General features: G+C 42.8%; 6 protein-coding genes and 1 pseudogene across 14 annotated transcripts; 3 read left to right on the top strand and 4 right to left on the bottom strand.

Moving 5' to 3' along the window:
- Positions 1-18,705: 18,705 nt before the first annotated feature.
- Positions 18,706-29,824, bottom strand: LOC102794892 (cationic amino acid transporter 2-like; annotated as a pseudogene). The gene is made up of 12 exons (XR_015719764.1): positions 29,687-29,824; positions 28,251-28,628; positions 28,010-28,165; positions 26,611-26,776; positions 25,803-25,939; positions 25,500-25,722; positions 24,629-24,768; positions 22,202-22,304; positions 21,536-21,747; positions 21,259-21,425; positions 21,050-21,158; positions 18,706-19,022 (listed from the first exon to the last, which is right to left on the bottom strand). The product of XR_015719764.1 is annotated as a cationic amino acid transporter 2-like (transcript).
- A 1,768-nt stretch (positions 29,825-31,592) lies between these two features.
- On the bottom strand, positions 31,593-42,893 carry slc7a2 (solute carrier family 7 member 2). Of its 3 annotated transcripts, none has more exons than XM_087848024.1 (12): positions 42,640-42,893; positions 41,152-41,529; positions 40,911-41,066; positions 39,839-40,004; positions 39,569-39,705; positions 39,266-39,488; positions 38,393-38,532; positions 35,976-36,078; positions 35,189-35,400; positions 33,901-34,067; positions 33,692-33,800; positions 31,593-33,017 (listed from the first exon to the last, which is right to left on the bottom strand). In XM_087848024.1, the coding sequence occupies exons 2-12, from the start codon at positions 41,519-41,521 to the stop codon at positions 32,842-32,844; spliced, it is 1,959 nt and encodes a 652-aa protein (XP_087704150.1). In that variant the 5' UTR covers positions 41,522-41,529; positions 42,640-42,893; the 3' UTR covers positions 31,593-32,841. The 3 variants fall into 3 exon arrangements, with proteins under 3 accessions (XP_087704150.1, XP_087704166.1, XP_087704160.1); XM_087848040.1 differs by lacking the exon at positions 38,393-38,532 and adding an exon at positions 38,000-38,136; XM_087848034.1 differs by lacking the exon at positions 42,640-42,893 and adding an exon at positions 41,641-41,727.
- Positions 42,894-43,852: 959 nt separating this feature from the next.
- mtmr7a (myotubularin related protein 7a) lies at positions 43,853-61,430 on the top strand. 3 transcript variants are annotated; one of them, XM_087848020.1, is made up of 15 exons: positions 43,853-43,877; positions 45,164-45,219; positions 48,324-48,446; positions 48,592-48,754; positions 49,293-49,450; positions 49,533-49,661; positions 51,601-51,735; positions 54,204-54,336; positions 55,626-55,735; positions 57,669-57,794; positions 58,123-58,172; positions 58,257-58,457; positions 58,567-58,701; positions 58,848-58,974; positions 60,017-61,430. In XM_087848020.1, the coding sequence occupies exons 2-15, from the start codon at positions 45,184-45,186 to the stop codon at positions 60,350-60,352; spliced, it is 1,962 nt and encodes a 653-aa protein (XP_087704146.1). In that variant the 5' UTR covers positions 43,853-43,877; positions 45,164-45,183; the 3' UTR covers positions 60,353-61,430. The 3 variants fall into 3 exon arrangements, with proteins under 3 accessions (XP_087704146.1, XP_087704143.1, XP_006781866.2); XM_087848017.1 differs by lacking the exon at positions 43,853-43,877 and having other exon boundaries at positions 45,106-45,219; XM_006781803.2 differs by lacking the exons at positions 43,853-43,877; positions 45,164-45,219 and adding an exon at positions 47,870-48,024.
- Positions 61,431-70,923: 9,493 nt separating this feature from the next.
- On the top strand, positions 70,924-85,960 carry cnot7 (CCR4-NOT transcription complex, subunit 7). Its single transcript, XM_006781804.3, has 7 exons — positions 70,924-71,095; positions 71,732-71,855; positions 71,930-72,123; positions 74,077-74,238; positions 77,821-77,965; positions 78,099-78,209; positions 84,489-85,960. The coding sequence occupies exons 2-7, from the start codon at positions 71,739-71,741 to the stop codon at positions 84,618-84,620; spliced, it is 861 nt and encodes a 286-aa protein (XP_006781867.1). The 5' UTR covers positions 70,924-71,095; positions 71,732-71,738; the 3' UTR covers positions 84,621-85,960.
- A 57-nt stretch (positions 85,961-86,017) lies between these two features.
- Positions 86,018-98,272, bottom strand: zdhhc2 (zDHHC palmitoyltransferase 2). The gene is made up of 13 exons (XM_006781806.3): positions 97,809-98,272; positions 95,571-95,597; positions 93,843-93,937; positions 93,103-93,223; positions 92,855-92,924; positions 92,710-92,742; positions 91,427-91,547; positions 90,969-91,101; positions 90,216-90,342; positions 88,821-88,913; positions 88,466-88,581; positions 87,298-87,366; positions 86,018-87,209 (listed from the first exon to the last, which is right to left on the bottom strand). The coding sequence occupies exons 1-12, from the start codon at positions 97,933-97,935 to the stop codon at positions 87,326-87,328; spliced, it is 1,104 nt and encodes a 367-aa protein (XP_006781869.1). The 5' UTR covers positions 97,936-98,272; the 3' UTR covers positions 86,018-87,209; positions 87,298-87,325.
- A 3,307-nt stretch (positions 98,273-101,579) lies between these two features.
- micu3b (mitochondrial calcium uptake 3b) lies at positions 101,580-122,281 on the bottom strand. 4 transcript variants are annotated; one of them, XM_006781807.3, is made up of 15 exons: positions 121,976-122,281; positions 119,010-119,154; positions 116,406-116,437; positions 116,169-116,247; positions 111,984-112,031; positions 111,788-111,870; positions 111,641-111,712; positions 109,778-109,819; positions 107,863-107,958; positions 107,332-107,420; positions 106,935-107,106; positions 104,792-104,900; positions 103,416-103,573; positions 102,889-102,957; positions 101,580-101,842 (listed from the first exon to the last, which is right to left on the bottom strand). In XM_006781807.3, the coding sequence occupies exons 1-14, from the start codon at positions 122,240-122,242 to the stop codon at positions 102,889-102,891; spliced, it is 1,461 nt and encodes a 486-aa protein (XP_006781870.2). In that variant the 5' UTR covers positions 122,243-122,281; the 3' UTR covers positions 101,580-101,842. The 4 variants fall into 4 exon arrangements, with proteins under 4 accessions (XP_006781870.2, XP_035766333.2, XP_006781871.2 ...); XM_035910440.2 differs by having other exon boundaries at positions 101,580-101,839; XM_006781808.3 differs by lacking the exon at positions 107,863-107,958.
- Positions 122,282-122,510: 229 nt separating this feature from the next.
- Positions 122,511-124,863, top strand: fgf20b (fibroblast growth factor 20b). Its single transcript, XM_006781809.3, has 3 exons — positions 122,511-123,363; positions 123,581-123,684; positions 123,832-124,863. The coding sequence occupies exons 1-3, from the start codon at positions 123,090-123,092 to the stop codon at positions 124,075-124,077; spliced, it is 624 nt and encodes a 207-aa protein (XP_006781872.1). The 5' UTR covers positions 122,511-123,089; the 3' UTR covers positions 124,078-124,863.
- Positions 124,864-126,052: the final 1,189 nt, after the last annotated feature.

Here is a 126,052-nt window from a genome sequence, read left to right as displayed (position 1 = left end):
ACTTGCACTAAAAAATCTGCGAAACAGCAAGGTGAAAGGTGAACCGCCTTATTAGCGAGGGACCGCTGTAATTTTGAAGGTAAGTCACAACATACCCTTCGTAAATACTAATGTATAGAAACCCTTACCAGCAATCGTTCATTTTTTTTGTGTGGCTTTTTCTCACGGTTTGTTAACATGCTGTGCGGGTGTGTACTTGACTAGCTGATATCGACATAACGGGGAAACATCTGGTTTGACTATTCTTCACCTGTAGTTTGAATGCTGAACATTTGCCTGTTTAAATCATAAGACCAGTCTTATGATTGGGGGTACAGAGATGTGCTTCTGAACGTGGACGATGTGTCTTCTGCATGCAGTAATGCAGTTCTGCTTATGTTGAGTGATGTAAACAACTGATCGATTTAAACTCTTTAAACGTCAAAATTGATCATTAGATTTTTTATTACACAAGAGTGGTGAGTGTTCTTCTGCTTCTGCTCTTTGTAACTTAACGCGATCTTTCCGTTTTGGACATCAATTTTGGAGTATATCTTCGCAGTAGCGATTGACTGCAAAGTAAAGCTACCGGAAATGTACAACCCCACATCCGGTCTCAAACCAGGAAGTTAGCATTTTCTCGTGCACAGGGTCAATAGACTGTAGAAAACATGGACGACGCGACAGCTCCCCAAAAATGAAGCCAAAACGTCTCTATTGCCCCCTTGTGTCTGGCTGCAGTATAGGTTATAAGCCCCGCCTCCTCCATGTTAGCGGATGGGACTGGGGTCAGACTAAAATAATTTAATTCTCCTTAGATAATTTTTTTCCAAAGATTCTTTCTTTTGTTTTCAATAGTTCTCATCACGCTGATTGATGTTCAAGGGGTCTCCTTTCCCATAAGTTTGATTCTAATTCCTACCGCGGTGATGTTAAATTGGGGTGAAACGTCATCATAAGAGCTTTGACTGACAGCTGCAGTCACGGAGAAACTTGCGTATCTCTGTTCGCGAATAGCAGATAGAGCGTAGGCTCTGAGAGGACGCCCAGCGTTTACGCTACGAAAACACGACCGAGTGTTTTAACCTGACAGCCTGAGGTGTTCTTCAGTAAACTGGACTACCCGACAGAAGGACCCGAGGCCCCGCTGCACTTTTTCGGTAAGTTAAATGTGTTTGTAAGCTAATCCGTAACTACCGTCCTTAGCTCGGTCCTCAGACCTAGCTAGCTAAAATGAGCACTCGGCTGTCAGGGTTCGTTTAGCTAATCTGTGCAGGTGAATGAATTTACTGAAGAAATCAAGAGAAACGCCCCGGGCTGCTCAGTCACTAATTACTGTTACTGTACTTTTATTACAAGTATTATACTGTAAAAGCAACAGGCTGCACCCTGCTTCAGCTCCTGTGCAGAGCTGAATATTAAATATGTGCAAACAACAGCATGTTTTCAGTCTCTTGCCACATCTGTAAAGACAGTAACAATTTTTTAAAAAGCTTGTACTTCAGTAACTCCTCATTAATCAGGAACTATGGATTAAAGTACTGTACTGTACTGTAATACTGAAAAAAATGTAAGAGAAGAACTTCAGATCCTGAGTGTGTGAGGACAGAAGAATCAGCTTTATTTCAATATTGAGGGATAAAATTTATTTAAAATTTATTTATTTATATCTGAGTTTGATGGTTCTGTTGTCTTTGTGATTACAGGAGCTGCCCTCAGATTCAGACCTCAGCCCCATCGAGTGACAGCAGACAGATCATCCAACATGTTCATATGTTAACTGTAAAATGAACTGATGAAAACAGTACAAAGGTTAAAGTACCACACGTACTGTAGTGAAAGCTGCAGCTGTTTTATTGATAAAGTTAAACAAAAACGACAAAAAACAAAAGGATTAATCACTCATGTAACTGTGTCACTATATATCAGCATTAACAGGACCTCAGTTTTGTGTTTCACAAAGCTGCTGATCTCAGACCTGCTCAGCTTCCGTTTTAAACACTTGATGTACTCAGCTGCATGAAGAGCATATGAGATTTTGTCTAACGCAATTAAACAAAACCTGATGAAGGTCAAAGGTCGTCACTTGTATGTTGAACTACAAACTTGTCATCTGGAATTCTTTCACAGTTTTTTGCAGATAGTGTTATTTACCATAAAGTGATTCAGAGTTATTCATTCCAGAGTAACCAGAGAGGATCACATATTTTTAAATATATAACTTTCTACAGGACTGAATATAATATCTTTATGTAAAAGTTTGGAGCCTCTGGGGAGTATCTGAGTATTTTTAACATTACACAAAACAAAGGTCTCCATCACAGTGTTGATGAAATGCTGGGTTTATCCATCTCCTGGGGAGGAGTGCTGAAGATTTCCCTGTGAGGGAGCTGCTGGTGAAGATCATGAGTCCTGCTTGATCACTGCCATGAGCTTCAGTCTTCCTGGTGTTTCTTAAATGATGCCTCTTACAGCGGGTCAACAGAACTTATGGCACAGGACAGCTGTGATGAAAGAAAGGGAAGAAGTTTCTCCAAACCTCTGGACCCAGGAAACCCAGCTTAGTCCTGATGGTCTCCCTCACTAGTTTATCTCCAGGGTAAATGTAGCTGTTGATATAATATGGACTCTGTTATTAAATGAAAATAACAAATTAGACTACACTACTGAAACCTCATGCTGTTGTTTTTAAAGTCTCCATGTTACCAGGCTGTCGAGGGCTCTGAAGATTTAAACAGTTTTAGATCCATTACACTCACAGTCTTATGTTAAAATCTCAAAGGACAGCATTATATTTTTGATATTAACTCTGGGCCTCTGTAGAGTGTGCAGCTGATCTCATCGCTGTCTAAAAATGGATAAAAAAAAAAACATAAGTGTTGAAGACTATTAAGAGTAGCAGGTGTGTAGCATCGCTAACTAGCTAGCAACAAGCCTTCAACACAGTGCGTATGCTAGCGGCTAAGCCAACTAATGAATTAACAACAGAGTGATTTTAGAACTATAAGATGATAAGCTGTGTGTCTTTTTTATAACAGTGACATGGTTGTATTTACCTTAATTAAACAAGTCGTCAGTTGCGGTAAACCAGTAAAACGTACGTGACAAGATGGCGGCGCGTGAACAACGCGAGGCTCAGTGTCTCTCCAGAATCTGCTATTTAGCGGTTTTTTATCTACTTTTGACCGGATTATTCATCCAGAATTGCTGTGCGTTGCTGACCCACAGCAGACAAGAGCTTCTGGACATCTGGACTCATAACTCCAACAGTTTTATCGCCTATCTCCGACTCATCCCAGAGATCTCCAAAACACCGGAGGCTGCCCACTCTCCCCAGCCGGGCGGAAGTGCACGCAGACGGCGCCGAGATCGTAAACAAAGGCGAGGTAGGCGCGGAGGGCTACGGGCTAAGCTAAAGCTAACACCACACCGGCTGCCTTTACCCAGTATCTTCCTCGCCAATGTCCGTTCTCTGGCAAACAAAATGGATGAGATACGGCTCTCCATCACTAACAACAGACGAATTATGGACTCAAATGTCATGTTTTTCACCGAAACATGGTTGAACAACAGCTGCCCGGACAATGCTATCGAGTTAGCAGGACGCCACACACACCGAGCCGACAGGCTAGCAGATGACTCCGGCAAGACCAGAGGTGGAGGTTTGTGCATTTATATTAACAATGCTTGGTGCATGAACTCCACTACTACTGAGAGTCACTGCTCACCTAATGCGGAGTTTTTAATGGTCAAATGCAGACCTTATTATCTCCCCAGAGAACTCACTTCGATCATACTCACTGCAGTGTATATACCCCCCGACGCTAATGCTAGGTTGGCCATGAAAGAACTTTCTGCAGCCATTAACAAACACCAGAATAAACACCCCGAGGCTGCTTTTATTGTTGCTGGCGACTTCAACCACACCAACTTAAAGACAGTCCTCCCCAGATTCCACCAACATGTCTCCTGCCACACCAGAGGAGACAAGACTTTAGACCATGTGTATTCCAACCTGGCTGGAGCCTACAAAGCAACACCCCTCCCCCACATTGGACAATCGGACCATCTCTCCCTGTTCCTCACACCTCGGTATTCACCACTCATCCAACGTGTGAAACCTGCTGTGAGGACAATTAAAGTGTGGCCAGAGGGGACAGACGCAGTGCTCCAGGACAGATTTAAAAACACAGACTGGAATATGTTCACCCACACAGACCTGGACCAGTACGCCTCATCTGTACTGGATTACATCTCTGAAACCACAGACAGTGTCACCACCCAGAAACGGATCACCATGTACCCCAACCAGAAGCCTGGGATGAACCGGGATGTTCGTCTCCTCCTGAAGGCCCGCAACACTGCCTTTAGGTCAGGAGATGCACACGCCTACAGTACAGCCAGGGCTAATCTAAAGAAGGGCATCAAAAAAGCCAAACACCACTACAAAAAGAAGGTAGAAGAACACTTCTCCAACTCCAACCCCCGACGCATGTGGCAAGGACTCCAGACCATTACAGACTACAGGACCACCAAACCCTCCCCCGCATCCTCTGATGTCTCCTTCCTCAACGAGCTCAACAACTTTTATGCTCGTTTTGAGCGAGGGAATCCAACAACCACAACCAAAACAGACATGACGCCAGACCACCAACCTCTGACTCTCTCCCCCACCGATGTAGGAGCGGTGCTGAGCAGGATCAATGTCCACAAGGCTGCAGGTCCTGATGGCATCCCCGGGCGTGTTCTCAGAGCGTGTTCTGGGGAGCTTGCAGGAGTGCTCGCAGACATATTCAACCTGTCCTTGGCCCACGCTGTGGTACCGGCCTGCTTCAAATCCACCTCCATCGTCCCGATACCCAAAAACTCCAACCCATCTTGCCTCAATGACTACCGCCCAGTAGCAGTCACCCCCATCATCACTAAGTGCTTAGAGCAGCTGGTCCTAGCACACTTCAAATCCTGTCTCCCCCCCACCCTGGACCCCCACCAATTCGCATACCGCCAGAACAGGAGCACAGAGGATGCAGTCTCCATCGCACTGCACTCTGTCCTCTCACACCTGGACAACAACAACACATACGCCAGAATGCTGTTTATAGACTTCAGTTCAGCATTCAATACAATCCACCCCTCACAACTCATCAGAAAACTGACAGACCTGGGCATCAGTCCCCTCATCTGCAAATGGTTACTGGACTTCCTGACCAACTGCCCCCAACATGTCTGGCTGGATAACCACTGCTCATCTACAATCACAATGAACACCGGTGTACCACAAGGCTGTGTGATGAGCCCTTTCCTCTACTCCCTCTTCACCCACGACTGCAGACCTGCTGATGGTTCCAACACCATCATTAAGTTTGCAGATGACACCACGGTGATTGGCCTCATCAGTGACAACGATGAGGCCGCCTACAGGGAGGAGGTGGATCGTCTGGCTGAGTGGTGCGACAGAAACAACCTGCTGCTTAACACAGAGAAGACCAAGGAGCTCATCGTGGACTACAGGAGGAATGCTGACCCACATCCACCCATCCACATTAAGGGGACGGCTGTGGAGCGTGTGAGCAGCTTCAAGTTCCTGGGAGTCCACATCTCCGAGGATCTCATCTGGACGACCAACTGCTCCAAGCTGGTCAAGAAGGCTCACCAGCGCCTCTTCTTCTTGAGGACTCTGAGGAAAAACCACCTGTCCTCAGACATCCTGGTGAACTTCTATCGCTGTACCATCGAGAGCATCCTGACCAACTGTATAACAGTCTGGTATGGGAACTGCTCTGCCTCGGACCGGAAGGCGTTGCAGAGGGTCGTGAAAACTGCCCAGCGCATCGCCGGAGCACCACTTCCTGCCATAAAGGACATCTACAGGAAGCGGTGTCTGAAAAGGGCTGGGAAAATCATCAAAGACCCCAGTCACCCATCACATGGACTCTTCACCCTCCTGCCCTCTGGGAGGCGCTACAGGAGCCTCCGGACTAAGACCACCAGGTACCGGAACAGCTTCTTCCCCACAGCTGTCAGACTCCTGAACTCTGCCTCCTGACATCTGACCCACGTTAAACTCATGGACTGGACATACACACACCCACAACCACCTACACACACACACACAATGGACAACCGTACCCTCAAACACACAATAATAACATGGACTGAACCACCATTCACAATCACTAGCACTTTATATAGCCTCTGTAGAAATTATCCACATATCTCACTTATCTTAACTGCACTACTGTATAGTTCTGTGTAAATAATCATACGATAATTTTTAATCCTACAATCCTACAACTGTTTATAACTTGCATAGTTCACATTTCTGTATAACTGTATATCTCAGATTTCTGTATAGTTTTTTTTATTTTTTTATTTTCATATTTATATCCTGTTCATAGCCTGTACATAGCTGTACATAGCTTGTACTCACTACAGCCTGTACATACTTATAGTTATAGAATATTCCTAACATACTTCATACCGTGTACATTATAACATACCATAATAGACCCATTTCTGTAACATACTTACATATCTATATTATTGCTAATATATATTGTAATATATCTATATCACTAAAGCACTTCTGGATGGATGCAAACTGCATTTCGTTGCCCTGTACCTGTGCATGTGCAATGACAATAAAGTTGAATTCTATTCTATTCTATTCTAAAAAAAACTCGAGCAGCCGGGCTACGTAAAAAGTGTAGGGGGGCGTGTTTGCGGTCACGTCCAGCGGGTGTGTGGGCGGAAGCGTTACACAGTCGCTCCACCTCAAGTCACTACTGCGCAGACTCTGGCTCCAAATTTGCAAGATGGCAGCCTCCACAAGCGGGGTATTTTGGCTTCATTTTTGCACAATGGTAGGAGGCGGGGTCGCGTTGTCCATGTTTTCTACAGTCAATGGTCACTTCCTGTGAGTTGCGGGAACCGGAAGTTGTGCGCGCGAGAGACAAGACAGAACGGTAACACGGCGGACTTTTCTACTGCTGGTTTTATAAGGCGTACACGGTAAAAATCATTATGCTGTTATTTGTTTAACACTTGTGCACTTTGTGAAAGGAAATAAGTGGCTGAGATGAATATCATATGTGCTATTGATATTATTTTACTTGTTTCTAGTTTTCACGATGCTCCATGACTGTGAGAGGAATAAAAGAATTGTGGACATCAGTACGAAGCATTGACTGTAGAAAACATGGACGACGCGACAGCTCCCCAAAAATGAAGCCAAAACGTCTCTATCGCCCCCTGGTGTCTGGCTGCAGTATAGGTCATAAACCCCGCCTCCTCCATGTTAGCGGATGGGACTGGGGTCAGACTAAAATAAATTAATTCTCCTGAGATAATTTTTTTCCAAAGATTCTTTCTTTTGTTTTCAATAGTTCTCATCACGCTGATTGATGTTCAAGGGGTCTCCTTTCCCATGATGCTAAATTGGGGTGAAACGTCATCATAAGAGCTTTGACTGACAGCTGCAGTCACGGAGAAACTTGCGTATCTCTGTTCGCGAATAGCAGATAGAGCGTAGGCTCTGAGAGGACGCCCAGCGTTTACGCTACGAAAACACGACCGAGTGTTTTAACCTGACAGCCTGAGGTGTTCTTCAGTAAACTGGACTACCCGACAGAAGGACCCGAGGCCCCGCTGCACTTTTTCGGTAAGTTAAATGTGTTTGTAAGCTAATCCGTAACTACCGTCCTTAGCTCGGTCCTCAGACCTAGCTAGCTAAAATGAGCACTCGGCTGTCAGGGTTCGTTTAGCTAATCTGTGCAGGTGAATGAATTTACTGAAGAAATCAAGAGAAACGCCTCGGGCTGCTCAGTCACTAATTACTGTTACTGTACTTTTATTACAAGTATTATACTGTAAAAGCAACAGGCTGCACCCTGCTTCAGCTCCTGTGCAGAGCTGAATATTAAATATGTGCAAACAACAGCATGTTTTCATTCTCTTGCCACATCTGTAAAGACAGTAACAATTTTTTTAAAAGCTTGTACTTCATTAACTCCTCATTAATCAGGAACTATGGATTAAAGTACTGTAGTGTACTGTAATACTGAAAAAATGTAAGAGAAGAACTTCAGATCCTGAGTGTGTGAGGACAGAAGAATCAGCTTTATTTCAATTTTGAGGGATAAAATTTATATTTGAGTTTCCTGGTTCTGTTGTCTTTGTGATTACAGGAGCTGCCCTCAGATTCAGACCTCAGCACCACCCAGTGACAGCAGACAGATCATCCAACATGTTCACATGTTAACTGCAAAATGAACTGATGAAAACAGTACAAAGGTTAAAGTACCACACGTACTGTAGTGAAAGCTGCAGTTGTTTTATTGATAAAGTTAAAGACAAAAAAACAAAAGGATTAATCACTCATGTAACTGTGTCACTATATATCAGCATTAACAGGACCTCAGTTTGGTGTTTCACAAAGCTGCTGATCTCAGACCTGCACAGCTTCCGTTTTAAACACTTGATGTACTCAGCTGCATGAAGAGCATATGAGATTTTCTCTAACACAATTAAATAAAACCTGATGAAGGTCAAAGGTCGTCACTTGTATGTTGAACTACAAACTTGTCATCTGGAATTTTTTCACAGTTTTTTTTACACAGTGTGTTATTTACCATAAAGTGATTCAGAGTTATTCATACCAGAGTAACCAGAGAGGATCACATATTTTTAAATATATAACTTTCTACAGGACTGAATATAATATCTTTATGTAAAAGTCCGGAGCCTCTGGGGAGTATCTGAGTATTTATAACATTACACAAACCAAAGGTCTCATCACAGTGTTGATGAAATGCTGGGTTTATCCATCTCCTGGGGCGGGCCTACGGAGGAGTGCTGAAGATTTCCCTGTGAGGGAGCTGCTGGTGAAGATCATGAGTCCTGCTTGATCAATGCCATGAGCTTCAGTCTTCCTGGTGTTTCTTAAATGATGCCTCTTACAGCGGGTCAACAGAACTTATGGCACAGGACAGCTGTGATGAAAGAAAGGGAAGAAGTTTCTCCAAATCTCTGGACCCAGGAAACCCAGCTTGGTCCTGATGGTCTCCCTCACTAGTTTATCTCCAGGGTGAATGTAGCTGTTGATATAATATGGACTCTATTATTAAATGAAAAGAACAAATTAGACTACACTACTGAAACGTTCTCCTGATGTTTTTAAAGTCTCCATGTTACCAGGATGTAGAGATTTAAACAGTTTTAGATCCATTACACTCACAGTCTTATGTTAAAATCTCAAAGGACAGCATTATATTTTTGATATTAACAGTAACTCTGGGCCTCTGTAGAATGTGCAGCTGATCTCATCGCTGTCTATAAATGGATAAAAAAAAACATAAGTGTTGAAGACTATTAAGAGTAGCAGGTGTGTAGCATCACTAACTAGCTAGCAACAAGCCTTCAACACAGTGCGTATGCTAGTGGCTAATCTAACTAACGAATTAACAACAGAGTGATTTTAGAACTATAAGATGATAAGCTGTGTGTCTTTTTTATAACAGTGACATGGTTGTATTTACCTTAATTAAACGAGTCGTCAGTCGCGATCAGTGTTGGGTAAGTTACTTTAAAATAGTAACTTAGTTACATTACTAGTTACTTCTATCAAAAGTAACTCAGTTACTTCAAGTTACTCGTTACTTTCAAAGTAACTAGTTACTAGGGAAAGTAACTTTGGTTTTACTCAGAATTCTCTTGTTAATGTGTTGCTTCCACAACTTTGCCAGTCTTCTAGCTTGCTTACTTGCCACAAGTGCACTGTGCCACCTACCAATAGAAAGGAAAAGATAATGTGCATATTTCCACGAGAGAAATCCCATGCCTGGACCGTCATTGACCGCTGCCATGATTCTAGCCTACGTCACAGCGTCATGTGTGCCTTTTACATCCAACACAAAAACTGCAGTCGTGATGCTTTGATTGTACTCAACTTACTGTACTGTAACTCAGAAATTCTGCCTTCTGAATAGGAAGATGTAGGTAACACCAGACTGCAGATGAGCTGCATACAGGGCTGGACGGGGACAAAAAATCGGCCCGGGCATTTTGACTACAGTCTGGCCCACCATTATAGGAAAAATCATAAAGCCTTTGAATGAAAACAAACGCTGTTGTGACAGTGATGTACACTGTTTTGATGGTATATATATGTATCAATCTATCAATCGTTTGTTGTAAGATTGAGATAATTATTTTTTAAAAGCTAGACATTTTAAATGAGAATAAGAAAGAAAAGTATTTCTTTGTGCCCACCTCTCCCTGTTAATGCCCTACCTGGCCCCCCTGGCAAAACTTTGCTAGATCCGCACCTGCACAGTTACCAGCTGTCAACTACTTAAAAAGGATCCTGGGGTTATCTATCTCTCAGAAACAGTTCATAACTTCCCTTCAACTCATTTATGTCACCTAAAAGGTAAACCTGTTTCTCCATCACCTGTTCAGCTCTGATGATTCAGTAAGGACATCTCCTGGTTTCATCTTCATGTTTCCCTCTCACCAGATAACCAAACCGATATCATGACCAGCAGCTTTTTTGCAGCTGTGGCTCCAGCAAACATCAGCTGATACTAGAAATTAATATTAAATCAATTCTAAGAACAGCTGATCAAGCTTAAAAGTGCTGCTGTTGTTTAGCGCGACATCGGCTGGATTCCTCTTTCTGGCGCAAAGTGGGCGATAAACAAACAAGAGAGCCGATCAGCTGATCATTGATCAGTTTTCATGATTGAAGTAGAAACGGGAGAGGGAGGGGGGAGAATGAAAGAAGAAGAGGCAGCTGTGCAGCAAAGACACAGACTAACTCCAGCTTTGTGTCTTTTTCATTGTAGCTGAATTACGGGACAAACTGTTCCTTTTCGCCTCAATAAGAAACGCGTAATATTTTCTCTGAATACCAGACGGGACGGTTGGCAACTCTAATAACTTATGAACAAAATAAAGTTCAACATCATTAACTTCATAGCACCCACCCAGCTGTATAGAAACTCCGTCATGCTAGCTAGTACGCAGTATGGAAAAAGTCAGAATAACGAAAATAAACTGCACCTAAACTTGGTTTATATCTGACCCAGATAGACTACAGGTCATATAACTTCTTACCTGAAGTTCAGTTCACACTTGGACCGGCGGCCGCCTCGGGTCTCTTTTCCTTCTGTGTCCCCTTTCCCTCATCCACCTGCTGGCCTCCACCACTTGCCAATGTTACAGAATCTGTGGTGGAAGCTCCGCGATAGCCACCACACGAAGTAACGAGTAACGACCCTATCTAAATTCCAGTAACGACTAACGCGTTCCTGATTTTGGCATAATAACTAGTTACCGTGGTCGTTACCACAATAATAACGTAGTTACTGTAACGCGTTACTTAATAACGCGTTAGTCCCAACACTGGTCGCGATAAACCAGCAAAAAAACTGGAGCAGCCGGGCTACGTAAAAAGTGTAGGGGGGCGTGTTTTTGCGGTCACGTCCAGCAGGTGTGTGGGCGGGAGCGTTACACAGTCGCTCCACCTCAAGTCACTACTGCGCAGACTCTGGCTCCAAATTTGCAAGATGGCAGCCTCCACAAGCGGGGTATTTTGGCTTCATTTTTGCACAATGGTAGGAGGCGGGGTCGCATCGTCCATGTTTTCTACAGTCAATGGTACAAAGCGTGGATTCTTTCAACCAGAGTAGATACAGTAAAAACGTGTCCCAATCCATCTGGAGGCTTCGGTGTGTAAAGCTCTTCTCCTCCTGCAGCAAGCTACAGGTCTCGGTTGCTTCTCATCCTGCAGCGAGCTACAGGGTTCAGTGCACATGTTGCTTTGCATTTTGTAACAACCAATCGGGAGCTGCAGATTCAGCGGGCACTCCAAGAAGCGGTTTTAGGCTAAAGCGTAAGTCCTCAGGCTATATTGCGCAGTCATTATGCCTCATGAGTTGATGGATAGAACATGAGCTACAAATTTGCTATAATGGACAAGAAATTAATAGTGTTGAAATTTCAGACTGTGTAAAAAAAAAAAGAAAAAAAGACAATCTGTGAAAGTTCTGGAAATTATTGTTGTTTTCTTACCTATTGTTTGCAAGCCGCATGAAGGCTGAAACTGAAGATTTATTTGCTGTCGTACGTAAGAATCTAAGCTAAGGTGCCTTTGTGTTAATTTTAATAATTCTCCGCCTATTACATCCATTCCATTCTTGTAATTACCTTAGATATCTTGTCCTCTTCATAAGATACCTGAAAATGTCTAAAGATGGTCATAGTCACCCTGATGTTATGTCAGAAGTACAAGATGCAGTTGATTTGGAAGAGGAAAAAAGCGTAGTGTCTGAGAAATCTGAGACAAAAGCAAGAAAATCTTCTCGTGAAAGGCGATTAACGCCAAAAATGCAGGAACTGAAAGATCAAGAGTTAACTCAAAAGGAGAAGAGGTTCAAAGCAACATATGAGAAATGGAAAAGCAACGTAAGAGACATTCGCACAAGGTTAAAGCAAGTATGCTCTGAGAGTGACATGTATAATATGATGGATGAGGCTGAGAAGCTAGAGTCTGAATTAAAGGAACAGTATGACAGAATTCGACTCCAAACCTCACCAAGTAAAGAATTTCGAAGAAAGATCAATGCATGCTCAGCCATGACGGCCGACTTGCTGCAGCTGATGAGAGTACGTCTGACTGAAGATGAAGGTGAGTTTGACACAGTGGCAGAAAGATCAAGGTTACGCATGCTACTTGATAATGAATATGCTAGGTCCATATATGGATCCACAGCCTCCAGAGTTACTGCACCCAGCTGTCACAATTCTAACCATCTCTCAGAGTCACCTAGCATTTCAGCTATGAGGGCGGAAGCGGCTGCTCAGCTGGCTGCAAAGAGAGCTGAAATTGATATGGAAGCTGCCATCGAAGCTCAACGTCAGCAGTTGAGAAAACTTGAAAATCAGAGAGACATTGATGTAATTCAGGCAAAGCTAAATGTCTACACTGAAGAAGAGGGAAGGGATGGGACACGCAGTCCTCCATTCAGCAAAGTGAGTGATGCACACCCCTTCGCTCACCACATCCCAGATCAAGAACGGCAGGTTGTGCAAAACGAGACATCATTGGTCCAATCGCTACAAGACTCATTAGCTCTCACTCACTTGCCAACTGCAGAACCTTCTGTATTCTCGGGCGATCCTCTGAAGTTTACAGAATGGAGCATAAGCTTCAAAGCCCTCATAGAGAGACGATGCTCTGACCCTGCAGACAGGCTATTCTACCTGCAAAAGTACATAGCAGGTGAGGCAAAATCCTCTCTTGAAGGCAGCTTCTACAGAAAAGATGAAGAAGCCTATCAACAAGCATGGGATAGGTTAAATGCTAGATATGGCCATTCCTTTGTAGTGCAGCGGGCTTTCAGAGAGAAGCTAAATGGGTGGCCGAAGATTGGTGGAAAGGAATATCTCAAGTTAAGAGAGTTCAGTGATTTCCTCCAAACATGTAGTAATGCCATGCCTCACATAAAGGGCTTACAGGTTCTTAACGACTGTGAGGAGAATCAGAAAATACTAGTCAAGCTTCCTGATTGGGTGACATCTAGATGGAACCGTTATGTCACAGAGCAGCTAGATCGGGGCAACGACTATCCAAGCTTTCATGAGTTTGCTTCCTTTATCTCTAAGGAGTCACGCATAGCATGCAATCCAGTGTCATCCTTACATGCCTTAAGGCACTGTGCAGAGGCAGCACCAAGAGAGATGAAGCGTTCAAAAGCAAACACGTTTGCCACAAATGTGAAACCCCCAATTCCATCAAGCTCCACCGCCAAATCTGACCCTGGTGAAATCAAGTTGGGAGATGCAGGGAAACCAAAGAAATGGACCACACCAACACAAAATTCCAATAATGGCCAGTGTATTTGCTGTAGTGAGAACCATTCCATACATAAATGCAAGAGGCTTATGGACATGTCTGTAGAGGATAAGAAAAAAATGCTTACTTGAAAATAAGTTGTGTTTTGCATGTCTAAGAAAGGGTCACAATTCTAAAGACTGTAGGAACAGGGCCATGTGTGGCATATGCAGAAAGAGTCACCCAACGCCATTGCATGAAGATCGTTCTACAGCAGCATCAAAACAAGGTGAAGAAAGTACGTCGTCATTATCATGTTGTGTGAGTGGAGGTGAAGGTGTTGGATTGTTGATTGGATACGACTGCTCCAGAGCGTTAATTCCAAGAAGGGTCATCACTGGGGGCGACTATGAGACTGAGAACCTTCACAGACCTATGAGCCTTATGCTATTGAGATGGACCTTGGTTGGAGCATTGTGGGAAGTGCACCACAGCATGTGCAGGCTAAAGATGTGACTGGTTTTTGCCATCGAGTGTCTGTCAGAGAGTTGCCACCCATAACACCATTTGCTGTCATCAAGGCCCTGGAGTTCGATTTTGCAGACACAAAACCTGGTGACAGAAGCATATCTCAAGAAGATATTTGCTTCCTGCAGATCTTGAAAGACAGAATCCAACAAAATAAGGATGGTCACCTGGAGATGCCTCTCCCTTTCAAAGCACGTCCGCATCTCCCAGACAACAAAAGGCTGGCGTTAGTACGGCTGAAGCATCTAAAGAGGAAGCTGGACAGAGATCCCAAATTCAAAATAGACTACGTGAGATTTATGGAAGGTGTCTTCAAGGATGGAGATGCAGAGAAAGTGGAAAACCAAGCAGAGCTGGGGAAAGTCTGGTATATCCCACATCAAGGAGTTTACCACCCCAGAAAACCAGGCAAAATCAGAGTGGTTTTTGACTGCTCTGCAAGGTATGAAGGCACCTCCTTAAACGACCATCTGCTAACAGGACCTGACCTCATCAAGTCAAATTGGTTCTCTGGTCCCAGCTTTCTATGGGAAAGAGAGATAGCCATAAACGGTAGTAACCAGACCGAAAAGCAGTGCACATTTCGGTGCTTTTTTTTCCTGAGCTGTGATACACTTTAGATTCTAGCCAATCATTTTACGTTTCCGAGAATAGTAGGCGGGTCCATGTACGTAGTTCTTTTAGAGCAGAGCTACAGATTAAAAATGCCCAAGGCGAAGCGGTCAAAAGTCTGGCTGTACTTCACAGCAAAATATGCAAACTCAGCAGCCTGTAACAAGTGCTTTAAGGTGATACTGTGATACGGTCAAAGGAGGTAACACCTCAAATCCGATGAAACACCTGGCGATGCATAGCGTTTTTTTTAAAAGCCGAGAAATGCGCCGTATTTGATAGCTTGCTGCGAGACCTCACACCGTGCACATCTACTGCGGGTGGGTTGCCTGTTATCGGACCTGGAGTTTGCAAAAACCTGAAGAGTAGAGTCCTGGCCCCTAGCCCTGCCAGTGTAGCAGAAATGATGAGGATGATGATGGCAGCAGTAGCCGTTCTTCTCTGCGTGAGTAGCTTAATGTTGTTCGTGTGTAAGCTAACCACGTTATTAAATTAATGCATGTAAGGTGAACTAGCAAACACCGTCGTAGTTACATGCGGCTGTCTTCTTGTTTGATGGCAGATACTCCCTTCACCCTGGCCAAAAAGGCTAAAATGACCAAAGAAAAAGTGGAAAACAGTTAAACATGAGAGGTTTTTGGACAAAGTTTGTGTTTTTTCCATTGTTTAAGCACTGCTTCCAGCAAAGAATGATACCATATATGCCCCATAGCTGCAGAAAAGGCTAACATTGTTATCTTTTTACAAAAAAAACAGCTGAACATGAGAGGTTTTTGGACCAATTTTGTGTTCTCCATTCTTTAAGCACCGGTTTGAGCACCGTTTAAGCACCGGCACCATTTCAAAAGTACCGGTTTGGCACCGGTATCGGATAAAACCTAAACGATACCCATCCCTAATCAGGACCGCTGAGCCTTTAAACGTGCAAGAGAGAAAACAAGCTGCACAGACTCTCGTCAAGCTTGCACAACAAGATGCCTTTCAAGAGGAGCTAACACACACAGCCAGAAACTAGGAAGGCTGCCTTGCAACCACCAACTCTTTCAGCGTGACCCATTCCTCCAAGATGGCATAATGAGAGTAGGAGGAAGACTGAGGAAGGCATCTGTGCCTCTCGAGTTAAGACACCCAGTGATCCTTCCCAAAGATGGTGCTGTTACAAACCTCATCATTCCACACCATCATACCAAGATACAACACCAAGGCAGAGGACAAACCCTCAATGCACTGAGAGCCAATGGTTACTGGATCACTGGTGGAAGTAAGGCTGTAGCCCAATACATCAGGCAGTGCGTACAGTGCAGTAGAGCCTGCAGAGCAACGGATGGCAGATCTACCTAGTGACCGTGTTGATCCCACACCACCATTCACTTATTACTTATTATGGTATGGACTGCTTTGGTCCTTTTCACACCAAACAAGGTCGCAAAGATCAAAAACGGTACGGCCTCCTCTTCACATGTTTTTGCTCAAGGGCAGTGCATATAGAGATGTTGGAGGATTTGACGACTGACACGTTCATCAATGCTTTGCGCTGCTTCATTGCCCTTTGTGGAGCTGTTAGGCAAATTAGGTCTGATCAGGGAACTAACTTTATGGGGGCAAGAAACGAGATGGCAAAGGCTCTGAAAGAACTTGATAAGGAAAGAGTGACAGCATACTTACCAGAAAATCTGTGCGACTTCCAGATGAATACGCCCCACTCTAGTCATGCTGGAAATGCATGGGAGCGTCAAATCCGGACGGTGAGAAGCGTACTGAGCACGGTCCTTGCCTGCAGTGTGGGAAGGTTGGATGATGCCTCATTAAGGACATTCCTTTATGAAGCTATGTGCATCGTGAATAACCGCCCACTCACTGTTGATAACATCAACGACCCCAAAAGCTTGGAGCCACTCACACCGAACCACTTGATCACATGAAATCCTCAATCCCACTTCCACCTCCAGGTAAATTTCTCAAGGAGGACCTGTATGCTAAGAAACGGTGGAGAAGGGTCCAGTATCTGACTGAGCAATTTTGGCACAGATGGAGAAAGGAATACCTGGCCAATATTGCTCTGAGACAGCGATGGCATACACCAAGACGTAATATGGAGGTGGGTGACATTGTGATTCTCAAAGAGGAAGATGTTCCTTGCAATGAATGGAAACTCGCTAGGGTTGCGGAAGCACATGAGGATGATGGACTTGTACGGAAGGTGACAATCCAGACTGGTGATCGGAAGTTAGGAAAGGGAGGCGAACGCCTCGTCCAACCCTCCATCATTCAAAGACCCATTCAGAAATTAGTGGTCCTAATGAAAAACAGCTAAAATTGGGAAAATGTCATTCATTGATTAGATTTCCCTTCTAAAATAGAAGTTGTCATTATGCTGTACTTCATGCACATGTTATGGAGATGTAAATTCTACTGTTCATATTGTTGAATTCATTTGTTGAGAAAAGAATATTGTTTACGTCAATGCAAGAGTGTTTTAAAACAACAACATGGTGCTTGGGAATTACCATTGATTTAATGAGCAATGCAAGTGTATTTACGTTCACAATTGTAATAATCAAAGGTAATTGGTGGGAGTGTAGCTGACGCTGAAATGTTTGTGTGGGTTGCCATGACAACACCAAAGTGCATCTGAGATCGTTATTGTTTTCTATTTGTTTTCTTTATTTGCTACTCATGCTTGTGTACATTCGCAGTAGGAAAAGATAATCTATGAATCCAGTGATATATCCTTCTTATAAGAAATGTTTCTGTTAAAATATTATTGTGAAGTAGTCACTTCCTGTGAGTTGCAGGAACCGGAAGTTGTGCGCGGAAGTGACAAGACAGAACGGTAACACGGCGGACTTTTCGGAATGTACAACTTTTCTACTGCTGGTTTTACAAGGCGTACACGGTAAAAGTCATTATGCTGTTATTTGTTTAACACTTGTGCACTTTGTGAAAGGAAATAAGTGGCTGAGATGAATATCATATGTGCTATTGATATTATTTTTACTTGTTTCTAGTTTTCACGGTGCTCCATGATTGTGAGAGGAATAAAAGAATTGTGGACATCAGTACGAAGCGTGGATTCTTTCGACCAGAGTAGATACAAAGGTTATATTAACAGCATGTCTACATCAAAATATCAGACAAACAGGAAAATATATGTGATAGAGTGAGAGCTCTGCATCAAATAACTATCTTTTTATTTATGTAGTAACAAGGTCAACAAACTCCAGGGGGAACCTGTTAAATAAGACCACAGCAACAGTTACAGAGATCTCACTACCTATAACAGAGGTTTCTATGGGTTGTTACATAATACCTACACATGGCTGAAAACTACCACCAACAATTGGCATGCTTTCAGGTGAGTCACGTCAGGACATGTTATGTGTCTACAAAACTATTTCACACATTGTACATTTCTCTGAAAGTCTTGTGATTATGATTTATACACAGCTAGTAGAATTATATGTGTAATGATCATCAGAAAGGGCTAACAACCAAATGCTGCACTAAGCTGCTGGTGTATCAAACTCTACATTGAACTTTACATTGATACCTTACCAGTACAAACCTGTCAGTGTATGGAATAGCTTCTCTGCAGCCTTCCACTGACTGTTTCAACGCTAAAACAAATAAAAATCACTCTCCAGTGTGTTACCTGTCCATTCTCCCTCCATGCTTGTCCACAAATGTGACTCATGGGATGTGGTCCCATCCCAGTCATAGAGTGATTCCTCATCATGTGCCACTCATACGTAATACTGATGCTGCCTTTGCAGACTGAATGTGCTTGTGAAGCACACACAGTGAAGCTGTATATACAGGCACATCCAGAAATAGCTGCTGTGTACTTTAATGCGTCTGTTCCCTCACACAGTCTGTGAAGGAGCCGGCAGCCTTTAACACTGGCTGGTCTTTTCTGAGCAGATGAAAGACTCCTGTTCCTTTCCTTCTGCATCCACATTGTCACACTTCTCCTGGTTGTTCCTGGTGTTTTCCTGTGCCGTGCCACTTTGAAGCTGGCGCTGACGCTCTACACTGTGCCACACGCCATACCCAAAGTAGATCAGGAAGCCTGAGAAAAGTGGTGATGAGACAGGGGGAGATGTGGAAAAGAGCTTACTGGGAACAGCTTGACTCTGTTCAAAGGTAACCAAAGTAATCTACCAGCATATCTAAAACTCTATTATATCTTCATTGCTTACTCACTTTACCCTTGCAGATTAATTTCCAAAGGGAAACCTTAAAAGCTTCAAAAAATAAACTAAAATTGAACTGCAGCCCCTCAAATTGCCATTTGAGGCTGCTTTCAAGAGTTATTTCCTGCATATCCTCTTATGGTAAAATGTATAAATCCACAGCAGAAGTAAACAACTTTACATGCTGATGTTTAAAAAGACATAGACAAGGTTATTGATTGTTAGCATAGACAATAATCAAGGTTATTTAGCGCTGGTTTCTGAAATCTCATTTTGAAACTTTGATCAAATAAACAGATATGACAAGCAGGGATGAGTATGACTGCGAAACCATTTGCTCATTGGTGAACAACATGTGATTGACAAGTAATTAGCCAACAGGTAACCCTCTTTTTAACATAATATGACTGAAATTTGCAAAGCAGATTAAATATTTATTTCACTTGAGCCACGATCAGGGTGATCGTGGCTGAAGAGTTGGCCGGTTCGAGCCCCGGCTCGGACAGTCTCGGTTGTTGTGTCCTTGGGCAAGACACTTCACTTACCGCCAGTGTTGGGAAGGTTACTTTTAAAATGTATTCCATTACAGATTACAGAATACATGCCCCAAAATGTATTCTGTAACGTATTCCGTTGCGTTACTCAATGAGAGTAACGTATTCTGAATACTTTGGATTACTTAATATATTATCATGCTGTTTACAACTACATGAATGTACTATTGCTGTGATTTATTACTGTTACTGAAGGTCCGCGGCTCCGAACCGTAGTAAAGGGACCTCTGGCTAATACGGTGGGTTCTGTGTCGGGCTCGTAGCTGAAAACTAGCTTTACTTTGTTGTCTGGGTCAACTTTGCTTGCGAGAGACAGAGAGAGGCGTTGAAAGGCTGCTCCAACGGAACTTATTGTTTTTGGAGGAAAACACAAACACGGTGTACAGTCGAGTCTTAATAGCTTACTTACAACTGGGCTCGTCAGGCACTCTTCTTGGCTGCAGTGGTTATTATTATATTTACATGCTTCCAGCTCCCGTTTTTGCTCGATGACAGCTCGTACTTTTCCTTTTTCTCCCTCCCTTGCTCACAGACACATAACGGGTATGGCAGTCCATTCTCCCTGCAGCACGGACTACACTGCCTATGATGCTACATTCTTTAGAGCTATACCTGTAGCATTCTGCCTATTAGCTTAGCACAACAACAACAAAAAGGCCTCTCTCACCCAGGAAACACGCAAAGAGAGAGCGTCACCCTGTAACCATGGCAACCGTAACGCTGCCGCCTGTAACAACAGAACGTAGCTGTCAAACAAAACCTAAACAGTCCTGACCCGCGACAATATGAAACAGGGAAGTACCGCCGTGTAATCCATTTATTTCAACAAAGTAACTGTATTCTAAATACCACCTTTTTAAACGGTAACTGTAACGGAATAGAGTTACTCATATTTTGTATTTTAAATATGTAACGGCGGTACATGTATTCCGTTACTCCCCAACACTGCCTACCGCCCACTGGTGATGGCCAGAGGGGCCGATGGCGCGATATGGCAGCCTCGCTTCTGTCAGTCTGCTACAACTGTAGCTGCCTCCACCAGTGTATGAATGTGAAAGTGAATGAATAGTGGAATTGTAAAGCGCTTTCAGGGCCCCGAAAAGCGCTATATAAGTCAGTCTGCTCAAGGGCAGCTGTGGCTACAACTGTAGCTTGCCTCCACCAGTGTGTGTGTGAATGGGTGGATGATTGGGTGTGTAAAGCGCTTTGGGGTCCCTAGGGGGGACTAGTAAAAGCGCTATACAAATACAGGCCATTTACCATAAATGCAATCCATTATTATTATTATTAATATGACCCAAATATACTTCCTTAAAAATTTGTATTGGCTCATGGCTAAAGGCACTCACCAGCAGCCATCCACACAGAGAAACGTATCCAGGTGTCTCCACTCAGCTGAACCATCAGGTAAATGTTGACAAATATGCTTAAGATTGGCAGAAAAGGCAGAAGAGGTACCTAGAAAGCATAAATCACACCAAAATAATCAGTTTTAGATGCTGTTATCTCATAACAAAAGACCTAGTGTTAAAACCAGAGTTACAGAGCTGGTGCGTACCATGAAGGAGACCTTCTTCTTAGTCTGAGGCTGCCTGATGACCATAAAGATGCAGCTGCTGAAGACGAGCAGACACACGGACAGCGAGGCCACGATCCACACTTCCAAACCCAAAACGGAGTTGATGTGGTATGTGGTGAGATAGCTGATCACACACACCACCAACACTGTGGATTGATGACATTCACACAATTAATTGTCACACAGAAACCTTAAAAACAGACCGAAGTCAATCAGGAGAAAAAATCCTCACTGAGAACGTAAACTGTGAACTTACCTAGAACGCCAGTGGACACGTTGACAACACTGGACGAATGCTCGGAAGGTGTCTCGGGAGGGTGTAGAATAGTCTGCAGTGTGGAGCTGCCTCCCTTTAGCATGTTGAGGTGGGACTCTGACTCTGTCAAGTCTGACTCGCCCTCTTCAGACGCGAGGCAATCCCTCTCACCTTTACTTGCCTGCCGCTCCAGAGCTCCATCTGGCTGATACCTGGAAGAAAGAGAAATGTTGGTTTTTACTGAGGTTTAAACTCCAGATTGCTCTGCTGTAAGGCGGTGTTATGTTCTGATGCAGTCTCAGTGTTCTGCACATCTATCAACTACTTTATGTCTTTCACAAAAGCGCTAGACTTTTTTCATTTAAATGATTCAGTTTGACTGAACAAGCAAAGTGTGTCCGTGTATACTGATATTTGTGGTGCAGGCAACAGAGGTGTGCAGCAAGTTCAGTTTAGCAAGTAAACATCTTTATTTACTCAAGCAGCCACTGAGCAGTGTACAGTCAGACCATTCACAGCCCTTACATCACCAGTGTGATGCAATAACAAGCAAGGCAATCATTCCTGTGGGCATCTGGGAAAGCTATTAGAGACGCTCCTGCAGAATATTATACAAAGATGCTTCTGCTCCAGTTAAACTTTTGAGTTATTTAAAAATGTACCAACCTGAGAAGCAGTACACACACAGCAACCACCGAATAGGCCAGCAGAGTACCAATGGACATCATGTCCACCAGGGCTTTGAGGTCAAACAGGAAAGCCATGATGGCTAAAGTAAGCAATAAAAGAAGAAGGAAAGGAATGAACACAAACACTTTCACCCTTAACAGTAAATTTCAACAGGTAGGATCATTACTGATTCCCTTCACAGTCACAGAACACAATCCCTTACACACACATACAGTAACATGGAAAAGACATTTCCTTCTAATTGAACGTGACAGTCACCAGATGCAAATCAAATTTCATGCAGATGTGTTTTCACTAGAGCACAACAGCTGTATTCATCTCCATATTGAGTCATTTGATGTGAGATATACTGCGGTGTTGCTTGTCTTGTATCTCAGCACCAGACTTCAGTATGGACGTTTTGTCAGCAGCATGGTTCAGACACAGAGCAGTGGTATGTCCGCTGCTTCTCACAACATTATATTAAAGCAAAAATATCAAAGAAAGCTCCCCTGCTTGGTACCGTCAGGTGCTCAGTACATAGCCTGTGGTGGTGGTGCAGGTGTGCTGGGTCTCTCCCAGGGTTCACATCTCCCAGCCACTTCACAAAACTGCAAGTCTAAGCTGGATGAGTGCGATCCACAGCAGGAGAGCTTTAAAAATACACAATCTTAATACCGCGAGAGCCAGTGTTAATTCTGTCTCACAGTCATTTTCATCACAACAAGACGCTAACTAAATAAAAACGAATACACGAGGACAAAAACTATTATGAAATGTATCAACGCTTTCGTCAATAAATAATCTAATTTGAGTCAACTGAATCAACTTTAGATTCAGCTGTTTAGTTTAGACATTTATCCAACTAAGACTAAATTTAAATAATTTGGATGACTTAATTATGACCAAAACTGAATTATGTTTTAGTCAAGAGACTACGATTAAACTGAATCTGAATCCAAAATTAACACTGGTATGTGCACCACACTGACACACAAAGGCCAGACTACTTGAAACTAATACATCCTATTTTATTAAAAAAAATTTTTCCAAATACTTAGATTATAGAAGAAATACTTTTTTACTTTTTTCAGCAGGAATGCACAGTGATGCTCCACTGTGTGTCTGTCTGTGTGTGTGTGTGTGAGTCCTATGCCTAGGTTTACGTGACTGTGTTGAAACCTTCACCTCAGCTCTTCTCTGCTCTGCTAAAAGTCTGATGCCAGGAGCAGCTGCTGTGCTTTGGGCTAATATTAGCATACATGACAACTTGACTGATTCTGTTTAGCATGTCCTCCATATTAGTTTAGCACGCTGAACACTTTTCTTTGCTGTTTGTGCCCAAACACAAAGTACAGCTGAAGCTAATTCAACACCTCCAGAGCTGAATAAGCCAGCTGCAGTTGCCCAAATGGCCACTTGAAGCTGCTTCCAGTTTACTTCCATGTCCACATGGATAACCAGCATGAGGAAACGTGTACAGCCTGGAGCAAAGAAATTATTTTATTCCTGCTACCTTCCCTCTGCACTAACTGGAAGTCTCCATCATGGTTGTGGTGTTGTTCCCTTTTGGAGCATTTTAATTGAATTATTTAACAAATACCATCAACTGCCCGTACTTGTGTTATTTACTTAGTAGATATCTGTGTCTCTGTGTATCTTCCTAACCATGCCTGTTTAAAACTCTTCCATAATTATTATTATTATTATTATTATTATTATTATTATTATTATTATTATTATTATTATTATTATGGCCAGCACTTGTATTTAGTTACTTTCTAGTTTCTTTTTCAAAAAAGTAGCCAGCTGGATTTGTGGACATGTGGTGAACATTTTTAAAATCAGACAATATCCTTGGAGATGGAAACTGTCTGAACTGGGTTGTTGGTTTTGTCGCATGCTTGTGGAAACACCATCACCCAGTTTATCATGCAGTTACCGTCACCAAACGATTATCTGTAGAGAGATTGTTTTAAAAGAAAAATAAAAACACCACGATACAACCCCATGATAGGTCCGGCAGCTTACCCGCAGTGGTACCTGCCGCCATGGTGGCAGCCACAGGCGACTGGTGCTTACTCACTTTGGACATAAATTTGAATAGAATACCATCTCGTGCCATGGCAAAGAGAATGCGTGGTAGAGGGAACATGGAGCCGAATAGGCTAGGGAGAAGAGGGTTGATGGTTAAGTTGAGGGCTTTCTGGGAAAGAAAACATGACACCTGCACAACTGTGAAAGAACAACAGGTGTATACAGACGTATGACAAGGTCCTTACACGCTAGATCATTAATATCAGAAAGCGTAATGGCCCAATTTGATTCAGAACCAACATTGACTGCGCTGTGTCTTTCACAGTTGATCGGTGAGGAGAAAGATTAGCTTAGAGTGATCCCACTTGGATTCTCCCTGGCTCTCACCTGCAACTACACCGGAGCTCATAGTGGCAATAAGTGGGGTCTTCGTCTTAGGATTGATTCGGGCTAAGGCTTTGAAAAGCACCCCATCCTCTGCCATAGCATAGATTACACGAGGCATAGGGAAAATGGAGCCCAGCAGACTGCATGAGATAGCAGAGACATGCAAGACCAACACATTAGTCAAAAGCCCCAAACCAGGACAGTAAATCACACACACATAGGGCTGAAACACACACTGAACGTCTTTCTTTCCTGAAGGTAATATCATCATTTTTTCAAGTTTAGCAGCGGTGTGCAATCCCATCATGTTTTAAAAGGGATTGCACTTTTCTTGCATAAGGATAAAAATGCCAGTCAGTACAATAACAGCATACACGAATTACAGGCACTGGCAAAAATACAAAATGTAATTGCTTTGAGTCCAATCAGATAATCTTCACCTGAATGTGACCATGAGAGGGATTGACAAGGTTTCTTGATAGTAAACTGATTTATAGACCCTCCGGGAAGAAAGACAGAATAGAAACTGCACCATTAGATAGTTTGGAGACACTCTTCAATTTTCTCATTAAATGAAGAGGCTTTAAATGTCAGAATGACATCACAGAGTCATGCAGGTGTCTCAAAACAGACACAATTACATATTGCACCCACCACACCCCAGATTAGAAGGAAGAATCAATCCATTAACAAGACACACCTGGAGATATGTGGTCAAAACTTTCAACCAAATCTCAGCCCCATTTATCCCCAGCTGACAGCGTCCACAGCGATCACAAATGTAGCATTACATCTAAAGGTTTGCTATAGCAACACGTGTTCGTTTTCTAATGCATGCAGCTTGATTTGTTAAAACAAATCCAGCGGTTACCTTGTGGATAGGGCGCATAGTGAACCCACAGCCACCACCTACTTCGCAGGGCCCCAACCCACATATTCAAATGCCATAGGCAGGGAACTTTTTTTGTCCAGTAGGTAGTAGGGCATCATCAGCGTGAGGGCAGCTGACACGCCAAAGTATGCCAAGAAGCACACGGTCAGTGACACCACGATGCCAGTGGGAATGGCCCTCTGAGGGTTTTTGACCTCCTCACCTATCAGACACAGACGCATGAAAACATGAAGCTCTGCTTTCGTAAAACTCACATTAAAACTCAACCCGACCGTAACTCACCTGTTGTTGCAATGCAGTCAAAGCCAACAAAAGCATAAAAGCAGGTGGAAGCTCCTGCTAAGGTCCCACTGAAACCATAGGGCATGAATCCTCCAATGCCATAATCGCTGCTCACATTGGCCGTCACGGACAGGTTCCTGTAACATGTACACTCATGACTGGAAGCAATGCTGCTTACAATGCTCTGCACGTTGTTTCATATTAACTGATGTATTAAAGGGTAGGCGTCTTTGCCCCGTCTAGGATTGTAAATCACCCAGATTATTTATCTTATTGATATTTTTCAAACAATTAAATCCCTGAACGAATTATACCTTATAATATAGATTAGACTCTTATTTTGAAATTCGGAACGGGCAACTTCCGGGAAGGAAGATTGTACTGTTACTGCTTGCCGCAGAAAAGGTTAATGAGAAAGTTATCGTTTTCCATCCATCTTTAAATTAGCATCTAGCTGGAAGGCGAACAGGTATGATTGTGTGTTGTACTTGTTGTTTACATTTTGGACAATTTGTAAATATATTACTTGATTGTTAATAAGTTTATGAGTGATCTAGCAGACTGATGCTAGCACCTCCTGTGCCTTTTCTGTGAATTAATTAGCATAACAGAAACGTGGTTATATCAAGTGAATGTTTATTTTGTTTTATGTTATGATTACAGCTCTTACAATGTGTCTATGGTAAGTTGTGAATAAATGGGTTGGAATACCCCACCATGGTCCATCCGTGATGATCATTGAGTGCATCGTCTGAATAAAGTCCGGCTGGAATGGTACAAAGATTGCCTCTGCAAATAAATAAATTACCTTGTAGCTATGGTGACATTTATAAGGGAGTCTTCGGTAATCTTCCAGTTGTATGCGTCTCCTTTGACAAAGCCAGAGATGATAACGAACAAGAGCACGAGCACATTGATCGATGTGAAGACTTTATTGACCCAGGCTGACTCCTTCACGCCAAAGGACAGAAGTCCTGAATGAGTAGATAGAAAACAAAGCTCAGATGCTTGCTCTAGAATATTTAAAATGCCCGCACAACTCTATCTCTGTCTCTCAATCTAACCCTTCAAGGATCCAAGTCCAGCTGTCACTGATTGCAAATTGTCACAATTGAGCCAACTGATTATAAAAAAAATTACCTGCTTTGTATTAGCATGCTATATTAGCATCCTGGGTAAAAGGTTACGTCTGTACTGGTTTCTGTCGTGAAGGAGGATTATCAAACTTATCACAGCTTTTCCTCAGGACTACATGGATATCTGTACAAATCCTCAAATGAAACTAACAGCAGTGCGTACAACAAATGCAGAGAATGATGGCAGAAAATTATTTGCTGTGTTTTAAACACGACCCGACTCAGATTTTGTTATGGATTATCTTATATTTGCATAGCTTGTGTATCTGCCATCCTCACAAAAACAACCAAACACTGGTGGACTGTTACTGAGTCCCACTGACTTAATGTAATCATCGTATTGGCAGGCCGAGAGCAAAAACCATGATCAAATTGTTTGAGGGTTAAAGGGTTGAACGTAGCAAAAACTAGTGCAATTGTGCAAAATTCTCCAAATTACTGTATGTGAGCAAGACACAACTTATGCTTTGACTTAAGTGATCAAAATCTGTAAGAGCTGCAAAAACAGGGTGCATGTGTGCACCTAAAGGACTCACACAGCCCTCTGGGATCCCTCGCCCTCTTTAACACAAGAGTCCCCTGCTTTCCTGTTTTAGATTATGTTATATTATGTCAGCCGTGGCTCATAAGCTTGTTTTTGCTCAAGATGCAGCCAATTCTAAATTTCATTTAGAATCCATTTTCCAACTATTTTCACGGTTGTTGTGGTCGTGATAATTTTGTGAGGCCACATCGAAAAGGCTCGGATGAGCTTTCCAAAGTTCTACAAGTGCCTCCATCACTTGTGTCCAAATCACACGCTGCACTGCCGTGCTGCACCGTCTTTTTTGCTGACATTTGTGTTTGCGTGTGCGCAGTGTGAGAAACTGCGGTGACACCCTAACAACGACCAAGCGATTGATGATCGGGAGCTGGTCGTGAGGTGTTAATCGCTTCTCGTTACCCCACGTATACTACACGATGCACGACGCACGATGAAGGCCAAAATCGGGCCGATCGCCAAAGCGGTCGCACGACTCAAAAATCGTCTCAAAATGGGCCAAAAATCGCACAGTGTGAGCCTGGCATTACCAGAGAGCAGCAGGATCAGGCAGACCGCAAAGAAGTCAGGGTACTGGGCCAAACCAGGAGAATTCATGCTGAAGTGGGTTTTACAGAATATCTCTATGTGTCCTCCTATCATTTCATCAAATGTGCCGCTCCATGCTCTGGCAACTGAGGAGGTGCCTGTGAGGAAACAAAGAAAATACGCCATTGGAGAGCCGGTGTCTTCTTTACATAAAAACGAATTTGAGCCTTGCCTCTAACTCACCGATCACATAAGAAAGGATTAGATTCCAACCAGTGATGAAGGCCCAAATCTCGCCTACAGTGACATAGCTGTAAAGGTAAGCGGAGCCGGTCTTAGGGACTCAGGCGCCAAACTCGGCATAGCACAGGCCTGCCATGACAGTGGCCATGGTGGCGATTAGGAAGGAGATGACGATGCTGGGACCGGAGTCTCCCTTGGCCACCTCTCCAGCCAGTACGTACACACCAGCCCCCAGAGTGCTGCCCACTCCCAGAGTAATAAGGTCAAGGGTTCCCAAGCAGCGGCAGAGCTTGGAGTCTTCCAGGCTGTTTAGGTCGACCACTTTCCTTCGCACCAAGGAGCGGCTGAATGACAGAACCTGCTTCAGCATGTTGACACCTGAAATCAGAGAGCAAAGAGAAGAAAAATGTTGTATAAACCAGTCTGCTCACATGTTGTGGGGCATGAGTTGATGATTTAATAGTTTTAATATTAATACGTCTTAAAAATTCCCTACAGGGCTCCAGAAACCAAAAGGGCAGTGTGCAAGTGCAGTCTGAGTTAGCTGCACCTGCTCTGCAGTTTGAACTTACAGGTTGCACAACCTGTGAGATTAACTGAAAGGTGGGGGGTCGAAAGAAACGTTAACCCTACAAATTATGAATTCTAGGAATGCTGCCAAATGCTGTTGCTGGCAAAAGGTCCATACAGTAAAGACTCCTATCAGAATGCATTTGCGTTCAGGATTATCGTGCAGCTCTAACTACTCAAAGAGCTGCATTCATGAAAGACATTCCTGCAGCCTACTAATTGCATATACAGGACATTAGAAGAGAGACTGTACAGCCTCCTTTGTGTTCATTCAAATGTCTCTTGTTCCATTTATGAGATCGATGGGGAAGCTGTCTAAAAATATTTGCATGAATACAATATGTTAAATAGGCATGAATACTCCCGCTCCATTATGAATTCCTGCTTATTCTCTTTGGTGTTAGAACTCTTTCTTCAAACTTAAACTTTGATCATCGTGACCATAAAATAGCAATGACAACCGTCCAAATCTACATTGATGTCTTTCGCAATGCAGATTTGTATTTGTTTCTATTTAATATCAGGAGATATTAATTTTCAATGTGATGGCTCATTAATATTACAATGAGGGCTGCATCACAGAATCTCCATAAATACAGTGGATGGAAAGTGAAGATAGCAGAGAGCAAAATAAGATTTTGGCAAGTAAAATTCAGCTTTGCTTAAAGTATAGTGAAGTAGAAGTTTTAGTTTGCTGGGAAAGACGTCGTGTGTGTTTCAGATTGTGCCATGACTGCATGCAACATGTGGTACGGATCTTAAAGTGAGGCTCACCAGAGTCCTCACAGCAAAACTGTTAGTTTGCAAAAACAAAAAACGTTCAAATGTTTGAACACGTTTCTACTTCATTAGACATGCGGACCTACCTTAGAACAGATGAGTAGGAAACTGAGGGGTTCACGCTGAGACACAGAACCAAAATTAGCTGCTAGAAGTCTCAGTTATTTTCTTCTGCCTTGCTTCTGCTGAGAACCTTGAGAGATCAGCTACACAGTGAAGCTCAGGTAAAAGTGAGACTACACCTACAGATCTGCCCTTGCCTTACCCCTAAACTGACGTCCCTAGGCAAGGGACGCAAGAGCACTGTAAAATGTAATATTGTGTTTAATTAAAAATATTAAATAGGCTGAACTCAGTTTTTAGCAATTTGTTATTAGAACTAGATTTTAATAAGTTACCAGTGCATTTTATGCAAAAACGCTCAATTTATTTGAGTTGTCTTAACTTAGAAAAACTAAGTAAGCTGGAAGTTTTGCTTCTCAGTGCGGAAGGATGAAAGATGTGTTTTGGAAATGCCACGTCACTACCATCCTCCTCCCTCTCGGATCAGTCCGCATGTTCATGGTGACAGCATTTGTTTTGGAATATGTTGAGCAAACCTGGAGAAGCGTCAGCTCAAGAGATTATTGTTGTCATTGCTGTGAATCTTTACCTGATACACTGACTTGGTGAGTAAATGTTTACTCTTATTCAAACTGATTTTGTGGCTGCTCTTAGTTTAGCACCAGGTTTATAATCTTGCTAGCTAGTTAGTGTTAGCCTAGCGTTGCTGCTGCCGCTGGGCTCATGTTACTTAAAAATTAACACCACAGCCTTAAAAACCTTACATAAAAATATGTCGGTGAAATTTTCTGTTGATTGTTTGAAGTAAAAAAAAAGTGAGATAAGAGCCCAGACAAAATTCTTCGGGAGGTGCAGCCATTAGGGGTGGGGTGTGGGGGGTATTTTCAATCCATAGCCATAACTAACTAACTAATTATATATATATATATATACATATATCATGTTTAACCTGAGTAGCAAAAGACCGCAGGGGGTTGAAAACAGTAAGCCAGGAGTTAGCTGTGCTCGCGGACTCTTATCAAGCCTTGACCTCCCGGTCAGCTATCGCGCTGGTGGATAACAGAGCTCTCCGAAAACGTGGAAGCACTTTTGCAATATGTGATATTTTGATAAATTAAGTAGATATTTGAGCATTACACAGCTACATTCTTGGCTGAAAATATCTTAAAAGGTTATTTTGTGACCCAGAAAGGGTAGTTTGGGGAAAAGGAGGACCGCATTTGTACATTTGTAGGCCGCAGCTGTCGGAGCCTGTGCGTACTTGTAAGCGCGGCAATATTTTCAGGCGAGAATGTAGCTGTGTAAAGTTCAAATATCTGTTCGATTTATCAAGACATCACATATTTGCAAAAATGCTCCCACGTTTTCGGAGACGTCCATTTTTTTTCATGCTTTGTGGCAGCTTTTGAACATCTGTGGCATCTATTAATGTCAAATCTAGCCTTTATTTAACAACATAAGCAAACTTTATGTTATAATGATTGCACAGCCATTAAGGATCAAACCAGTCAGAAAATGTTCTGCTTTTTCTCCCTCTGCTTGCTTCTTACTGTCTTTGAGGCTCAGGACCAGCACTCCTGCTGTTGGACAGAAAGACATCAACTCAGTGGTAAGTATTTTGGTTTTCCAATATATTAGCAACTGTCAGTGACATTTATATTAATCAGGCTGAACTTTAATCATACTTTAGATCAGCCTGTTTTACTTATTGTTTTATTTGTGCTTTGGTTTGGGAAAGTTGTTTCTGTACTGATCTTTTCCTGCCTTCTGTTATTAGACTTGAGATATGGCTGCACGATGCTGTTGCTGTTTTTGAGCAGCGCCCCCAAGTGGAGAGTGTGTGTTTATGGACACTCCTGTTTTTGAGAAGTTTCTGAGGAAAAAATACAAACTAAAATGTTCATCTTCCTGTGGAAATTACAAGCGATAAGACACATCTGACACTGTATTACCGGAAAATACATTTTTATTTTATTGTATTTGTGCAGTTGGTAATAAGTGACACTCCATTACAGCATCTTCTGCAGTACGTTCTTCATCCTGTACCCTCATTGCAGTCCCCTGCACGTCAGTGTAGAGCTTCTTTGTAGCAGAACACCTTACTAACACCTGCTGAATTTGTTTCACAGTTTTTAGACCACGGAGCACATCGATGAACCACAGCTTCAATGCTCTATCTATGGAAAAATGGACTCCAAGGAAAACACCAGCAGTCCTTAAAAGCCAAGAGGAATGAATACAACCACACAAAATCTCTTGAAACCAGTTACAAACCATTTAAAAAATACATATATACATGAGGAATGAGGAGCTTATTTTATATACAGGAATACTTTGTTAGGCAGCGATGACAAGAGAGGACATTTTCATGAAGGTTATATTAACAGCATGTCTACATCAAAATATCGCAAAATATCAGATAAACAGGAAAATATATGTGATAGAGTGAGAGCTCTGCATCAAATAACTATCTTTTTATTTATGTAGTAACAAGGTCAACAAACTCCAGGGGGAACCTGTTAAATAAGACCACAGCAACAGTTACAGAGATCTCACTACCTATAACAGAGGTTTCTATGGGTTGTTACATAATACCTACACATGGCTGAAAACTACCACCAACAATTGGCGTGTTTTCAGGTGAGTCACGTCAGGACATGTTATGTGTCTACAAAACTATTTCACACATTGTACATTTCTCTGAAAGTCTTGTGATTATGATTTATACACAGCTAGTAGAATTATATGTGTAATGATCATCAGAAAGGGCTAACAACCAAATGCTGCACTAAGCTGCTGGTGTATCAAACTCTACATTGAACTTTACATTGATACCTTACCTGTACAAACCTGTCAGTGTATGGAAAAGCTTCTCTGCAGCCTTCCACTGACTGTTTCAACGCTAAAACAAATAAAAATCACTCTCCAGTGTGTTACCTGTCCATTCTCCCTCCATGCTTGTCCACAAATGTGACTCATGGGATGTGGTCCCATCCCAGTCATAGAGCGATTCCTCATCATGTGCCACTGATACATAATACTGATGCTGCCTTTGCAGACTGAATGTGCTTGTGAAGCACACACGGTGAAGCTGTATATACAGGCACATCCAGGAATAGCTACTGTGTGCTTTTATGCATCTGTTCCCTCACACAGTCTGTGAAGGAGCCGGCAGCCTTTAACACTGGCTGGTCTTTTCTGAGCAGATGAAAGACTCCTGTTCCTTTCCTTCTGCATCCACATTGTCACACTTCTCCTGGTTGCTCCTGGTGTTTTCCTGTGCCGTGCCACTTTGAAGCTGGCGCTGACGCTCTACACTGTGCCACACGCCATACCCAAAGTAGATCAGGAAGCCTGAGAAAAGTGGTGATGAGACAGGGGGAGATGTGGAAAAGAGCTTACTGGGAACAGCTTGACTCTGTTCAAAGGTAACCAAAGTAATCTACCAGCATATCTAAAGCTCTATTATATCTTCATTGCTTACTCACTTTACCCTTACAGATTAATTTCCAAAGGGAAACCTTAAAAGCTTCAAAAAGTAAACTAAAATTGAACTGCAGCCCCTCAAATTGCCATTTCAGGCTGTTTTCAAGAGTTATTTCCTGCATATCCTCCCGCCCACTGGTGATGGCCAGAGGGGCCGATGGCACGATATGGCAGCCTCGCTTCTTTCAGTCTGCTACAACTGTAGCTGCCTCCACCAGTGTATGAATGTGAGAGTGAATGAATAGTGGAATTGTAAAGCGCTTTCAGGGCCCCGAAAAGCGCTATATAAGTCAGTCTGCCCCAGGGCAGCTGTGGCTACAACTGTAGCTTGCCTCCACCAGTGTGTGAATGTGTGTGTGAATGGGTGGATGATTGGGTGTGTAAAGCGCTTTGGGGTCCCTAGGGGGGACTAGTAAAAGCACTATACAAATACAGGCCATTTACCATAAATGCAATCCATTATTATTATTATTGTTATTATTAATATGACCCAAATATACTTCCTTAAAAATTTGTATTGGCTCATGGCTAAAGGCACTCACCAGCAGCCATCCACACGGAGAAACGTATCCAGGTGTCTCCACTCAGCTGAACCATCAGGTAAATGTTGACAAATATGCTTAAGATTGGCAGAAAAGGCAGAAGAGGTACCTAGAAAGCATAAATCACACCAAAATAATCAGTTTTAGATGCTGTTATCTCATAACAAAAGACCTAGTGTTAAAACCAGAGTTACAGAGCTGGTGCGTACCATGAAGGAGACCTTCTTCTTAGTCTGAGGCTGCCTGATGACCATAAAGATGCAGCTGCTGAAGACGAGCAGACACACGGACAGCGAGGCCACGATCCACACTTCCAAACCCAAAACGGAGTTGATGTGGTATGTGGTGAGATAGCTGATCACACACACCACCAACACTGTGGATTGACGACATTCACACAATTAATTGTCACACAGAAACCTTAAAAACAGACTGAAGTCAATCAGGAGAAAAAATCCTCACTGAGAACCAGAGATGGGCAGTAACGCGTTACTGTAATCCGATTACTTTTTTCAAGTAAGGAGTAAAGTAAGGGATTACTATTGCAAAAACGATAATTAGATTACCGTTACTTTCCCGTAGGAACGCTGCGTTACTGCGTTACTAAAACCGTGATTTTTTTTTGCGAGAACGTCTCATGACAGTGACGTAAGCAAGTGCGACGTTCGTGACAACAGCTGTGTGCAGATCAACAATGGATAATATATCAGTGCGGGAGAGAGTATGAGCATGCAGCGTTTAAAGCGTGGAAGTACTGACCTTACTTTAAGTTTGATTCCATAAAAAGTGACAAAAACATTAGTGTCCGTTGTGCGTGGGAAGAAAACTTCTTTTTACAGCGAAAAAAAATCCCTAAACTTCCAAACAAACACCGAGTGCGCTACGACGTAATGGGAAATTCACAGAGAAAACTCGCGGATTCTTCCACTGACCGCTGCGGCACACCTGCACCAGGGTAAACCTCCGCCTGCCCAACTCCTGCTTTACAGGTGAAAATAGAGCAAAAGGACCGCTAGTCTTTGACTTTATTTATTTTCTGCTGTGTTTTACTTGCACCTATTTGAAAGACTGAGTGTAAACACAAAAAAAAAAAAATATTTTATGTGCTGGAATGTGCAGAAAATAGGTTTAAATATTAAACAAATTTCTTCCAGTCAGAGAATGTTGCATATAAGTAAATTTTTGCTTGATGCATAAAGGTAAAAGATTAGAACTAATAAAACAAGTTTTAAAAAGGGATTTTTCCAATTGATTACACTTTGTATGATGAATTATGCAGAAAAAGTAGAATTGGGCTGAAAGAGCTATCTCTTTATCACCTATTCAGGTTGTGAATCGTGTTTTTAAAAAGTAACTAAGTAATTAATTACTCTTGAAAATAAGTAATCAGTAAAGTAACGGGATTACTTTTTTGGGGAAGTAATCAGTAATTAGTTACTGATTACTTTTTTCAAGTAACTTGACCAACACTGCTGAGAACGTAAACTGTGAACTTACCTAGAACGCCAGTGGACACGTTGACAACACTGGACGAACGCTCGGAAGGTGTCTCGGGAGGGTGTAGAATAGTCTGCAGTGTGGAGCTGCCTCCCTTTAGCATGTTGAGGTGGGACTCTGACTCTGTCAAGTCTGACTCGCCCTCTTCAGACGCGAGGCAATCCCTCTCACCTTTACTTGCCTGCCGCTCCAGAGCTCCATCTGGCTGATACCTGGAAGAAAGAGAAATGTTGGTTTTTACTGAGGTTTAAACTCCAGATTGCTCTGCTGTAAGGCGGTGTTATGTTCTGACGCAGTCTCAGTGTTCTGCACATCTATCAACTACTGTATGTACAAACAAAGGGAAACACAGTGGTAGTGTAGTCATGGAAACAACCAACACCAACAAAACCAAGCTAAACCAACGGCGAACTAAAGCCCGGGGACCGAGGGAAACGAAAATAGATGAAGAGGCTAGCGCAAAAGCGCTAGACTTTTTTCATTTAAATGATTCAGTTTGACTGAACAAGCAAAGTGTGTCCGTGTTTACTGATATTTGTGGTGCAGGCAACAGAGGTGTGCAGCAAGTTCAGTTTAGCAAGTAAACATCTTTATTTACTCAAGCAGCCACTGAGCAGTGTACAGTCAGACCATTCACAGCCCTTACATCACCAGTGTGATGCAATAACAAGCAAGGCAATCATTCCTGTGGGCATCTGGGAAAGCTATTAGAGACGCTCCTGCAGAATATTACACAAAGATGATTCTGCTCCAGTTAAACTTTTGAGTTATTTAAAAATGTACCAACCTGAGAAGCAGTACACACACAGCAACCAGCGAATAGGCCAGCAGAGTACCAATGGACATCATGTCCACCAGGGCTTTGAGGTCAAACAGGAAAGCCATGATGGCTAAAGTAAGCAATAAAAGAAGAAGGAAAGGAATGAACACAAACACTTTCACCCTTAACAGTAAATTTCAACAGGTAGGATCATTACTGATTCCCTTCACAGTCACAGAACACAATCCCTTACACACACATACAGTAACATGGAAAAGACATTTCCTTCTAATTGAACGTGACAGTCACCAGATGCAAATCAAATTTCATGCAGATGTGTTTTCACTAGAGCACAACAGCTGTATTCATCTCCATATTGAGTCATTTGATGTGAGATATACTGCGGTGTTGCTTGTCTTGTATCTCAGCACCAGACTTCAGTATGGACGTTTTGTCAGCAGCATGGTTCAGACACAGAGCAGTGGTATGTCCGCTGCTTCTCACAACATTATATTAAAGCAAAAATATCAAAGAAAGCTCCCCTGCTTGGTACCGTCAGGTGCTCAGTACATAGCCTGTGGTGGTGGTGCAGGTGTGCTGGGTCTCTCCCAGGGTTCACATCTCCCAGCCACTTCACAAAACTGCAAGTCTAAGCTGGATGAGTGCGATCCACAGCAGGAGAGCTTTAAAAATACACAATCTTAATACGCGAGAGCCAGTGTTAATTCTGTCTCACAGTCATTTTCATCACAACAAGACGCTAACTAAATAAAAACGAATACACGAGGACAAAAACTATTATGAAATGTATCAACGCTTTCGTCAATAAATAATCTAATTTGAGTCAACTGAATCAACTTTAAATTCAGCTGTTTAGTTTAGACATTTATCCAACTAAGACTAAATTTAAATAATTTGGATGACTTAATTATGACCAAAACTGAATTATGTTTTAGTCAAGAGACTACGATTAAACTGAATCTGAATCCAAAATTAACACTGGTATGTGCACCACACTGACACACAAAGGCCAGACTACTTGAAACTAATACATCCTATTTTATTGAAATTTTTTTTTCCAAATACTTAGATTATAAAAGAAATACTTTTTTACTTTTTTCAGCAGGAATGCACAGTGATGCTCCACTGTGTGTGTGTGTGTGTGTGTGTGTGTGTGTGTGTGTGTGAGTCCTATGCCTAGGTTTACGTGACTGTGTTGAAACCTTCACCTCAGCTCTTCTCTGCTCTGCTAAAAGTCTGATGCCAGGAGCAGCTGCTGTGCTTTGGGCTAATATTAGCATACATGACAACTTGACTGATTCTGTTTAGCATGTCCACCATATTAGTTTAGCACGCTGAACACTTTTCCTTGCTGTTTGTGCCCAAACACAAAGTACAGCTGAAGCTAATGCAACACCTCCAGAGCTGAATAAGCCAGCTGCAGTTGCCCAAATGGCCACTTGAAGCTGCTTCCAGTTTACTTCCATGTCCAAATGGATAACCGGCATGAGGAAACGTGTACAGCCTGGAGCAAAGAAATTATTTTATTTCTGCTACCTTCCCCCTGCACTAACTGGAAGTCTCCATCATGGTTGTGGTGTTGTTCCCTTTTGGAGCATTTTAATTGAATTATTTAACAAATACCATCAACTGCCCGTACTTGTGTTATTTACTTAGCAGATATCTGTGTCTCTGTGTATCTTCCTAACCATGCCTGTTTAAAACTTTATTATTATTATTATTATTATTATTATTATTATTATTATTATTATTATGGCCAGCACTTGTATTTAGTTACTTTCTAGCTTCTTTTTCAAAAAAGTAGCCAGCTGGATTTGTGGACATGTGGTGAACATTTTTAAAATCAGACAATATCCTTGGAGATGGAAACTGTCTGAACTGGGTTGTTGGTTTTGTCGCATGCTTGTGGAAACATCATCACCCAGTTTATCATGCAGTTACCGTCACCAAACGATTATCTGTAGAGAGATTGTTTTAAAAGAAAGATAAAAACACCACGATACAACCCCATGATAGGTCCGGCAGCTTACCCGCAGTGGTACCTGCTGCCATGGTGGCAGCCACAGGCGACTGGCGCTTACTCACTTTGGACATAAATTTGAATAGAATACCATCTCGTGCCATGGCAAAGAGAATGCGTGGTAGAGGGAACATGGAGCCCAATAGGCTAGGGAGAAGAGGGTTGATGGTTAAGTTGAGGGCTTTCTGGGAAAGAAAACATGACACCTGCACAACTGTGAAAGAACAACAGGTGTATACAGACGTATGACAAGGTCCTTACACGCTAGATCATTAATATCAGAAAGCGTAATGGCCCAATTTGATTCAGAACCAACATTGACTGCGCTGTGTCTTTCACAGTTGATCGGTGAGAAGAAAGATTAGCTTAGAGTGATCCCACTTGGATTCTCCCTGGCTCTCACCTGCAACTACACCGGAGCTCATAGTGGCAATAAGTGGGGTCTTCGTCTTAGGATTGATTCGGGCTAAGGCTTTGAAAAGCACCCCATCCTCTGCCATAGCATAGATTACACGAGGCATAGGGAAAATGGAGCCCAGCAGACTGCATGAGATAGCAGAGACATGCAAGACCAACACATTAGTCAAAAGCCCCAAACCAGGACAGTAAATCACACACACATAGGGCTGAAACACACACTGAACGTCTTTCTTTCCTGAAGGTAATATCATCATTTTTTCAAGTTTAGCAGCGGTGTGCAATCCCATCATGTTTTAAAAGGGATTGCACTTTTCTTGCATAAGGATAAAAATGCCAGTCAGTACAATAACAGCATACACGAATTACAGGCACTGGCAAAAATACAAAATGTAATTGCTTTGAGTCCAATCAGATAATCTTCACCTGAATGTGACCATGAGAGGGATTGACAAGGTTTCTTGATAGTAAACCGATTTATAGAACCTCCGGGAAGAAAGACAGAATAGAAACTGCACCATTAGATAGTTTGGAGACACTCTTCACCTTTCTCATTAAATGAAGAGGCTTTAAATGTCAAAATGACATCACAGAGTCATGCAGGTGTCTCAAAACAGACACAATTACATATTGCACCCACCACACCCCAGATTAGAAGGAAGAATCAATCCATTAACAAGACACACCTGGAGATATGTGGTCAAAACTTTCAACCAAATCTCAGCCCCATTTATCCCCAGCTGACAGCGTCCACAGCAATCACAAATGTAGCATTACATCTAAAGGTTTGCTGTAGCAACACATGTGTTTATTTTCTAATGCATGCAGCTTGATTTGTTAAAACAAATCCAGCGGTTACCTTGTGGATAGGGCGCATAGTGAACCCACAGCCACCACGTACTTCGCAGGGCCCCAACCCACATATTCAAATGCCATAGGCAGGGGACTTTTTTCGTCCAGTAGGTAGTAGGGCATCATCAGCGTGAGGGCAGCTGACACGCCAAAGTATGCCAAGAAGCACACGGTCAGTGACACCACGATGCCAGTGGGAATGGCCCTCTGAGGGTTTTTGACCTCCTCACCTATCAGACACAGACGCATGAAAACATGAAGCTCTGCTTTCGTAAAACTCACATTAAAACTCAACCCGACCGTAACTCACCTGTTGTTGCAATGCAGTCAAAGCCAACAAAAGCATAAAAGCAGGTGGCAGCTCCTGCTAAGGTCCCACTGAAACCATAGGGCATGAATCCTCCAATGCCATAATCGCTGCTCACATTGGCCGTCACGGACAGGTTCCTGTAACATGTACACTCATGACTGGAAGCAATGCTGCTTACAATGCTCTGCACGTTGTTTCATATTAACTGATGTATTAAAGGGTAGGCGTCTTTGCCCCGTCTAGGATTGCCCCTGCAAATAAATAAATTACCTTGTAGCTATGGTGACATTTATAAGGGAGTCTTCGGTTATCTTCCAGTTGTATGCGTCTCCTTTGACAAAGCCAGAGATGATAACGAACAAGAGCACGAGCACATTGATCGATGTGAAGACTTTATTGACCCAGGCTGACTCCTTCACGCCAAAGGACAGAAGTCCTGAATGAGTAGATAGAAAACAAAGCTCAGATGCTTGCTGTAGAATATTTAAAATGCCCGCACAACTCTATCTCTGTCTCTCAATCTAACCCTTCAGGGATCCAAGTCCAGCTGTCACTGATTGCAAATTGTCACAATTGAGCCAACTGATTATAAAAGAAATTACCTGCTTTGTATTAGCATGCTATATTAGCATCCTGGGTAAAAGGTTACGTCTGTACTGGTTTCTGTCGTGAAGGAGGATTATCAAACTTATCACAGCTTTTCCTCAGGACTACATGGATATCTGTACAAATCCTCAAATGAAACTAACAGCAGTGCGTGCAACAAATGCAGAGAATGAAGGCAGAAAATTATTTGCTGTGTTTTAGGACACGACCCGACTCAGATTTTGTTATGGATTATCTTATATTTGCATAGCTTGTGTATCTGCCATCCTCACAAAAACAACCAAACACTGGTGGACTGTTACTGAGTCCCACTGACTTAATGTAATCATCGTATTGGCAGGCCGAGAGCAAAAACCATGATTAAATTGTTTGAGGGTTAAAGGGTTGAACGTAACAAAAACTAGTGCAATTGTGCAAAATTCTCCAAATTACTGTATGTGAGCAAGACACAACTTATGCTTTGACTTAAGTGATCAAAATCTTTAGGAGCTGCAAAAACAGGGTGCATGTGTGCACCTAAAGGACTCACACAGCCCTCTGGGATCCCTCGCCCTCTTTAACACAAGAGTCCCCTGCTTTCCTGTTTTAGATTATGTTATATTATGTCAGCCATGGCTCATAAGCTTGTTTTTGCTCAAGATGCAGCCAATTCTAAATTTCATTTATTCGCTGCAGCCTGTGTGTCAACGGTTTGACTTGAATCTTGTGATTTTCAGCTTTTTTTTTGCTGCCTTACCAGAGAGCAGCAGGATCAGGCAGACCGCAAAGAAGTCAGGGTACTGGGCCAAACCAGGAGAATTCATGCTGAAGTGGGTTTTACAGAATATCTCTATGTGTCCTCCTATCATTTCATCAAATGTGCCGCTCCATGCTCTGGCAACTGAGGAGGTGCCTGTGAGGAAACAAAGAAAATACGCCATTGGAGAGCCGGTGTCTTCTTTACATAAAAACGAATTTGAGCCTTGCCTCTAACTCACCGATCACATAAGAAAGGATTAGATTCCAACCAGTGATGAAGGCCCAAATCTCGCCTACAGTGACATAGCTGTAAAGGTAAGCGGAGCCGGTCTTAGGGACTCGGGCGCCAAACTCGGCATAGCACAGGCCTGCCATGACAGAGGCCATGGCGGCGATTAGGAAGGAGATTACGATGCTGGGACCGGAGTCTCCCTTGGCCACCTCTCCAGCCAGTACGTACACACCAGCCCCCAGAGTGCTGCCCACTCCCAGAGCAATAAGGTCAAGGGTTCCCAAGCAGCGGCAGAGCTTGGAGTCTTCCAGGCTGTTTAGGTCGACCACTTTCCTTCGCACCAAGGAGCGGCTGAATGACAGAACCTGCTTCAGCATATTGACACCTGAAATCAGAGAGCGAAGAGAAGAAAAATGTTGTATAAACCAGTCTGCTCACATGTTGTGAGGCATGAGTTGATGATTTAATAGTTTTAATATTAATACTTGAGACCAACCTGTCAAAATCACAGTGCAACCAAGAGAAAGAAAATCACGTCTTAAAAAATTCCCTATAGGGCTCCAGAACCGCGAAACCAAAAGGGCAGTGTGCAAGTGCAGTCTGAGTTAGCTGCACCTGCTCTGCAGTTTGAACTTACAGCTTGTTCTTTGCTGACAAATCACAGGTTGCACAACCTGTGAGATTAACCGAAAGGTGGGGGGTCGAAAGAAACGTTAACCCTACAAACTATGAATTCTAGGAATGCTGCCAAATGCTGTTGCTGGCAAAAGGTCCATACAGTAAAGACTCCTATCAGAATGCATTGTTCAGGATTATCAGCTCTAACTACTCAAAGAGCTGCATTCATGTAAGACATTCCTGCAACCTTCTGTTCTAATTGCATATACAGGACATTAGAATTCAAATGTCTCTTGTTCCATTTATGAGATCGATGGGGAAGCTGTCTAAAAATATTTGCATGAATACAATATGTTAAATAGGCATGAATACTCCCGCTCCATTATGAATTCCTGCTTATTCTCTTTGGTGTTAGAACTCTTTCTTCAAACTTAAACTTTGATCATCGTGACCATAAAATAGCAATGACAACCGTCCAAATCTACATTGATGTCTTTTGCAATGCAGATTTGTATTTGTTTCTATTTAATATCAGGAGATATTAATTTTCAATGTGATGGCTCATTAATATTACAATGAGGGCTGCATCACAGAATCTCCATAAATACAGTGGATGGAAAGTGAAGATAGCAGAGAGCAAAATAAGATTTTGGCAAGTAAAATTCAGCTTTGCTTAAAGTATAGTGAAGTAGAAGTTTTATTTTGCTGGGAAAGACGTCGTGTGTGTTTCAGATTGTGCCATGACTGCATGCAACATGTAGTACGGATCTTAAAGTGAGGCTCACCAGAGTCCTCACAGCGAAACTGTTAGTTTGCAAAAACAAAAAACGTTCAAATGTTTGAACACGTTTCTACTTCATTAGACATGCGGACCTACCTTAGAACAGATGAGTAGGAAACTGAGGGGTTCACGCTGAGACACAGAACCAAAATTAGCTGCTAGAAGTCTCAGTTATTTTCTTCTGCCTTGCTTCTGCTGAGAACCTTGAGAGATAAGCTGCAGTGAAGCTCAGGTAAAAGTGAGACTACACCTACAGATCTGCGCTGGAGCCTCAAATCTCTCCAGTGTGCTGAGCGCTCATTCACTGTGCTGTCACATAAACTATACAGAGCAGCAGTTTTCACTCCTCCCCTCTGTGGCTCAGTGTTTCTTCATAGGATTTGCCCCTGCCTTACCCCTAAACTGACGTCCCTAGAGGAGGGATGCAAGAGGGGAGGAGGGGACCCAAAGGAATTAAAGTGGGGTTGGGGAATGGGTGGAAGAGAGGGGGGGCACTTCCATGCTTTTGGTTTGTGGGAGTAAGATTCTGTGGAGGAACTGCACAATAAGCTCCCTTCACAAGATAACACAGAAAAAATGAGGTTTTACAGTAATGGGGAAAGGATTTTTTATTTTTTTGTCATTTCTAATACATACTCAGGCTAAAAATTCCCAGCTGTCCACGCGCTTACTGACCACTGGGCAACATGATTGGGCAACTTTCTCTGATAAACACAAGTACTGTTTACCCAGTGCAGCCCACAGGAGCGCTGCTAAAAGCCCTGATTGGTCAATGAAGGGTGTAGAAGTAGTGCAAATCCTCCTAATGGAAGACAGATATTGCTCAATGTACCCTGAGCCATGACCCATGACTACAAAATCAATAACAGCTCACCATGGTACGCCTCCAGAAACGCCTGGCATCTCCACAGGAGCTTCACTTATGAGCTCCAGCTCCTGGAGGGAAAAACAAAGTCCCATTTTTCCATCAAACACGACCTGCAAATTACAACTAAAGGTCGAGTTTGCAGCGGAGACTGTGTTTTATTTTTTCTGCCAGGACCAGCTCAAACCAGCTTAAAACCTCAGTGGGAAGGTGGCAGCTGGGCCCTAGAAACACCGTCCAACCCACAGACCAGAGATTCGACAGCATGACAACAACAAACTCTCTCTCAGTTTGGCCATTCAGCCAAGCAGCCAAATATCATGGGCGATTGCCCACCGAGCCTGGCTGCAGGAGCGGATTAGCTGACCGGCATGCTGATGGGAAAGCAAAGTTTTCCTTAGTAGTGCGCTAACAGGAGACACAGCATTTAATGCTCATGCTCTTCACATTCATATGGACTGAAATGAGGGTTAAAGCAATTTTTCTTTTTTCTTTTTTAAACTGTGTTGTTTGGTGCTTTTAGGAATGGACGAGCTTTCCTCACATACCCTTTACACTGTAACCATGGAAAGGATGGAAAGGACCCACCGAGCTCGCTGTATTTCATTGTTGACATGTGCTAATTGTGTGAAGCCAATTGGATGCCCTGATGGCTGAGTGACCCAGCTCCAAAAACGTGAATATGGTCAACAGATTGAGTGGTGTTTGTCTTGCAGATAGCAGGACTTGTTAACACGGTCCAGTTAACACTACTGTCACCGGGAAATGTTAGAGTGAACAATTATTGATAAGCCAGGCTGCAATGACAGAGATGCCCAGATTTAAACATAAATGTCAGGGATAGGAGGACACATTTATGTGAAAATGGCAAAGTTACAGGGTTGGAGGATACCACTGATAACTTGAAGTAATGAAAAACAACACATAATTTTTTATGTCAAATAGGAAAACAGCAAAATGAGCAAAGAAAAGTTCAGGGTGGAAAACCAGTGTGTTAAAATTCTGCTGCTGTAGATCAGATATACTGAGCTGAACCAGCATCATCGTGTAGCTCACTGTAAAGTCAAAGGAGAAACTCAGGTTAGGCATTTGCTTAGAAGGCCAGAGTGGTTTAGATGCCGAATTTCATAGAATGGCATAAAGCCTCTTTATATTGCTTTTCAAGAACAGTCTGGGGACTCGAGCCCGAAGACATTACCTGTTCTTAGTTTGACATAATGCTGTTTTTATGAGCTACAAAGACCACTGCTGAAGGAAAAGTCACTCGGAGCTCTACTGAAAGTGATTTCCTGTCTGTATCTGGGTCACTGTGCACTGTAGACGGTTGTTTTAGTGGGTCACACTCCTGCAGAAAATGTCAAAAATCACAAACGTCCACGCTTTAAGTGTTGAATGTGGGTCATGATACAAGGACTCAAGCCATCAGATATTTCTTGCAACATATTTGGCAATCGCAGCAGATTCTTTTAAGCGTGATCAGCACTATTCAAGTATCATGTTTGAGACCCTCGAGTGAAAATGACTTCCAAAAAAGTGTACCCACAAAGCTGGATGGTCTTCATAGTGAATTTCGCAACATTAAATACATATTGGGTGTTTGGCAATTACTACCACTGGACACACATCGATAATAAAACACATAACTTGTTGGATTCTTTTCATCATATGTGCTGGCTCGTCTCTGCTGAAGTGTGACATTAGAAATGAACTTTTTTCTTTATACTAATTTAAAGTTTTGTTTTGTTTTGTTTTCAGGGAGAATTTCTCATGCATGAATGCATCAGGAGTCACTAAGTCACAAATCCCTCCTGGTTAGTTTTACTGCTTTTATTCTATTTTCTTTTCTGGTTATTGCCCGGCAACAGATGGGCGCTGCTTTTCACTGGTGTATACTGGGCTGCAGATGATAAAAATACAGAAATGCTTGAGTTTTGGTTTGAGTTGCCAAAACTATAAAGATGTCTGCAGAGCTTGATAAAGTGAAATGGGAGTGGAGGCTCATATATCGTCCAGTTTCAAATTATGTGGGGCCCAGCTGTATTTGTACTCATAATAGCTTTAACAATAACTAGCAATCTGTGCATATTCAACACTCAGACAGAATGCACAGGATTTTATCCTGTCTTCTAATCATCCTTATTTTGCACAAATTACATTAGCTTTTGCTTTGCTTTTTGTCAAGCAAATTACAGTGATGTTTGAACAAAGAGAGAGGACAGAATTTAGTGCACAATATTTCCAAATCAAGTATCTATTGTGTCTGTGTAGTAATTAAAACATCTTCATAATGTAGAACGAAGGTAAAAAAGAAACTTGCATATCAGAGCTATTTATAACTAGTCATAATGATTAGAGTATCTAATAAACCTTCAAATATCAAAGCCCCAGGATGTAACTGTGCCTGTGTTTTCCTCAGTTCCTCTCTGCCCTGGTCCTTTTTGTTATCGCAATACTTTGCCATTTATTTTTCCAACCTCGTGCAAAGATTTCACACACAGTACCAGCTGGCTCACTGGAACTGGTTCACATCAGTGGAATACAGTCTTGACATGCCAAAGTGTCTGTGGCAACAGAGCTTCACATATATTTCAGTAGGTCTAATCCACCAGAATCACTTAAAACACTTGACAAACAAGAGAAATTCAAACCAGTTTAAGCAGTGCGTGGTCTGTCCACACCAGCAAACTGACTGGATCAACTGGACAGGCGAGTGTAAATCCTCTCTTAAATTCATGACGACCAATTTACAACATAAACGATCAATTCGATCAAAATGTGCACATTTTCCTTTTAAATAAACTGAAACTGGTAAATGTCATTTCCTTGACCTTTAGTTAATGTTCCCTTAAAGTTCCCAGAAAATGACAGTTACAAACCTTTAAAAATGCAGGATCATTTTCTAAGGAGTATTTTTGCAAAATCTTTTTTTTTTGTTCCTGCAGGGAACATTTCCTAAACATTTCCTGAGAATGTTGCTTAAAGGGTCTCTAAAAGTTAAATATCCTTCAGAGAAAGTTTATAGTTCTATAAACTGTCACCTTCAGGAAACATTAAGAAAAATGAGTTTTTGACACCTTGAGAGGATATTTAGGGAGTCTTCATGAACTGTACATAAAAGATGGACACACTTACAGTGATATCATCTATTTGTTTTGAACTGTGTTCTTTGAAGCCTCAACATTAACATTCTGGCTGCAGCCATGTTGCATTTTCGAAGCCAGAAGGTGAAATGCAAAAGCTTGATTTAGGCTTTTGCAGGAAATCTATGTCCTAATTTATGTAGTAACCATAAACTCTGTTTATCCCTACACTGCAAACTTCCACAACATTCAAGTCGTAAAGTATGTATCGACCCAAAGTGTAGTTAAATTCCTGACAGGTACACATCATGTTACATAAAGGTTGCGGCATTGAGTTAAAATCATTTCCATTTATGGCGTAAGTTATGATTACGTAGATGTATAATTCACGTGTTAGGCTAGCAAGCTTGGTTAGCAAGCAGCATCTATAAACTGCACCAGTGTACCTCACAGACATGTATACTTTGTAGTTAGTGATAAATGGTGGTTTTCACCACACATAAATACATATTTGTCAGATAATTCCAGTAAGAATGCTCCAAAAGGGCCTAACGGCACAAACTGGTGTGGAGTTTAGTGACTCTGATTAGTGGAGATGAGGCTTATCAGTCAGCTACTGGCTACAACTGACTCTGCGCAGAGACCTGCCAATCAGAGTGGCCATGTGAACGTGTTTTTAATGGATGAAAATTGGGCATTATAACATGGGTTTGTGGGAATTGACTTTCATTTTGAACTACACACCAAGTGGTCACTAGAGGAACTGCAGTTTGTGACACTTCTGTGTTGGCTGCATTTTTGTTCCCCCTGTTGGCCATTTAGGAGAATTTTTATTCTAAAAATTCTAAATTGTGGTCTTGGGGCAGGTTAAGCAGAACTTATTTTATAGGGTTTGGAGCCTTTTCCACAAACTATGTATTTGTACTATTCAGTACGACTTATGTCTGTGAAGGTTCTCAGTCATCCAGTCCAAGCTCTGCAAAGAGCTTGGAAAGAAAATGTTCTGGACTTCTGCTTCTTCTTGCTTGAAGACGTTTCACCTCTCATCTTCAACTGAAGAAGCTTCTCGAATGAGAAGCTTCAAGCAACTTAAAGAAGTCCAGACACTTTTCTTTTCAAGCTCCTTAGACTATTCAGTATGACCTGAAACCAGCGCCTGAGTTTTTAAAGTCATCAGGTCAGCATTCACTGAGGTTGTCGCCCTCTGTTGGCCTCTAAAATGAATGATGTTCAGGGCTCGTCTGTGTTGGGTTCACTTTTCAGACACAAAGCTGTTTCCATCTTTTATCTACTGTCTATGTTCACAACCGTGACGGTAACAGCACGACACTGAGCGGGCTTTAGGACCATGCGCTGAAGTCAGCTCAGGCAATAGCAATATTATGGCTGCTTAACCTGAGAGCTACTGACGGACAGCTCCAACCTTATGAGCCAATTTAACGCCTTTTATAACACTGTTGTGCACATGTTCTAGTGCTGGTAGTTTAGCCGTGGCTGGAAGCTTAGCTGCCGATGGAGCACATCCGACTGCCAAAGGTAACCGCGGGTCTGGCTGCAGTGATTTGCTACATTTCCGCACTGTACCGCCACTGGCGCTCCAGCAGCAAAGCGTCATGCGCACTCTAAGATCAAATCTAAAGTCAAATAAATAAGACAAACATCTGTCTCAATCCAAAGGACGCGTGCTGCTGTGTTCGCCACGTTGGCAGTAAAGTCACTGCTTTGAGGATGTGTTTCTCTGTCATCTCACACATATGTGCAGCTGTGTCAAACACGCGTGAGATGTGCAGAGGATGAGGCTGTTTTGATGCTGTCCTTCCTCCTCCCCCTTCCAGGTGGAGAATGTCAAGCTGCTTGACAGAATCTCCCACAGAAGGAGGCGGGTGGGCACCCTGTACCTGACTGCCACACACACTATCTTTGTGGAGAGCGAGGCCGGAGTGCGCAATGAAACATGGGTAGGGATCACAGCCCGTGATAAGCAGTCTGTTTGAAGAGAAAAAAATGTTAAGCGTGCGTCACCAGCAGGCTGCAAGACTAACATTTTGCAATCCTCCAAAGCACACTTCAGTAAATTTGTTTGTTTTTTTAACCTTTGCTCAGGTACTTCACAGTTTGGTGTGCAGTGTGGACAAACTGGCTGCAACTTCTTCAGGATGCCCTCTGCTTATTCACTGCAAGAACTTCCAGGTTCTTCATTTTATCATTTCTAAAGAGCAGGAATGCCACGATATTCATCTGTCCCTGCAGCGGCTCTCCCAGCCAGGTGAGCTGTGACATTGGACTGGCTTGGACTGGATTCCTCTTTGATTATCTCCTTTTTTCTTTATGCCAGCATTTCTGTATCACTGTAAATATGCTGCCTCCCTAATCTGTTCATTTGGTCTAGTTGGTCACGGGGCGACCGTGGCTCAGGGGGTTGGGAAGCGTATCTGTAACCGGAAAGTTGCCGGTTCGATCCCCGGTTTCTCTGTCCTGGTTGTTGTGTCCTTGGGCAAGACACTTTACCCTGGTGTTGGCCAGAGGGGCCGATGGTGCGATATGGCAGCCTCGCTTCTGTCAGTCTGCCCCAGGGCAGCTGTGGCTACAACCGTAGCTTGCCAGTGTGTGAATGCGAGAGTGAATGAATAGTGGCATTGTAAAGCGCTTTGGGTGCCTTGAAAAGCGCTATATAAATCCAATCCATTATTATTATTTTCATCTCCTCTGCTTTTGCAACACTTTTGGCCTTTTGGACTGAACTGAAACAAGTTGAAGGTTGTGCTCATCAGCCTTTAGCTGTCAGTCCCTGTTTTGTCTTTCAGAGAGGTATGACGAGCTGTACTGCTTCTCCTATAAGCCAAATGTTGATGAGAATGAGAGACGACAGGAATGGGACTTCTTGGACCTCAAGGCTGATTACAGCAGAATGGGACTCCCAAGCTCTCTGTGGAAACTCTCCCCGGTTAACCAACACTACAAGGTCAGTGAGCTGGCCTTAGATGCACATTCATCCTAATATGGACAGCTATGCCTAAATGTTTGTTTGGTCTTTTTTTCTAAAGGTGAGTGACACTTACCCTGCTGACCTGTTTGTACCCGAGAGTGCCACACCACCGGTCATAGTGGGGAGCTCCAAATTCAGAAGCAGGGGCAGATTTCCTGCCCTGTCATACTACTGCAAAGACAATCATGTAAGTTTATTACAGAGTATTTCTCTTTTTATTTTCCATACACTTCCAATCTGCCCCATAGTAGTACAAGGGATATGAAGTGATGCTAACAGAGCTAATATCTCCAGTCCTGCACAACGAAAACATTTTGCAGGAGCTGAAGTAAGAGATTATTTACAGGTATATAAAATAAGTTTTGAATGCTTCACTTGGACCGTTTTAGCCACAAAAGTGAGAAAAGTTGGTCTGTTCTTAAGATGCAAAAGTTCATGTTTCACCAAAAGAGAGAGAGAGAAAAGGGGAAACCGGAAAGAAAAAAAGGCTTTGAAAGTCTCACACCCCAAAGCAAACATGAGTCACTGCTGTCAGGAAATCTTTTCCCATTTCCACGTGAAAGCAGCATCTTCATGATGATTGGCCGGTAGAGAAACAGCACCAGATTCTGTATTTGTCTGAAGTCATGTATTCAGATTCAGATATCTTAATTAAAAAGCAATAGTGGCGACCTGAGAGCAACTTCCTGACAAAATGTGGTCAAGATGGTTGATAATGTATTTTGCCTTCTTAATAAATACATTCTTAATAAATGTTTTTTAGCAGGGGTAAGATATGACAGGCTGCTGAAGGATTAGGTGAGATATGCTGGGATTGACGTGCTAATCACAGAAGATAAGGAGTGTTTTCAAAGCTTGTTTATGTTAATCTGACGACGTCTGATCATGTCAGGTTTATGAACGAATCCCATCCTGGGAACCTTTCTATAAAACCTGAGACAAACTTACCGTTTTAGAGCTGGTAATAATGACACTTTCAACATGTGAATGTATGTCAGGCCAATAGTTGACTACATCTGGGTGTGTCACCTCTGCATCCTGCTCGGGTCACTAAAAGCCGTGCTTGTTTTAACACATGCCGTAAAAAGCAATAAAGAGATGCGCGATTCTCCTTCAACTCCTTCATCTGCTCGTTGGCTTTGATCTACAATTTCAGATCTAGCACAGACTGAAATATTATTGAGGCTCGGCTTTTTGGTATCGGGATGAAAGCAGAGTCTGTGGCAGGTTGGACAAAGAATGAATGTTGGCAAGGACTTAAATGGGCCTGAAATTATTATGTTGCTTCCAGCTGTTTATAGAAGTCTTTCCTATTTTACTAAAATCCATTACCTATATTAAAATGTCCCTGAAACTGACACCAGATCAGCTGGGATCTGACAGTAGATGAGCTGAGTTGAAATTTTATTAGTTGTTTCATCTGTTTCAAAAGCTAATAAAACTCACAGTTTTACACAGTACAGTACGTAGACTATCAGCTTCATGTCTGAATGAAGCTTTGACAAACATTTGAATAAAAGTGACCAATTTATGAATCACTTGACTGATGATTCAGCAGGAATGTTATGTATCCCGTGTCTGATATGGTCTTAATACTGTTCCTCTTCTTCAACACGGCCAGGTGTTACAAGGCTGTAAAAAAGAAAGCAAGACAGACGTCCATTTGGTCATTAAATAACAACATGAATCATTACTGTCTCCCTGATCTTGGCTTCATATTGGTGAAAGTCGTATATCTGACACAAGAAAAAGCCAAAGTGCTCATAATTTATCTTATTAATCCATAATTCGACATTTAGGAGTGCTTTATGTGTGTGAGGTCAGCTTCCCAGGGTTCAGGGTCCTGCTTGTGGAGTTCTTAAAGCTCCACTTTAGTTCATGTGCCCAAGGGGAGAGCCACACAGTGATCTCTGGCTATTTCCCATGTTGCTATTAAATGTGGAGATATGAGAAACTGTGTGGTTGAATAATTTAAATTGAACATGCAGGGGAAGGAAAAGTACTGTGAATTTCAACTCGTCCTAATTCTCATATATTAGACTGGTTGTTGTGCGTGTGCACTGAATGTTGTGAACTGATGAGGATGAGTCCCCGTATGAAGCCTAGCTCCTCTTGCTTCCTCGCAGGCTGCCATCTGCCGCAGCAGCCAGCCCCTGTCAGGTTTCAGCGCTCGCTGCCTGGAGGATGAACAGATGCTTGAGGCCATCTTGAGGTCCAATCCCTGCAGTGACTTCATGTATGTGGTGGATACCAGGCCTAAGGTGAGCCCTTTGTATCTAAAGGAAAGGCCTGCAAGTGTTTAAAGCATCAACTGTATATTCAGGTGGGATTTATTTTTCCAGACTGTGCGCTGCCGGCTGAAGATCTCACAGCAAACGCTTTGAAAACGTCCCAGATCTCTGCTAGGTGTTACATGATCAGTATTGATGGCAATGTTTCTGCAACATATGCGTTTTATGTAATTTGGCCTCTGAAAGAGTTTGAACTCAGTAGTTTGCTTTGCTTACAGATCACCATAACTTTGCCTCTACACAGCAAAGCCAGTGCCTCCAGTTTTGAAGAGTTAATTCAATCCAATGAGCATGAAATAACAACTCCCTAAACAGAGACATCCACTGAAATTCATCATTTTCCCTTTCTTTATATCTTATGAAGATCCCGTCTCTATAACTCTTTTTGAACCATGGGCAGCACAGTGGCGCAGTGATTAGCACTGTTGCCTCACAAAAAGAAGGTCCTGAATTTGATTCCACCACCTGGCCGGGCTCTTTCTGTGTGGAGTTTGCATGTTTGCTCCCATGTTTGCGTGGATTCTCTCCACGTCTTTCTGTGTTATCCCTGGCGCCCTGTCCGGGGTGTACCCTGCTTCTCGCCCCATGTTAGCTGGGATAGGCTCCAACCCTTGACAAGGATAAGTGGAAGAGTATGAACTGCTTTATGTTTGGACACTGCTTCAACTCCGTACTCAGACCATTCCACAGTTTCACTCCACGCAGAGAAACACAAAAACTTTTCCTGGTAGTACGCACATTCACAAAACCACCTGGTAGTTCATTACTTTTTGCTTTGAACAGAAATTGTGCTATTTGGAATTCCATTAGATCTGCAAATTTCAGTATTTCAAACTGTAAGAATAGTGAGTTTGTATAATTCTCTGATTCCAGACTTCTGCACAACAGCTTAAGTAAAGGGAAACCAGCGAACGGTACGGTAATATGGGGAGATGTACAGTCTAATGCCTGCTTTGCCTTGTTTAGTATTGCAATGCTTCTTGATACTTAGAATGAAAATATCTTACGTGTGCTCTCCGATTAAGTCTCTCATCTGTTATTACCCCAAGAAATATATTTTCATTGACTCTTTATTCTTTATGCCAACACAGAGGATTTTAAAATGTGACCGTGATTATATGTACAAAAGCACAGCCTCACCTGCACATTGCATCTACAGGATCAGTCCTACATTTGTCTTGATCTATTATTGTCTCTCCATTTGCCCTCTATTTGTTTAATATGCATTTTGAGCGACATATCGTGGTGAAAAACAACTCCCAAGGTTCCTCATATTGTTACTGGAGGCCAAGGTAATGCCATTCAGAGTAAGCATCTGGTTGATACCATATTTCTAAGATTTTTAGGGCCGAGTACAATAACCTCAGTTTTATCTTAACCCTGGAGAACCTATGGGGTTAAATTTGACCCCATGGGTTCTCCAGGGTTAAATAAAGAAGCAGAAAATTAGAGGTCATCAAAGTCTTTATGTCTTGAAGACATTCCTTCAGATAACTAATTAGTGTGTGTTATCTGGCTTCATAGATAAATAAAGTTCTGTGTCATCTGCATAGCAGTGCAAATGTATGCTACGCCCTCTAATGATGCTGCCTAAGGGAAGCATGTATAAACAGAATTGGTCTCAGCACAGAACCCTGTGGAACTCCAAAACTGACCTTAGTGTGTGAGCAGGACTCTTCATTTAAATTAACAAATTAAAGTCTATTAGATAGATGTGATTCAAACTACTACAGCACAGCACCTTTAATACCTGCAGCATCCTCTTATCGTGAGTGGTATATCTACCAATTCTGATATTCTATGGCAAATGCCAATTGAGCTCCATGGCCTGGACAGTGAGCACAGAGCCCGCTAAAGGAGGGCTCTGTCGGGCCCTCTGGCCTTCCTCGTGATATCTGATGTCTCGTCCTGCTGATGGGTTAAGGACCTTCTATGGCCCTGTCCAGCTCTGGAATCTCCTCCATGCTCTTCAGACTTGGCTGCGAGACACAGCAAATCATCTGATTGATGTGCCATCGTGGAAGAGTTGGACTCCTCATGTTAGATGCAGTGCATCTAACTAAATGCATAAATTGTGAAAAAATAATGAATGAAAATGTCTGTGGCTCCCATCTGTAAAATAATTCCTGATGTGGGGGGTTTTCTCATTGTTGCCCCTCTCGTGTACCTGTTGTCAATTCATTGAATAACAGTACCTTCTGCTACCCAACTGACAGGATCAATATCCCAGAAGTTTAATCAACTTGATCCTATAGTCTGATTCTTCCTTTTTTTTAAAGTATAATAGGAGGAGGGAAATAAGTTTTAGATACACTATGTTACTATAGTCCAGTATTTCTACTATAAGTTGTAAAACCAGCCTCGTTCTGACATTACAGATTGTTGGGATTCTTGAATGACAGCTGGATAAAAAAAACTGACAGAATTTTTTTTTCTAGCTGAATGCGATCGCAAACCGAGCTGCAGGAAAAGGGTATGAAAACGAAGACAACTACTACAACATCAAATTCCAATTCGTTGGGATCGAGAACATCCATGTCATGAGGAACAGCCAGCAGAAAATGCTGGAAGGTAATTACTGTGTAATTATCATTTAGCTATAATGACAGCTTGAGCTGGTTGTTTATTTGCTGTCAAGGCTGTCAAAAATGTTTCACCACATCATATTTTACACAAACGTTCTGGCATTGTCTGTTTAAATTGGCCGCGTCGTCACATTACTAAAGCAGAGCGGGTCCCCCGTGGGGTTTTTTCATATGCAGTCACGCAGAGTGAACTGTGCTGGAATCAGGCCTCAAATGAGCCCACAGGAGAATTTCTGGGTATTGTGCAGGGGTGCTCCTAGGAAGACTTTGAATCCATCTGGGTTTTATTTCAGAGCTATTTTGGTTTCCCGGAGCGGACAAAACCCCGGACATTATCCCCCAAAGAGAGACAGAGGGCGTGAGAATTATGCGATTTCAACCCTGAAAAGTTATAGCTGCTCTCAGTTGTGATAACTCTTTGCCCACTAGCAGCACAAGGGAAGTCTTTAAATGCTGGAGACAGTGCCTTGCCCTTTCACGTCTGCCCTCTGCCTTCCTCTCTCTGCCCGGTTGCACACTTCAATAAGATTAAGAAGACCCCCCTCCCGCCTGACAGCAAAGCCTCAAACATCTCTTCTTAGTGCAAGTCCACTGTGCGAAGTGTTACAAAACCTTAGAGGTTAAAATGAACCCGTTCACCTGCTTCTCTGTTATCAGCTCTTACAGGTCGGCAAACTGATGTAGTATCAACATAAAACCCACTTTGTCCACACCTCAGTGAGTAATCTGAGGGTTACAGTTATCTAAAGGTGATTTATGACCATTAGTGTAATATAGTCTCATCAGCTGAGTTCGATTGAGTTCGTGTCACGCTGCCTGTGAGTGAACCTGACGATGGAAAATGTTTGTAAAATAATTTAAATACATTTTACAATGAAACGACACAGTGAGCCTGCAGCCGTTGGCACTAGAGGGAAAAGTTAGTGCATCATTAAAATGAAAAGGATTTATCCTCTGGGGAACCATTACTGTCTGGGCAAATTGATGGCAGTTGAATAAGTGAACTGAAGTGGTTTTATATTGCTCATCCCCAAGTGGCTGTCGCTGGTGTGAACAAAGCCATCGCCAGTGGGAACAAATAACATGAGAAGATAAACAGAATCTGCTTTAAAAAAACAAAATATGCTCGGGTGACCCATATGTTGTCTCAGCGTGCACAGATTCCCTGTAAACTTGTCTCTGCTGCTGTCAGTGTTCTGTGAGGTTTTAATAAAGTCCTGCGATCAGGTATGGTCCGTGTTTCCTGACAGTGAGACAGCTGTGTTGTGGTTACAGTGTGTGAGCTGCGTTCCCCCTCCATGTCTGACTTCCTGGAGGGTCTGGAGAGCTCAGGCTGGCTGAAGCACATCAAAGCTGTTTTGGATGCAGGCATCTTCATCGCCAAGGTCAGTCTGGAGGCTAATCCTCACTGTCTGCCTCACCGTTGCCCTCGATATTGGTTTAGGTGTGGGTTTGTTTGTGTTTTGTATCTTCTGTGTGTCTGTGTTAAACCAACATCATCCATCTTTACAGGGACGATACGAGAAGCCCTTGATGCTTTCCCCCAGATTTACACAAATGAGCCACAACCACTGACAGATGAAGTGGTTATCATATTTATCATCTCATTACAATGTACAGCGGTCCCTCTTTTATCATGGGAGTTACGTTCTAAAAATAACCAGCGATAGGGGAAATCCACAAAGTAGCCAACTTTATTCTTTACAATTATTATAGATGTTTTAAGGCTGTAAAACCCCTCACTACACAATTTATACACTTTTGTCAGACAGGCATGAACATTTTCACACTTTTCTCTCTAGTTTAAACACTCTCAAAGTTCAAACCTTTGTAGAAAAATAAGTCCAGTATCATAGAATGAAACCAAAGATCAAACCCTGTTTTCAGGTCCAGAACACGGGAATAGAGCAGCTGTGAGAGAATTCAATCAATGGTACAGAAGTGGAGGAAGCAAGAAGAATGAGTTGAGGAAAGTTTGACTTATCTGACTGTTTTATTTCGCTTAATGCGCCTTATAATCCGTAGCTTCTACCTTCCTTTAGCATGTCCAGAAGTCCAACATTTTGTGCGATGGTTAGCATCTTCCTCTGCCTTCTGGGTGCTACCACAGGTGTCTTTGATGGTGCAAAACGTTTCATCGACATTGTTGTGTTTGTATGGGAGAAAACTTAGTCACAGTACTTCAGAGCCACACTGCTAGCAATCAAAGATTTATGTAAATTTGACAAGCTGAACGCATTCTGTACTGTACAGGAAGCACAGCACGGAGGAGATTGATTGTCAGCGGTCTACAGCCAATCAGGACGCAAAACACAATGCGCTGTAAAAAAAAAACAACCATCCAAAATTGCACAAAAAAAAAATCAGTGAAAGGTGAACTGCGTTATAGCGAGGGACCACTGTAATGCAAACTTTGGTATAGCAAACAAAAGCACTACAACATCCCCTGTTGGTTAGTGAACTCGTGTTATGAAGTTCTCAACAGAGTGGGTTTGTTTTGCATGTTTTAACTAAGAGATGGGCCCCACAGCAAAACTGTGTGCTCATTGGCTAACAGCGTGTGATTGGCACCAAGCATATCCATAGAATGATCAGTGTCAATAAAATTAACTTTATGTCTTATTCAATATTACCTGAAACTTATTACTGAACCTATAAATTTAACAGGAAGATGTTCACTGGGGTCAACAAGACAGCGAGCTGAGGACCGTTTTCTCATAGACTCCTATACAACCACGAGTGTTTTGGAAAGCCAACATTGTTGCCCCCTGCTGGCCATTATAAAGAATGCAGGTTTAAGACATTTCAGTGTTGGCTTCACACTTCAGATCCAAAACTTCCTCCATGTTTTATACTGTCTGCACCTCAAAACCACCTTTGTGGAGTTTTTAGCTACAGCAGATTACTCCTCGACCACATTTTGTTATGATACCATCACGAATGTACACAGAAAGACACACACAGTGAAACTGATACCGTCTGCGCTGCTGCGGCTTTTTAATAATGTTCCAAATTATCCAAGGGAGAAAGGAGTGTCATTAAAGAAATTGTGTGGGTCTTCTAATTAAAACATCATGATTGTACTTTTTTAATAACATGTCTCTCAGGTTCGAGGTAATACAGCTAAAGTTAGTAAAAGGTCAGTATGGGGTACGGGGTTCCTGTGATTAAAACTTATCTGATGACTGGCTGGTTTTCTTCTCACAGCTGCTGTAAAATAGCGTCTGTGTGCAAAGCAGAGATACGTATAGTGCACAAGTGGAAAATCGCCACATCTAATTTTGGACGTTTTATTTGTCTTTCTGTGTGTGTGTGTAGGCTGTTGCAGAGGAGGGGGTCAGCGTCCTTGTTCACTGTTCAGATGGGTGGGACCGTACTTCTCAGGTGTGTTCAGTGGCCTGTGTGCTGCTGGACCCCTACTACAGGACCCTCAGAGGATTCATGGTACATACTGGAGCTTTTTTAATTTAAGATACAGAGCAGGGTTACTGCTCAGTGGTATCATGTTAATATATCCAAATGCATTCTGGCTTTACATCAGAGGGGGTCATACTAGGCTCACGCTGCTTGTTTGTTTAGTCCAAAGCAATCTTTACTGGCTAACGTGAAATACACCAAGAAAAATAAATAAAACAAAGAAGCCTACTTTTGAGAAATCCCCCTGGAGTCGGGGGGAAAATTACCCCACAAAGTGGGTGTGGAGGTTCAGTCGTTCTTCCCGTGACTCAAAGTCATCTTGCTTGTGTTTTAAAACTTTTCTTTCTGCATTTAGGTTCTCATAGAAAAAGACTGGGTCTCATTTGGACACAAGTTCTCCCACAGGTCTGCCTCTGAAACGTGACTTTCATGGCATCTGCTGGATGTGGTTTAAATCTTCTGATTTCATTCCATGCATCTCTTTTCCAGATGCAAACACGTGGTTGGAGACCCCAAAGAGGTGTCTCCCATCATCGATCAGTTGCTGGAGTGCGTGTGGCAGCTGATGGAGCAGTTCCCCTGTGCCTTTGAGTTTAACGAGAGGTTTCTAATCACTATACACAATCACGTCTACTCCTGCCAGTTTGGCAACTTCATTGGAAACAACCAGAGGGAGAGGATAGAGCTGAGGTGAGATTTAAACCTGCAGACACCATGTTAGGAGAAGATTGTCTTTTTGTCTTTCCCCTGACCTTATTTTCATATTTATTTCCCTGTCTTCCATTTGGACTTCACATAGAGTTTATGAGAGGACTCATTCTTTGTGGAGTTATCTATGGGCGAACCGTACAGACTACACCAACCCCCTGTACAGGCCAAACCACAGCCAGACTCAAGGGCTCCTCCGTGCATCAACTTCCCCCTACAGTTTTAAGTAAGTTCTCTCCAACCGCACCAGCTCACACAGCTTCACTTGAACCCTGGTATGTGCACTGTAATCAGGAAGATAATCATTATGTGAAAGGTAAAGACATTCATTGAAAATTTATTCTGGTGATGCATTTCTCTTTTTTTATGGAGATTTTGGAAAGGGCTGTACAACCGTTTTGACCATGGGATGCATCCTCGGCAGTCCGTAGAGGATTATCTACGGGCCATCCAGGAGGAGACACAGCAGCTGGAGGAGCAGCTTTCTTCACACACACAGGTAGGACAGGGCTGTGCTGATCTGCCACAAGCTTAAAGCCATTTAAAAAAGGCCATAGGTGTAACAGAAATTGCTGAAAACCTGATGCTGGCTATAATAAAACAATGTTTTGGAGCTTGCTATGTAGCAGCAGAGTAGTCAGAATTCCCATGTTGATTCCTGTGGTCCTACAAACTGTGGTATGCATGTGCAAAGTAATGAAAGGAGGCCTTGTCTGATCACATTTTTTCTTTTACACTGACATATGTTTTGTTTACCTGAGAAGGAGATAACATCAGGGTGAGCCGTGGGAGGAAGACAAACTAGCTGAGGTGGTGTGATGCTCAAAGGTCACTGGTTACTTTGGCAACCAGTGACCTAAACTTCGCTGCATGTCACATTCACCCCAACATGGCAGTTATATTCCCTCTTCCAGCAGGATAATGCAGCTCAGCAAATTCCCCAGACCTTCCCAAATTCTCCAGTATGTGCAGCATGCTGAAAAACACGTAATTCCTTGCGAGTAAATTTAACAACCTGTGCACAAAGAAGCCATCACGCATGCGACCGTGTCTGCTTTGCGAGCACTGCAGCAGACAATTGTGTTAAATTGAGTTACAGCAAAATTAGCACTGTTTTAAAAGTTTTTTGTTTAAAATTTGGAAAATGAAGTTTGCCAGATTAACTATCAAAGGATATCGTTTGCTGTGTAGCAGTGGATATACTGAAAACTGGCACAGGATTACTTTAAAGCTGAAGAAATCTTTCAAATCGGATATTCTAGGAAAAGTTTTGGAGCCTTTTTATAACTTCTGACATAAACATTATTCTATGCTAATGTGACGCCAAAGGTTCTGGAGCCTGTCTCTGGATGGGTCGCAACTGTTTTGACAGCACGGGGGGGGGGGGGGGGGGCTGCACTATATTAGGGAGGTGATTTTAATATTGTGGCTGATCACCGTGCATTCATACTACAAGTCAAAGGAAAAAAAGAAAATTCCACCTGGATGTTTTTGTGATTATAGAAAATGACTGTTGTCTTTATTTCTTACATTATCAATAGAAGATTTCTCAGCTGGAGCAGGAGCAGGAGTGCAGTGATTCCTGCAGCGCAGCCGCCTTTGATAAGAGCCCCACGGTTTGGGCTCCTGGTAACAACCTCGGTCTAGCCAACACTCCTCAGGACTACACCGGCGGCTTCATCACCGGCAGCCCCTGTCAGCCTAAAGGACCAGACAGCGTCCTCCTGCCAAAGAGCATGAACCAAATATCTGACGCCAGCTTCTCCAACGGCAGCGACCAGGAGTCTGGGATCGCGGACCTGAGCTGCCGTTCACCTCTCAGCGAGGACAGCGCCAGGGATCCGGACTCCGATGAGGCAGCCTACTCTGCTGCCTGAGGATGTGTAGCATTGGCTGGGAGGCGCAATGCTAGCCAGACGTCACCTGAGCGACACTGAACAAACACTACCATTACGTTGATCGTGTGACCCGACTATTGGCCAATTTTAGTGCGGGTCTTATTGGAGTTGCACGATTTGCTTACACTTTTGTTTGCATGCATGGTGGACTTTCCATGTTCCTGCATTCCTTCGTGTTCATAGTTGTTTCCTGTAGCTGACTGCATTTAACCTTGTCTCAGTTAAAGAGTCCAAAGAAAGCTTACATTTTTGGACATTTGAACCCATATTCAACAGAAAGTAGGAGCAAGACTGACTCGCTGCAGTTTACTGTATTTCTAATGATAAGCCATTTAAGTGCTTCTATTCAGTAGATATTTGGCTTTACAATGTAAACACCTTAACAGTGTAAAATGACATGACGTGTGCTCTGAACATAGGCCAGTAATACATGTTAACATTTAATGCTGAAAGAGTGGCAGTGATTCTGATATTCCCAAATGTAGCAGCACTTCAATCCCAAAGGACTATATTTATGACTGAAGTGAACTCACTCTGCAGGCCACAGTGACCTCAGCTGGGGCTGGGAGTCATTACACTCTAATAACCAGCGGTCAGTGGTTTGTTTTCAGCACCTTGCGGTCCACTCCTGAATATTTCAGCATATTATAGGATTTCATGGGGTTTTACTGCCAAGGGACGTAAAAGGAAGCTTTTGAAAAGACAAAGTGATTTAATAAACGTCTGTGCAGCGTGTTTCGACATCAGTGCATGACTGAACTACCGGAGCATGTGAACACACAAACATGGCGCTGCTTAGGGCAGCAGATGACCAACAGAGAGAGAGGCAGTAAAGCTGCTTGCTATAGTGGTGTAGTACCCATTATTGTTTTGGTGAACTCCTGCTAAAGAACAGTGCAAAGATTACCGGGCAAAGCATGTGAAAATATTTTTGTACTATAACCTATTTTTTCTCCTCTGACCTCGCTTTAAATGTTTGTTTTGTTGTTGTTTTTTCAGTGTCTAAAATGTCTGAGTCATACCAAATTCTGTCCTTGTATTAAAAAAATACCAGAAAAAGCCTTAAAGTGTTCTGATGCTGCCCTCATTTGTTCAGTTGGATTAAGATAGGTTTGCAAAAGTGCTCGAAAGGCAAACTTATGTAAATTTAAGTCAGTTTTCTGCTATGTACTTACTTTTTTCTTGTTTTATTTAAGTGGGAATAGAGTCAGATTACAATATCACATTCATAAATGGAGAACAGTGTAAGTAAACTCAGCCACTGCACAAAATGAGAGTCTTTGCTAAAGTGTGCTGTTATTGTGCCATTTGCGTATTCAGGTCACCCATTCTCCTGATCTAATTTTGCTTCTCTAGTCAGATACTTGAGCAGCTGCCTCATAAATGCACAGTCTGACATTATTTACACAAAGCAGTAAGGCTCAAAACAACAATTTATTTGATGTTTGGACTTAATCACCATAAAACAGATTTGCATCACATCATCAGGCAGGTTAAGTAAATGGCAGCAAAGACTGCCCCTCATTTTAGGGATGAATGATGAAGACTTCAATGTCCTTGTTGTTGCTGAACATCTGCACAGCTGTGCTGGCGGGGAGCCAGACCCCGAAGCGCTGCCACCACCAGCAGTCCTGCTCCATGGCTCATTCAGCTGTTTTTATTTATTATGGGTGTGAGTTTTTGGTTTGTCATTGTAGTCTTTACAAAATGTACAGATTAAACCAAACCTCTACTAAAAACTGAACAGACAGTCGGCTAAGTAAGTAAAGTAAGTCAAATTTTATTTATATAGCACCTTTCAAGACAAAGATCACAAAGTGCTTCACAAAAAATACCGGGGCATTTAAAAAAACAGACAAAAAGTTAACCAAACACAATTCCAAAAAGATGATTTTTAGTTGTTGTTTTTTTTAAACAACAACAACTCCTGAAGACAGGAGGTAAAGACTGCGGTTGACTGTTGTTGAGGAGATCCTGCTGCTGGAAAAACTCAAACTACAGACTGAACATGAAAAGAGCACGTTTTAAAAGACTGGGACAAATGGTTGACATATAAAGTGAAGGAAGGACATAAGTAACTTTAATTACTATAAGAGCCAGATTTGGTTCACACTGCAGGCTTAGGACTGTTTATATGTTTATGTATCTATTTTTTAGTTTTAGATAGCTTCCAGTTTTGTTTTGGCGTTTTCCTAATTATCATTATCTTTTTATGTTTAAACAAAGCAAAACAAAGAAAGTTTTAAGAAATTATAATAGGAATAGTAACGCATATTTGTTTACATGATTTATAAAAGGAAACGGAATAGTAGAGGTGGGAGGATCAATCCAAATACTGATAGTATCTATATCACCGCTGGTGCTGGTATCAGATTAATACTAGCATGATAGGATCGAGGCTTTGTTTCTATCCCCTAAGTTCAGTATGTAGCCCACTGAATTGCATATATATTATGTGTTGCACTCTGAAAGTAGTTATAAAACTTACATTTTTCTGAATTGTTGGTAAAATCTTTAAAGACTATTCTTATTTAATTGTGTTTTGTTTTTAAACACATTTCTAGTTAATTTTTGTAGTTTACTGGCTCCAGGAGGTCAGAGTTCAGACGTGTGATGTCATCAGTAAGCGCAGAAAAAAAACAGTGTCTGAGACGTGAGGAAGCGATGTTTTGCTGATGATACGCTATGCTGCCTGTAAACTCCAAACTGAACTGAGGAGAATAAAGTTACAAGGAAAAGGAGAATGGAGTCATGTCTCTCTGAGGGTGCAACATAATCTTGGTGTTTCCGCCCGGTTTGGAGTTTATACTGCAAAGATGACGAGCTACAGGTGACTAGCCTCGCTCACTACCCCCCACCTGAACTCGTACGGCAGTGCCATCCCTCCGAGAAAAGGCAGTGAAGGTAAAAGTTTTTCGTCATGTCTAAAGTACAGCAGATGTCTCCTGATTGGGAGCAACTTCTTGAGGAGATAGAGGAAAAGTTACTTACACTGCTAGCACCGGATTTGAATGAGATTTGTGCTGCCCTCAGTTTAGCCGTGGATGAAAGTGAAAAAGACTTACCTCGTAAACTGAGGCGGCGTATTCTCCAGTACTTAGAGGGAGAGGATGTTACTGCACGAGAAGATGAAGGAATGTCTCTTTTGTTGGAATTAGATGACAAAATTAATGAAGTGAAGCAAAAGAGATGCGAAAGTAATGCCCCGTTGTCTCAACAAGTGGTACAAGAGCACCACCCTGTGGCTGGAAATGTGATAGCACCCAGTAATTCAGACGAGCAGAGAGAAAGTGTTTCTCATCTGAATGCTACACGAGTCACCCCTGTCGCCACTCAAAATGTCCCTTTTGTACACCCACTTTACCGACGGGATCTGAAAATAATGGGACAAATTGGAGAACCAAACCAAAAGGATAAATTAACATACACTAGCTTGGAAAGACAAATCCAGAGGGCATTGAAGAGGGGATATGATGAAGGAGACATTGTTGAAGCCATCATTCAAGCTATAACCCCAGGAACAAAACTGAAAAGCTATCTTGAGAGTAGAGTAGATTTGACTTTGCAAGCTCTCAGGCAAATATTACGGACTCATTACATTGAGAAAGATGCCACAGAGTTGTATCACTCGCTCACACGTGCTGTACAGGAGCCAAAAGAAACTCCAATCCAGTTTTTGGTGCGAGCCATGGATTTGAGACAACAACTTGTTCTTGCTTCAGAGAGAGTTCAGTCTGGTTTAAAGTACAGTTCGGAGCTCATCCAAAATCAGTTTCTCCAGACAGTACTCACTGGCCTCCATGATGACACCATCCGAGCTGATGTGAAGCTATACCTGCAAAATCCTAAAATCACAGATGAGGTTCTTCTGGAAAAAAATGACTGCAGCATACAGTCTGGAAATGGAAAGAAAGAATATCAGCTGCATCAAGAGCAAAGATGATCAAAGTTGCAGCAGTAAGTGGGGAAGACCAAGAGGTGGAGAAAGAAATTAGTATGCACACATCAGACAGTAAGAACAAGCAAGGTGGAGCAGTCAAACGAGACACATTAATGGATAAAGTTGATCAAGGCAACAAGGCTATATGTGAGGCTGTGCAGAACCTCACCACTCACATTGCCAGCCTCCAGCAGACCGTTAAGCCTCAGCACATGAGAATGGCCGAACCCCCTGACCGGAAATACCAATCACAGCCTAGGAGCACAAACGTTAGACAGTGCCAGCAGTGTCAATCATCCAATACAGGAAACAAATGTGACCACTGTTACAAATGTGGCAGTACAGAACACTGGGCAGCAGGTTGTCGTAGGAAAAAGTGCTCAGCTAATTCAAGTAAGATCGAAATCATACTTAACCCTGAAGGGGAGAAGCACCAAACCGACCCATTCAGCCTCAAAGCACCCCTCACTGGTAAACAACAACAAATGGCGAAGCTGGTAGGCAAAAGATGCCAGGTCCGTGGCTTCTTAGGAGGTGTGGACACCACAATATTGTGGGACACCGGCTCACAAGTATCGATAGTGGGGACGAACTGGAGAAAGAAACACCTGCCTGATGCTGAAATGAGGTCGGTGGAAGAGCTGCTTGAAGAGGGAGCTTTAGAGCTCTCGGCTGCTAATGGGACCAGTATTCCATATGAAGGATGGATAGAGACTGAGTTCAGCCTGTCCAAAAATGCTGTGGCTGGGATGACCAACAGGCCTGTCCAAGTTCCAATCCTAGTCGCCAGTGGTGACATTGAATGCCCCATCATCGGCTTTAATGTGATAGAAGAATTAGCTTTGAGAAATGACACCAGTGAAGACTGTATCCCCCCAGGGCATATGCTGGACAGATTGTGCTCAGCATTTGAGGTGGGGCGCAAAACTGCAAGAGCTGTCCTGTCTGTCCTAAAGAAACAAACGCCTGACAGCCATCCCCACATAGCCCGAGTAGGAAGGCGACCTGTGACCATCCCGAAGCGTAACATGATGACAGTGCAATGTGGTTGGCTAAATAAGAGTGTGTTGAGTGGGTCACATGCAGTGTTGGAGCCGAACTGTGAGACACCATGGCCAGCAGGCCTAGTTGTTAGAGAACAGCTAATTCAGATCCCCTCAGAAGGTGATGCTAAAGTTGCAGTGACTGTGGAAAATATGACTGACCATGATATCACTCTCTGTGGTCGCACTACACTGGGGTGGCTGCACAATGTTGATGCTATCTACATGCCACAGGTAAAATGTATGGAGGGTGAGCTTTCTAAGACATCAGACGGAAGTACTTCCTTACCCACAGTGCAGTCCAGTCAGACAACACAAACTGAGCCCTGGGACCCACCAGTGGATTTGAGCCATCTGACAAGTGACCAACAGCAGCAGGTAAAACAGATGCTGAGGGAGGAGTGCAATGTTTTTGCAAAAGATGACTGGGACACGGGATGCATTAAAGATCTAGAGCTGGAGATACAGCTAAAAGACAAAGTGCCTGTGCAAAAGACATATAATGCAATCCCCAGACACCTTTATCAGGAGGTAAAAGCACACATACAAGACTTACTCAATCGGGGCTGGATCCAAAAATCTTGTTCTTCATATTCTTCGCCTGTGGTATGTGTCAGGAAGAAAGATGGTGGCCTTCGCTTGTGTGTAGACTATAGGTTCCTGAATGCAAAGACACTGCCCGACAGACATCCCATCCCGAGAATACAGGAGATCCTGGAAAACCTTGGGGGCAACTCCTGGTTCACAGTATTGGACCAGGGAAAGGCTTATCACCAGGGTTTCATGAGTGAGAACAGCAGACCCTGTACCGCATTTATAACACCATGGGGACTCTATGAGTGGGTGAGGGTCCCATTCGGCCTTACTAATGCCCCAGCAGCATTCCAGCGCTACATGGAGGGATGCCTGGGAGACCTCAGGGATGAAATGTGTGTCCCATACTTGGATGATGTACTCGTCTTTAGCTCAAGCTTTGAACAACACATCCAAAATGTGAAGAGAGTGCTACAGCGACAAAGAGAATGTGGTATCAAATTAAGGCCACAGAAGTGTGACTTTTTCAAACGTGAAGTCTGCTATGTGGGGCGAGTGGTTTCAGCAGAGGGATACAAGATGAACCCCAAAGAAGTTGAAGCAGTGCAAGCACTGAAACAGGAGAAACCATCGACCGTGAGAGAGGTGAGAAAGTTGATGGGTTTCCTTAGCTACTACAGACCCTACATACAGGACTTCTCAAGGACAGCCAAATCCCTCTATGAACTCTTAGCAAAGCCTAAGTCTGAACACAAGCAGCGTGGAAAGAGTAAGGAGTGCCACCGCAAATCTGCCCAGCTGCCACCATCCCATCCAATCCAGTGGATGACAGTTCACCAAGAGACATTGGACAAAATAGTGAACCAGCTGACAAACCCACCAATCATGGCATATCCAGATCTAGAGAAACCATTTGTTCTTCATGTAGATGCCTCTGAAGATGGGTTGGGTGCAGTCTTGTACCAACGTCAAGGGACTGCCCTGAGAGTCATAGGCTATGGATCACGGACATTGACAGCTGCAGAAAAAAACTACAAGCTACATTCAGGCAAGCTGGAATTCCTGGCACTGAAATGGGCCATAACAGAACGCTTTCGTGATTATCTGTTTCATGCGCCTCATTTTACTGTGTACAGTGACAATGACCCGCTGACATACGTCATGAAGTCAGCGAAACTTAATGCAGCTGGACACCGCTGGGTGGCGGAGTTGGCAGATTATCGGTTCACACTTAAGTACAGGCCAGGGGCAGCGAATCGAGATGCAGATTTCTTATCAAGAAGAGGAAAGCCCATTGAAGACATGCCTCTGTGCAGGAATGCACAGAGGAATGTCAGCAAGATGCCATTGAATGTATTGGGAAAGCCCTAGAGAGAGAGAAAACAGGAGAAATGAACTGGATCTCAGCTGTCACCTGTAATGTCAACGCGCTGCCAGAGGGATGCATTGTCTCAGAACCAATTCAGCCGTTTGCAGTTGACGACATCAGAGACGCCCAGGATGCAGACATAGCCATAAACCGAGTTTTGTCCCTGAAAAGAACACACACCTACCTGAAGCATAAAGAAAAGATGGTGGAGAGTGAGGCAGTTAGGTACCTTCTTTGGCAGTGGCCCCATTTGCAGATTGATGGAGATGGCATTCTGAGGCGTGAGACCACCAGGAGAAAACAGTTAGTTGTTCCTGACTCATTAAAGCCCATGGTCTATAAACATCTACATGAGGAGATGGGACATTTAGGAGCAGACAGGATGGTCGCTCTCGCCAGGGAGCGCTTCTTCTGGCCTAAAATGAGGCAGGAAATGGAGCACTATGTCACTCAGGTGTGTCGCTGTATAAAGAAGAAGAAGCCTAACAGAATAACCAGAACACCAATTCAGAGCATTGAAACCTCTGCGCCGTTTGAGATGATATCCATTGACTATCTGCATTTGGACAAGTGCACAGGAGGTGAAGAATACATACTCGTAGCTGTGGATCATTTCACCAAATATGCCCAGGCATATGCGACAAGGGACAAGTCTGGGAAGACTGCGGCAAGAAAGCTCTTTGATGACTTTATCATGCGCTTCGGTTTCCCATCCAAAATACACCATGACCAGGGGAAAGAATTTGAGAACAATCTTTTCCGCAAGCTTCAAGGCTACTGCGGTATCAGCCATTCTCGTACCTCCCCGTACCACCCACAGGCCAATCCTGCAGAGCGCTTCAATAGGATACTCCTAGGTATGCTCCGGACACTTGATGAATCTCAGAAGTCAAGATGGAAAGACCATTTGAACAAAGTAGTTCATGCCTACAACTCGACTGTGCACGAAGCAACAGGATTTTCTCCATTCTTCCTTCTCTTTGGCCGTGAACCAACCTTGCCTATCGACCTGCTCTTCCCAAAAAGAGAAGAAGAGAAGAGTCAGTCACACAGTGGCTATGCAGAGAAATGGAGAGGAGTTATGCAAGAGGCCTATGCAATTGCAAGGCAGAACATGAGAAAGAGTGCAAGAAGGGGACAGAAAAACTACAATAAACGTGCATGGAGCTCTGTGCTTCAGCCAGGTGACCATGTCTTGGTGAGAAATCTCACACCCAGAGGAGGTCCTGGGAAACTGCGCAGCTATTGGGAGGATATGATTCATGTCATCACCGAAAGGAAAGGCCCTGATAGTCCAGTGTATGTGGTTGAGCCATTGCAGGGGACAGGAAGAAGACGAGTGTTACACCGTAACCTACTGTTGCCGTGTCCTTACCTGGTTGACGAGTCTGGGGTGTGCGAAAGCAGCCTGAAAGAAAAAAGCCGTGGAAACAAACAGAGACAGTCAGCAAGAAGACATCATCAGACCAAGCCCGATACTGACCAAACAGACACAGGCAGTTCTAGTGAAGACGACTGTCACATGTGGACAGCACTCAGATATGCTGATCCACCCCTCAACCCAGAAGCAGAGGATTTCTGCCCCCAGAGTGAAGCACTCGGAGAGAAGTCTGAGCCTGCTTTCAGAGCAGAGGGGCATCCTGAAGAGGAACAGGTGGAGGAGAGACGCAGTTTGGAGGAGGATGTTGAAGCTCCAGCTGTTGGACCCGAGAGTGAGCAGAGTGATGCTGAGACATGGAGGCACAAGCCAAAGAGAATGAGACAGCCCCGGCGTGTCTACACATATGAAAAACTAGGTCAGCCAACGGTCCAGCAATGGAGCACGTGCCCTGTCGGTGTGAACAGCCCTTCAAGTGCCATCCATCATTCCTCTGTCCCACCATCATTCATGTATCCTTTACAGTATGAATAGATATAACAGAAAAACACAGAGTCAACTTCACAAGAGAGTTTAATCTAAGTGTACCATTACAGTTGCAGTTCATGTTGATGTGGTATTGACACATGTTACAGTTAAAAGAAAAACAGGTACTCTAAGCATTATGACTATAATAAATAGAGGGAAGGTTTATCATTCTAGCGTCAAAGAGTAAAGACAGTAGTGGGTACAATATGGGTTTAATGAACTCATGGTTTTGAAATGTGTAATCACATGATGTTGGGGTGTAAATGGTATTTTCCTTGTCCCACTGCGAAGATTCGGCGGGCCCACCAATACTTCGAGGGATAACCCACCCTTCAGTACAAAAGGACTATGAACATTTAGTTTTGTATCGTGACCATGAGAGACTTGTCCTGAGATACTAAGAGATGGTAGCCTCTCACCCAGTAATGTGTAATATGTGTGGAAATACTTGTTTGCTCACTCATCTCTGGTTAAATGTTCTATTTTTGGTAAATTGTCAAAGATTAGAAAGAAAATGTGTGGCAACATTTTTCTTTTGTGGGGGAGGGTGTTGCACTCTGAAAGTAGTTATAAAACTTACATTTTTCTGAATTGTTGGTAAAATCTTTAAAGACTATTCTTGTTTTGTTTTTAAACACATTTCTAGTTAATTTTTGTAGTTTACTGGCTCCAGGAGGTCAGAGTTCAGACGTGTGATGTCATCAGTAAGCGCAGAAAAAAAACAGTGTCTGAGACGTGAGGAAGCGATGTTTTGCTGATGATACGCTATGCTGCCTGTAAACTCCAAACTGAACTGAGGAGAATAAAGTTGCAAGGAAAAGGAGAATGGAGTCATGTCTCTCTGAGGGTGCAACATATGCAATATATAAATACTATATATGCAATTAATTATATATATATTTAGCTATATATATCAAACATGCACTATGAAAGATGTCTGAATGTTTTTGTGTTGACTGTCATGTCTGTTTTATTTATCACCTACATCACATTTAAACAACAGAGGCTGACCTACAGTGCTTCAAAGACAGGCATATTTACCTTCCAGGTCACCAATAAAATGCAGTTTCAAATACAACAAAAGCTGAATGGTGTTTTTTGTTTTGTTAACTAATTATTGTGACGATTTAGTGACCATTAAAATGTGTTCAAAATTTGCAAACTGATGATAATTAATTTTCTAAATCATGACACACTGCTCTACCGTCCATAAGCTGCTGGTATAGATTCAAATTAATGTAATACGGAGCCTGTATTTACTTGGTTTCGGATCAATATAAAAATTTGGAGTATTCCATAAGACTAGAACTTAGTTGGTTAAGGTTAAGGTTAAAGTATTCTTAAATGTATGAATGTGATTGGATTAGGAGAATAAAATGCTGCAATATATTTGTCACAATCATAACCAAATTAGTTTTGATTGTGATTCTTTAACTTTCTTTTGTGGTAGAAACCGAACTTTCTTCTAATCATTTTCTAGAATAAACGTTGCTGCTGGGTTGGTCTTATTTTGGTGTTCATACTTTGCTGACAAAAGTAAATAATAATAATAACAACAACATTATTATTGTTGTTGTTGTGTTTTTATTTACTGAAATGACTTTTATTCATGTATTTATTTTCATTATACTGACTGGAGCACTAGCGCATATCTAATATAGTAAAAGAAATTTGAGTACAGTTTTCAAGGGCAGCAGTGTGCTTAAGCTATACTTACACACGTATATACGCGTATGACGTTGCTGTGTTGCGTGATGACGTCCAGTTGTAGGCTCAGCTATGATGGCAGCCGTAGGTTGACATCAATACGATACTGAATATAAAGTATTTAAAAGTTAGCGGAAACTCCCCCGACACTATAACGTGGAACAAACTAACAGTTTTCTGATAGTACACGCTTAAAACACACACCCGCCCGGTTTGGGGAACGGTAAGTTAACGAAGCTACGTTCACCTTTGCTGTATCAAAGTGGCGCCGAGTGTGTGTCTGTGTGTGTGTGCTTGCACCAGTCTCTTTCATGTTCTGCACACAGTCTCAGTTATCTGTGAGCTAGCTGTCCACTTGCAGGAGCTGCTTTGTCTCATTACAGAGCTCCTATTCCTCCTGCCCGTGTTAACTAATGCTAGCTCTGCAGCCTGCTAACTGTTGCAGGTAACCTAGCTAGCCGAAGTGCTGCCGAAAACCCGAGCTAATGCGAAGAGCAGTCGGCTAAGCCCGTCCTGCTCATCATGAGGAGATAGCTGCTCCTCCCACTGGTTCCCTTTATCTAACAACAGTTAGCATACATTATACAAGAATAGAAACACTAACTGCGAGTAAAGTTAGCTTCCCCAGTGTACCACAAGCAGGCTAAAGTTATTTCCTGTGCCCAATATAGAAGCCTCATTTGTTTTCAGTCAAGTGCTGTGTCAGGAATCCTTCTGTGCCTTTGGTTTAGGTGTTAAAGTGCACTTGTTCAGCCCCCTTTAATGTAATATGCTGACCTATGACAGTACACTTATCCACCACATTGCAGATGTTGTGTTTATATTCAAGTACAATTCTTTGTCTCCTTGCATGGTGAAGTGGCACTATGCCCGCAGCTACTGTGGATCATAGCCAAAGAATATGTGAGGTTTGGGCCAACAACCTGGAGGAGGAGCTGAAGAGGATACGACATGTCATTCGAAAATACAACTACATTGCTATGGTGAGTGGTTCCACAGTCGCCGAGCTTCTCCATGCCCACATTTCCGTTGTTCATCGTGACTCGTCTGCTTGCAGGACACGGAGTTTCCAGGTGTTGTAGCCAGACCGATCGGAGAGTTCAGAAGCAACGCTGACTATCAGTACCAATTGCTGCGCTGCAATGTGGATTTGCTCAAGATAATACAGCTGGGCCTCACATTTATGAACGAGCAGGGGGACTACCCACCCGGGACGTCAACGTGGCAGTTCAATTTTAAGTTTAACCTCACGTAAGATTGCAATTCGGTCTGTCTGTCTGTTGTATTCCTGCTGGAGCCCCATAGATGGATTGATCAGCTGATAACGGCCCATCAGTGCGTGCAAATAGTAAAACCTTTCTTGACTTTTTTTTTTAACTACATGTTATACATATGAAGATGCTCCATTGTTTACAGTACTCCTGGCTCGTTCTTAAGCATAATAAACAGACAGCGTTCACTGCTGCTGGAAAGACAGAGATGCTGTCTTGCTTGTGAAATACTGTAACTGCACACAATACTGGGGTTTTGACTCCCTAAAAAACAGCAATACAAAGTCCCCCCAAAATCCTTCTACTGATCAGACTTTATTTTTCTCATATTCAATTTAAATGTGTCCAGATTTGCAGTTAACTCTGCAGTGTGGACATGCTGTCGCTGTCTGCTCCTTCTGACAGTAAGCAAACCGTGCCATGCCCTTAGTTACTACTGTAGTGTGGCACTGTATCCATCTGTCAATACAAAATGTTGAGAGATTTATCTGATGGGCTTGATCCGCTTTGTGTGAATGCATTTGACAAAGGACTTGGATGTAAAATAAGTTTGTTTCTTTCTGCGTAAAAGTCTCCACTCCAGCTTTAACGGGACATGAATCGTTTCTACATGCAGGCCCGACTGTAAATATTTGGACAGCTTTTGGTCTACGCACTGTTTCAATATGACACTAAGTTTGAAATAAAACAACTAATACTACACTACACTGCCAAGTCTCAGCTTTAATTTTGAGTATTGCATTAAAACTATAGAGAGAAGTGTGTGAGACAGGGGCCCAGAGTTTTGGTGCTCAAAAGTTATTCAGGTACACACAAAATCATCACGTTTGCAGTTTTGTAAGCAACTGCTTTGAGTTTTTGACTTAAAGACAGTTGCAGATGCTTTGTAACCTCCCTGCTGATGATCTCCCAGTCCTCAACTGCTCACGTTTTCAGCTCTTTGCTGCTTGTGGCAGCTACCGCCGCCTTTTGGAATGGCACTCAATTAGAGGGCTGACTCGGCCAGTCGAGAATTTTCCTTCTTTTTACTCTTGTAAGCCTTTTGGTTTTATGTAGAGGATTGTTGTCCTGCTGAATAATGAAACATCCAACAGGTTTTGATGCAATTGGCTGAATGTAAGCACAACTCTGCATTCAACTTACGGCTTCTGCCAGCAGTGAAATCATCAACACCAGTGAGCCAGGGCGTTTGGCAGGGTTACGTGCACGAATCCTAACAGAAGCCCTTCGATGTTAGATGATGTGGCATTTTATGTTCCAAGCTTTTCCCTTCCTAGAGACGTTTAATCATTTTAATAGAGGTAAATTTTGGTTTGATCAAACAGAACATGGTTCCAAAACACTACTTTATTTCTTTTTGTACATTTTTGCAAACTGCAGCCTGTCAGTGGTGAGACCTCTGAAGTCATGGACAGGGAGTCGTTTCTTGAAGGAAAAACATGTACGCTGCATCCTGAAGTGCATTCATAGTTTGTTGCCACCATCTATATATTTTTTCTGCGGATCCACAAAAGACCCAACCAGCTGATTTTGGCAATCAACGTTTTCTTTTAGTTTTAGTTTTTATTTGAACGGAGGATATTCTTCTAGTACATTTCTGTTTAGTTTTGTGGCTTTTTTCTTCACTGTTTGCAGTTTAGGTACAGTGTGTTAAAGGGTTTGATCTCCCTTACATTTTTGTAATTTTCATCTAAACCTACTTAAATGAATCCTGAGACTTGGCATTTTAATTTATTACACAATTTTTTTTTTTGTCCCCCAGAAAAAAGCTGTCCAAATTAAACATGAGTTGATTGTCTAATGTTGTAAAATTTCGTACGGCCAGTTTATTTGTCATTCAAGAGCAACATTATAATCCCTAAACTTAAACCGATTGCTGACCTGTTACCTAGTTGACTGTCCTTTTGTTGTTTGTGACTTTCTTCCCCTTTAGAGAAGATATGTATGCACAGGACTCCATTGAGCTCCTCACCACTTCAGGGATTCAGTTCAAGAAGCACGAGGACGAAGGCATCGAGACGCTTTACTTTGCAGAGTTGCTGATGACATCAGGTGTGGTGCTCTGCGACGGAGTCAAGTGGCTGTCTTTTCACAGGTATTCTGCTCTGACTTAAACTTTGCAGTGTCATTAGTAACACTTGTGTTTACCTGCTGCTTCACATCCAGAAACTGGCTTATAGCTATTTTATACACAATTTTTTACTCTTTAATAACAAAGCACTTATTAGAAACACAGCGTTTTACCTTTGGTACACTCTCACCAAGTTTGAATATTATATATTACCTTTGTAAAAGCTCTTGATATATGAGTGTTTGAACCAAATTACATGTCTGCTGAGCTGTTCAGACATGCTGTTTAGTTTCAATTTGAAATTATATTTGTTAACCTGTAAAACAGTTTTGTCTTGTCTCGTCTTTTTAATAAGAAATGTTACAGAGCTGTTAAGATGTTAAGATTATTTAGCCACATACAGTGGGGCAAAAAAGTATTTAGTCAGCCACCGATTGTGCAAGTTCCCCCACTTAAAATGATGACAGAGGTCAGTAATTTGCACCAGAGGTACACTTCAACTGTGAGAGACAGAATGTGAAAAAAAAATCCATGAATTCACATGGTAGGATTTGTAAAGAATTTATTCGTAAATCAGGGTGGAAAATAAGTATTTGGTCAATAACAAAAATACAACTCAATACTTTGTAACATAACCTTTGTTGGCAATAACAGAGGTCAAACGTTTACTATAGGTCTTTACCAGGTTTGCACACACAGTAACTGGTATTTTGGCCCATTCCTCCATGCAGATCTTCTCAAGAGCAGTGATGTTTTGGGGCTGTCGCCGAGCAACACAGACTTTCAACTCCCGCCACAGATTTTCTATGGGGTTGAGGTCTGGAGACTGGCTAGGCCACTCCAGGACTTTCAAATGCTTCTTACGGAGCCACTCCTTTGTTGCCCGGGCGGTGTGTTTTGGATCATTGTCATGTTGGAAGACCCAGCCTCGTTTCATCTTCAAAGTTCTCACTGATGGAAGGAGGTTTTGGCTCAAAATCTCACGATACTTGGCCTCATTCATTCTGTCCTTAACACGGATCAGTCGTCCTGTCCCCTTGGCAGAAAAACAGCCCCATAGCATGATGTTTCCACCCCCATGCTTCACAGTAGGTATGGTATTCTTGGGATGCAACTCAGTATTCTTCTTCCTCCAAACACGACGAGTTGAGTTTATACCAAAAAGTTCTACTTTGGTTTCATCTGACCACATGACATTCTCCCAATCCTCTGCTGTATCATCCATGTGCTCTCTGGCAAACTTCAGACGGGCCTGGACATGCACTGGCTTCAGCAGCGGAACACGTCTGGCACTGCGGGATTTGATTCCCTGCCGTTGTAGTGTGTTACTGATGGTGACCTTTGTTACTTTGGTCCCAGCTCTCTGCAGGTCATTCACCAGGTCCCCCCGTGTGGTTCTGGGATCTTTGCTCACCGTTCTCATGATCATTTTGACCCCACGGGATGAGATCTTGCGTGGAGCCCCAGATCGAGGGAGATTATCAGTGGTCTTGTATGTCTTCCATTTTCTGATGATTGCTCCCACAGTTGATTTTTTCACACCAAGCTGCTTGCCTATTGTAGATTCACTCTTCCCAGTCTGGTGCAGGTCTACAATTCTTTTCCTGGTGTCCTTCGAAAGCTCTTTGGTCTTGGCCATGGCGGAGTTTGGAGTCTGACTGGTTGAGGCTGTGGACAGGTGTCTTTTATACAGATGATGAGGTCAAACAGGTGCCATTCATACAGGTAACGAGTGGGGGACAGAAAAGCTTCTTACAGAAGACGTTACAGGTCTGTGAGAGCCAGGGATTTTCCTTGTTTGAGGTGACCAAATACTTATTTTCCACCCTGATTTACGAATAAATTCTTTACAAATCCTACCATGTGAATTCATGGATTTTTTTTTCACATTCTGTCTCTCACAGTTGAAGTGTACCTCTGGTGCAAATTACTGACCTCTGTCATCATTTTAAGTGGGGGAACTTGCACAATCGGTGGCTGACTAAATACTTTTTTGCCCCACTGTACATGTTAACACCAAAAACACAGCACTGTGTCGTTTTTTCTTTGCATGTTGCTTCCAAGCAGCCAGACTTGCTGTCAGACTTTCTAAAGCTCCTTCAAACTTTTTCTCTGAACACTGATGACTTTTTCACTGATTTGTTTGTTTGTACCTGAAAATATTCAGAGGAATGTTTTTTCTTTTCTGTTTTATGTGAAGCCATTTAACACTGACCTCTGAGTCGTCCTAGCATTAAAGGCACCTAACTCAAGAGATGAACCAGTGTTGTAGCTGTAACGGAGCGAAGGTGATGTTTTTCACAGAGTTTGTTAAAGGAGGGAAACCTTCCTCCAAACGGACAGAGCAGTGGAGCCGCCAAGGGAAAGCACACGAATTAAAACTGTATAATTAAAATATAATTTATTATATTTAAATAGTTAAAAATGTAAAATGGATTAAAACAACCCTGGCCAGGGGACAACACAATAAAAATCAATAAAACACAACATTAAAAGTCCGGTGGCATCCGCCACGATATAAGAGTCACTAAAAGTTAAAAATCCAGCGGAGCGGTGTAGGAGGGGAACCCGGCGGCATCCTCGCCTTCCTCTCCACGTTCTGCGCCCCGGTGCGCTAAAGGAGGGAGGCAGCGGCAGTTACTACTCTTTTAGGCAGCTTTGAATCATTAAAAGGGGAAAGTCAAGAGACTTACCCCGGGTGGGCAGAGCTCTCAACTCCGCCCGCCGCTTCTTTGTAACTGCCACTCGGCACCGGCCCGTCTCGTCACCTCCAATTCTCTGCAGACGCGTACTCTGGCCTCCTGTTGCTGCAGCAATCGGACCGCTCGCTCTGCGTCTCTGGTTGCCGGCGCTGTATCCTCCTCTGTCCTGACGCCAAGCTCCACCAGCCCTCTGGGCTTGCAGGCGGCGGCGCCGCCTGACACCACTCACTCCTGCTCGTCTCTCACGTCTCTTTTTCAAGCCTCTTCCTCAAGCCTCTGTTTTGTGGTCTGCCAGGCCCTCTTATTGGCCTCTGGGACCTCCCAGGTGTGATTAGGTTTGTAATCAGGTAGGGGCGGAGTCTTTCCAGGACAAGTCACCAAATAAATACCATAAAAACATGCAGTAAAACTCATAAAAACAAACCAATGTACAATATTAAAATATTAAAAAAGGTAAAACACGGCAAAACATGCATAGTAAAAAACCCTAGAAACTTGTCCCTTTCCACCCTGTGACATAGCCACACGTAACACACTACTTTGCAAAGAACTGGTTTTAACTACTAACTTAACTACTTTGTTACTAGCAGATTCTCACAAAAACACATCATTTGTTCTCATTTTTTATGTATGAAAAAATACCAAAGAGAAAAAACATTGGACGAAAAAAAAAAAAACAAAGATTGGGTTTGAAGGTCACTGATGTCACTTTTATTCTCGTCTAGTTTTCTCAGTTGCCACAATGGAATTTATAACTACAGTGTATTTTTATTTCAATGCTTCTTTGATATGAAACTCTTAGTTATCTTTGTTTCCTTGGAGACTGAAAGTGATACAGTATTTGACACCAGCTGCTGTGCTCCTAAGCAACTTTGTTAAAGTGTTTGCTGTGTGTGTTTTACAGTGGCTATGACTTTGGATACCTGATTAAGATTCTGTCCAACGCTAACCTTCCTGAGGAGGAGGTGGACTTCTTTGAGATTCTTCGCCTGTACTTCCCAGTCATTTACGATGTCAAGTACCTCATGAAGAGCTGTAAAAACCTGAAGGTGCTTCTATAAATATTACAGCAGCATGCACGCAGCATCTCCTGTTTTATTAATTTAATCACCTTGATTTCTGATGCAATCCCTCAGGTTTTACTTTGACTGCATGCACTGATCTCAAGTGTGCTGCTTTCAGGGTGGGCTTCAGGAAGTAGCTGAGCAACTAGAGCTGGAGAGGATTGGACCACAACATCAGGCTGGCTCGGACTCTTTGCTCACAGGCATGGCTTTCTTCAAGATGAGAGAGGTACGTACCCCGTGTTCGAGAGTGGAGAGGATCAGAATAAGGACCCAGTTTATAATACAGGTTAACACGTTGTCAACCCAAAACTCAGACGTGTTTAATACATGTAGTAACTTCAGTCCCTGAGAAAGGCTGAGAGTAGGGTCAACATGAACATAGAGTTGGGGACACTGTAAAAATGGCTTCAAGTCCTAAACAGTTAATGGAGTACATTTGTAAAACTCTGTGATTTAAAGTCTGCACTTCACTCACATCCTGATTGTTTGACGACTGATCTGACCATGAACTCGACAGTAAAGTGTTTAATGTCATAAATAATATTCAATTCAATTCGGTTAATACAGTGCCAAATCACAACCACTGTTACCTCAATAATACATACAGAGAAAAACCCAATAATCATATGAACCCTATGAACAAGCACTTTGGCAACAGTGGGAAGGAAAAACTCCCTTTTAACAGGAAGAAACCTCCGGCAGAAGCAGGCTCAGGGAGGGGCGGGGCCATCTGCTGTGATTGGTTGGGGTAAGTGAAGGAAAACAGGATAAAGACATGCTGTGGAAGAGAGACAGAGATTAATAACAAATATGATTCACTGCAGAGAGGTCTGTTAACACATAGTGAGTGAGAAAGGTGACTGAAGAAGAAATACTGAATGCATCATGGGAGTCCCTCCCCCTATTACAGCATCACTAAAGGAGGATTCAGGGTCACCTGGTCCAGCCCAAAGTATATGTTTTAGCAAAAAGGAAAGTTTGAAGCCTAATCTTAAAAGTAGAGATAGTGTCTGTCTCCCGAATCCAATCTGGAAGCTGGTTCCACAGAAGAGGGGGGGGCGCTGTCACTTGGTGTTCGCTCGCTCTGTGGTATAGTATCGCTTCCTGTTCCTGCTCAAACACAGTGGTGTTTCTGAGTAGCTTATTTGCTTAGCAGTTTAATTAACAACTTTTAAATACATTCTTTTTTTCACAGTATAATCTTCACGTGCTTCATCCGAAGCACACTTTCTGTGTACTCACTACCTAATTTATAGCCAAAGTATTCACTCACTGTCTCTGTACTGTTTCGCTAGCTTAGCTCGTAGCCGACCCGTTAGCACCATGGCTACTTCACCTGTCCCTTCTGCACTTTCTTGCTCATTGTGTCAGATGTTTAGTTACTCCTCGGCCTCCTTTAGCAGTAATGATATCTGTAACAAATGTAGCATATTTGCAGCTCTGGAGGCCAGGATTACTGATCTGGAGACTCGGCTTTGCACCCTTCTCTCACCCTTAGCTAGCCAGGCCCCTGTAGCTGGTGCAGCCGAAGATAGCGTAGGCCCCGCTAGCTGTTCCCCGGCAGGTCCCAAGCAGCTGGGGAAAGACGGCTGGGTAACGGTGAGGAGGAAGCGTAGTCCTAAACAGAAGCCCCAGGTACACCACCAACCCGTTCATGTGTCTAACCGTTTTTCCCCACTCGGTGACACACCCGCTGGGGGTCAAACTCTGGTAATTGGTGATTCTGTTCTCAGACATGTGAAGCTAGAGACACCGGCAACCATAGTCAATTGTCTTCCAGGGGCCAGAGCAGGCGACATTGAAGGAAATTTAAAACTGCTGGCTAAGGGTAAACGTAAATTCAGTAAAATCATAATTCACGTCGGCAGTAATGACACCCGGTTACGCCAATCGGAGGTCACTAAAATCAATATTGAATCGGTGTGTAACTTTGCCAAAACAATGTCGGACTCTGTAGTTTTCTCTGGTCCCCTCCCCAATCAGACCAGGAGTGACATGTTTAGCCGCATGTTCTCCTTAAATTGCTGGCTGTCTGAGTGGTGTCCCAGAAATGATGTGGGCTTCATAGATAATTGGCAAACCTTCTGGAGGAAACCTGGTCTTGTTAGGAGAGATGGCATCCATCCCACTTTGGATGGAGCAGCTCTCATTTCTAGAAATATCGACAAATTTATTAAACCCCTCAAAACATGACTATCCAGAGTTGGGACCAGGAAGCAGAGTTGCAGTCTTACACGCCTCTCTGCAGCTTCTCTCCTCCTGCTACCCCCCCAAAAACCCATCTCCATAGAGACTGTGTCTGCTTCCAAAAAAACAAAAAACAAACTAAAAACCAGCAACAAACAACTTAAACATTTACAAAGAAAGAACAATACAGTATCCACATCTGAACCAAAGAGTAAAACAGTGAAATGTGGATTATTAAATATTAGGTCTCTCTCCTCCAAGTCTCTGTTAGTACATGACTTAATAAATGATCAACAAATTGATTTACTCTGCCTTACAGAAACCTGGTTGCAGCAGGATGATTATGTTAGTTTAAATGAATCAACACCCCCGAGTCATTCTAACTACCAGAAATCTCGAAGCACAGGTCGAGGGGGCGGTTTGGCAGCAATTTTTCACACCAGTCTATTAATTAATGAAAGACCAAGACAGACTTTTAATTCATTTGAAAGCCTGATGCTTAACATTGTCCACCCCAGCTGTGAAACTCAGAAACCAGTCTTACTTGTTATCATCTATCGTCCACCTGGGCCTTACACAGAGTTTCTGTCTGATTTCTCAGACTTTATATCTAATTTAGTTCTGAGCTCAGATAAAATAATTATTGTGGGTGATTTTAACATCCATGTTGATGCTAAAAATGACAGCCTCAACATGGCATTTAATCTGTTGTTAGACTCAATTGGTTTCTCTCAAAATGTAAAAGAACCCACCCACCACTTTAATCACACTCTAGATCTTGTTTTAACATATGGCATAGAAACTGAACATTTAACAGTGTTTCCTGAAAACCCTCTCCTGTCTGATCATTTCTAGATAACATTTACATTTACAATAATTGATTACGCAGCAGTGGAGAGTGGACTTTATCAAAGTAGATGTATTTCTGAAAGCGCTGTAACTAAGTTTAAGAATATAATCCAGCCACTGTTATCATCGTCAATGCCCTGTACCAACACAGAGCAGAGCAGCTATCTGAACGCTACCCCAACAGAGGTCGATTATCTTGTTAATAATTTCACCTCCTCACTACGTACGACTCTGGATACTGTAGCTCCGGTGAAAACTAAGGTCTCTAATCAGAAGTACCTGACCCCGTGGTATAATTGTCAAACACGTACCCTAAAGCAGATGACTCGTAATCTGGAGAGGAAATGGCGTGTCACAAATTTAGAGGATCATCATTTAGCCTGGAGAAATAGTTTGTTGCTTTATAAGAAAGCCCTCCGCAAAGCCAGAACAGCTTACTACTCATCACTGATTGAAGAAAATAAGAACAACCCCAGGTTTCTCTTCAGCACTGTAGCCAGGCTGACAAAAAGTCAGAGCTCTTTTGAGCCAACCATCCCTTTAACGTTAACTAGTGATGACTTCATGAACTTCTTCACAAATAAAATTTTTATCATTAGAGAAAAAATTACCAATAATCATCCCACAGATGTAATATTATCTACAGCTACTCTTAGTTCCATTGATGTTAAGTTAGACTCTTTTTCTCCAATCGATCTTTCTGAGTTAACTTCAATAATTACTTCCTCCAAACCATCAACGTGTCTTTTAGACCCCATTCCTACAAAACTGTTCAAAGAATTCCTGCCATTGATTAATTCTTCGATCTTATATATGATCAACCTATCTCTAATAATCGGCTATGTACCACAGGCCTTCAAGGTGGCTGCAGTTAAACCTTTACTCAAAAAGCCATCTCTAGACCCAGCAGTCTTAGCTAATTATAGGCCAATCTCCAACCTTCCTTTCATATCAAAAATCCTTGAAAGAGTAGTTATCAAACAGCTAACAGATCATCTGCAGAGGAATGGTTTATTTGAAGAGTTTCAGTCAGGTTTCAGAGTTCATCACAGCACAGAAACAGCTTTAGTGAAGGTTACAAATGATCTTCTTATGGCCTCTGACAGTGGACTCATCTCTGTGCTTGTCCTTCTTGACCTTAGTGCAGCATTCGATACTGTTGACCATAATATCCTGTTAGAGCGATTAGAACATGCTGTAGGTATTACAGGTATTGCACTGCAGTGGTTTGTATCATATCTATCTAATAGACTCCAATTTGTGCATGTAAATGGAGAGTCCTCTTCACACACTGAGGTTAATTATGGAGTTCCACAGGGTTCAGTGCTAGGACCAATTCTGTTTACATTATACATGCTTCCCCTAGGCAGCATCATTAGAAGACATAGCATACATTTTCACTGCTATGCAGATGACACCCAGCTCTATCTGTCCATAAAGCCAGATAACACACACCAATTAGTTAAACTGCAGGAATGTCTTAAAGACATAAAGACTTGGATGGCCACTAACTTTCTGCTTCTTAACTCAGATAAAACTGAGGTCATCGGCGCTGAAAAGCTTAGAAATATGGTATCTAACCAGATTCTTACTCTGGATGGCATTACCTTGGCCTCCAGTAACACTGTGAGGAACCTTGGAGTCATTTTTGACCAGGATATGTCCTTCAACGCACATATTAAACAAATATGTAAGACTGCGTTCTTCCATTTGCGCAACATCTCTAAAATTAGAAATATCCTGTCTCAGAGTGATGCTGAAAAACTAGTTCATGCATTTATTACTTCCAGGCTGGACTACTGCAATTCATTATTATCAGGATGTCCAAAAAACTCACTGAAAAGCCTTCAGTTAATCCAAAATGCTGCAGCAAGAGTACTGACAGGGACTAGAAAGAGAGAGCATATTTCTCCTGTTTTGGCTTCCCTTCATTGGCTTCCTGTTAAATCCAGAATTGAATTCAAAATCCTGCTCCTCACATACAAGGTCTTAAATAATCAGGCCCCATCTTATCTTAATGACCTTGTAGTACCATATCACCCTATTAGAGCACTTCGCTCCCACTCTGCAGGCCTACTTGTTGTTCCTAGAGTATTTAAAAGTAGAATGGGAGGGAGAGCCTTCAGTTTTCAGGCCCCTCTTCTGTGGAACCAGCTTCCAGTTTGGATTCGGGAGACAGACACTATCTCTACTTTTAAGATTAGGCTTAAAACTTTCCTTTTTGCTAAAGCATATAGTTAGGGCTGGACCAGGTGACCCTGAATCCTCCCTTAGTTATGCTGCAATAGATGTAGGCTGCCGGGGGATTCCCATGATGCATTGAGTTTTTCCTTTCCAGTCACCTTTCTCACTCACTATGTGTTAATAGACCTCTCTGTATTGAATCATATCTGTTATTAATCTCTGTCTCTCTTCCACAGCATGTCTTTTATCCTGTCTTCCTTCTCTCACCCCAACCGGTCGCAGCAGATGGCCGCCCCTCCCTGAGCCTGGTTCTGCCGGGGGTTTCTTCCTGTTAAAAGGGAGTTTTTCCTTCCCACTGTCGCCAAAGTGCTTGCTCATAGGGGGTCATATGATTGTTGGGCTTTTCTCTGTATCTATGAAGCGCCTTGAGGCGACATTTGTTGTGATTTGGCGCTATATAAATAAAATTGAAATTGAATTGAAAGAGGGGCCTGAAAACTGAAGGCTCTGCCTCCCATTCTACTTTTAAATACTCTAGGAACAACAAGTAGGACTGCAGTGTGAGAGCGAAGTGCTCTAATAGGGTGATATGGTACTACAAGGTCATTAAGATAAGATGGGGCCTGATTATTTAAGCCGTTGTATGTGAGGAGCCGGACTTTGAATTTAATTCTGGATTGAAGTAAGCAGTAGGCTGGTTTTCCCATAGCAACCAGAAAAGTCCCCACTGTGCTGGCCAAACCTAATAATACAGGTTTATTGCACTTTGATAGAGGTGGGCAGATCGATTCAAATATCACTAGTATCGATACTAATGCTGGTATTTGTATTGGATCGATACCAGCATGAAAGAATTGATACTTCACTTTGTTTTTCTTCTCTAGGTTCAGTGCGTTACTCCCAATCATCAGAAAGTAGACATGGCAGTGCAAACAGCGCTTCTTTCACACAGGCTCCGCCCCCTCCTCCCTGCTCTGCTGTGTTTAGTTGTTCTGAAGTCATGTGACTTGAATGATTGAGAAAGCATAGTGTTGACCTTAAATGAAAGCATTACAAACAGTAATGTGTGTTGGAAGGTGTGTTTTATTGTCTTAAATAATTATTCTGGAAAGTTATACCACTATGATATCAATATCACCAATACCAATAACTGATATCGGTAATTTTGGCCCTTTATTTACTTGGTACACTTTGACATCATCTTTTTTTCACACTTTGACTGTGTGTTATCCTAACCACTAATCGATTGTTTTATTGTGTGGGTTTTTTGTAATCCTTCCCACAGATGTTCTTTGAGGATCATATCGACGATGCAAAGTACTGTGGTCACTTGTACGGGCTCGGCTCAGGCTCCGCCTACGTCCAGAACGGAACCGGAAACGCGTATGAAGAAGAGGCTAACAAGCAGCAGTCGTGACATCGCTCTGAAACTCTTCCCATCCTGCACTTCACACCCAAAATCAGTGCGGCTCTGACGCCAAGTTCCCGAGTGACAATAATAATGGAAGAAGAAAATAACCTACACGTGCATCGTTTAACAAGCTGTTTCTCAAGTTTCTCATAGGCTCTGCTCACTTTAGACCAATGAATATGATGGTCCAAAAAAAAAAAGAATCACCGCTGTCCTCACACATGCAAACAACTGCATGTTTGAGTTTAGTCTTTTATTCCTAAGAGGCAGCGTAGACTGCGTGTGGTCGGTTCAGTTCAATTTAACATGCTTAAAAAGGTGGGATTTTAGTTTTCCTAAAGTGTTCTGTAGAAATGTTTTGCACTTTAAAGCTCTAACCTGATTTTATAAGGAAAGCTGAAAATGTGTTTGTGTGTCTCTCTGGCCTCTTAATTGCCTTCTCTATGTTCCCATTTCACATTGTGAACATGTAAAGCTGTAGTATCACAACTCTCACCACGCTCAGCCTTAATAATAACTGCATTCTTATCTTTTAACTTTTTAATTTATTGGCATTGACTAGTTGCCCCCATTTCAACACTAAGACCACACAGATTTCCTCTCTGATAGTTGGGGTGTGTTTACATGCGCTTGAGTCTTGAGGATTTTTCTAATCGGTCCCGTTAATGTTAAGTTTATTAAGAGCTAAGTCCTCTGTGATAAGCCTTTTAAAGCGGAGCAGACCATAAAGCAAGTGGATGCCATATCTTTATTATCAGTTGGTCAGAATGGGTGCACACTGATGTGCGTGTAAACATCATGGATACACATCACCTCAGCCGACCAACAAAAATGTGTTGGGAAGAAAAAAGAATGAAAGCTGTAGGAAGTGCCGAGGTAACCACTGAGTAACCACCAGAGAGTCAATTTTTGTTTTAATTTATAGTTTTAGCGTTGAAATAAAAGAAGAGGAAAGTTTTACTCGAAGTGACGGTGCTTTTTTAACAAGCGGGAGTTCATTTGTAGTTCTGACCTTTGAATTAGACTTTTTGTGCTTTTTGGTTCCCTTCACGTGTTGCTTTTCCAGTTCATTCATGCCGCATAAAACTGCCGCATGTACAAAAGAAACAAAAACAATAAGAAGAATAAACGCTGTGTTGTTGAATAGTATTCTGAACTTGCATAGGTGCGTGTTAAAGCGTAGGCTCACGGCTTATTAACCTCCCTCGGTGACAGAAACTCGACAGCTGAAGCACTTCCCTCTTTCTGCAGTACGTCTTTCTCTCACTGTAACCGAGTCGAAGAAGAATATGCAATAAAAAAGAGGAATGTTTTTAGATGATTTTGTAAATAAAGGCTTGAAATTTTTCTACCATCGTATCTTTCAGTGGCTTCGCGTTCTTCCATTAAAGAATCGAGTGAGACCGAAGATGAGCTCATTTTATTCTTGTAAGGCATCACAACTGTACAGTACATTGCCTCACACATCCATATAGTCTTTAAGTCATACACAGAAGAATAGAAAAATAGAGATCGAACATTGACTGTCACTATGAAGCTTTTTGTTTTGAGAAGAGCGTACATTCTTTAATTTTTAGTGATGCTTTTAATCGTTTCCAGCCTCAGAAGGTCAAAGTGGACCACACGAAGCGACCGGAGCAGATTTCTTTTCTTTTTTTTTTGCTCTGCAGTACATCCACAACATGTGAGATATTAAAACAATCAACAGAATCTGCAGCAGCATCGCACAAAGGCTTGTTTTTGCTGGCGGGCCCTTCATAGACAGAACAGTCGGGAAGCTTTTTGGCCAGCAGTTTGACGTCAGACTGTAGGACATGTTTGGCAGGAGGGGGGATTGAGGGGGGAGGGGCGCTGTCATACGCACAGAGCACCACCAGCTTTTAGGTGTGACGGCAACATCCTCATATATGCTATAAAGATCTAGCAGAGCCCTTATTGGAATTTAATTACTACTAACTACTCTTTTCTGTGGTGGGCGGGGGACACGTTCACTTCACAAGGTGTGTTTGCGTTGACATCCTGAGATGAAAGCATGCATCATTTCATCAACTTGCACAATACTCAACACAGCGGGTGGAGAAACCTGCCCCCAGCCCCTCAAACGACAAAAAAAGAAACAGAAAAAGAAAAATGTCTGAAGGAATGTCAGTTATATAGCACATTAACATCACTACTAATCTATACTCAGAGCAAACATTTGGCAAACTGCATCTACTCGAGCGCTACGCTGTGAGAACGACTGAAAACGAACAGACTTGCAGACTTTTGAACTGGGACGTACAAAAGCAGCTCACTTATAGTTCATAAAGTGCAAAAAGTCCGCTCTTCTGTTGCTGCTCTGTGCTTGTCTGTATAGAAAAAAGAAAACGGGATAATTGGAATGCAGTTTCAAATACGGTCGACTTGTTCCAACTTTCAGGCAGCAGCAGATAATAACAATAAGAGAAGTAAATGACGATTATTATGTTTTCCTCCGGTTTGTTAGCGAAGTCAGTCTCTCATAAGCAGGTTGCACTAATGGAAAACGACAAATATGATGTCACCACCACGTCACGTTCTGATAGGCACGGACACAGAGGAGGGGGCAGCATAGACCTGCGAGACAAAACAAGGAAACGTGAATTTTAAAAATATAATCCTGAATCTCATTCTGCAGGTAAGGTGTGCGTGAGCGTAAACATACATTTCTGGTTTCAAAGTATCAAACGTGGTTACGCCTCGTTCTCTATGGTCATCCCTGGGTTACTGGCACCTGAATCAAACACACAGGTGGAACATTACTCAACATCTTGGAGTGCAGTACTGTGCAAAACTCCTGAGCTCGCACTCAGTTTTTAACATTTTAACTGGAAAATGGGAAATAGGTGCAGCAATCCATGACTGATGGTGCGCCACACATATTTCACTGTACTGCGTGTTTGGGATTTTTGCCATGCAAAAAAGAATAATAATTCCATAAATTATGACAACATCCCAAACACGACCCAGAGGAATGCAGCCCAAACCATGACAGAGCCTCCAACGTGTTTTACTGATGTCGACACAACCGTCTCTCCTGTACGGTGGCCCTGAGTGGACAAAAATAGACTGTAACTTAAGAAAACACCAGCAATAAGAAAAACGCTGCAAAAGCACACAGAACACAACAGAAATAGGAAAAAAGAAATAGAAAAAACGAAAACAAATAGGAAAAAACAGATTTCCAAAAGCAAGGGAAGTGTTTTTGGGGAGACAATAACCCGACGGACCAGTTGCAGGAACTAAAATATGCTAGGTGTGTTTTAATCTGATGATTCATATAATACTGATGACGAATTTTTAGGCTAATAGTTAGGCTAACACACTTACCTCTCATCTTTTCTTTCCTCATAAAACCGATAGATCCTCCACTTCTTTTAAGTGTCTCCCAGAGCAATTCTTAGCATATTTTGGTTCCTGCAACTGGTCCGTCGAGTTATTGTCTCCCCAGAAACTCTTCCCTTGTGCTTTTGGAAATCTGTTTTTTCCTATTTCTGTTTTCATTTTCCCCCTTTGTTTTGTGTGCTTTGCTTTCTTATTGCTGGTGTCTTCTTAAGTTGCAGTGTGTTTGGCCTCTCAGGGCCACCGTACTCCTGACCTCCTTCGCACATACTAACAATGTTTTGAGCCAAAAATTTCAAATTTGCATTCATCACCCCATGAGGCCTGATTTTCAGTCTGGTTCGTGTGATTTGGCATACCTCAGCCTTTGATCAATAGCTACTAAAAAACAAACATTCCTCTGAAAATGAGTGGCTCAAGACCTTGGTACAGTGCTGCTATTTTATCATCAAGCAGCTGCGGAGAACCCTACAGAAGGAGCATCATCTTACCCTTTCTGTCCTTGTCCGTTGCAGTTTCATTCTCTGACCAGGAGGGGGTGCTGGTGAGCAGACGACTCTGGCTTTCTCTGAGTGGTTTGGAGGGGAACTGACGGCCCTCTGCTGCACTAAGATTACACAAACAGAACCGGGGGTGAAAATCACTGCAAAATGTTCCTGTAATCTAAACCTGGAGACCCATCACTGATAATGGAGCTGCTAACAGGTGATCTATTTTCCTGCATAATTAAATCTGCACAATTGATAAAACCCCTATAGCATATATATATATGCAGCTGTGCAGACTCGTGTTTTTGTAAAGTACTCGAGTTCACATATTAATTGGATGGAGTTATTTTTTACTCACCTCTTGTTGGCTGGGTTGGAGCCAGTTGGTGAGGAGGGCTGCTCCGGATCCAGATTCACCAGGCAGGTTGGGAACGAACAGCCATCGCCTAAACTGTAAGGCCACCAGACAAGAAGAAGCACAGTTGTCATGATCCAGTTACTGCAGATTGTAAGTGTTCTATGTTATGGATGCATATTTAAGTTTAAGCAGATTCTGTTAAAGCAAACCTGTGCATGTTTTTACTGAATGCGAGTCCCTTGAAATTATAGGATTAAAAAAAGCTAAACATTAAAACATGTATGGATAATCAAGGCAGCAAAACGACTCTGCAAAGTTAGTTATGCAATGCAGTGTTGTTAGGTAACACTAGCCACCAAAAACTGCTATTCATACCAACCGCTGTGAAATGCTAAAAGCTGCAGTTCCTCTAGTGGCCACTTGAGCCCGCCACCAACATTCCGTCAAACCCCATCGACTACAGTGTTAAAAAAAAATCTAACTTTACAGCACAAATAAGCACGGTTACAGCTTTTCTCTTTAAAACGTCAGATATTTACATTTAAATAACAGCATAGCTTGGCGTGTAGTTAATTGTAACGTGACATCCAGGAAGTCCATGTTCCATTTTTATCAAAGGTCAGATTCTTGTTACTTTGCAGTTCATATAGCTGTCACTGCCAAATTGCTGTATAGTCACAAAATAATATTTAAGCTGCAAAACTGGAGCATCAGCATCAACTCACAGCGGTGATGTTGCTGTTTCCTGAGATCTAATGCTCTGCTGTCGTCTCTTCTAGGACTTTCTGTCTCTTTTGAACCATTTTGTTTCAAACTAAGTGGCGATGCTCAGCAATCCCTGAGCTCACTGCTGACTTTATTCATTCACGGCTGCTTTGACAATGTTGTGTTTAAATATGCTAAAATAATTCACTAAACTGCTTCTTTTTTTTCAACATTGCCTGAAGGACATGATTATGAAGGCGATAAATGTGAATTCCCCACATGACTCACCGAAGTGTAAATGTTTATGCCGGCATTATTCAGAGCTGGTTGTGATCTAATAATATAACATTCTGAAGAGGCTGTTTGTATGACTTTACTTGAGATACCAGGGGGAAAAAAACCCATAAAAGAATGCTCTGATATCATGCTTGGACATTTTTCAGTCACATATTAGCCTCTCAGCAGGTGTGGGATGATTATAATTCTACTGATCACATTATTGTATCCTGAAGCAGTTCCTCGAGTCTCTGACCTGATTGCTCTTCAGGCTAGACTGAGATTTTAGAGGTCATTGGGGTTTATAAACTGTAAAATAACCCTCTGTAGGCTGGTGTTAATCATTTATGACTGGTTCAAATGCTTTGTCTGGTATTTGAGAAGTGGTTTTCAAGCTGCTTTCGATGAGCTCACCTGGAGAAGACAGGGATTGGCCAGTATTTGACTTCATCGCCAAACACCTGGCGGAAGTTCTTGCTGAAGCCCAGACTGAAGCCGTTCTTATCCGTGCCGTGACGAAACACCGGAGAACGCACCGCCTCTGTAACAGCAGATGAGGAGAAAAAGAAGAAGAATTAGAAACACAGCACTCCCTCCTCAGCCTCTGCACAATCTGCTAATTTTAAACTGGAGCTCGATCAAACAGCGGATCATCGCGGGAGCCGCTCAGGCTGAACTGTGGCATCGAGAAAACAACTCGGAATCAAAGTGTCTTTGTTGTGCAGGAAAAACTAGATCTCAGGCTGTTTCGCCAGGTGTGACTTCTCCCTCTGAACACCGTATCAGTGTCTCTTACTAAGCTGCTTACTGCTCCCAGCCTTGTGTCTTTGCATTACACTGTAACATACTCCTCTGGATAATCCACTCTATTCCATGCACAGGGACAAAGTGTGCCACTGTGCACGCATAATGGGAAACTCCTCTGTCTGACAGCAGCCCAAAGAGGCTCATCAAGGCAGTGTGCTGATGAGAATGGTGACAGATGGAGAAGGGGGGAAAAAAGCCATACAGCATCCTTCATCATTAGTGCAAAGATGACGCTGTGCAAACAGAGGAGGCAGATTCCTAGAAAACAGAGCGCTGGTGTCCAGCTGAGGCTTTGCAAACGCGGCGTCAAAACTCAAAACACACAGACGCACGCATGCGGGCGCGGAGGACGCCACCTACCGAGAGTGGATCTGTTCTTGCAGACGAGCCAGCAGTGATAGATGAAAAGCGAAGCCAGGCTCACGGAAAACATGGAGGCCGAGAAGAAGAGGAAGAGGATGTGAAACTTTGCCTGAGTGTCTGGGAGGCCGTTCTGAGAAGGGAAAAACACACACACACACACTTTAACAGAGCTACACCGGCACAAAGCTGACACAAGAATAAACTAAATCTCATCAGCGGGTGTTCTCTAATTGGAGAAACTTCAACTAGCTGTTTTAAGGGAAGCAGTCTCTAATTTAGTAGCTGGTTGGTTCATACCAGGTATTCTTTTAGGCGGAAATGTGCTCTACCTCCAGCCTTGTGAAAAAGGGTAAAACATAAATATTCATCTGTGATTAAACAAGTTGTTTAAAAACAACAACAACAACAACACATTCACGCACGGACATTTTACACCATGATCGCTTCGTACTTACAGTCCAAAACTTGATGAAGTACTGAAGATCCGTAGCAGTTATAAAAAGGCAGTAGAGTAGCGAGTACAACAAAAACAGCATGAAAAACTTGTAGTTGGCGAATCCCACACAGTTGTTCACCCTGCAAAATAACGAATGGATGAAAGGACGCAGGCTGCTGATGGAAACGATTGTATGCACACTTCAATATTCCTCAGACAATTCGGACACCCTTTACATCGCTGTGCAGAGCAGCAGGGATGGGCTAGGGGGAGGGACCTTTTTTTAATGTTAGCTAATGAAACTAAGCCGACAGAAAGCAGCTGTTACATTTGTGTCTATTATTTCAGCTTTTTAAAGGGGTTTTTATAATAAAAACGCATAGCTCAGTCAATAAAAGGGGAAGATACAGTCTGCCAGGCAGCAAAGTGACAGAAATGTAGTGTTTCTATCAGGTGTTTGTGAATTTGTTTGGGTTTTTTAGCTGGAAAAATCATCAACCAGCAATTAGTCCTTTTAACCAATCAGAGGCCAGCACAGGTGTGTGTGGTTTCACTCCCAAATAAAACCAGCTAACTTAATAAATAACTAAAAATCTCAGATTTTATTGCTTCATGTCCCAGTATAAACTATATACACAGTTCCTACTGATTCTCCTGTTTTCCCCTGAACACCAGATATGGTGCATTATTCACAAGAGAGCCGACAAGCTGATCGTGTTTACCAAAAATTAGACACACTAGGATCGGATTTGTTTTGTCTCCCTCTGCTGCCAGAACCAGCTGGTGGCTTAGAGTATCAAATCAAGCTGTTTGTGCATCTCAAGGGTGAGAAACTTTTTCTGTTTTTCCAGAAGGCTTTACTGACTTAGATAAAAATGAAAGCTGGAACACCGAATTGAAATTTGCTGAGAGGTGATGATGAAATTATTGGAAGCAGAAATGAAAATTCCACCAAAAAATTAGTCTATTTTTTTTTTCCACTAGCCTGATATGCAACACTTCCATTATGAAACTGTTAAGTATTACTAGCTTTTATGCTTCTTATGATTTGATTTCCTTTTAGGACAGAGTGGGCTGGGCTGTGTGGTCTAAACGAGGCCTGTTTGCTAGTTATCTTGAATGCTCTGGCAATGTGGTGCAATCTCAGTATGATGGATTGCAGTGAAACTCTATTGCTGTGGGGCTTTACTGAAAGGGAATTTATATCGCTAAAGAGCATAAGTGCACGTGAGTACAGCGGTGCACTAATGCAGTGTCAATAATCCAATACTGTGTGTTAAATAAAAGACAGTCACTCCATACCAGGGGCAGTGGTGATCCATCTTCAGGATGCATCTGTAACACAGCAGGGTGAGACGTCAGTGAAACTGTGAGTAACTCTCTGTGCACCTGCGTGCGGCGAATAGTGCGGTCTGTTCTCTAAAGGTGCGTGAGCGAGGAGCCGTACTTATCACAGACTGAACAATGGTGACATCGATCGGGCTTCAGCAGCTGGCAGCGGTCACAGAAACGGATTGCTGAGGAGACACAGCCAATTCAATCACACAGCCGTCAGCAGCAGTAGCAGCAGCCTCTTCTAACTCCTGACCACATACTAACAAGGTGGCAGGCGCTGAAATGAGCTCTGAGAGCTGCGCGTCAGTCTAGACTGTTCCAGCTGTTCTGCATCAGCGGCACCGCGTGCCGTTACTGTACCTCCGGAGTTGGTGCGGGTGTAGATGGGCAGATCCTTGGCTATCCTCCTCAGGATTTCCTGCTGAGACTCTCCCCGATCTTCACGCTCCAGCAGCTCCTTGTCAGAGTGGGACAGGTGAAACTATGGAGGGCAGAGCACGGAGGGAAAGGCAAACAACACCTGTGATTTATCAGCAGACCAATCTCCCATCACTGCTGTTCACCGCCTCTTTGCATTTGTTAAAACCGATTGAATTATTCTGCCAGACAAGCCCCATGCTGTGTGAGATTCAGTAATGCGGGAATTTCTACTACTGTGAAACCCAACTTAGCAGGGCAGTTTCTTCCATTTGTTTCTGGGTTTTCTTTTGGTTTTTTGGGGGGGGGGGGGGTTTTGGGGGGGGGGGGGCTTTCTCCAGCCCTCGCAGCCACCGGGGCAATTTATAACAATTTATAACACTGGAACAGCACAGCACATGTGAGTCTGGACTTTTATTCCAATGATTGCTGCCTGCGTGTCTGCGGTTCGCCTCTGTGGAAATTGCAACAGTGGCTTTTCTCTTAAGATGTATGCATGCGTTCACCCCGCGGGGCTTAAGTGCTGTGGCCAGGATCAGAGCCATTAAGAGTGCAGATCCAGGCACTTCCACTGGAAAGTATTATTAGTCTAAATGCAGCATTCAATCACACGGGGAAGCTCTAACCTACAGCTTCCCTTCACACTGCGACATGCACGCTGCGTCACGGTCGGACACACTCACCTCCTTCAGGGGGTTCATGGGCTTGGTGAAGATGGTTTGCCAGTACGCCCACACAAACATGATGAAAACGACATGGTACACCAGCAAGTATACGACTGCAAGCAAAAACAAGAAAGAAGAACACTATCATCAATTTTCAGCGGTGCACGTTTAACTGTTTACTTACACTCCATTGAACAAGAACGATGTTGGTGATTCAGTTTCGCCTTTTTCATTGGAAAATCGGTAGAGTATTAAAATCAGCCTGAGCTAATTATTATTTGTTGTTGTGCCAAACACTGGTTCGGTGTAAATCAAAGTGAAGGAGAAATCAGGCTCAATGAACAAGTTCTATAAACTCAGCATTGAGCCAATCATGTCTTCAGTATGCAGCTTAATTACTTTTAAGATGCCTTAAGTGTGTGCTGATGGAAATTTTATTGCAGGCACAGAATCCATTTACAGAAAGTCTCTTTGATTATTTCCTCTGCTAAAGCGAGCGCCAGGGTGGAAGTGTGCCATTGCTGTTTGTCAGCAAAAACAACTGAGCTGAATTTCATGAAACTTGGTAGGAAGCATGTGAAAGAGAGTCTGGAGGTGGAGGTATGCTCTGGAGAGAAGAAGAATGAAAATCTATAGTAGACGCAAGACAGAATGCATCTGCGTGAATAGGGGAGGTATAACAGTGGAGATGCAAGGAGGTAGTGAAGGTGGATGAGCTTAAATGCCTGGCGTCATCCAAAGCAACAGACAATGCATAAGAGAGGTGAAGAAGAGAGTGTGGGCAGGGTTGGAGCAGGTGGAGATGAGCATCAGGAGGTTTGTGACAGAAGGATAGCATCAAGAAACAAAGGGAGGGTTTACAAGATGGTAGTGAGGTTATAAATTGTAATAAACTATAAGACAGGAGGCGGACTTGGAGGTGTCAGAGTTGAGGATGCAAAGGTTTTCATTGGGAGTGACCAGAATGGACAAAAACAGCTCAGGTTGGAGACTAAGCTAAAGAGGCAAGGCTGAGATGGTTTGAACATGTGCAGAGCAGGAAAAAGGAGGTTGAAGATGGAGCTGCCAGGCAGGAGGAAAACGGGAAGGCCTCAGAGAAGGATGTAGAGAAGGAGGACATGCAGAGGGTTGGTGTGACAGAGGAGGACGCTGGAGGCGGGGTGAGATGGAGGCAGATGATCTGCTATGGAGACCCCTAAAGGGAGCGGCCGAAGAGAGACAAAGATGCAATATAATTAAAATTGAACTGAACTGAGATCAGTTTCATGTAACTGGAATTTTCCAACTATGACAATGACGTTTACAGCGTAACAGCTTAATAGGTCTTCTGACAAAGCAATTAATTTATATTTCCATGCATTTTAACATTATTTAGTCATGTTTCTTTTTTTAAAAAAAATTGGTGGAATCTAACCTGTCAGTGACATTAAATGCTAGTTATCAGGATTTATCCTCTGGAGAGTCTGAATATTTAACTTCAACTTCCTCCAACTTCCCTCCTTAAAAAGACTGCTGAAAACAAACCACTCCTGTCTTCATTTGGTGTCTTTGAACTTACCTCCATATTGTGAAATGCACACTAAATAAAAACCTTTAAACATATAGTTTAATGACAAAACCCAATGGCACATTCCCAGCTGAAGGGCTTACCTGTGCAAAGACTAAAACGCCACTCAGCTCAACACCTAACAGAGAACAGCTGCCTCATGGAGCTCAGGATGATAAATGCCATTATAAAGCACTTACCCTTTTCTCCTGTGTCTTCAATGGACTCTGAAGAATGGAAAGGGAAACAGTGAAAAGACACAGTCAGACTACCAGAAACAGATTTTTCACATACACATTTCTTCCTTAACTTGGGGATGACCAACGTGTGGGGTGGTTCTCACTGTGACTGTCAATATACTTGGCCATCAGTCAGCGCCTGAATTGAAATCAGCAAAACGGAGAAACGCTGACTCTGTAGAGCCTCCGTCCCAACGTCCGGTCCCACACCAGTCACAAAATCAATATGCAACACGCTCCCTGTCAAACAGTTTGACTCATTGTTCCTCCATAGCTGAGCATTGAGTACAGGTAGTGAAAAACAAAGGAGCATCCTGCACAGCGAGTGTGTCTGTGTCTGAGTGTGTGAATTCCCACAGAAGGGACCGGGTGAAGCTGGAGGCTGACAGGAGCACCTTGATGAGCATCCCAAAAAAACCTGCACACACGCATGGACACACACACACACCTTCAGCGCTGGACTCAAACATTAAAAAGGCGGAGGTTAAGACCTGTTGGGAAATTTCCTGTTGGTGTTTTTTACATTTACCTCAAAGCAATGATTAGTTAAGCATACGGAATCATCTATCATTGGCAATCAGGCAGTAACGCAGCGTGCACACACACACAGACACTCAGAATAGGTGAGCCACGGAACTGAATCGTGGCACACAGTCAAAAACTGTGTGCGTGTTGCCATGCCAGCATAAAAACCCCAGAGTCTGACGGTGTGTGTGTTTGATTAAGGACATGTACATGGATCAGCACTTCCTAATCATGTTTGCATTCCTGATAAAAAAGTGTCTCCAAAAATGGACAAGAAGCTAAACATCATCTGACTTCACTTCTTTAACAATCTTTAAAAGGCGATCGATTGTTCAAAGGCTGATGTTGTGGGAGAGTGGGGGGGCGGGTTACGGGAAAGTGGGTCAACTTCAGATTGCTTGGGGGTGAATTATGTAAGCCAGACAATGGGATTAACATGAGCTGATGAGCGAGCCGTATCAGCTGATGATGCTTTCACACAACTGACTCTGTGTATGGCTGCAGAGAGCACGCTGGCCCCGAGCGGCCACTTTCCTGGCCTGCTGCTGCTGTTTTCATCAGCCCGTCCCATGTGACCTGAGAGCATTGCTGTTGTTTCCCCGTTGTTCAGCAAAACAGCGCAGTTTTATAAAGAAAAGGCTATTTTTCTATTCCCCTGAAGTAATGAAAGAAGTCTCGTGGGTGGCGGCAGACACGTGGTGACCTGTAATTCTAGAAGAGGTTCATTGTGGGACAGGATCTAGCTGCTGTGGCATGACACTATGACTCCTGCACACTCTAAGCTCTGGTGTCTGTCTAAATTTGGAGAGGATCAAATAAAGGATCAATCGGCCAGAACATCAAACTGCTTCTGTTTGGTCTCATTAGATGTTCTCCATTATTGTGCCCCCCCCCCCCTCCTTTTTTTTCCCTTTTTTGTGACAGAGCAGATTTTCTTTCCTTGTGGTCTGACAATGTGCCAAATGGAGCACAAGAGTAGGCTGCCGAGACTCCTCTGAGACATCCTAGAAACCATTACTCACTATCCAGGTCAACTTTGTGCTCACTGTTCACCGAGGAGGCTCGCCGTCTGTAATCGCGCCACCCAATGATCAGCAGCTGGAGGGGAAGTGAAGGAAGGATGCCTGACTAAAGCCATAAGAGACTTTTATTGCTGGCAGTGTTTGTCACACGATGAAGCTACTGCAAACTGAACCTGAAGCTATTACAGTAAGACTTTAAGATAGTGCTGATAGAGGTGTTAGAATCAGATAATCTGAGACAGATGGCCCAATCCCAATCTCACACCCTGTGCTACATACTTCATAATAAAAGCAGGCTGCACAGTCCTCCAGTTGCACTGTGAAAATACACATTTCTCACTTGCCTGCAACAATATGCTGACAACTGGCTGAAGTGTTGTTGTCATGTGACTGTCCACACACACACACACACACACACACACACACACACACACACACACATTGCGTAAACAACAAGACATTCTTGTGAATGCCAAAATAAATAAATAACAAACCTGATTCACAAACTGCTGAAAGAGAAATGTGTTTCCACCCAATCTCAAAAAATCCACACACACACACCAGTTAGGGGCATTTCCCCTTTCCTCACACACACTCTCTCTCTTACACACACACATCAGCCCCCCTTACTACCGAGACAGCTCATTCTTACCTATGCAAAGCTGCAAAACATACGCGTAGTATGACCACGCCACTATCAGAGCGATGAACAGGACCGGGATCCAGTACAAAACTCTCTGACAGCCCCGCTTGATACTACGCGAGCCCGACGGTGCCATAGTCTAGGAGCGGATCATTTCCCGTGCGCATTCGCGTGGTGCTCTCCCCTCTTCTCCCCCGCTGTGTGTGTGCGTGTCTTCCCGTAGACTGTCACTGCATCGTAGCTCCGGCTCTGATCAGCCTAATCGACAGCTCAGACGCAACATCCTAAACCAGCCTCCCGCCCTGCCTCCTCCTCCTCCTCCGCTGGTGGTGGTGGTGCTGCTGCTTGCACCGCTCTCCCCTCTGATCGTCCTGCTCGACTACTAGTACAGACTACAACAACACATCAGACGGCTCACGCACACCTGTGCACGAGCTCAAGCACACATTCACTACGAGTCCGCGCTCGCCTGCTTCCCCACAGGTTGCCATGACGTCCGCGGGATGCTGCAAGCCTGGCACATTTTTCAGCGCGCGCAGAAAATGGGTTCAGCAAGTTCAGACGGACTCGTGCGCGCGCGCCGACTACAAATATAGGTCCAGTCTACACATGACTGTGAGGTCAGTTGTACCTCTCTGGTCTGTTTTATTTTTTGTTCAGATGGAGGGAGTGATGTGATTCAGCTTCTTCCTCACACACTCATCCTGCTTTCTGTGTTCTTGTTTGTTTGTTCGCTCTTCTGTCCCTCTCTCTCCGTCCTACCTTTGTGTTTAATCATTGCTTGACAGTGGAGGCGGAGGTCTGCACGATCCAGCTGCTTCTACTGCATCTCCACCTGCAAAATATTCTCGCAGTCCTACCGCAGAATGCTTTGTACAGGCAGACTGCACACTATAGCGTGTGCCATGTTTTGCACAGTGATTTATGATTTTTTTAAAAGCAAAGAACTGGAGGTTCAAAGGGAAACAGAAACAAATATCCCATAAAAATGTAAGTAAAGAGCACCTTCTGAGTATTTTAAAAGGGACTAGGCACAAATTAGATTATAAATATTAGTATTAATATGTAATAGTTTGTAGTGTTTGCCCTTACATTTACTCATTCCTGGGTGCAGGCTGTATTCTAACCTCTTTTTCTCATTTCATATCACACATGCTCCAGTTGTGTAGGCTACAGCGTTAACATGGCCTCTTATTTAGAAGGGAGAACGTATATTTTTCCCCTTCAGACTGTGTTGTAGAGAATCCTAACCCTCCCCCTCTTACATTGAAAGAAACATTAGTATAGAGGAGCAGGCTGTTTTAGAGTACCCTGACACAGTATGCCTTTGAGATGCAGGCTGTTATTGTGGCATTTTTTCTCCTTCATTCAAAAAGGGCAACCCTGAAAGCAAAGTTGTTTATCTGTTTAGCATCCTTGTGCAGCCATGTCTTTTCAAAAGTTGATGTTTCATGGTTAGGGCCAGGGCATGACACCACAAACCTTTGCAGGTCTAGAGCTTCTTAATCTTCGGAGTGGAGGCTGAGAGAGAGCACGCCAAAACTCCGCACAGTAACATCCTGCATCCCAACAGCATACCCAGTCAGGATGCTCTATAATACAGCCTGCACTCATAGAGTAATGTAAGAAGAGGAAGTTAGCAAACAAACAAAAAAAAGGACAGTGCAAAAGACTCAGCAAAGATAACACAGTATGATAAACAATAAAAATAATTATTTGAAAGCACCACAGAATCACTGGGAGCTTTGCTGTATTATATTCCAGTATAAGCTGGTTATCCCCAAATTTATGTGTTGAACTTTACAAACGTTGCAAAATGATGCGTGTAAAATGTACCAAAGCACAGAAAATGTATTCAAATTTCTTCAGAAAGGACTTCAACCTACACTTAATGTGTGCCACAAATGAATCATAATTGTAAATATAACTATAATAGAATAAATAATAGAACAATAAGCACTTACAGGTCTTGTGCTCATTCTAGGTGTGAAACAATATATTCAAAGAAATGGACTCTCCCCTCGTGTGCCTCACAGTGTTTGGGTACACGGACCAAAATCAATCAAGTCAATCAATCCAGATCATTATGGCTCACTTTTTGACCAGTTTTCAAAAGTATTTTTTTTACTAATTAATATATTACACATGTGTATTAATTTTATTTGCTACGTACATTATTGAGAGCCCTGTTGTGCAAAGCTTAATTAATTGTGATCATGAATATGTGAGTTTACATGAGAATAGCTGATGTAAGGTTTTATCTGACGATAAAGTGAAAATATCCTTATGAATGTGTGCTACTTTGGGAAGTACAGCCCTGTTAAATGGAGGGAAATTAAACTGATTGAAGAGATGGCGCTGGAGGGCAGCGCAGATGACCTGAAGCTTTCAGTGAAGCCACAACGTGACACAACAGCAGGCGTAGGTTACATTTCCACACGGATTCAGACTAATACACTTGGATAAGTGATGCTCCTCAGCCTGTGGAAACAGTCGTGTGATGGTTCCAGCGGCTCAGACGAGCCTTTTTAAAATCTGAGATGATAAAGAGAGGGGGATTGTGCTTGAGACCCGGGACCCAGTGTCTTTAAGTCTTAAACATGTGTTGTTTCAGTTAGCGGGATTCTTTCTTTAATGTTTATAGTCTCCCAACTTGGTGCAGTTCTGTGAAGTTGCTGAAGCACCACTAAACAGACCTTTTCAGATGGCACAATATCTGTTTATATGAACTTGATTGCTCACATGAAAGTGAAGGAAAAGTGAAGCCCTCATCAAAACAGGCCGGAATGCAAAGTACAGTTGAATAGCTAAGAATGATCACTTAAGTGACACTACCTTTCATGTAACTTCAGTAAGTGCAGGATTAGAGCACAAGACTGTAAATTATTACCCTCCTGAATTAATCATTTAAAGATTAAAAAAAGCCCCTGATTAGAGTCTTGAACACCCACACAGCCCCAAGTTCCCAATGATTAATACTGTTAATGATTTGCCTTCAGGTTGAGATTAAAATAGCTCATTTTATCTAGTGTGGTGCTGCCACCAGTCCACTGTAATCACAGAGAGGAGAAAGCAACAGCAGTTTGCTGAGAGGACACTCGGCCGAGAGCGGTTTATTCGCTTACAGGCGTGAAAACAGTGATCACGTGGGTGACGTGCATGTCGGTGTAACAGTCGAAGCCTGATCTGAAATAAAGAGGCAGCTCAGCTATTCCAATATTTAAACAGAGAGTAGTCTGAAATGCAAACACATTAGTCTGGTTAATATTAAAGCATGTAACTTTTTTTTCCTCAGCACAGCTCTACCCAAAGCATGACATTGCTTAAGAACTCATTACAATAAGTGGAAGTTAAAGGAACAGTACATTTAGTTTCTGTAACTCCATTTATATTAAAGCTCAGGAGTGAAACAAACATATGGCTTTAACATTTTCCATACATTTATACAGAGGTCATCCCTGCAAGTGGTGTGAAAGCACTTCTCTGCACCAGCCAAGAAATGATTAACACTGTTAGCTGCCTGTAGTCAAACGGGGGGGGGAAAGCCACAGTGAGTGTGTTCGGGCCTGCTGCCTCTCTGGAGGATCCTGGAGGGTTTTAGCTGCAGAGCTTTGGGGCGAGCGAGAGGAGGAGGGGAAGCTGATCTGTTCAGGGGGGCTGCAGAGACCACAAAAGGACCAAGTATGCAGGCATATCAGTCTCAGGACAGAACGAGTGACCAAAAAAAATACTTAAGCATTAATAAGAAAACCCTGATTTTTCTTTTTTAAATAAATAAATAAATAGCAAAAGCATATAGTTAGACTTGCAGAGTCCTGTAACGCTTGGTGTTAAGTAGCAGGTCACTGTGTTCATTTGACCGCTTACAACGCCTCTTCCATTTGGCTGACCACATCCTCTTCATGCCACATCCTGTTTATTTCAAAGCTTCTAAGATAGAGCAATAATGTGCTGCAGTGTGCATTAACACTTCTGTCGTCGCAGACAGGAGAGGCTGCTGATCCACACTGTAAGACATGCACTGGTGCTGGGACCTGCACCTGCTGACAAAACAGAGAGAGAAAAAAAAAGTAACCATGAAACCAAATCGCATTAAGGGAGCATTAAGACAATTCAGTATTTCCCTCTGAGGAACAAAAACCTTCTCTTAAAAAAGGTCATGGAGCTCAGTGAAGCAGCAGTCCTGCAAGTATGTAGAGAAGAAAAAAATCAAGGTCTTTTGAAGTATGATGTAAGTTTAGTACAGTAAATTTTTAGCACAGGCTCTGTACACCTATTGAGCACAACACTGTGCCCAGCTGCCTAAAATCGTGTTTGTGCCCCTTTTGCTGCCAAAACAGCCCTGACCCATCGAGGCACGGGCTCCACTAGACCCCTGAAGGTGTGCTGTGGTATCTGGCACCAGGACGTTAGCAACAGATCCTTTCAGTCCTGTAAGTTGAGATGTGGGGAATTTGGAGGCCAAGTCAACACCTCAAACTCATTGTTGTGCTCCTTAAACCATTCCAGCAGAACATTACCCACAACCTAACAGCGCCTTCACCAGCTCACCTTATTCCTATAGAAGCGTTTCCATACCCAACAAACTGTGATGCTCTGTGTATTCTGACACCTTTCTGTCAGAACCAGCATTAAGATTCCAGCAGTTTGAGCTACATGAGCTCGCCTGTTGGATCGGATCATGCGGGCCAGCCTTCACTCCCCGTTTGCATCAGTCAGCATTGCCTGTCCATGACCCTGCCAGCAGTTCACCACTGTTCCTTCCTTCCTTTTTTTCCTTTTCTTCCTTCCTTTTTTTCTTTTTTTTAATCAGAGATCAGATTATTATGCCCTCTCCTGCGAGGTTCCTTTGAAACATGTATACAGCTTTAAACTGCACTGCTCACTGCTCATGTATGCAGGCCTAAGCCGGTATCTGGTGGCAGTTGTTCAGGCGTTAATATTACAGTGAAACTTAATGCTGCCGACGAGGACAGCGTGGGCTTCAAACACATCTCCAAAGACTGTGTGCTGCTGTAGTGCAGTTTTTAATTCTTTGTATTTTGTCCCATTCGTCAGTGAACGCTGACACCGTGCAAAAAGCTTTTACCTATTTGCCTGAAAGCTCCTTCTTCATGCAGGATTTGAAAGAGACAAACTTTTCCTCCACTCGGACGCCCTGTGAATTATGTGCGAAAGGGGAAAGAAAGAGAAAGAAAGTCAGTTTGATTTGAAGAGAAGCCACTAGATGGCAGTATAGTGCCATATAAAGCTCAAATCTTTGAGTTGTGTTTCAGTGACAAAATGCAGCAGGAGTGTAATTTAAACATGACTATGTGGTGTATCTAAGGATACTGCAAGCTAAAGAAAAACGGCACAAAATCAGCCTTTACTTAAAGTTAAAATTAAGCAGAACACATGACGATTTTGTTACTAGAAGCTGATCAAGTAGAGGAAATTCTTTACAGTACCGCTGAATGTAAACATGCATATTTGAGTTCTTAATTAAACCGTATTTTCCTGTTTGACTCTGATTTATGTGCTCACCTTTGAGCCCATTTGCACTGACAGAGAGAGTTAAAGAAAAAAAAAGCAGAAAATAGATCAATAATGCATAAAAGCCCTCAGCTGTCCTACCCCAGCACCGCGGTGCAGCCGGTCCTTCATGACACCAACAAACTCCCTGTGGCTGAGCTTATTGTCGTGGTCCTCGTCGAAGATCCTGAAGACAGTGCTGACCAAGTGGGGGGTCAGTTTGATGCCGGTGGCCACGTACACTGCTCTGGCAAATTCCTCTGCAGGTGACACATTATCACATGTGTATTACCAATGTTAACAGTATCAAACATCAGTATCAAGCTTTGGATCCTCGCAATTATGTGGATCGTACTTTGATACCATCCACCTAAACATTGCTGCAGTCCTGCCACGCTCCATGATTCCCTGGATCTCCATCCAACTAAGCATCTGTGCGATATGTCAGACCAAGGACACGAGGCGCCCTCAGAAGGCCTTATTTATGCCCTGAGTGGCTCCAAGCTGTTTTGGTGGCACCATCACCATATTAGGCTGGTGAATCTAATGCTGTGGTTGGTCAAAGGAACAATATTATAAATATTAAAGCTCTCTCAACTTTTAAATGAAAGTCAGAGAGGTTAATTTATTCATGAAGAGCACAACTCAGACTGGTGGAGCAATTTACGACACTCTGTGCAACAAATAAATATACTTCTATTTTAATCGAATGGATTTAAGACTCGAGTTCTACACAAAGCATCAAATCACATTTTAGACAGGAGCAGCTAAAGCGCAGGCTGAACACTTCAGCCAAAGTCACCTATGAGTGAAAGGTCATCGAGCCCATCATCTCTGACCAGCCTCACAAAACACTCTTGTAGCTGCATGGGAGCAAATCCCTCCAGGCAGGTAACCTCCTGCACTGGAGGCTGCTTGAGCAGTTGTAATCTGTTAATACACTCACATGTAGATTCAGTGTTCAGGTGTGGATTTACTTTTTTTGGCTCTAGCTAGATGATGGCACCATTTTTTTCGGATCTGTTAATGGTAATGATGCTAAGGAGACGTTTAAACTCTGCACTTTTTGTCTCTTTTTACAAACATAAAGAAATTTAACATTAGAGTTGGAATGATCATAAACTGTAGTTATTTATGATATCACAGATTTTGACGTCATGCGACAGACTGGCGACCTGTCCAGGGTGTACCCTGCCTCTCGCCCTGAGACAGCTGGGATAGGCTTCAGTCCTCCCGCAAGCCTGAAAAAGGTTAAGCGGAGTAGAATGGATGGACGGATTTTTCTCGACTTAAAACTCTTTATAATTAGTCCAGGTAGACTACGAAATGCTTGGTCCTTTCTATAGAAGTTTAGAAGTTGTGTTTTTGGTTTTCCCCCATGAGTCAGAGACAGACAACAAGAAGTCAGAGAGACAAAATACAACTAAAATCACTTTAAAAGCACCTTCTGTCCATGCATCCACAATGTGAGACGTTACCTTGCCCAGTTGAGCGGTTGGCAAAGTTGTACATTTGCATGGCGATGGTAAAATCCTCCAGGTTGTTAAGGAATTGGAAGAAGGACCGAAACTCCTCAAAAGTGATTCCCTGCACAGGAATAATAACCAAATAAAAAAGCAAAGCTTTTATTCACGGACACGATACCGCCGAGACACGTAAAGCAAACAAGACACATGTGTCAACACTCCGGCACCGTGTGCTAAAATTCACACAATGCGTAATCTGCTTTCTTTTATCTTGTGGGGAATCCTTTAGTGTGTGTGGGACCTTGGAGTCATCAGATAGATAACACACCCAAACAGACAAAGTATACATTGCTGGATTTTCCCTGTGCGGTATGGACATGCTGAGCTGTCAGCAGCGGGTGAGGAAGGGGGGGAGGATCGTCGCTTTTGGGAAGAGGTCAGGCCGTTTGCAGACTTTTCTAAAGCAGATTAACCTGATACTTGAATAAACAAAAACAAAAGTGATGAATCCCCAAACATCTCAGGCTTGGCTGATGACTATAACACCGAGCCCATTGATGTCCACTCAACCATCCTGCAGCTACTAGCTGCTTCTCTCGCCGGGGGCCCAGCCAAACAGACAACACACTCAGCCGAACAAATGGAGTAATGACTAATCTGTGATGCTTTGCTGTTTTAACAATGTGAGAGCCATAAAATATCTCTCAGCGTAATGACGAGACCCACTTGATTATCAATGGAAATCTAGCAACAAGCTACTCCAGTTGGCTGAGGAGCTGCTGGCACCTTCTCATGCGGGTCAGCGTGCCAAGAGGAAAAACAAATTCAAGCCAAAATGAGGCTGTTTCACTCAACAGCTAATTCACAGAGCGGCATTAAAAGGAAGAGATGGATGAAAAGTTTCCATGTTCATGTAAACCAATATCTTCGCAGACTACTTCGGGATTAGAGCCCCACATCACCACGCGAGGATCCAAACTTTGTCTTTGTAGAAGAATCATGATTCTACAGAGCATCTGGTGAAAAGGCTGCATAGCTTTTGGAAATCCCCTCCGACTGCTGGACTGATGTAGTGTTATGACTTTTGCAGTTGTTTTTATTGGGGTTTAGCAATTTTGAAGCTTTGTGTTTTATTCGGGCCACACAGAAGTGGGAATTCTTTCATTTTGGGAATTTAACAAGACGGCACAATATTTTGTGGCTTTACAAGGTCTTATCTTGTCTGATGTAGTAGTTTGCCAATTAGCAGCAACACATATCTTCCATTTAGGATAGAGAGTATACTGGACTATAGGGGCGATATCATTCCCATGTATACTTAAGTGCAAACTGAGTTAAATTAAACTAACCATCTTCAAGCTAAAGTTTAGCACAAACAAATGTCAACCCTCTTTTCTTATACTCGGCAGCTAATTACAGAAAGCATGCAGTGAAATGCAGAAATTCTGAGCTGCGGCTGCTGCTGCAGAAAAACAAAGTCAATGCACAGTTGCCAAAAACTGCACTTCCCTGTGTGGCCACTTGAGGCTCCAAAAGCAAGCCGACTCATGGGCATCTATACAGCAGGGGGGACAATGTATACAACCTGCTGCAAAAATTATTTGGTCACTATAGCTAAATCTACAGCAGCCAGGCAATTTAAGAAAACACAAGCAAATAGACAAAATGCTGCAAAAGCACACAAAACACAATGTTTCGGTTTTGGTGTTTTGTTGGCTTTTCTGTGCTTTTGCTGGTGTTTTCTCGGGCTGCAGTGCGTTTGACTTCTCAGGGCCACCGTATATTTACCCCTTCATAACAATTGTACTGAAAGAGTTGAGTTGAGTTATATGCATGTCATATATAACATGCATATAACTCAACTCTTCCAACTAAATGAAGGTTAAAGGTTTTGTGACAGCATGAATAAGACCACGGCCTTCATCATGCTGTATGATGAAGGGCATGGACACGTCAATATGGTATTTTATTTTTTAAAGGTGCAACACTTTAAACTTCGGGTGACATGAGAGTTTTCATTCATACAGGCTATAATGAAAATACAGATGTACTTCTTAAATTCATTGTTAGGAAGTAGGGGGATTATATTATACTGTAGGTTAAACCTTGTTCTTTGAGTAATGTTGACAAAGGGAAATTGAAGGTAAAAGCGCACCTTTTCATCTGGTATACTGTGACGCATGTTCTCCAGATACCCGCTAACATCCTCAACATTGGTGTAGCAAAGGAGGACCTGAGCAAAATCTTCCTCGCCAATGGTGGGCATGCCTTTGGAGTAGGAGAGGAACTCTATCTCAAGCACCTCTGTCTGCAGGTTGTCCATGAACCTGAAGGAGTGAGACAGACGGCAGCTGCTGACAGGAAACGCCATCGCCAGAAGCTTGGTACAAAGGAATACTTAACATAGTCAATAACAAAACCACTAACTGTCGGTGGGTTAGTACGGTACGGTATGAAAATGATTAATGGCCATATAATAGCGTCAGATAATGATTTTTTTTCCAGGGACATCGTCATTAATCACCGAGCAAGCAACGGGTTTCTCAACTCACTTGTAAAAATCCTCAAATTTCAACTCAGCTTTGCCTTTTTTCCCAAAGAAATGCACCAAGAGTGTGGTCTCCGATTTTAAGTCCACGTTCTATGAGAGGGAACAAAAGTTCACAGCATTAACACACAGATTTAGCTACAGACTGCAAAACCACACAATGCAACAAATCCCACTGATTACTGCAACCATTAAAGCAGAAACAAAGTTTCAACAAAACTTCCCATCCAGCTGTCAGGTTCAGCTTTTGAATGTTTCAGATTTAGCTCGACTCAGAATTAATTAATTCTCCTTTTTAACAAACGTGTGCCATGCAACAGAACCATCAGCCATGCCACGCTTCTTTCTGTCGACGCGCCATTTAAAAAATTCAAACCACTGATCAGACAGATGCGTAAGTGGAGAGCGCGCTCTGCTGCGCTCCCTAACACATTATTGTCAGATTCCAGCAGAAGCATGAGGAAACTGAGATGATGCACAGCATCGTTTTGGTGATTATTTAGCAAAAAAGCAGCTTAAAAAAGTGCCCGGCTACCTCGGTGAGATCAGAAAACAGAACTTGACTTGTGCCACGTCTGAGAACATCCCACATGCCTTGGGCAGCCACATGCTGACCGTCTTTTTTTAGAACCTGTGGTAGCAATCGAAGCACAGCTGTTAGAAGACATAACACATCTGGTTCGTGTCACCAAGAGAAGGGGAATGGAAGGTGGATGCACAGACTCAGACGGTACACGGCGTTACAGGCGGGAGGATCGAGGAAACAGAGCGAGATGGAGAACTGGGCAGGCGTACAAAAGAAAGACAGACAGGTGAGCTGAATACCCACAGAGACAACGGGGACAGACACATGCAGAAACAGCGCGGGGCTGACACCTGCGTATCCAAGAGGCTGATCGTCCCTGACATGAGCCTGTGCTGCAGCGATGCATGCAGCCTCTTGGCAGGGATGTCGAGCCAACGTGGCTAACACATGTCCAAAGCATGCGAGGTGTAAGACCTGGAGGAGGATTCATGCCGGGTCAGCGCTGAAACTGAATCCGACAATATGTCATCGTTTGATGCTACACTGCAAAGTAAATGCAGGCAATGAAACACCTTCCATCTCCAGAACTGTAGTGTTTTTTTGCCCCACGTCACATCCACTGCTCGATACTTACTGGAAGCCACACTGCTGTATTTTTCTCAACGAGCTCGGGCTGCTTAGATCTTTGATTAATGGATAATTACCATTATTACAGTTTACACTCCTTCCTCCTCCTTCTGCCGCGGAGCTACTACAGCTGCTCCAGAAAACATTTTCTCCTTACTGATGTGCAATAAAAAAAATTAAAAAAAAGATCACAGGAAACCAGTCTTCCATTTAGTGAAGAAAAACAAATGTAACTCCCACTTATGAACCAAAAGATGTTGGTCCCCTCTCATTCTCATTGTTTATTATTTCAACCCATCATTTCTTGAGCCTCAAGGCCTCTCAAGTCCCGACATCACCTCCCTGAAAAACAAAAGTATGACAAAAACCAACCAGAAGCAGCCAGCTGCTGCTGACACGTGTTCTTAAGTGTGGCTTGCTTCATTTCATAATATTTATTTATCTTATTCAGTTCTTTTTTTCATCTCTCAGGCCCGAGGGAGAAAGCGAGACAGCTGATAAAACAGCTCTTCCTCTACGCCTCAGTGCTTCTTAGCAAAGAGGGAGATGTACGGCATGATCCCGCAGCTAATTACGGAACAGCTCTTTAATGCTCGCCGCTGTTCCCATCTCATCCCATGAAAATACTCTGAAACACTTGTAATTAGAATATGCTGGGGAAAGCCCAACCGCAGCACTCAAGACGTGCCTGTTATGTCTTATTGAAAAGGTTTGACTTTTGAACTCTGTGAAGGAAAGACACCTACAGTAAAGCAGAGGGAATCAAAACACACAAAAAAGAAAGAAGAAGACACACCTACAGGTAAAGTGTTCAAGCAGCGCTCTGTGTTAGCTGCAGGCTCTCCTATGTGTTTGCAGAGCGGCTTTCACAGTGCTTCTGCTGCTCCTGTCTGACTGGCATCTTCATGGTCAAACCCATCTCTAAAGGTAACCTGAGCCTAAATACCACTCCTCAAGAAACTGTAAAAATAAAACATGTGGGTCCGGGCAAAAGCGGTGTCAGTCTTCAGGTAAGAGCTTTTTGAAGTGAAATCTCTTGCCCAACACTGACAAAAGGCGAGTACATAAATCATCTGAGCTGCACCCCTCCTGCTTTTGCCACACACACAAATATGAGATAATTCTAAAGCACAGAGTGAGGTATTTCGGATTTCACTGAATGTGAAGTGAGGTTATCTCGGACAAATACGGGTGGTGTCAGCCCCTCAGAAACATGTATATTTCCTATGATAACTCAGGTTAAGGAGACCACATTCCAGAAAGCGTGCAGAAGCGGCGCCGTTTACAGGCTACATACGCTGCGAGCCTGGGATTTGTGATTTCCATAAAGCTGCAGGCTCTGAAATGCAAAAGAAAAAAGACGGCAGGTGAATTAGTGCAGAGTGTGAGCTTATAATTCACAATGTATTTTAAAACAGGAAGACAGCTGGAAAAGACATTAAGTCGAGACAACGTGTCTGACAATGGTCCCAAATTACTGTTAAGCCTTATAAATGCACAGCCAGCTCATCCTGATCTAGAGAATCCATTCTAATTATCTTTTTGATAGTTATACGGGCGCAATTTTAATTCAAGGCCGTCCAGAGACGCTAACGTTTGTCCCAGCAGAATAAGCTCCTCTATGCTGCGTTCTTATGAGATAAGACCTCAAAGAGTCGCTCTTATCGCTCTATTGAGCTCGCCCTGTTTACATCCACCTGCATGCAGTGTAAGACAACTCCAAAAAGATGAAAGCCTTAGGCATGTTTTACCCTGTATGACCACCGTCACCTCTGTGCAGCGAGTGCTCTCTCAAGTGTCTCAAGCGAGCACAGACCCACACAGTCTGATCTGACCTCAATGTTGAGATTCAGACTGATGTCTTTAAATCTGCATTACTTCTTTTCTTTTTTTGGCACTAATGCGGGAAACAGAGCAGGCAGTAAACACACCGTCTCACCAGCTTATTAAGTTCATATGAGAAGAAGACTGACAACATTTCATTGGAGGTTTCTGAATGTAAATCAATCATTCTCCTTTCAGCTCTGATTTTGGCCTCCACCAACTCCTCAGGGACAATATGGCTCTTTAGCTGCAAACTATGTTCTGCTCTAAGGGGGCAGCATTCGATGGATTTCTAAAAGCTCTTTTTTTCTTAGTTGGAAACAGTTAAAAATAAACTGTTGTAGCCCATAAAAAATAGCTAAATATATAAAAAATAATGTTTTGTTTCAGCTCTGTCAGTTCACACCAATTCCCAATTTGTGGTCAAAGCGCAAAAATGCACTGAATAATGAAGGGATGAAAACTGCAGTTCCTCAAACGGCCATATGAGGTCATTAATAGTAAACTCCCAGTTAAAATGGCCAACTTAAGTAATGCTAGCAACACTTTTCTAGTGTTGCAACTCAAACCGGTGGCTGCTGTTTGTTGCTAAACTTGTTTGGCATTCAGTTTTATCTCTACCGTTAGCGTATAACTCTCCAGCTCATTATCATGTTCAGTTTAAACAAAAATAGCTTAGCTTGAGGCAAATTAGTGGTGGCATCTATCGTTTCCTCACAACAGCTTTTGTGACACACTGAATTACCACCTTGTTGCATGTTGTTGCCATAGATTGTATGTCAGAGAGAGATGTCAAAAATGTGACTTCACCCACCGGCTAAGTCCTTCAAAGTGGGATTCAGTGTGGAGCCAGAAATGAGCACATCGTGAGTACTGAGAAATTAGTTTAGTTCACTAGCACCTCAAGGCCCTTTATATTGTAAGGTAAAGACACTACATTAATAGAGAAAAAACTGCAACCACCAACATGAGTAAGTATTCTGTGACAGTGGGAAGGAAAAACTCCCTTTTAACAGGAAGAAACCTCAGTCGGAAACACACTCAGGGAGGGGCTGCCATCCGATGATTTGCAAGACATCAATAGACCGTGTCCAGCGTGTGCACAGAGACAGGAAAAGGTGTTAAATTAACCCCACAGCAAGCCTCATTGTTTGTCTGATAAGCGCATAAAAAAACAGATCCAGACCTCCAATAGTTCCTATATGATAAGCTGCAAACTTTGTCACAGTGTTGCTTGTGCAGATGGCATGCAGCATGCTATTCAGGCCTTTTCTGGTGAATCTGGGCTGGTGAAAAAAACCATTAGAGCCACTAAAAAAAGGATTTAAGCTCATACTTGCTGGTCCTGTCTTTGCATATCTTCAGTAATGTCTTTTCTGTCCTTCTTCTTACGGAAAATTTCTTCCAGCTAGGATAGAACATACCATATATTAAACATCAAATCCATGTGATTAAATCTGATAAATCATGGTGATTTCCATACCACCAAGAACTCCCTTTTGTCCACCATTTCATTTCCATCTGCGTCAAACATGTTGAAAGCAATCCTGAAGCCTGCATGGGGCTCTAGAAGCAAACACAATGGATTTACGTCAGACAGGCGCCTTTATATTGCTTTTTTTTTTTTTTAATATAAATTTTAAAGATAACAGAGTAAATCAGTTCAAAGGTATGCTGACTTGTTAAAATGCAGAGCAGGAAGAGGTACTCTGTATAACTGATGACACCTAGAACAAAGACAAAAAAAAAGAAAAGAGTCAAGACAAGAAATAAAAACCTAAATGTTCCTTTTCACCCTCAAAATGGCATCAAATGACTTAACCAGGTAGCTCAAGGTGTTTGCAGATGTTCAAAGTCATGCTGCCGAGATGAACAATCCATCCAAAGAAACAGAGCACGCCTTCAGACACAGGTAATCTCCTCGTGCTTGGCGATAACATCTTAAAAGGTGCCTTTTACTTCATGCTTGGTGTTCCCCTCACACAAACACCAACTTTACAACTGAGCTGACCTATCTGGACACAAACCCAAACAAATTTAAGGCCCGTGGCTTTCTGATCGTATTTGGGTAACAAGGTGTAATACATTCTCGAGTGATCTGTCACTGATTGAGAATAGCCGATTTGGGCTTTGTGTCGCATCCTTCAGCCCCCTTTGTTGTGTGACACGGTAAAGAGAAGAGTAAGTGTCAGGAGACATCTCAACCAATGAAGGAGGATTCTCCCTCCTGCCTCTGAAAGCATTCCCAAGCTTTTGTTTGCTCAGGAAGATAGAGAATCGAGCTAAGATAGTTCTGGGTGACTGCTCTGGATGTTATGGGAAAAGAATTCAGGTACGAGGTTTGCTGCAGGGAGATATTTTCAGAAAGAGGAACACTCGAGGAATAAAACCCAACTAGTCAGGAAAGATTTAGTTATTACCGTCTTATGCTTCTCCTTGGAGCTGGAATCATTTTGCGAATGCACAAACTAAGGTGGGAGAAGATCATCAGTCGTGCATGGAATCAGCCATAAAATCATCTAAAAATATTCTAAAACAAAGCACCCAGCTCTGGCAGGTATGACCCTATAATGACAACAGATCTCTACCTTCAAAGCTTTTAAAGCTTAAACAGCTTGAAGACAGGGAAAAAAAACTTTTAAGATTCCTGCCATGTCTCACCAATACCACACACCTTCACTCGTGGAGGGAGACCCCCCTTCTCCCTTCAAGCTCAGCCTCTGAGCTCAAGTAGATGTTGTTAGACAATACAAAGAATTCCACAAAAACACTTCATACAGAGTGGCAGTCCCGGAGATGTAATCCAATGCCATTCTTAGGCTTCATCATGTCCGTGGTGATCAGGGGGGTGGCCAGTGGGACATGTCTCGACACAGCTGGGTTCAAACAGCTCCCTCATTCTCAAAAGCAATGCTTTGTTCACAGATCAATCTAGTCCTTTTTTCACTGACAAAGCTGCAACGTTTAACAGCAGGATTAAAAGCTCCAAATCCCAGCATTGGCACTTAGCTAAAGCAACACAGGAGGAGAGCAGAACAGTGAGATCTGATGCTCCACTGCCACGTCTGACCTGCTGCGCTCAGAGTTTGAAGGCCCAGGTGGGAACATTAAAAGGGGACTTTGAGTCACACTGACAACTTCAGTTGGGTTTCGTGTGATCTCACAAAGACCTCAGGTTTGCGGCAGTTTCACAGTCTGCTGTTTTCAGCACATATAGGCTAAAGACGTGCAGAGTGCAGTGTTCATGTGTACGGTTTACGAGCTTCAGGAGCCTGCGCGGTGCACACGGTGAAGACTGGGAAGTCACAATGTTGTCGAGTGCAAAGTAACAGATTTCAGTTGAGCTGTCAATGTAAAAACTTAGCACATAAATTCAATAATTTATGCCACCAACAAGAAGTCACTACACTTGAGTAGGTGACACCAGAACATTTTAAAAGCTCTAACCTTCTTCATGTTTTAGCTTTTTAATTGTGCATGGTATAATGAGCATAGTGGCTCATAGTGTAGTGGTTTACAAGTGAAGGATCCCACTGTGTGTTTTGCATACTGTAATTAAAAGTAGAAAACTTAGGGAAAATCTGTCTTGGTTGCCTTTTCTCCTTCGTATTTGTGACGCTCTGTCTGAAATGCAATACAGTCTTCAGCAACTTGTCATTTCTTTATATTTTGTGAGCAAAATGGGAATATTTATTGAAACGTGCAAACATACAGGGAAATATAGTATAAAAGGCGAAAACAGAGTTTGTACAATAACGAGCTTAAAAGTGAATATTTGTATGATCACCTTTATTCTTCAACGCAGACTGAACTCTCTTAGGCAGCTTTCTTTTTATTTCTTTAAGTAGTCTTCAGGAAGAGCTCTGAAACATTCAAAGCTCTTCTTTGGATGTCGGCTACCTTTTGTTCCAGTCTCTGTAAAGATGGTCCCACACTGCTTCAATAATGTTGCGGTCCGGGCTCCGGGGAGGCCAATCCGTGACTGATAGTGTTCCATTGTGTGTTTGTCTATCCAGGTATGGTTTTACTGTGTTGGGAGTATCCCCAGTGTGTCTTTTGTCCAGTCTTACTCCCCTCACATCCAACCAGTCAGCAGATGGCTGCCCCTCCCTGAGTCTGGTTCTGCTGGAGTTAAAAGGGAGTTTTTCCTTCCCACTGTCACCAAGTGCTTGCTGATAGGCCATCATAGGTTGTTTTAACAAGATTCCCAACACCACTGGCTGAAAGCACCTCAAACCATGACAGAGCCTCCACCGTGTTTTACAGTTGGCTGTAGACACTCACTGTTGTACCTCTCTCTCTCCAAAACATTCAAATCAGTCCAGTTCTTGTGTAATTCGGCATACGTACGTCAGCCTTTTGTCCCTGTTTCCCTTCCTTAAGAACGGCTTCTTGACAGCCATCCATCCACTGAGATCATTTCTGATGAGGTTTCAGTGAACAGTACATGGATCAGCTAAAGGGTCAGATGCATCTCTCAGGTTTTGTCTCAGTTTATTAAAGACATGACTTTTCACATACTAATCAACTGCTGAAGATAGTTTTTAAGCCTGGGTATTTTTTCATCCACTTCTCAAGTTTTCTTTTATTTTATGGATACACTGTGCACCATGCCAAGTTTTCAGCTAATAAAGGCGTCCAGTGTCCAAAGAAAAACGCGAAAGAGAACTGTTGCTCACCACCTCTGTTGATCCAGAACGCTGTAAGACCTCATAGTACCTTATTATCCTTGTAGTTCCTAGAGTTTCATCAACTTTCAGAGCCCTCTCATCCCAGTTTGGATTCTGGAAACAGTGCCTTACTATTTTCAACATTAGCTTATAGTTATTGTTAGATAAGGTGACCCTAATTAAAACTTGTTGCTTAAAACTTTCCTTTTTGCTAAAGCATATAGTTAGGGCTGGACCAGGTGACCCTGAATCCTCCCTTAGTTATGCTGCAATAGATGTAGGCTGCCGGGGGATTCCCATGATGCATTGAGTTTTTCCTTTCCAGTCACCTTTCTCGCTCTCTATGTATTAACAGACCTCTCTGTGTTGAATCATATCTGTTATTAATCTCTGTCTCTCTTCCACAGCATGTCTTTATCCTGTCTTCCTTCTCTCTCCCCAACCAATCACAGCAGATGGCCCCACCCCTCCCTGAGCCTGGTTCTGCCGGAGGTTTCTTCCTGTTAAAAGGGAGTTTTTCCTTCCCACTGTCGCCTAAGTGCTTGCTTATAGGGAGTCAAACGATTGTTGGGTTTCTCCTCTGTATGTATTATTGTAGGGTCTACCTTGCATTACAAAGTGCCTTGGAGTGACGGTTGTTGTGATTTGGTGCTGTATAAATAAAACTGAATTAAATTGAACCAAACAAATAATTTATGTACTTGTGTTTTTTGGAGGCTGGGTCTGTGACCCAGCATTTTTCTGTAATTTCGTATTTTCTTTGCTTATATATTGAGATAACGTTAAGTTCTAGTATTATATTAGTTTGACCTGAATTTTAGTCTAGTTTATGTCTCTTCTATATCGCCGGATTTATGAATCTTTTCCTAACATTCGTAACATTTTTAAGTGCTTTTTTTTCAAGAATCCTTGTCACAGGCTGCTTATAGTCATAATTATGTAATTTATGAGCTTCCAATAACTTCACCTTTGAAGCATTTTACTACAGACACAAACAAGCCTTGTTGTGTGTGCTGTACCATCAATGAGCCATTCCTTCACGAAAAGGTTAACTAAATAAGATAGAAACTACGACTCCAGATTGGCACATGGACAACAGAGCACGCATTGAACGAGACATGGGAGGGCCTTAAAAAATAAAATCTCACAAAGGATTTATGTGTACAGCAGGAACACACAGAGCGGGTTCTTTACCTCGTTCACGGAGATTTCTAAACAAATTAGATGATCCTTTCCAAACAGGTGGGGTATCAGCCAGCATCTTGTCTAATTCCTGCAAGAACAGAAGCAAATCCCTAATCTCACATTCATTTCTTAGCCCTTCAGTGTGATGTATTTGCTGGTGTTACAGTACTTTGAGAGGATTTTACACAGATAAGGAGGAGGCTCTGTGAAGCAGCATCAAGGGCTACAAATGACGGGACAACTCACCTTTTTCGTGAGGGACTTGCAGACTCTCCTACCTAAACGAAACAAGGCCAACAGTTAGTCGAGTCAGGAGTACAGGACTGGGAAGCACGAGTGAAAACAAGTGTTTACAGGGACAGAAATATACGCTGTGTTTCCATGAACACATTCCAGGGCCCAATAAAGCAGAAGATAAGCAGAACACATCATAAAAACACCTGGCTGGGAAACTGTGTCGATAACATTGACATTAACCCTCCACCGACACATTTTAAAGCCTCTGTCTGGAATAACGATCACCATCATCATGTTAATAATCCTGCAGATCTTATGTATGGCAGCACTGAACAGAAAAGCATGGCTTTATTACAGCCACACTCCTACCATGAAATTAAAATTTGAGATTAAAATTTAGCAAATAAACACTAAGCAGCTTCACAACAATAACAAATAGCGTGCCACTACCTTTCTGCGTCCTGTTTACCTTCATCATTAGATGCAGCGATAGAGGCCACACACCTAATGTTACGATCAATCACAGTAAGTCAAGACCGCCTTATCATTACATTTATGGTATCTGTACTAAGTTGTTTGGTCTCTGTGGGTCTCTGTGACTTTGTTACCACATAAATGAGCCATAAAAGTAAGGTTGCTGGTAAAGATGTCTATCTTTATGCAGGTGTTATGACTGAAAGCACTTATAGCTGTGTCTAATTGTCCGATGATACTTCGCAGGCCCTCAGCAACAAGGATATTCCGGAAAACAACACCCTGGGGGGTTTTTTTGTTGATGCTTTTTTTTTAAACTGCTATTAAATCATTGCGTAACTGAAAACAATCGGATGAAGGAGTGGAGATTTATCTGGAAACATGACGGACATATAATTAAGCAAATGGCAGCTGACAAAAGCAGTTAATTCATTTGCAGAACAACAAAGCTCATGGAGGCCATGCGGCATCTGCTGTTTGTGAAGTAAATGGTAGACCAGGTCCTCGTACACGGATGACAGAGACATCTTTAAATAAATCAAAGTCAGATAAATCTTTAATAAAACAAATGTAATCTCACCAGAAGAATTATCACCTGCGTTTAGGATGCCACTGAACTCAAGAGCCTGCTTTTCACTGTAAAATTAGCATCCCAGTAAATGATAAGGACTTGTCCCCACCCTGTCTTTGTGATCAGCCAAGGAGAAAAAAAAGATGCTGAATTCAAAACTCCATATTTTACACACATCCTGCAGTCTTAACCAGAGAAACTAAATGAGATTCCTTTGCCAAAGTTCCTGACTCCTGAAAAGTCTGATTTCTGGAATGGCACTTTCCGATATGAACCCCTGCGAGACACAATACAGCATAGTTACAGGTGCTAAATGTTGGTCCAACCCTAACCTGAGGCTCCAGGTAGCAGTCAGTAGCCACTAAAAGCTATATTAGTATGAAAATAATTAACAAGATTATTGATAAAGGTGGAACACAAAACCGTGAGATAAAGAGACGACAGTCAAGTAAAGTGTTACGTCCCTCTGCAGCCCGAACTGTCCTCGCACTGATGATGGTGGACTGTTTGGGTGTTGCATGGGCTTAATTAAACACCTGATGAGGTGTGGGTGGAAGCATGCCGGGTTGGCTTGGGAGGATACACCATTTCTTGCTGTCCATCATGCTCTCCTGGATGTGTATTCAAGAGGCTCTGAGGACTTAAAAATGTTGGCTGAATAACCTGAATTAAAAAGCTAAAATATTTCAGCCAACTTATATGTGCTTCAAGGGCCTGTAACCGTGAACCGTTTTAACAGGAAGGTACAATTTCGTGTTGCTTTGTTAAGTATACTAAAGTTATTTTACAAAAGAAGAAAAAGAAAAACAGCTGATTCTTCCATGGAATGAGCACCCGACCCCTGGATTTGAACCTGGTATGTCTGATCATCAAAAAATGATCAAAAAATGCTTGTTTATTATAAACAAGGCACAGCAGATGGCCCCACCCCTCCCTGAGCCTGGTTCTGCTGAAGGTTTCTTCCTGTTAAAAGGGAGTTTTTCCTTCCCACTGTCACCAAAGTGCTTGCTCACAGGGGGTCATGTGATTGTTGGGGTTTTCTCTGTTTCCTTTGTTTTATTTTAGGGTCTTTACCTTAAAATATAAAGAGGTTTAATTGATTTTATATAGATAAAATAAACTGAATTGAATTTTACATTGTGGCTTTATTTACTGAGCTGTAAGAAAAGAACCAAAACTCAATTTTACCATTTATTTCAATGTGCTAAAGCAATACACATAGGTGAACTGAAAAAAAGTTTTTTACTGTCAGTTTCTTGTTCTAAGGTCTCCAAAGGTCCTATTGGCTCAATAAAGGACAAAGATTTAAAAGCAGATAGGGATTATTTTCAATATTTATGAATTGTTTGACCGTGTAGTGAAAAAAAGGAGGAAAACACACTCTTTATAGCCCCAAAGGCCACACTGAAATCTTCAAGCTAATCCTGGCATTTTATAAGGTAGAATAAGTAAGAGATTAATTGACTGGCTAACCATTTGACCCGAGCACCAACACTCATTCCTTCATTCCTTTCAAAGGACATGTGGCACTGTGTTGTGAGCTGGCTGTCAGGAGCTGACTCACTCACTTGGTTCGCTCAGAGTGACCGACTCGATGAAGTTCAGTGGAGTCATGTAGAGCCGTCCTTCGTACTCCACCGAACTGAACAGACGAAATCTGTTTTCATAGGAGGACATGTAGGCATCTCCATCATCCAGACCGTAGGTCCTTGTCTGCAAGCACACACACAGACACACACGCGCCATGAAATACTGCAAATCATATCAGTGATTATAGTGTCTGAAAGATGCTTCTTATGAAATCCATGGAAGCTTTTTTCTGTCACGAAAAGCTTCGCTCACATGGCACAACAAAGAAGCCCATGCTTTAATTCGGTAATGGGGCGCATGTTATGTCAGCCTTATTTTTCATCCCTGCACAGCAGATAATGTCCCTACAACTGCTCAAACCCAGGCAGATCAGAAGGCCGGACTGGTGAAGACAGAGTGGATCTCTCTGTCAGGTGGCACACCGCCAGGTCCACTGGGCACAGAGCAAACACCCGGGGAATGCGTGCCCCCCTCTGCTTAACCATTAAACCCCCTCTAACCACCCCCGCCTCTCATCAAATATCACCATGTCCGCCAAACTCTGGTGTCCAGTTTTCTGTGTCCCTGGATCCCCCCTTTATGTGGACACCAGTTGAGCCTAGCCACAGATATCAGAGAAGCAATCTTTTCGCTGCGTGGAGCCAAGCGAGCACATCACACATGGTTTACGAGTTTGTTTACATCTCCCAATGATCTGTAAAAATCTTGTTAGCATTGTCGACACATTTCTGCAGTGCTGTGTAACAGGACACAATGCACGCAGGTTAAACAATTAGAACCAGGTTGCAAAAGTCTGTATATAAAGCTTATAATTGGTGCTGAAAAGAATAGGTATAAACAGAGACCTGAATCAGAAACATTTAAAAATCTGCTGAAGTGACAGCAATTACTTGTTTCTTTGGATTTTAATTTATCTATTTATTATTTATTTTTTTCAGTTGTCCTCTTTGTCTAAATGCTACTAAATATGCTTTCCAGTGTGTTTTAATCCTTTAAAGCCAATATTTGATACGTGAATTCAGGTTTTATTTTTTAGATTTCTACATCATCAGTGTGATTCCCCCTGATGCAGCAAATATGACACAAATTAAAACTCATATATGCAAATTAATATTTAATTTTTTTATCAGAAGGTTCACAAAAAGGATTTAATTTTCTGGCAATTACTTCATGGTTTAAAGAAGCTTTAAAGAATTAAAATGACTCCTTTGTGTGTTGTTCTGGTTTACATACAAAGAAAACATAATATTTAAAAAAGATTGTAACATCCAGTCCTGTTTAGATAAGATGATCACTTACTGGCCACTTTATTAGATACACTTGTTCAAGTTCTTTTAAACACAAATATCTTATCAGCCAATCACATGGAAGCAACTCAATGCATTTAAGCACGTAGATGCAGTGAAGAAAACCTGATGGAGTCGAAACTGACCACCAGAATGGGGAAGAAAGGTGATTTTTTTAAGTGACTTTGAACATGGCATGGTTTTTAATGCCAGATTGGGATTTTCCCACACAGCTGTCTCTAGGGTTTACAGCGAGTGGTCTGAAAAAGAGAAAATATCCAGTGAGCAGCACTTCTCTGGGCAAAAATGCCATGTTGATGCCAGAGGTCAGAGGAGAATGGCCAGATTACTTCGGGCTGATAGGAAGGCAACAGTAACTCAACACAACCAAGGTATGCTGAAGAGCATTTCTGAATGCACAACACGTCTAAGTTTGAAACAGATGGGCTACAGCAGCAGAAGAACAGAGGCTATAATTCACACCAGCTCACCAAAACTGAACAATAGAACGTTGGGAAAAAAGTCTCCTAGTCTAATGAGTCTCAATTTCTCAAGAGACATTTGGATTGTAGGGCCACAATTTGGCAGAAACAGCATGAAAGCATGATCCATCCTGCCTTGTATCGACAGTTTAGGCTGGTGGTGGTGTGTGACGGTGCAGGGCATATTTTCTTGGCACACTTGGGGCCTGTTAGTAACAACTAAGTATCATTTAAACACTATAGCCTACCTGAGTATTGTATCGATTATACTCATCCCCTTATTATCACAGTCTTGACCTCTTGAACATGACAGTGAGTTCACTGCACTCAAATGGCCTCCACAGTCACCAGATCTCAGTCAAACAGAGCACCTTTGGGATGTGCTGATACAGGAGACTCCTATCGTGGAAGTGAAGCCGACACATCAGCAGCAACTGTGTGATGCTGTCATGTCAACATTGACCAGAACCTCAGAAGAGTGTTTCCACCACCTTGTTGCATTTATGAAATGAAGGATTAAAGCAGTTGTGAAGGCAAAAGAGTGAAACCTGGTAATAGGAAGGTGCATCTGACAAACTGACCCGTGAGAGTATAGATAGAGGAAGTATACTGCAGTATATATCATCATACTACAAGTCATTCAGAGCACTTACAAAATGCTAAAATAGTAAATTATAGGAAAGTATTTTAGAAAACACCACACAGAACAAGTTCTGATATTAACAAATACACTGCAGCACAGTATCTGGTTACAAATGCAGTCAGGTGTTCCTCTTATGTTATCCACCACTTAAATCTACACAGCGGTGCGTACACAACATTAAATGTTCAGTCATGGCCCATAGGCTGTAAGCCAATCAGGCAAAACCTTCAGTCATGGTGGCCACTTGGCCACGCGATCTAGGATGCCTTTTGACCACTTTTTTTTTTTGCCATTTCAGCACCAAACGTCGCGGATAGCTCCTTATGGTAACGACATATAATTATAACTGTCACTTCACGTGCACGAGGCTGTCTTGGTGATCACGTGCTGGGGTTCAGGTTGCTGCTATTCATTGAAGATAAACTGGGAGTATTTTTAATTTCTTTCCTCTGTGTGTGTGTGTGTGTGTGTGTGTGTGTTGGAGTGAGCTGAATGTTGTCGCCATACAGCAGCCGCTGCTTACTTTATCGTACCTTATCGGTGGCGGAAACTGATGGCAGCGCCAGATGCATGAGCCGAGCCTCGACGTGGCTCTTCAGTCCAGGGCGCCTACCGACGTGCGAGCGGCAGGAGTAATAATAGTAATAGTAATAATAAGCGGCGCCGGCTGTGATGCTCGCTCCCGCTGCGATAAGTTTCTGCGCTTTAGTCGCCTTTGAGGGTGTTTGAGGCGGTTTCCGCGCCGTGAACGTCTCTGCTTTGGAGCTGAATGAAACGATAAGCCTGCGCAGTGCAGCCATGGCTGTTTACACTATGGTGTCGTAACCGATATCACGCGCACACACAGAGAGAGAGAGGGAGAGCAGGGGAGCTCGAGCCGTCTGCTACTCGCGAGCTCGCGAGAAATGCCGTGGGTATTTCAAGTAGCTCATGGATTAAAGAGCGTCAAATTTGTAGGAGTGAAAGAACTGCTGGGGGGGGGGGGAACTACACGTAGAGTTATATCTCGTGTAAAAGGTGATGTAAAGTGGCTTATAGTTTATCTTTGCTATATGTGGTTTTATTTTAAGTGATGCACGCGCTCAGTTTAAGCCACCAGCCCACCAACAACCCTCTCTCTCTCTCTCTCTTACTGAGATAAGAGGGGAAAAAAGGCCCTGTAAGGGCACGTCTAATCTGACAGCCCCGCCCACTACGAGTCCTGTGGTTTTGCACCTGCCTCTGAGCACAAAACCTCCAGGAGCTCCTTTTACCTGCACTGCAGCGTTCACCGAGCCCCTTACTTACTGAAACCTCCGCCACGGCACAACAGAGGCGCGAGCATCTACTGTGGACAGGTATGCAACATGCGGGCTGTCTGACCAGCAACTGCAGCCCACCTCCAACTGATGAAGAAGGCGCACCTTAAAAAAGAAAAAACCCAACAACAACCCGGAGAAGTCTGTGCAGCCAGTAGCTGAGATTTTCTGAGTGTTTGATGTCAGGGGAAACGAACCCGAGGCTGTGACTGCCACACGGGGACATGTGCTAAGTAACACAGGAGGAGAAGGGACGTAAACATGCAATAAGGGCAGCCAGGTAGCCTACTACGCAAGAGCGCTCCCTCCGGACCTCCTCTCTGAACTTTACCCGCTGAGCTCGGACGCGATGGCTGCTGCTGGTGGTGGTGCTGCCACTCTGGGAGAAGTTGGAGGCGTCTGGCACGGCATCGACGGTGTCGCACAAGTCGGCTCTCATTTCTTCCTCACGGAGAGCCAGACGCGGCTGGAAGAGCACCTCGTACCTGGGGACAGATTCTCGGATTTAACGCACCTCAAAGGAATTCTCAGGAGGAGGCAGTTGTACTGCAGAACTGGATTTCATCTGGAAATACTTCCGGATGGCACAGTGCAAGGCACGAGGAAGGACCACAGCCGTTTTGGTAAATACTAAGATCATTTTTTTCAAAATATAATTCCACTTGGAGAAAAGTAGTTGAGATTAAACAAATGAGAGAAAGAAAGAAAACGCGCCAACAATGGTATTAGAACAGACAGGTTTCGATCTGATTCTGATTATTTACAAATATTAATTGTGGTAATGAACTGAGAGTTTATCTCTGCCAGGCTTTACAGACCAACTGTGTTATTCTCCTGCAGGTATTTTGGAATTCATAAGCCTGGCTGTTGGATTGATAAGCATTAAAGGGGTGGACAGTGGACTCTATCTGGGGATGAACAACAAAGGAGAGCTGTATGGCTCTGTAAGTATCATTTCACTTGTTCCTGTTGCCCAAATCTTTATTTCTCAATTTTTTCCCCTGCGAGAGACTTTTTCATTCCTCTATAATTAATAATCCTAATGAATAACTGGGATGTGTGTTTCTGTTTTCCCCCACATCATGTTGCAGAAGGAGCTCACGGCTGATTGTGTCTTCAGGGAGCAGTTTGAGGAGAACTGGTACAACACGTATTCATCCAACCGCTACAAGCACGGCGACAAAGGGACGCGTTACTTTGTGGCATTAAATAAAGATGGGACACCAAGGGATGGGACTAAATCCAGGCGGCACCAGAAATTTACACACTTCTTGCCCAGGCCTGTGGACCCAGAGCGTGTGCCAGAGCTGTACAGGGATATCCTGGGACACAGCTGAGAGCTGGAGGCCTGGTCCAGATCAGGAATAGATGCTTAAAAAGCCCTGGCAGGCAGTCATGGGAGCAGAAAGGAAGAAGGAGGGACGCAGGCGGGGATGTGACCGGTCGCAGGCTGGCGAACAGCAGCCCGACCAGCGGGGATAAAGGCATCGGAGAAGGGGGTGGGGGGCCTCTTGTAGGAATGCACGGGCCATCATCTCTCAGCAGCCAGGAGGACAGGCTAGAATGTCTGCACGCTCTGCATGAGGGCATCATTTGTTTCCACAAAAGTACCTGCGTGGATTAGGAGACAAATAAGAAGCAGGGCTGAACGGTTGTGGAGTATCTCCTCGGTTGGACAGAGATTTCAGGTGGTGTGGAGTCTGTGGGAATCTGTGACATTACAAGATGGTACTACAGTGTCACTCAGAGAGACGTAGCTTGATCAGAAGGACTTTGAAGGAATACAGATTTTTTTTTTAATCTCACCTGTCTTTAGACCTGTTTAAAAAAACTAAGTGTAAAAGCTTATTTATTCATTTTAGATACACATATTTATGTTATATATTTATTTATTTGAGAATATATTTTTACAGCTAGAATTGTAACGATAATATAGAAAACAAAAGCCCACTAGAAACTGTACTATAGAAAAACTGACACACTGAACTGAACTGTCGTTTATTCAGCTAGTACTAGTGACTAAAAAAATATGAAAAACAATAGCAAATTCTTGGAAAAGATTCCCACATCTGGCATGCATTTTATCATAATGTGATTACTTTGAATTACTTTTTGTTTTTTTTGACACGGCAATTATAACCAAACTACTGTTACATTTGAAGTCAGCAAAGTGACACTATAAACAATAAATTGCTGAAATTCTGATTAAAATGCTGTGTTTGTGAGCTTATAAGGGTAGCGATCGCACAGTGTGTTCACCTATTAATCGATATGGAGGGGGGAGGGGGGGGGTTAAAAAAAGGTGTGCTTTACTGGTTAACTTTGCCTCTCAACAGTTTAAACCTGCTTATGAGATCAATGTTGTCTTTCTTTATGGATGCCATTACGCCCGGAGATGAATCGTAGACCTGATGGATGCATAAAACTTCAAAGCTTCCCTCCCGAACGCTCCAAACGTAGAGGACGTGATCGGAGCCAAATAAAATCTGACCTTTAGCTTGGGCCCTGCCACTTTAGTAGCTGCATAAAAAGAAGAGGTCAGGGCGATAAGGATTAAGAAAGTCCTGCTCACCATTTGAGATTTGTAGCCTTGTTGTCATGTCCTATTAAAGAATGTCCAGGTGGCCAAGACATCTTTAAGAAATTGTAGTCTCTCTCTCTTTTTTTTCTCAATATGTCTTTATGTTCAAAATATTAATTGCACATGAACATCAAAAGAAAACTACATTGCAGTATCTCTTATCTGTACACAGTTTCCTCCATGGTTGGGATCAGATCTGTGTTGAAGCATGAAAGATCAGTCTGTGAACTAAGCGTGTGTGAGTGTGTGAGCCAGTGGGGTTGTCTTGATATGGATAGTCAACCCTGCTGCCAACTCTCTCCTGTCTACAGAGTGATACTGTGGGACTTTCCCACCTGCACACCTTGAACATCAACTGCTGTCAATTAATGACAACATCCAGGAGTGGATTATATATCCTGCACGCACGTGGACATCCCCCTGTCCATCCAGTAAACGCACGCAGGCCTTTTCCAGCATGTCTTTCTTTAGACACTCAGTTTTCAAAAGGGGCTTTGTTCCTGTCTTGTTCCATGAGTTTGTCCGTGACTTTGACCTGGAGCTTTTTGCTGTTGTTGTTCCCGACACCTCCAACAATACTAATGTTTCAGTGCAGGCTTTGTCGCCATTGCCTTTGTAGGCACGAAAAGCAAACTTTGTCCAATCTAAGCGTGTAAGCCCCCCCTTTTCACATTTTGAAGGTCATCTCTTTAACCATGCTGGAAATCCTGACTTGTGATACCTGATGCCCA

Source organism: Neolamprologus brichardi, chromosome 2 (assembly GCF_056152115.1).
Source record: "Neolamprologus brichardi isolate AB-2024 chromosome 2, ASM5615211v1, whole genome shotgun sequence".
NCBI lineage: Eukaryota > Metazoa > Chordata > Actinopteri > Cichliformes > Cichlidae > Neolamprologus > Neolamprologus brichardi.
The sequence above is the reverse complement of the archived record's forward strand: the minus strand, read 5'-3'. Positions and strand labels throughout refer to the sequence as shown.

Bases quoted from the DNA above. Each gene is read 5' to 3' on its own strand.
- slc7a2 (XM_087848024.1), bottom strand. From the start codon at position 41,521: ATGCTGAAGCAGGTTCTGTCATTCAGCCGCTCCTTGGTGCGAAGGAAA. The intron at 39,706-39,838 runs GTAATTTATTTA...TACATGTTACAG, and splicing joins AATGTCACCATAGCTACAAG to GAACCTGTCCGTGACGGCCA. The intron at 36,079-38,392 runs GTGAGAGCCAGG...TGCTTACTTTAG, and splicing joins GAGCTCCGGTGTAGTTGCAG to CCATCATGGCTTTCCTGTTT.
- mtmr7a (XM_087848020.1), top strand. From the start codon at position 45,184: ATGCATCAGGAGTCACTAAGTCACAAATCCCTCCTG. The intron at 48,447-48,591 runs GTAGGGATCACA...ACCTTTGCTCAG, and splicing joins GAGTGCGCAATGAAACATGG to GTACTTCACAGTTTGGTGTG. The intron at 48,755-49,292 runs GTGAGCTGTGAC...TTTGTCTTTCAG, and splicing joins GCAGCGGCTCTCCCAGCCAG to AGAGGTATGACGAGCTGTAC.
- cnot7 (XM_006781804.3), top strand. From the start codon at position 71,739: ATGCCCGCAGCTACTGTGGATCATAGCCAAAGAATATGTGAGGTTTGG. The intron at 72,124-74,076 runs GTAAGATTGCAA...CTTCCCCTTTAG, and splicing joins AATTTTAAGTTTAACCTCAC to AGAAGATATGTATGCACAGG. The intron at 77,966-78,098 runs GTGCTTCTATAA...TGCTGCTTTCAG, and splicing joins AGAGCTGTAAAAACCTGAAG to GGTGGGCTTCAGGAAGTAGC.
- zdhhc2 (XM_006781806.3), bottom strand. From the start codon at position 97,935: ATGGCACCGTCGGGCTCGCGTAGTATCAAGCGGGGCTGTCAGAGAGTT. The intron at 92,925-93,102 runs GTACAGTAACGG...GTGTCTCCTCAG, and splicing joins CACCCGCACCAACTCCGGAG to CAATCCGTTTCTGTGACCGC. The intron at 87,367-88,465 runs GTAAGATGATGC...TGTTTGATTCAG, and splicing joins AACGGACAAGGACAGAAAGG to GTGCCAGTAACCCAGGGATG.
- micu3b (XM_006781807.3), bottom strand. From the start codon at position 122,242: ATGGCTGCACTGCGCAGGCTTATCGTTTCATTCAGCTCCAAAGCAGAG. The intron at 119,155-121,975 runs GTACGATAAAGT...GTGTGCTTGCAG, and splicing joins CAGTTTCCGCCACCGATAAG to ACAAGGACCTACGGTCTGGA. The intron at 109,820-111,640 runs GTATGAGCTTAA...TTTGCATTTCAG, and splicing joins TGCAAAGACAGGACCAGCAA to AGCCTGCAGCTTTATGGAAA.
- fgf20b (XM_006781809.3), top strand. From the start codon at position 123,090: ATGGCTGCTGCTGGTGGTGGTGCTGCCACTCTGGGAGAAGTTGGAGGC. The intron at 123,364-123,580 runs GTAAATACTAAG...ATTCTCCTGCAG, and splicing joins GAAGGACCACAGCCGTTTTG to GTATTTTGGAATTCATAAGC. The intron at 123,685-123,831 runs GTAAGTATCATT...ATCATGTTGCAG, and splicing joins AAGGAGAGCTGTATGGCTCT to AAGGAGCTCACGGCTGATTG.